The 121,896-nt window shown below is 42.5% G+C and overlaps 15 protein-coding genes and 1 long non-coding RNA gene across 20 annotated transcripts; 8 read left to right on the top strand and 8 right to left on the bottom strand.

Moving 5' to 3' along the window:
* Positions 1-4,699: 4,699 nt before the first annotated feature.
* On the bottom strand, positions 4,700-26,607 carry erbb2 (erb-b2 receptor tyrosine kinase 2). The gene is made up of 27 exons (XM_076759990.1): positions 26,344-26,607; positions 19,712-19,863; positions 19,239-19,419; positions 18,959-19,099; positions 18,545-18,610; positions 18,314-18,429; positions 18,043-18,184; positions 17,677-17,805; positions 17,169-17,310; positions 16,175-16,248; positions 15,876-15,966; positions 15,028-15,230; positions 14,133-14,262; positions 13,215-13,305; positions 12,447-12,601; positions 12,320-12,367; positions 12,094-12,232; positions 11,844-11,966; positions 11,640-11,738; positions 11,370-11,555; positions 10,996-11,151; positions 10,835-10,910; positions 10,358-10,504; positions 10,002-10,099; positions 9,684-9,875; positions 8,704-9,094; positions 4,700-8,607 (listed from the first exon to the last, which is right to left on the bottom strand). Exons 1-27 carry the CDS (start codon positions 26,414-26,416, stop codon positions 8,234-8,236), a joined length of 3,915 nt encoding a protein of 1,304 aa, XP_076616105.1. The 5' UTR covers positions 26,417-26,607; the 3' UTR covers positions 4,700-8,233.
* Positions 26,608-30,413: 3,806 nt separating this feature from the next.
* Positions 30,414-36,026, bottom strand: pgap3 (post-GPI attachment to proteins phospholipase 3). Its single transcript, XM_076760303.1, has 8 exons — positions 35,610-36,026; positions 34,714-34,811; positions 34,399-34,551; positions 34,196-34,258; positions 33,232-33,293; positions 32,983-33,119; positions 32,658-32,862; positions 30,414-32,528 (listed from the first exon to the last, which is right to left on the bottom strand). The coding sequence occupies exons 1-8, from the start codon at positions 35,893-35,895 to the stop codon at positions 32,465-32,467; spliced, it is 1,068 nt and encodes a 355-aa protein (XP_076616418.1). The 5' UTR covers positions 35,896-36,026; the 3' UTR covers positions 30,414-32,464.
* A 4,705-nt stretch (positions 36,027-40,731) lies between these two features.
* On the bottom strand, positions 40,732-42,508 carry LOC143338957 (myosin regulatory light chain 2, skeletal muscle). Its single transcript, XM_076759878.1, has 5 exons — positions 42,473-42,508; positions 41,326-41,506; positions 41,083-41,161; positions 40,925-40,973; positions 40,732-40,833 (listed from the first exon to the last, which is right to left on the bottom strand). Exons 1-5 carry the CDS (start codon positions 42,506-42,508, stop codon positions 40,732-40,734), a joined length of 447 nt encoding a protein of 148 aa, XP_076615993.1.
* A 2,962-nt stretch (positions 42,509-45,470) lies between these two features.
* On the bottom strand, positions 45,471-48,327 carry LOC143339315 (sesquipedalian-1-like). The gene is made up of 4 exons (XM_076760485.1): positions 48,252-48,327; positions 47,749-47,859; positions 46,981-47,284; positions 45,471-46,101 (listed from the first exon to the last, which is right to left on the bottom strand). The coding sequence occupies exons 2-4, from the start codon at positions 47,827-47,829 to the stop codon at positions 45,668-45,670; spliced, it is 819 nt and encodes a 272-aa protein (XP_076616600.1). The 5' UTR covers positions 47,830-47,859; positions 48,252-48,327; the 3' UTR covers positions 45,471-45,667.
* A 1,237-nt stretch (positions 48,328-49,564) lies between these two features.
* On the bottom strand, positions 49,565-52,653 carry LOC143338672 (uncharacterized). Its single transcript, XM_076759245.1, has 3 exons — positions 52,409-52,653; positions 51,676-51,866; positions 49,565-51,540 (listed from the first exon to the last, which is right to left on the bottom strand). The coding sequence occupies exons 2-3, from the start codon at positions 51,863-51,865 to the stop codon at positions 50,609-50,611; spliced, it is 1,122 nt and encodes a 373-aa protein (XP_076615360.1). The 5' UTR covers position 51,866; positions 52,409-52,653; the 3' UTR covers positions 49,565-50,608.
* A 1,071-nt stretch (positions 52,654-53,724) lies between these two features.
* LOC143338675 (uncharacterized) lies at positions 53,725-55,901 on the bottom strand. Of its 3 annotated transcripts, none has more exons than XM_076759252.1 (3): positions 55,591-55,901; positions 55,095-55,284; positions 53,725-54,997 (listed from the first exon to the last, which is right to left on the bottom strand). In XM_076759252.1, exons 2-3 carry the CDS (start codon positions 55,282-55,284, stop codon positions 54,147-54,149), a joined length of 1,041 nt encoding a protein of 346 aa, XP_076615367.1. In that variant the 5' UTR covers positions 55,591-55,901; the 3' UTR covers positions 53,725-54,146. The 3 variants fall into 3 exon arrangements, with proteins under 3 accessions (XP_076615367.1, XP_076615366.1, XP_076615365.1); XM_076759251.1 differs by having other exon boundaries at positions 55,095-55,338; positions 55,591-55,897; XM_076759250.1 differs by having other exon boundaries at positions 55,095-55,403; positions 55,591-55,872.
* A 220-nt stretch (positions 55,902-56,121) lies between these two features.
* On the bottom strand, positions 56,122-60,260 carry pkmyt1 (protein kinase, membrane associated tyrosine/threonine 1). The gene is made up of 8 exons (XM_076759231.1): positions 60,141-60,260; positions 58,908-59,324; positions 58,282-58,519; positions 57,913-58,192; positions 57,709-57,815; positions 57,444-57,616; positions 57,089-57,309; positions 56,122-56,850 (listed from the first exon to the last, which is right to left on the bottom strand). The coding sequence occupies exons 2-8, from the start codon at positions 59,280-59,282 to the stop codon at positions 56,502-56,504; spliced, it is 1,743 nt and encodes a 580-aa protein (XP_076615346.1). The 5' UTR covers positions 59,283-59,324; positions 60,141-60,260; the 3' UTR covers positions 56,122-56,501.
* Positions 60,261-60,323: 63 nt separating this feature from the next.
* Positions 60,324-63,798, top strand: LOC143338686 (elongin-B-like). The gene is made up of 4 exons (XM_076759263.1): positions 60,324-60,397; positions 61,216-61,350; positions 61,500-61,608; positions 62,736-63,798. The coding sequence occupies exons 1-4, from the start codon at positions 60,395-60,397 to the stop codon at positions 62,846-62,848; spliced, it is 360 nt and encodes a 119-aa protein (XP_076615378.1). The 5' UTR covers positions 60,324-60,394; the 3' UTR covers positions 62,849-63,798.
* A 965-nt stretch (positions 63,799-64,763) lies between these two features.
* Positions 64,764-74,875, top strand: LOC143338667 (transforming growth factor beta-1-induced transcript 1 protein-like). Of its 2 annotated transcripts, XM_076759239.1 has the most exons (12): positions 64,764-65,289; positions 67,979-68,029; positions 68,396-68,541; positions 68,676-68,731; positions 69,323-69,459; positions 69,554-69,635; positions 70,104-70,188; positions 71,395-71,577; positions 71,806-71,979; positions 72,086-72,167; positions 72,705-72,853; positions 73,968-74,874. In XM_076759239.1, the coding sequence occupies exons 1-12, from the start codon at positions 65,277-65,279 to the stop codon at positions 74,232-74,234; spliced, it is 1,425 nt and encodes a 474-aa protein (XP_076615354.1). In that variant the 5' UTR covers positions 64,764-65,276; the 3' UTR covers positions 74,235-74,874. The 2 variants fall into 2 exon arrangements, with proteins under 2 accessions (XP_076615354.1, XP_076615355.1); XM_076759240.1 differs by lacking the exon at positions 67,979-68,029 and having other exon boundaries at positions 64,791-65,289; positions 73,968-74,875.
* Positions 74,876-77,529: 2,654 nt separating this feature from the next.
* patl2 (PAT1 homolog 2) lies at positions 77,530-84,171 on the top strand. Its single transcript, XM_076759227.1, has 19 exons — positions 77,530-77,547; positions 77,836-77,983; positions 78,535-78,830; positions 78,917-78,979; positions 79,061-79,114; positions 79,203-79,361; positions 79,809-79,883; positions 80,001-80,149; positions 80,932-81,006; positions 81,093-81,216; positions 81,314-81,431; positions 81,840-81,946; positions 82,038-82,091; positions 82,178-82,320; positions 82,465-82,621; positions 82,756-82,893; positions 82,974-83,071; positions 83,158-83,298; positions 83,419-84,171. Exons 1-19 carry the CDS (start codon positions 77,530-77,532, stop codon positions 83,450-83,452), a joined length of 2,151 nt encoding a protein of 716 aa, XP_076615342.1. The 3' UTR covers positions 83,453-84,171.
* Positions 84,172-88,188: 4,017 nt separating this feature from the next.
* On the top strand, positions 88,189-94,045 carry LOC143339294 (uncharacterized). The gene is made up of 21 exons (XM_076760465.1): positions 88,189-88,232; positions 88,312-88,385; positions 90,227-90,277; positions 90,380-90,433; positions 90,508-90,567; positions 90,677-90,721; positions 90,837-90,887; positions 91,411-91,461; positions 91,572-91,622; positions 91,846-91,899; positions 92,058-92,108; positions 92,309-92,359; positions 92,483-92,533; positions 92,697-92,747; positions 93,005-93,055; positions 93,171-93,230; positions 93,318-93,389; positions 93,466-93,513; positions 93,603-93,683; positions 93,794-93,844; positions 93,948-94,045. The coding sequence occupies exons 2-21, from the start codon at positions 88,319-88,321 to the stop codon at positions 94,043-94,045; spliced, it is 1,149 nt and encodes a 382-aa protein (XP_076616580.1). The 5' UTR covers positions 88,189-88,232; positions 88,312-88,318.
* Positions 94,046-94,085: 40 nt separating this feature from the next.
* On the top strand, positions 94,086-96,168 carry LOC143338687 (uncharacterized). Its single transcript, XR_013079265.1, has 8 exons — positions 94,086-94,125; positions 94,312-94,353; positions 94,449-94,490; positions 94,577-94,624; positions 95,223-95,264; positions 95,460-95,528; positions 95,818-95,961; positions 96,055-96,168. It is a non-coding gene; the product is annotated as an uncharacterized LOC143338687 (long non-coding RNA).
* LOC143339295 (uncharacterized) lies at positions 96,088-103,957 on the top strand. The gene is made up of 25 exons (XM_076760466.1): positions 96,088-96,217; positions 96,643-96,939; positions 97,869-97,925; positions 98,109-98,162; positions 98,313-98,357; positions 98,468-98,518; positions 98,665-98,724; positions 98,898-98,951; positions 99,075-99,113; positions 99,223-99,279; positions 99,434-99,472; positions 99,663-99,713; positions 99,804-99,842; positions 99,950-100,006; positions 100,697-100,765; positions 101,262-101,318; positions 101,487-101,540; positions 101,954-102,025; positions 102,554-102,622; positions 102,715-102,777; positions 102,875-102,940; positions 103,023-103,061; positions 103,185-103,475; positions 103,803-103,859; positions 103,953-103,957. The coding sequence occupies exons 1-25, from the start codon at positions 96,088-96,090 to the stop codon at positions 103,955-103,957; spliced, it is 1,872 nt and encodes a 623-aa protein (XP_076616581.1).
* A 768-nt stretch (positions 103,958-104,725) lies between these two features.
* LOC143338683 (progestin and adipoQ receptor family member 4-like) lies at positions 104,726-107,290 on the top strand. The gene is made up of 3 exons (XM_076759260.1): positions 104,726-105,067; positions 106,060-106,278; positions 106,491-107,290. The coding sequence occupies exons 1-3, from the start codon at positions 104,902-104,904 to the stop codon at positions 106,922-106,924; spliced, it is 819 nt and encodes a 272-aa protein (XP_076615375.1). The 5' UTR covers positions 104,726-104,901; the 3' UTR covers positions 106,925-107,290.
* Positions 107,291-107,351: 61 nt separating this feature from the next.
* On the bottom strand, positions 107,352-113,625 carry pelo (pelota mRNA surveillance and ribosome rescue factor). Its single transcript, XM_076759244.1, has 13 exons — positions 113,215-113,625; positions 112,651-112,743; positions 111,593-111,743; positions 111,318-111,408; positions 110,049-110,212; positions 109,632-109,692; positions 109,247-109,408; positions 109,117-109,163; positions 108,953-109,026; positions 108,787-108,858; positions 108,468-108,542; positions 108,329-108,360; positions 107,352-107,897 (listed from the first exon to the last, which is right to left on the bottom strand). The coding sequence occupies exons 1-13, from the start codon at positions 113,253-113,255 to the stop codon at positions 107,803-107,805; spliced, it is 1,158 nt and encodes a 385-aa protein (XP_076615359.1). The 5' UTR covers positions 113,256-113,625; the 3' UTR covers positions 107,352-107,802.
* Positions 113,626-113,766: 141 nt separating this feature from the next.
* Positions 113,767-121,475, top strand: ppp1cab (protein phosphatase 1, catalytic subunit, alpha isozyme b). Of its 2 annotated transcripts, XR_013079264.1 has the most exons (8): positions 113,767-114,185; positions 115,425-115,556; positions 116,251-116,481; positions 118,154-118,258; positions 119,222-119,445; positions 120,306-120,440; positions 120,551-121,131; positions 121,312-121,475. XR_013079264.1 is itself a non-coding variant. In XM_076759253.1 (7 exons), exons 1-7 carry the CDS (start codon positions 114,131-114,133, stop codon positions 120,644-120,646), a joined length of 978 nt encoding a protein of 325 aa, XP_076615368.1. In that variant the 5' UTR covers positions 113,767-114,130; the 3' UTR covers positions 120,647-121,475. The 2 variants fall into 2 exon arrangements, 1 of the variants encoding a protein (XP_076615368.1); XM_076759253.1 differs by having other exon boundaries at positions 120,551-121,475.
* Positions 121,476-121,896: the final 421 nt, after the last annotated feature.

The following is a 121,896-nucleotide window of genomic DNA, read 5'->3' on the forward strand; positions in this document are numbered from 1 at the left end:
CAAAACCTCATTAAAGGTACAGTATGTGTATTTTTGTATCAGCCAATGTGCAGTAAATTTAAAAGTTCTAAATAAACAAAGAATTTGTTTTGAACATTTTTATGGAGTGTTACAAAATGCAGCTGGTTTGACAGTACTGTGTTTCTTCTTGAATTTGCCTGCGAAGTTCCTGCTTGCAGCATGTCAGCGTTTGTGTTTGTGAGTTTATTTTTGCTACAAAGTCGTATATCTGTGTTCCTCAGGTTCTCTGTCCTTCTGCTCAATGATGCTGTTTGAGGTCCATAATCGTTCCAAGGCGTTGGCCAACAATTCTGCCACAACTGGATTTGTCTGGGAAAAATATGATTTTGAGCAGTGTAATGACTTTGAAGAGGTCAAATATATTTGGGTGTTTTGTAGTTCACTGATATTTGTGCTTGGCTTTCCTGCATCTACTGCCATCGTCTGGGGGATGTTCAAGGCACACAGGAGAGGAACCCCCTTCACACCAAACAGTTTTTTCATTATGAACGTCACCATAATGGATTTTGTCTTCTTGGCCTCCATCCCACTTGGAGTATTAAATCAACTCATTTGGAAAATCTGGCTGATTGAGGCAAGTTGGAATGGTATTTACACCTTGAACGCATGCGGAAGACCCCTTCTGATGGCTTGCATTTGTCTGGACTGTTACCTGGCTGTGGTTCATCCAATCACCTACCACAAGTGGAAAAGTCTGACTCCCAGAGTTGTGATGGCTGGCATTGTTTGGACTTTAACGGTTGCTTCTGGGATTGCACACTTTCTTTTTTACAAGTTGTACGAATCCAACTTTTCCATTATGCCATATGTGACTGCAATTGTAATCATAGTGATCTGTGATTCTTTCATCCTCCATGTACTAGTTAAGTCTGAGCCTGGCAGAAAAAACATCCACCCGCAGAAGCAAAGAGCCATTCAGACCCTCGTCAACAGCCTGGTGATGACGGTCTTCTCTTACCTTCCTCCAGTAATCCTGATGCCAATCGGGAATTCTGTGACCAGCAATTTCACAAACTTGATCTGTACTATTAGTTTCCCAGCAACCATTAGTTCCACTTCGGGATCTGCCATCATGCCTATACTCCACCTAAACAATAATGGGAAATTGAATTGTTTCAAGCTTGCATGGTGCAGAAAGTCTTAATCCCCCCTCCTATGAAATCAGGTGCTGCAGAAGCTAAGAAGCATTTTAACTTTTAGAAGTCAAGTTTCAGCCAGCTCTGATTTTCAAGTTAAAATGGAAAGCTTGTCAGGCCTGTCAGGTCTCATTATGACATGTGTTTATTCTTTCCTTGATTTCATTGTTTAACGTCATGTTGTGCTTGTATCTTCTTCATTTACTCTTATATGTTGCATGTGTGGTATGTGTTTGAAATGAAATAACGGTGGGAAACAAACTATGAAAAACATATTAAGAGGCTGTGTGTGCCCATTAGAACCTGTATATTTAAACCAATCTTGATGTTGTATTAGAAATGAATAGTTGAATGTCTTACAAAGTGAAACTTACAATAAAGCTGTTGAACTCAGTTGTTTTGCTCATGATCACTGATGGTAAACCACATTTCCTCCATAGTGGAGAACAGGTGAACACTGGAGGAAGGCTGTTCATATCCCAGCATGCCTGTGAGATGAGATAACTGTGGAGTTCTCTGAGGAAAATTGCATCTGGGTTACCACTGGAACATTTATCTGCATAATTAGCAAGAGATGCAGTTGTTTGAATTAGCAGCACTAAGCCATGAACAAACAAAGAGTATAAAACAACTTTGCAGATCTATTGGTTTTTGAAATCAGATAAGACATTAGAATAAAATAAACTATTTGCATTGCAGTCTAGAGGACACTGCTTCTCCATCTAATTTTCTACTTTTTTCATAATCTCAGACTGAGACATTATTCTGACAAAGCAAATTAAAAGTGCAATAAGATGTGAGAAAAGGTCTATTTACAAGCTCATCAGCTGCACCACTTTGTAAAATTTGCAAAGCCTTTTTCTTCCATGATGGATTTACATGAGGTTCCTCGTGTACAATGATCTCTTACACATGTAAATGCTGAAGGCAGACAGATCATCTTTCACGACAGTTGTACTCATGCAGGTGTGCAGGTAAAAACAAACATTTACATACTGTGGAGCTGAAGATGTGTGCTGAAAAAAAGCATATTCCAACATATTAGAAGTAATTCTAGAGTATTTAATAATGATATATTTTATATTCATTTAGACAATATAGATATGTTTTTTTTTTCTTTTATCATGATGCTCTTACAATTCAGAAAATACCTGAAACTTTATTGATCCCAGAAGTATTGTATTACAATATCAAAAAAAGTACATATAGGTAGATAGACAAATATTGATAGATAGGTAGATTTTGATATATTAGCATAGTAGATACAGAATATTAGAATTATCACTTATATATCGGTTAGTCTGTATGCAAAAAGAGAGAATCAAGCACAACGTCAACAGTAATCTAATGATGTGATGTGCATTTTTATATTTGTGCATATGTGTGTGATATGATTGCAGTGAGGTGAGGTAAACATTCTGTTATATCAATATAGCTACATCATTATTTTCTGCAAAGCATCCTCGTCGTTAATATACAGTATGTGATATGAGACCCACATAGTGAAATCTCTTTACACCAGCGCTTACTTATCGACATCATTCGCAAAGAACTAGTTGTCATTACTTGTGCAATGAAATAGAACAGATAGAACCCAATTCTACAGCCTGCATGCAAGAAAGCCACAACGTGTAAAAGGTTAAAGCCAGGGGTGCCTTGATTGATAAGAAATATGGACACTTTTGTCTTATTCCCTTCTCCTTTCTTTGTTTCCTTTTATCTCCTTTTTTAATTGGCATTTGAAATGTCAGGTGAAACACCTCCTGTCTACAGTTACACCAAACAGCAGAAGCACTTCAGACTCCCCAGATTGCCCAAATAGAGCAGAGGCATGATTACACTGCCTGCAGTCGGGGTTACCAGGATAGGTATTGCTAAAAAGCAGTCATACACTTTGTCATCACTAATAAGTAGATCCCCGATGATGTATACCAGCACTGGAGGGACGTAAGAGGTGACCGTCATGACCATGCTGTTGGTGATGACCTGGAGAGCCTTCTTCTTCTTGGGGTGGAGTTCTCCCCCTGCTCGGTGGGACTTCTTCAGGGTCCAGAGGATGGAGACATCACAGACGACAATGACGGGCAGCGCTATGATGTACACAAACATGGCCCAGGCACTGTGGTTCAGCTCATCCAAGACCATAGATGCAGTCCCTTGAGCCGTCGTGATGGTCCACACAGCAGCAGCCATGAGCACCCGGGGAGTCAGACTCTTCCTCGTGCTGTAGGTGACGGGATGAACCACAGCCACGTAGCAGTCCAGACAGATACAAGCTGTCAGAAGAGGTCGGCCAGCCAGATTCAAGGCATACAGAAAGTTGTGTAACATTTGAACGGAATTGATGTGCCACAGGAAGAAGTTGCACAGCCCAACCGGGACAAAAAACAAGAAGACCAAGTCCATGATGGTGAGGTTGAGCATGAAGACCTGGTTGGGGGTGACGGGGTTTCCTGCTTTGTGTCTCCGAAACAGCTCCCAGAGAACAGCAACGCATGTAGGAAATCCAATCAAAGAAGAGAGAGCACTGAGAGAAGCCCAGACTGCAACACCTTCTATCATGTCACCACAGTGTCCAAACACGTCCTCTGGAGACTCACTGAAGTTGGAGGTGAGATTCTGAGAGCGAGGGTGCACGTGGAGAAACATTTCTTACCAGCTGTGGCTTTGATTGTGGTGAACAGTGATTCCCTACACCTGCAATAAGTCACGGACACATGAGATGCACATGAAGCAAACACAAGTCCGACGTGGTTTGCTAATTTCCAGTTTCACAGATCCTTTTAAACTTCGTAATGAAGCGGTCCATTTGTTTATCTTATGAAAATTCTTATTTGAATATGCAAGTGACACTGAGGATCATTTTTCAATCTTAGTCTGTCCAGATGTTTTTAGAAACTGAGAATAAAGCTGAGTCCAGGTATTGTATCTCTCTGGATTATACACTGTTAGAAGTGCTGGTCAAGTAATTAAAGTGGTACAATAAATAAAAAGTTAACATAAAGTTTTCTCCGTCTCATGTCTCCCAGTTAGAGGTCAAAGGTTAAGTGGTGGACCTGCATCAGGCCAGTGTCCACCTGGGCTCAATCTTTTTTGTGTATTACACATTCTGTTGAAGCACATGAATTACACACATTCACAGTGTTTATTGAGTCCGTAGGCAGCAAAGCGGTGGTTAAATGCTGCATGTTTCTTGAGTGCTGAATTCTTATCCTGTTTGACTTTTCTATGAACACTATCAACGCTGTAGTTCCATCTGCCATCACTAGGTGGCAGTAAGTTCGCTGAGAACAGTAATACTAATTGGCGTTTTACACAGACAGCAACATTTGCAAGCGATTATTTGACTTTAACTTGATTGACTGTATTATCAGTTTTCTTTGATTCTTTAAAATGATTTTTTTTGTGTGCATCTCAGGATTTAATCCACTTTAAATAAAAGAGGACCAGTGTTAGAAACTGAGAACTGAGGACAGAAAAATCATGTTTTTAACTCCCTGTAAATGATCAGAACACTTTGGAGTTTTAAGTGTTTTATATCCTTTTAATGACACACATAATGTCTGCAAACAATTCCATATAAAAATGACCATTTCTTCATGAAATATGTTCTTGTGTATTTACTCTCCGCAGTAGAGCAACTGGTCACAATTTACTCAATCAAATTAGCTACCAAAGTGATTGTTTTTATTTATATATATACTACACATTTACATTATGGGACTTACTGACCAAATAGAAAGGGATCCATTAAAAACAAACTGGGTATTATTCACACAAACTGTGAAAGTGTAAAAAAAAAAAAAAAAAATATTCACAAGAAAAGTACAAAAGATACATTTTCTTCAAAATGTAAATGACAGTTATTTAATTTTACAAAACCTTCAGCACATTCCCGTTAGTCAGCTGTTCCCTGCTTCCTTTTGGGCTTACTTTCTTGCTTCAGTCACATTAGAGACTTTTTAACAGACTTGCAGATGGTTAACTTATAAAAGCAGCCGCAGGCCCCAGTTTCATTCAGTTTATGCTTCTGCTCAATCTCATTTAAACAAGGTCAAATAACATTTACTTTTTCGACTCCAATCAGAAAGCTGGTCATGATTCAGCATTTTGCCCAAGAACATTTTAACATTTTTTTGGCAGAAGATCAACGTTTTGGATCTAAGTAGCATCTGGTGGTGAGGTTGGTTTGGTTTGTCCGTTCCAGGCTACTGTAGAAATATGGCAGTGCATCATGTTGGACTCGCTCCCTCTTTCTCGATAACAAAAACACCACAACTCTTATTTTCAGGTGATTATACACTTATGAAAACATAATTATGAACAATGTAATTTCTGCCATATTCTGCCAATAGATCCTCTGGAATCCCTCACACTGCACCTTTAATGTGAAACCTTAAATCAACAAGCCACCAGACCGTGACTGGTGCCAGTCCTCAGGGTCTGTCCTGGTTTTAGTACAGCTGAATGGTTTTATATCAAAATGACTTTGTCAACGACGAGAGAAAGAACACGTACGGTCTCTCAGAGGACAGCAGGTAGATCACTCTTGGCTAATGTTAGTGCTACATGAGACATTTTTTTACAAAATGACACTACAGTGTAAACACCAGTACATTAATAGTGATTGTACAGAACGTAGTGGATTCATAATATCCAGTAGAAATATCACATTCTTAAGGAAGTGTGAACATGTGAGCTGTGCTATAACATTGTTATGACCTCGTGAAAACCTTGTATCTCCAGCAGAGGTGATGTTCATTTACGTAGGTAGTTATCGTTTTTTTTTTTTTTTTTTTTTGTTTGTTTTTTTTTTACTTAGTTTTTTGTTTTTTCTTTTACAGCCAATAGCACCCCAAAATCCCCAAATTTCCACACACTTTATGGTTGATGTTTTAAATATTAACCTCAGGAAATTGCAAGGATTCAATGGAGCTATTGGGTAATAAAAAAAAAAAAAAAAAAAGTGGGAGTAGATTAAAATTTCAATTTAATGGTCACAAGTTGCGCTACAAGGTTTTCTTATATAACCATTTCAAAATACAACAGATGCAAAAATACATTTTAGTTAAGTCTGTTAATTTTGTGGAGATATGAGGTCTTCAAACAATACATATGCAGGGTATCCATTATATATAAACATTAAAAACTGACACTCCATAATAATTACATTCTAAACAGCGTTAGTAGAAGATAGATGAGGGTATTAAAATCTGAACATGCTTTTATAAAAACATGTTATTTTTATGTGAGAAATCATTATATCGTGTAATATCAGGTATCATTTTTTGGAACAAAACTCTTCAAAACCCGTATGAGAACATCAAGATAACAGAATATTTCCCAAAGACTCTCAGAGTAAAGCTGATGTGTTGGGGGGGTTGTGGAGGATTTTTCAACAACCCAGTCAATTGTTTCAAGACTTGATCGGGATTTCGAGGCCCAAACACTGAAGCGCATTCTGCCGCAGATCTCCAAACCTCTGCAGAAGAAAACTCTGTTTCTCTCTTTTCAGCACTGTGACAACATCAGTCGTTGGGACGTGCGAGTTGGGAGAGCGCCGACTTTCCAACGAGGACATGAGGGTCACACAATGGCTCCATTGACTCGCTTTTGACCTCCCCCAGTCCAACACCAGTTGACATGAAAAAAACACCCTTCAAAAAAAATGCTGTTGATTATTAACTGGGATGCCAGTGTGTTCTCTCTGAGTGGAATTTGAGCCATGCATTGATTATCCAAACCCAGCAGAGCATTGCTTTTGCCTCCTCAGATTCACATTCAGCTCCAGTGTCTCCACTTTTACACAAAAACACACACAGCAGAACTGCTTTTTGCTCCGTAAAGGGCAGCCAACGCATGAATACACACATGCAAATCTTCACTTCTTGTGGAATATACTCACCAATAGCTTGCAGTGCTTTCTTGCACAGTGAGAGGCCACAAAAACCAAAAGGTTCATCGTGATAACACAAGCCAGGGGGGCATACGCAGTACCCTAACATGCAGTGCATGGTGCATACTTGAAAATGCACGTCACCTCCCCTTATTTTTTGCAAAATCATAAATCCCTGAAAAGTTGGCTCGAACTTAGTTACCAGTACACTTTGTCTTCAAAACAAAAACATCATTTCTGAGATTTTTGCAGCTTAAAGAATCTGCTCGTACCTCGCATCTCATCTGCTGTACCACAAAGTAGTTGCAGCCACACACACCAACAACCACATACATCAGTGTGTGGCACAATGCCTCTGTCTTCTCCATACAGGATGCCTTTCTTTCAGGGAGCATGTCGGCTGGCCAGATGGGCTGCAGGGCCTTTTCTGGCCAAAACAAAATGGCTTTGAGTGTGCTGAAGACCCCCATCAGGTCAGACAAAAAGTGACCAGAATACTAAACATCACCTTCAATGCACATCATGGCTCACTTTGTCAAAGTGTTCTATATGTTTGTTTGTTTTTTTCTCTTTTTAGCTGGGCTGAGTAGCATATAAAGACATATGAGGGAACAGAAGGGAATATAAAAAAAAAATGCTTCACATATTGACAAAACAACCACAGACATTAAACAAGTTAAAAGAAACTTAACATAAAAAAAACCCCAAAAGATTTTCAGCATTCATTAATTCAAATGTCAGATTCTGTGATGATCAGACCCTACTCATACCATGATGGGTTTTGACAAATGTGACTGCCTTTGCTTATTATCAAGTACTGACTTACATACAGAGGCTGAGTGAACTTCTTTTTTGGCACTTAACAGTCACATAGAGAGTGCAGATTGCTGAGAAGAAGACAGGAATACAAATGATGCTACAGATACCAGATTAATGCTACACTGTGTTGAGTCATGAAGTGTCACAAAGTGATTTGGTGACTTGTGCCGGACCACTTCGACCTGGTACTTCACTTGATATCCAGAGTAGGTTCACTTCCACGCGCACATACTATTCCCAATATGAAACCCAACTCATTTCTGTCACACAAACATTCATCTTCCCTTTCTCTCGTGCCTCGTTTACCTCAGTAGAACGTAATCTGTGACTCCTCGTGAGTTAATCACATTACTCTCAGTGCTCAAGTATATCCACTCCAGGTGTCCGCTAGTCCCAGATACTCTGGATTCTCTGCTGTGGGGGTCACAAACCCATTCACGTGCCTGGGCACTCCTCCGTCTCTCTCCAGTGTCTCGGGGCCATCCACCACTGCAGCCCCGGCTACAGCTTTGGCTTTGGCTTTGGCTACAAGGTCCAGGTAGTATGGGTTGTCAAAGGCTGGAGACGTGGAGGCCCCAGAGCTCGTGGGGACCAGGTATCCTGGGTTTTCCACACTTTTACCGGAGCTCAGGCCATTAGGGAGGCGTCGGTCTACTCTGGAGCCTTTACGAGGCAGCGTGCTGGGCCGCTCGGGGATCCCCGGCCTGAGATCCTGAATCTCCTGGTTGACGTACTCTAAAGAGACGGAGAAAGAAAGAGAAGTCAGAACAAAAAGCTCTGAGATGTAACCATCAAATACTTCCTTCACAGTGGAAGCAACATCCTGCTCACCTGGCAAAGCATGATTATGATTTAACCCATGACTTCGTCTGGGCAGTGAGTGATGGAGGTGATGAGGGTGATGAAGGCCATTTGGCCCGTCTGTCTCCAGGTCGCCCTGGCTCCCATTAGAGTAGGTGGGGTCTTTGCTGTAGCGTCCAGGGCTAGCTGGGGGCAGCGACGGGTCATCCGGAGGCCCGTCCAGGAAGACCGAGTCAGACTGGCCCCCGGCCGAAGGGCTGCGTTCCAGCGTCGGGTACTGAGGAGTCCACAGGCCGTTGGAGGTGCTGGCTCCCAAAGGTAAGGTAGGATACTGGCTTCGCCCAAGAGTGCTCAGGGAGGAGTACATGCTCCGAGGGCCACCAGCGACAGAGGGCTCGACATCTAAGCCCTGATCTCTGCTCTGCTGGAGAGAAGAGGAATAAACGATGAACAGGAAATTCATAAGAAGGGGAATTCAGCCACTCAAAGGCTCACCAGTTTCCATGGCTGCTACATGTCCAAACAGCTGAGTACAAATTATACAGTTATACTGAAATTAGATTTTATCAAGCCTGGACAGCCTAAAGAGATTATAACTGGTTTGATATCCAATTCAATCCTTCTCTCTAGAGATGTGTCTTAGTCAAACATCACACTATTTAATTATCTCTGGGGTTAGCTAACAGCTAACTAGAATAAAGTTATACAATATAGTAAAAAATGCAGTAAAAAACTGTAAAACATCAAACTAAAGTCTATAGCCATGCCAGCTGCTCCACAGGCATGCACGCAGGCCTCAGCAAAATGCTTAAGTCAGCTTGCTAACATGCTCACAAGGGCAACACCAGCATGCTGATGTTTAGCAGGTATAAGCATGCTAACATCTGCTAATGAGCAGAGCTGCGGCTGATGGAGCGTCACTACTTTTGCAGGTCTGGACAAGTTGAATTTGTGACCCGATGATGGTGCTGGAAGGTTTAGGGCTCACTAAAGCAGTTCTCCTCACTGACCCTGTACGACTGGTGTCTGGATGGCCCGTTGGCTTGAGCCCCGTCTCCCTGAGTCCTGGGGAAGAGGTTTGGCTGAGGCACCAGATACTCCTCAGCATCCAGCAGTTCACTCATATTGTTCCCTTCCTCCTCCAGCAGCATCCGGAAGAACTGGCTGTCCACCGGGCTGGACATGCTCATCTGCTCGTCGTTCTGCAAGACAGAGAAAGACCGAGATGGAAAACACAGATAAGAATGTATGATAAGACTTGACCACCATGGGTGCATTATATCTATTTTCAAGGGAAAGCAGCCCCCAAAAACTACGACTACACATACCTGAATGACTACATAGCGAGGAGGATCTCTGGCCATTGCACTAAAATCATTCACCAGATCTTTGAACCTTGGTCTGCTCTCTGGGTCAATCATCCAACCTGCCGTCCAAACATAAAATCAAGATGTCAATCATTTCCAACACTAACTACAAACATGCAACTCTTTTAGGGACAACTAATAATGGCAACTGTTTGATTTAATTTAATATCATAATGAACGCCAAATCCTCTGCTTTGAAGAGAAATTGGATTGACTAAAAAGGAAACAGGCTGCATAAATAAAGGCCACATTCATGTACAGTGTAATTAACTAAATCATATTAAGGCCAGATAAACGCTGCAGTAAGAGCTACTGACATTTGACCATGATCATGTAGACGTTGATGGTGCAGATGAGGGGCTGGGGAAGTCGTTCTCCTCCCTCTAAAACTTCTGGGATTTCTCTGGCGGGGATCATGTCGTAGGGTTTGGCGCCAAACGTCATGAGCTCCCACACTGTCACCCCTGAGAAGGAAACATATGATTACAACCCAGCTTTTTCTTTAAACTGGCATGAAACTAAACTATGTGTAAAATCAGCGTCAGTATTGAAAATTAAACACAGATTTACGTCATCATGTCTTGCTCAAGGACACTTCTATATATGGAGAGGAGGAGGGAGGAGGTCTAATTCTCCAATCAGTAGATAACCTACTCTACCTCCTTCACATTATTCAAACCTCACTCACACTTTGTAGTACTGTGCTACATTAGAAACAATAAGAAATAACTTCTGCAGCACTAAACAGCAACACAGGGACATTTCTGTCACTTCCAGCCCTGAGTGATACGGACCGTAGCTCCAGACGTCACTCTGATGAGTGAACTTCCTCTGCAGAATTGACTCCAGGGCCATCCATTTAATCGGCACCTGAAAAACACAGATTTATTTCAATAAATAAATCATTTTGAACATCCCCAGTGCAGATGCTCCTACAGTCACAGCCACATCTTACCTTCCCTCCATCAGCGTGATATTCAGTCTCGTCTATATCGAGCAGACGGGCCAGACCGAAGTCGGTGATCTTCACGTGGTTTGGGTTCCTAACCAGAACATTGCGGGCGGCCAAATCTCTGTGGACCAGCCGGACTTCCTCCAGATAACTCATCCCCTACACACGCACACACACACACATACACACACACATGTCCATCACCCACAAATCCATGTGGCCACAAATATACAAGCTGATACCACATCAAATTTGAAAGGAAAAATAAGATGATCAGCAACATTCAGACACAGCCGTTCTGCCAAGAAAAGTATACACTGACTTCTACTACTACAAACAGTAGTACAAGTATGTGCAGTATGTGCTTGTTTAGATACCTTGGCGATCTGGACACACCAGTTGAGGAGGGACTGGGAGCCGATGCGGTCCTTGTTCTCCCTGACGTAGTCGAGGAGGCAGCCGTATGGCATCAGCTGAGTGACCAGCTGCACCGTGGAGGTCAGACAAATGCCAAGCAGGCGACACACGTAAGGGCTGGCCACACCCGCCATCACATAGGCCTCCTGGGGAAGACAGAGGGAAGATGTTGAGGGGTTGTGAACTGTATTTATGTGCGCTGTAAATGTGTGTATCTAGCTTGCACTGACATCAAGAATCTCTTTATTGGCCTTTGGCGAGGTGTTCTCTCGTAACACCTTAATGGCCACCGGTATCTTCACGTGTTCCCCATCAGGAGCCCACACGCCCTGAAACAGACGATCAAAACTATTAAAAAACTCACCAAAAATGTAAAGTTAAATCCATAAATTACAACCAATGCTGTCGTATGATTAAAGAACTGGCTCACTTACCTTGTAAACCGTACCAAAGGCCCCTGCACCCAGCACTCTCAGCTTTCTCAGCTCAGTCTCCTTCAGGATGCGCATCTGAGCCTGATTGGGTGACGCACCACTGGGCGTTAAAGGCTCCACCAGCTGTACACGTGAAGGAAGCAGATGGCAGATTCCTTCATTACACATTTCAACACCCAACTCAATTTTGCCTCGATTTGCGACAGAATACAATTAAGCACGTCTTATTTCCATCAGCATTTGTGCCCACCTCGTGTTCTTGCAGGATCCTCCTCATCGTCTCCTTTCTCTTCAGCTTCTTCTGCCTCCTCAGGTAGAAGACCAGCAGAGCCAGCAGGATGAAGAAGAGCACCACCCCACCCACTGCAGCCGCGATGGTTGTACCCGGTCTAAACAGAGAAAAACAGTTCAACACAGCTCCTATTCCACCAACGAGGCTGAATTTGTTCAATTTCCTCCAGAAAGAAGTAGCTCACCCCGTCCTGGTATCAATGGGGCAGCCTCTCTCGTCCATCACAGTGCAGCTGAAACAGAGAAGCGCTGGGTGTGAAATCACTCATTGTGTGCTGTGCGTGATAGTGTTTGTGATGTGTGGCCACTCACGACAGTGTGCAGTTGGTGTTGCAGGGCAGGCAGTGTCCTGAAGCATTGCTGTACTTCCACACAGTCTGCTGATCCTCCTTCACACCGCTGGGACAACGGTCCACACACAACTCTCCGTCCTGGAAGTTTCGACATTCTGCACAATGTTCGGCACCCTGAAGACACACAGAGAGAAATATTTAAGTACGCTTAAACAAAATCTTTTGCACACATCCACACAGGCATGATAAGGTGGCTTTATACTGATTATGTTTGAGTTTATTTGATAGAGTTTACTAGCGGCGACATGCTGTGATTGCTTTGATAAAGCTATTTTTAATCACATTTTTATGTTATTGAAGGATGACCTTAAAGACCAAACTTATTGAACAGCTTCTCCGTTTTGCATTGGAGCAAAAGCCGTTTGGACTCGAGCACGATGAAAGAACGTCTTTAACTGGCTTCTTCTCTGCAGGGTCAGTGGAATTAACAGTTGTGGGAAATTTGTACATAAAAAAGTAATGTTTGACCTGAACAAACATGTGATGTTGAAAAAGTGTTCCTTTGACATTACGTTCTGCCAGTGATTGACCATGTGGGGATCTTGCCCAGTTGCATCCTGAAAATAGTTAACCACTTTTTGGAGATCACAAGCTTGATGTACTTTAATGTCAGAAATCATTGTGGTTGAGTAGATGAGGCATTTCCAGATTTTAGTTTCATATGGAACAAACCATTTTATACCATTCAGCACTGTCATATAGACTGCAAGCCGCACGAACATCTTACCGGGCCATGACAGGAGGCAGAGCTATTGAGAGGTCGGCACTCTGCGTGACAGGCAACACACAAAGATCCATCAGCGTATTCACGCACAGACCTGCAACACAAGCACAGCCAGGATGTAGCATAACACGTCACACAGTCTGGCATTCGTTGGATGCTTTTATCTAAAGCACCTGACGCTCTCATAAGGACATACATTTTTAGAAAGGGGGGCCTCAGCCACAAATAACTGCCAACATTAGCCTTAACGGATGACCTGCACAGGAGGTTCAAGATCCATATTCTCTCATCTGTACAGTAAATATGAAGCTATAGCCAACAGTAGCTCAGAAACAGTCTGGCACATAACCCCCAAAGTACTACAAACTGTGATTTTACTCTTTGGTTTTTGTATGGATTTAAATCAAACAGATGTTAAGTAGAGTTTTATGAACATGTTCAGTCGTGCTTTTTGGGACAGTGTGAAGCGTGTTCATACAGTATATCATCAAACCAGCAGTTTCTAAATGGATCTCTACTGATCTACTTCTGTGTCATCTTTGAAATATGTCATACATACATACATAGTGTACATGGAACCAAAACCAGTCCAGTGACTGTACAAAGAAACTCCAGTGTAATCACATGCATTTGCTCTGTTAGTGACCTACAGTACAGTTGCTTGAGGGAACAATTTCAGTTGAAAGCTTTCAGGCTGATTTATTGTGACTGTTCTGGCATTGGCAGCCAATTCAGTCAACCTCACAGAAATCCATCTGTTCACATTTTTACTTTCAAGGCAATACAATTTTTTTTTTAACTGGAAAAATACTTTGTGGATTATGACACACAGTGAACTCTATTATTTGGAACGCTATCATTGGACTTGTTATTGATTCAGTGCAGCCACACCCACACAAAAACAACCACAAGCTTTCTTACCCCTGATAGATGTCACACTGCTCTACGCACTCGGTGCCACGTTGGAAAGCCTTGCAGGACACACACTGGCTGGGCCCCGGGCCCCAGCAGCCCCCCTCACAGAGCGGATGACAAACATGCCCCTCTTCCTCTGAAAACACAGACAGAGACAGAGAAAACAAAGCATGATGCACATTGTACTTTTTGTTGACATCTTCTCCTCGTGCAGTGAACAGGACTCACTATCACTGTGTTACAAGCGTGTTGTTCTCAGCTTTGTGGGAGCTAAAGCTGCCAAGTTTAAATCTGTTTCAGTGAGAAATCAACAAAAACACACAGAGAAACACTCAAAAAGGACTGTGCATACAGACACCACCTGTCTGATCAACCGCAAATGTTTACCACGCCACAACAGCCATGAATGTCGTTTAAAATGCAATCACAAATCAGTATTTTCTGCAGCTGAGCTTCTGCGGGAATAAATGGAATTGGATTCGTATCAAAATCAAAATTCTGCCAATTGCAATTTCCAAATTACACAGGCTGCAATTTTTTCATGAAGGTGAAAAATGTCAAAACATACAATTATAATTGAAGCACAGTGGTGCCACAGAGAGGCCAACAAATCACACACTCCAGACCTAAAACATGTTTGTTTGGTACAAACCACAGGACAAAAAACACGTCATCATTATTTTTTTTTTGTCATTAACTTCCTCTAAAATCAGAACTCATATCTCAGTGTCTGTCAAAATAATCGCAATATGATTTTTATTGCATATCGGTCAGCCCTTAATTGAATCTTGTATTATGGCCGAGGTATCAGACTTGTGGAGGCAGCTGCCAAGTGACAGGTGTCTGATCAAAGTGCAAACCACAGTAAGTTTAATGGATCTTGGCATTATGTTCAACCTACCACAGACTTGTGGGTTTTGGTTGTTGCTGACAATGCGGTGGGGTCCCTGGGTGGGATGGAGGAGACTGTCCCAGGGCAGTGAACTGGTGTAGCACAGCTGGGAATTGTTGTTCAACAGGACCAAACCTCCACTGACGCTGCGTAGTGAACGCAACCCAAGAGATTTGATGTGCAGATTCTGGACAGCAAGTGAAAACACACCCCTGAACAGAATTTGAAAAACAAATTAGAATAAAAGAATTATTGTAAGTCCAATGAAGAAAGCTGGAAAAAAACACAAATAAGTCAAAAAGAAAGAAAAAAAACACTGCACATGTCTGCAAATGAACATGAATGTCAGAAAAACAGCAGACTGGACACTTGAGGCAAATATACTGTTCTAATTACCAAAACAACAGCTCATAATGTGACACCTTGTTGTAAACAGTGTCAGACAAGCGGATCTCACATTAGTCAGTATGACCTAATTTCATCATGCTACACTAGATAGCGTCCCATAGACTTAGACTGTTATCCTGGCTGGCGTGTGCTGCAAGTTTAAGCAGCTGTGCTGGCTAATAATTAGCTTTCTTTCTTTATTACCCTGAGAGTGAACAAACCGCCTCAACTGAACCAAACACATAAAAAGTGGAGCACAAACAAAGACACAAAACTGACTAACAAGAGCAAGAAAATCTTCTGTGGCAGGACAAATTCTGCCGGCAGCTAAAATCACAATGGTGAAAACCTGTAGAGTGAGGGATTTTTGATTTATCTAGAAACAACAACAACAGTGATACAGGACGTGCAGACATGCAGAGAAGAGAAAGGCAGACGTGTCAGTCAGACAGACAGTTTAAAAGTCGTACTTGTAGAGCATCCTGCCTCGGATCACCTTCAGGTTCTCAAACACACTCAGGTTAGCCCACTCTTCTGGCCAGGCATCAATGTACAAATAACCTGCAAAGCAAAATCAGACAAAGACACTAAAAACACTCCAACAGAGGAGACATAGTTTGTTCCTTATAGAAGGTTGAGTGATTTAGAGAAAAATCTAATTTACAATAGTTCTTCATGACATACAGTCTTTAAAAATGAATAACTCGGGTTTCCTTTTCTTTTCTTGTTCGACAAACACTTTCTCTCTGTTCTCCTCGGGGTCCATTACCTGTAATCTCCTCCAGTTTCTTGAAGGCGCTCAGCTGCTCGAGGGTCAGGCCTGATGTGTTGGCCACAGGGTCCCTGAACGACGACAACATAAGATTTAAATGACCATTTAAGATACAAGAGGCAATATATCATTTATTTCTACACATTTATCTTCTCTCTCTATTCACTGATAAAATCTCAAGTGTTGCAGGTCACGTAAGTGTTGACATTTCACACTTTAGCTGATAATTTATCAGGGATCTAAGCTTCAGTTGGTGATCGTCAAACTTGTATCGAAGGTCCGCAGAGAGACTGGAGACTCAGATGACCACGGTATATAAATTCTATCATTTAGCGTTCGCCATTGTTTTATTGACATATATACATTATGTCTACTGTGTTTTCATTACGTTTCATTTAAATCAAACATTCTCAATGAGGAGAAAAGATACACGAAAGCAAAGATACCATAAAGGTGAAAAACACTGATGTCTGCGTTTGAAATACATTTGAGCACAGTAATCTAAAGGGTTTGGCATGGGTGGCAACTTTCCCCTTGAGCTACACAAAGAGCTGCTATAAACTCAAATATTTGAAGGGCTGTATGGGAGGGATGTGGCTCTGTGGTAGTGTGAAGCCTGGAATATCAAGCTGCTGTTTGTGGTTACTAAAGTGCACATGATAAAGCTTAAATTGAGTTAATTATTTTTACTATTATTTTTTTTTTATATTATTTTACATTAGCTGTAAGCTAGTGGGCAACAGCAGGCACTGAGGTGGGGTGTGTGTGTTATCAGTTCAGCCTCTGTCTGAGCACAGCACTCTGGTGCTTTCAGCTGTTTCATTCAGTCTCTTTTCTTTTTCCGCTCTGCTCTCTGTACGTTCATGAAGTGAGCAGTCGATGAAGAAGCTAATTAGAGGCCAGCACTGCGGCTCGTTGCTGCAGACAGGTTGAATTGAAGATAAATCCATTTTATAATCCCAAAAGTACATTTTTTATTTGTGTCTCTTACCTTAAAAAGCTCTGAGGGAGGAAAGCCAGACTACCAAAAATCTTCGTACACTTGTTGAACTGCCCAACATTAGAAGACGTCACCATGGTGATGCCATGGTTGTCCATGACGCCAAGGTTGTCCATACCCAGACCATAACACACTGAAAAACAATTGTTAAATTGGACTTACTGATGATGTCCAATAAAACAGGACAAGAATGATAAACAAACCTTCATATAAATCAGGATATCATCAGTGTAGAATGAAATATCGTGTGGTGTATCACATCAAACAACAAAGGTATGAGGTGATTGATGAACTGCTTGAGCTGGTGGTTCTCTACATCCATTGATGTATTGATGATGTGAAGGCGCTGATGGGTGCGTTCACAACTGGCCTTTCCTTAACAAACCCTGTCTGGTCTTGATATGTATGTTAAAGCTGAAGTTAGCAGAAATTATCCACTTTTTACTGAGCATAGTCTAATGAAATGAAAATATGCCCACAAAGACACAATGATCCCCACCTTTGGGACAGTCTCCTTCACACTTTTCACATTTCTGCGTCTCGTGTCCATCAGGATGGATGATGATAACTTCCTGGTTGGCTTTGGGACAAACCAAAGTACAGGCCACTTCCATAGCCAGGTAGTTATCTACAGGCAGGGAGACACAGTGTTCAAAGGGCATCTTCACAGCAAAAACAAAACGCATTAGGTATGATGAAATGGGAAGCTCCTCCTTCTCCCTTCAGCATTTACTTTAATCAAGCCCCCCTATAATACGACACATCATCAGCAGTTGCACCAGTGGAACTGCACAGGGGCCCCCGGCTGAGCAAAGTGCGGTAACTTCTTGGATAAACACAGCATTTTTTCAAAAAGAATTCTCACAAGGACACGTTTTGACGCAGGTGGCTCCAAAGTTGAACTTCTTGTTTGGGTTGGGTTTGGTCTGAAAGGTGACAGGGTCATAGATAGCGGGTGGAGGACAGTTCTCCTTACAAACACCACTGTCGTTGAAGTGACGGCAAGCCTGGAGAGAAGAGGAGGGAGGAAACACGTTACTCCAGAAATGACAAAAGACTGATGGATTGCACTAAAGATAAAAAACACAACAAATATCTGATCAGTGTGTGTAAGTGTGTGTGTGTGTGTCATTCACCAGGCAGTCTGAGTCTTTGGGTCCCGTGCATCCAGCAGCACACTGCATGTGACAGCAGTCATTAGGAAGCAGACCTTTACACCGCTGACAGCCAGACGCACATTTAATTCGGGTCACTTTGAACAAAGATGACAAAGAGAACATTTTCAGCTGTTCTTCGCCTGCTCTGGACATTTCCCAGCGAAAACTACATATCGTCACTGTGATACTCTGCATGTGATGTTTACTCACAGGTCTGGCAGTCCTGTGCGGTTTCTCCCCAGCAGCTTTTCCCACATGTAGGGGAACAATTTGGACCTGTACCAGAACAAACCCAACAACAACAAATAATGAGAGCTGAGCGCTTATCCCACAACTGAACTATTTAACAGAGAAAGAGAAAAACAAAAATAAGAGCCTGCAGCTATGGAAGCTGCTCTGAGGGGCCGTACTTAAGATGTGTTGATGGTAAGCCCTGAACAATATCATGTCCTGCACCTCTCTATGGCGGTCGCCGATATCTTACCCTGAACCATAAACGTAACCGTTTCGGTGGCACAGAGGAAAGGTCAGGGGAGTGTTCACTCGCTATCCTGTCTGCTGTTTTTTATTCACTGTGACACATTGGAACAGGTGTGATTTATCCATCTTCAATCAGCTGCTCACATTTAGGGGCCCGAGGCTGCAGTCGGTGCAGCTTGGCGTGGATGTTCTGCTCGTCCAAAGTGTCCCTCCAAGTGATGTTCTGGGGGTCCGGGAAGCACAGGTGTGGGTTCCCCCAAATATACACCCCACCCAACAGGATCTCTGCAGGGGAAACAGCAGGGGAGCTCATCACTTCCTGGTTCAAAATTTCTTCACATTTACAAAAAGAAGGCCAGTGAATCCAGTCCAGTCAGACCATAATGGGTTCAGGCATTAACTGTGAGCTCTACTATTATCTGACCTGTGAGGCTACGAAGCCGGAGCGTCCTGAGCCCCTGTCCGTCTAGAGTGTTATCCAGCACAGCCAGGGCGTAGCTGGAGTTGTACAGCTGGCTGCCCCTTATGATCCGAAGGTTGTCCAAAGGCACCAGACTCACTGACACTTGGGCTACAAGTACATAGCCCTGGACCTCCACAATCCCCTGAAGAAGAGGTGGAGAGAAAAAAAGGTTAAGTCTGAATTGTGGAAATCAGGTGAACTCACAGGAAAAATATGTAACCAAGCTACCCAGCTGAATACTTGTTTTGTCTTTACTCTTGTCCATCTTCTTTGTTTTATAAATGATGCTTCTTTTGTGAAGGTGAAACTGGGTTTGACCTTGTTCCACAGCTCTTTTGCTGTGAAACAGCCTGCCTAAGGACCAAAAACACAAGTCCCATCTTTCAAGTTTACTTACTATACTGTAACAACTGTTATATTACGAACTCTGTCACCTGTAGGAAGGAGAGGTCAGGGTTTCCATGAAGGTGTGTAATCTCCAGGTTCCCGTGGACGACCTGGCAGCCGGTGTAGAGCAGCCTCAGGGTCTCGTAGTGATTTTCCAGGCTGGAGGGCAGGGCCAGCTTCATGTCTGTACCCAGACACACTGCAACACAGACAGCATGCGAGCCCAGCACGTCAAATACTATTAAATCCTTTTCATTTTTCGAGTTAACTTTCCATGAACTGCAACGAAAACTGTCAAACGCACGATATTCACCGACTACATCATCACGCAATAACAAGATTACATAAAATGCTGCTATGATCTCTTTCACATACAATGTAATCATCAGTTGCAACCCAAAAAGAGATAAATAAGAAATAAGTGATATACACTGAACAGATAATTGTACTTCATCTATTCACAAGCGCTCGGTAAAAATATATATACATACTAAGTGTAACCTCAGGAAAATAGGACTTTGTATCTCATTAGCTCAATATTTACTTTAAATGCTTTCAAACATTATTCTCTTACACACAACTGAGTGTTACACATGTATCTTGTGTTATACATTGAAGATGACTGTAAGGACTTCCGTGTATTTTTGACTGAGTAACTGTTTACAAAGTGGCCTTGAATGGCTGCCCTGAAACACATACCATCTGCACGGCCTCTGTCTTAGTGTGTACCATACAGTATATTTTCCACTGGCAGCAGAGAGCACAGATTCAGCACAGTGGGTCACACACAGCATTACATTCAGGGTCGCACAGCTCTACAATTCACGGGGGCTGTCGCGCTCACATAGCTCCCATGCTTTAGCAGGCAGTCACACAGTGGACAGTCCCTCCTCTGCTGGGGTTATAAATGACTTCCTCTGGCTTCCTTCCAACAGCCCTTCAATAGTCAACCCACTTCTCCTGATTGAAGCCACCCCCACCTCTATGCTATCTCTGTCCCTCCTTTTGGGAAAGACGTCTGGATGGACTCAGATACATCAGCCGTGGAGGAGGAGATACACGCTCAAGACATGCTCTTATCAGGTACGTGTGTCTGCCATGTGGACAGTTTCCTGGCGATGACTAAGCACTCAGAGCTTGACCAATATCACAGCTGCTGCACCTCAGCTGAGAGGTATTGGGTCATAAAGTGGAAATAAAGTGGAAATAAGGTCCACATTAAAATCTGACAGCAAGCTACTGCAGCAAATGGGTCTGTGATTAATGGAGTGGCAGCCAAAAATACACACCCAGTCGCTGCAGCTTGTGTCAAATATCAAATCAAATGACTAATCGCTGCCTCCTTCGGTGATGTCATCATGGAAAATACTTTGACATGTCAGGCCAAGAGGGGAGTCGTGCTTTTATTCCTCTGCATTTCAATCATTTTAGTTAGACAGAATATATAAGCAGAATCTGACTCCCTGAGTTGCAACAAACGACCCGACTCGCACACAAACAGCGCTGGGGGTTCCAGCTCTGGGGATTAGGTAAATGTGCCGTAACAGAACGCACAACAGAGGAGATTTTCCATTTCTAAAAAGTGTGTGTAAAGCCAGTTCTCAAGCTTCCTCTCCTTTTATTCCCTCATTGTTTGCTCTCCAAAAGTCTCTCAGCAACGCTTGAGTGTGTGTTTGTGTGTGCGTGGCCTTGTGTGGAGCTGCACACCCCTCCATCCCCGCGGCCTAAAATACTCTCTCTTTTATCACTTACTTAGCCCTATCTGCTCACTGTCAGGTCACTATCCCTGCCTTCCTCCTCCAAGTTCACTCACCATATCTTTTTTTTACCTGGTTTCAGAGCCAAATTATCTGAAAAAAGCTTCCTCTCAGTTCCTCTCTGAGTCCATGAGTGGTTGCCCTCCTCTTTTTTGGACTCTGGAAAATTGTCATTTCACAGGAATGTGCCTTTGCATATCTAAAAGATGACACGCGAGGATGTATTTCACCAGTGAGAAACCAGGCAGGAGTTCAGTGTCTTGCTAAAAGACACATCAGCAACCTGTGGCCCTCCAGGTCACGACAGAGTATCTATGTCCAGACACACACACACAGAGTTAAACATGTTAGTGCTGGCCTCTGCACAGTGTATCGTGGTGACTTGGCTCCACTTGCATTCAAGTGTTTCTGTGTACTCCTGCCTACTGTCTTGTTCAGTGTCATAAATGCTGACACAGGTTTTAATGCATCGCAGGAAGGTACAAACTAGTTAGTACGACATGTTGTCAGACGTGTCGGGGGGGGGGTCACTTATGGTGCATATAGAGGAGTGCCTTCTGGTGCGGTATCAGCTAATAAAAAGTAATTGAATGAAAAGTTGAGGCACAGTCTTCACTTTGCTTATTTTGTCCAACAAACAGACCAAAGATATTAAATATGCTTGAAACAGAGCAAAGCTAGTTACTAGTTCAGAGGCCTTTGCAACCATGTTTTTTATGTTGCTGTATGTTTTTGTCATCGCAAACTGTGTCTTGAAAGAATTAATAGTGATCTGACTCTATTCTAGCTTCCTACAGGAGAAGATGTGGCCACTGTAAACTGTCTCTTGTACCAGTGTGCCGCTTTAGAGAGTGTCCACAAACTGAATGCCAGCTTGAAGCCACACCTGTGTGTGGCAGCATGCCAGTTAGCACAGGGAGTGTGCATGTGTGTTTACCAGTGTGCGTACGGTAAGTGACACAAACACGGTGGCGGCGATGCTACTGTAGGACTTAGACTGAACCGTGGTGGAAAAAGCCTGCAGTGTGCCACACCAGAACAGCCAGCAGGCCTGTCTGGCCTCCTCTAATGGATCAGATCCCCTCAAAGCTCAGCACAAACAGAACGAGCTGATCCAACAGGACTTTCTCCGTCAGCTTATTATCCCTCAGATTTAAAATGTCAGTCCCAATTCTAATGCAATGCTAATCCTAGGGACGTGTCTTGCATCAACTTTACATTTCTGCCAACCTCCCTGAACACATTCTTTCTTTCCCTTCACTCTATGGCCAAGGAAGAAAAAACAGGTATTGCTCAACAGACAAGCAGAACAGGATCCGGACTGCGCTGGAGTCACAGATATATCAGCTCCTCATGCGTTCACCCTGTCATGCATACACTGCAATAACAAACACGTACAACAGCACGGCATCAGGTTATCGCCTGCATAGTTTGTTTTACACATTTACTACAGTTTGAAAGCGTCTGCAGCAGCATGTAAACATGCAGTTCATTTCAAAAGGGAGGAAGTGTAAGAGAGAAGAGCAAAGAGTCAATTTATGTTCAAAACATGTCGAATTGAAGGCGTGTTAGAATTGGGTCATATGATGCATAAATGACTGTGTTTATGTGTGGATGATCAGCTGTCAATCACATCGGTCAGTGTGATAATGGAAAGTTACACTAAAAATTCATTTTGTAATCTGAGGAATACAACATTTTTCTGGCAGAAATCTGACTGTATGACTGCGTTAATGATTGTGTTCATTTAGAGAAAAAGATTTTGTGTCATGATTCAGGTTATTGAAAAAAGTTTCATATAAACAATGACATTAGTTTACTATTAATATGCAGCTTAATATCTAGTATAGAGGTGGTTGTTTATTGTAATGAATTCTGGAGAAGCTGAGCGTAGCAAAAGATATTTTTAACAAGATATTTTTTTCGATATATCTATAATAAGGCACCATTTCTACTGAGTTTGTATAAATGGCTAGTGAATCATTTACTAATGCTCTATAGATCACTAATAAGTCATTAATAGGAGCTTTCTGATGGCCAGGTTGTAAAAAAAAATCCCTCTGGAAGCTGTTTCTCCTCCTCTAAATTACTTTTGAGTTCTTCACTTATTATTTATTGTTATTTATGGTGACAAATTCAAAACCTTTTAGAACTGGTAAACGATCATTTCAAAGGGAGTTTTGGAAGTGATACATACCCCAACAGTCTGAAGCATCACAGTCGCTCTGTATTAATTTATTACGATGTGATTCTACCGAATGCATCGTGATAATACTGGATTTTCCAGTTTTCTTTCAGTTTTCTAATTTTTGATAGTGACTGCAGAGACATTACAGGAAATTAGGAGAGAGACAGGAGGGGTGACGCATGATGAAGATCCCCACCTGGACTCATATCAGGTTCATTGCAATAACATGGTCAGCGTCTTAAACCCCTACAGTGCCACTGAGTCACTCCCAAAATGACTATTTCATTCCTTTCTTTGAGTTATTGCCCAATTATAAAACCTGGAAGTGACACACTGATAAACAATCTGAACACAGCTAACAAGATTTTCCTACAAAGAAGATGTGCACTGAAAATCATTGTGATCAGGAGCATTTTTAGATAGAAACAGATCATAACCTCGTCATGAGGTCGCTGTGAGTTATTTTAAAGTTGAACAGATGTGTGTCAGTGCTCAGTGAATGCAGTCTGAAGGTGTGTAACTCAAACCCTAGAAAAGCACACAAGAAGGTGTTGAAAGTTTCCTCTGAGGCTGGTGATGAGGCCCCCTGACGGCCCCCTCCTCAGCTCAGAGTGAGTTAGATCACTAACACGCAGCCTAGACAGGTGAGTCACGGCTGGCTGGGTTAACCTGCTACTGAGGCCAATCCAGCAGGACTTAATCACTTCACAGAGAGTTTCACTCAATGGGTGCACTGAAGTGTGACATGGACGTGAACTCTGATAGACTAGAGCCACACAAACACACAACGTATTCACACAAGGGGGCAGGTCGTTGAAATAATTCACTCAGAAGGAAAAACACCTAACTGCTGACCTTTGAAATCATACACTTGTTGGCCACAGGACGCGTGTGTGCGTGTGTGTGTGTGTGTGTGCGCGCGCCCGCGACAAAAACACTGACATAACAATACTTAAATAACTGAAAGTAAGACTGCTGAGGATTATCTGCTTGTGCATGATGCGTTACGGACCAATCACAGCGCTAATACTGAACTGATGCTTCAGCGATCAACACTGTGGAGTAAAGTGCACCAACCTGTTCCCACCAACAATGCAGATGTATCTGGAAATCACTTCACCTGTGACTACTGGCTTTGTTTGTGTTTGTGTAGAAGTGATGGTGGTGGTAGCACCGAATAAAAGACGTATCTGTAGTAAAGAGGACATGATGATGCTTCATGTTATCATGTTAAAGCCGCACATTGTCCTAATTCCTCGGCAGGGTTTTGATTTTTAGCAAGGGCACGTCGATTAAAAACTGTCAAGCACATGTCAATAAGGGCTGCGTTGAGAGGGTCTCTCAGATGTCAATATTTTTGCCATTAAGCCTGTGATATATTAAATGCTTTAAATCATCTGAACAGGGTTATTGATATGTGACCTCAATCGATATGGAGGCCTGCGTAAGCACAACAGCAAACTGGAGATGCATGATTGAGATGAACTGTTTGGCCTCTTAAATGTTAAAAAAAAAATTGCAAAAAAGATATCCTACACTCCAAAACATCATAAATTGCTGAGGTCTAAACCTCAAAAATATTCAGTTTACTGCAGAAGGAGAAGCTGCAAAACATTTCATTTGAGAAGCTGGAGTCATTAAAAGTTTTGTAGTAGTTTCACCTGGAGTCAAAAACGCGTTTTTCTGCATGTCCCTCCAGTTGAATGTCACGAGCATGATCCAATATTATAGGATTTTATTGTTGAGATAACACTTTGTTTTTCTCGCAAAAACCATGTCAGACACACATGAGCCAGTCCTTATGTGCGCCTTAATAATCTGTGAAGGTGAAATCTTCAAAATTTGAGTTAAACGCTTCATTGATTATCAAGTTTCTGCAGATCATCTGTTTCAGCTTTTAAATAGACACTGGTGTTTAAAAAAAAGGGTGAAAATGCAACATTATTCTAAACGAGATGAGATCCTCCCTGTAAATACATCATGGAATGTTCCTCTGCTTCAGCGTCACCAGCACTTAAAAAAATAAAATAAAATAAAACCATGATTTCTTCGAAAATCTTGAAAATGTGCACTTGTTTGCGCTCTCAGTCAGCTCTTGTTTTACTGGCATGCACTCAAGCTGCAAGTGTGACAAGTGGCCCTCTATCAGACAATGTCCTCTTTGGAGCCAGAAGTGAATAATTGACATCGTCATGATCCCTGGCGCACAATGCTTTCTGTGTTATTGTAGGTTTGTTTTTGTTTACGCGGACAGCAAACCGGCCTCACGTCCGCCTGCACGACCAACAAGTCAGTCCTCTGCGTCCCTAAGCTGCACAGCAGGTTCTCATGTTTCTTACCTGTTTCACTGTTACTACCTCTGGGTGTTTATTTGTGCAACAAAAGCGTGCTTCAGGCTGCAACACTGGAGTTTGTGTCCAAACACTGAATCTCAGTTGTGGCTCTTGAGCGACAGGTGTGATTTTTTTTTTTTTTTTTTTTTTTTTTTTCCTCCTAATGAGCGCTCCGTAAATCCCACGAGCCTCAGCGGTGACTGAGGGAGGACGAGGGCTGCGGACTCGCGGAGGAATGCGGTCCTAGCCAGAAATATCAACCTCTTCGAGCCAAGCTGAAGCTCGAGTGTTTACTCAAATATAACCCACGAGCTCTGCTATGATATGCCATTTAGACGGAGTGTCTATTTTGCCGACAGCGGGGCCGCTAAAGGCGAGAAAAGCTGCGAAAGTTTACCCACCTTCTCTGCCCAACGCGCCCGTCACTCCGAGCAGCACGGCCCCGACAAACACCAAACTTCTCGCCGCCTCCATCTGCTGCGACCCGGCGTCTCTAGTCCATTTTCCAAAGTTAGATGATTCTTACTATTCCCAATGAGGAGTCGCCGTATTCTCACTTCCTCTGCTCTCCAGGTTAGTTTTTTTTTCCTCCTCGGCACCTACGGAGTTGTTGTTCGTTTCCCAATCTCAGTGACTTCCTCCCATGAATTCCGTGCCTGTTGGTAGTGAAGCGTGACACCGAGCGCGCGGCAGCCGAGGCGCGCGGCCGTGAAGGCCTGAGCGGGGAGTGGCAGGTTGAGTCAGCCCGCCCTCACTGTGTGCGGGGCAGCGCTGCTCTGACCTCCTGCTGCACACGCCGGTGGAGGGAGTGTTACAGGCTGTGCTTCGGTACAAGTACCAATATCACACTGTGAAAACACTCTGTTGCAAGTCGGAGTCCTGCATGCGCTGTTACTTTGTGAGTGCACTCAGGAAAATGTAGTAAAAGTGAGGGAAAATGGCCCCTGTGACACTATCATATATTAGATTATCAATGCAAGAGCCAATTTTGAACTATTTTCTCTAAAAATCCACCTAATTATTATTTTCATCATGGTTTTATCTGCTGATTATTTTCTCATTTAATACCTTGACTGGTTGGTGTGTAAAAATTCTGAGAATAGTGAGAAATGCTGTCACAATGATTCAAAGGGACACCTTCACACAATGCTTATTGTCTCCAACCAATAGTTCTCAAGTACCTAAAAAATTGTATTTACTGTAAGTGCAGTGTTTTAGTAAATGCACTAACACAATTACATTGCACCACTGAAAATACTAATGTGTTTCAGTAGTTGTTACTCCCCCAGTAAGGATATTATGTGAGTGGGCTTGTCACATTTTCTAACTTTAAAGTCGCTTTGCTCTCAAAAATATGTTTTGCTTATCGTTACCTCACTCGGGTGTTTGTTTTTTCCCTGTGCAGAATGATGTGTGTGCAGAGTTTGACACCAGACGACTGTTTCCACATTCATCTGTCATTCACCTGAGTTTAACACACTGTGCATCAGCATGTATCATCCTTGTGAAATCGTCTTTGCAGGCTGTAGAGACTGTTTACAGACGTGTGTACAGTGGCAGACTCAGACTGTCTGACTGGCAGGGGCGAAAACACATACAAATGGCACCAGCGTGCAGGAAGTGGTTATGCATTTATTGTGAAACAGTTCCAAAACCTTTTTAAGATTAAAATTGTTTTATTGTGTGACTCAGAGTTAAAGTCTAACTACTCCAGTACACCTCTGTAAAAGAAATACACACAGAACAATAAAAATTTAACCATTCACAGACAGTAGAGAAAAACTGACTAGGGCAGCTTAGAGGCCCCTGCATCACGTTTTGTTGCACATTGGGCCACAGTGGAGAGCACCTGCGGGGTAAAATCCTGGCTAAGTGCTGACATCGTCCTCACCACTGATTGTGATTCTGACATTTTACATGTGTGTACAAGCTGATTTTGTGACACTGGAACCACTCATGGATGTGGAAATTCAACTGTTTTCTGAATAAAAACATAATAGACACAAACTGATTCATGTCTTAAAACATGTCGGGAGGCCACAGGTGGACTGGGGGGGTTGATAAAACATGATTAAGTGTCCTCATACTGTGTCCTTCCAGTGGAGGAAGATTTTATGATTCATACACAAAAAACACTCGATCTCACATTTCCCCGAGTTGATAGCTTTCAACAGAATACAATTGTTTTCACAGGTTAAATCCCAACGTGGAGTAAACTGGACTCCATGTGGTAAAATGCTCCTTTAAAGAAAATGCCGAATGGCTCCTTTCAGAGTTTTATACTTGCAAATTTTTCACAACTTTATATGCGGTTTGGGGGTTTCATCTACAATATGTAAGATGCTGTTTGATTTATTAAGGTTATAAATCTTAATCTGGAAAAGTGGTGGAGCAGAAGCATAATGTAGCAGAAAACTGAAGCATAAACACCTCAAAACTGTATTTAAGTACTGTACCTGAGTAAATACAGCACCACACTGCTCGACATTAAACTCATGGCAATTGCATAAACCATTATCGACATCTACTATTTGTCAAGTGTAACAGGACAATGGCTAAACAAAGAGGAAGGTCTGCCTATGGCCTCTATGAGGCTGTTATTAATGACTTTATTAATCATTAATTTAAAAAAATCATGGATATTCCAACACGACTTCCTTCACCGAAGGATATCTGAGTACCACTGAATTTCTAAAAGGGAAATGATTTGCGTTATGCTGCCTTGGAGCATCTTCATATTTCTCATGCCCTTCACTTCACGGTCACAAATCAGGAGTCGAGGGAGGAAGAATAAACTCCATTCATCCCAATCTATCCACTCTCCCCCACCCACAGCAGCCAGGGTCAGAGTCCAACCTGCTGCACAGAGCTATCAGGAAGCAACAAAAAGCTCCTCACTGAGCCACGCAGAGCACACGTCCCAGACTGTTCACATGGGCGAGTGGTCCCGGTCCTGCTTAAATGTTTGGTTCCCACAGAATAAGTCAGCATGCTGCAGGCCTTCGAGGGACAGAGCCAATTCCGCACTCTGGTTGTACGATTTTCTCAGCTGTAAACGTCTGTAAAATGAATGAAGTTTTAGGAGGAGTTCTCAGGCATCGAGTCTTGGATAACGTTTGCTGGTTCTGGAGAAATGTGCAAATCCTCATTTTAGCTATAAAAGGGTGCATTTGGAAGTCATTTTTCTTAAAAAATACACTGAAAACATGACTCAGATAACAAAAACTTGGCTATAATCGTCTATAGGACTCATTAATTGTTGGGATCTGCATGGAGGAGGCCCGCAAGTGGGTGAGAGATACTGTGTGCAAGTGAAAGAGTCCAAGAACAACTACGACAGAGTGCAGCACACAGGCCCACAGGAATCTGCCTCGGCGATACTAGAGACATAATGACAACTCAGAGACTGTGAACATGTAACACTGGCACAAATGGTACAAGGTCAGCAGGACCTTCAGACTGCAGTGGAAGAGGGGAGCGATGAATCAGAGACTACACATGTCACTTACTGTGGAGCCACTTTTTGTGTCCTGTGCCTTGAGTTTAGTATACTGACGGACAGGTTCAAGTTCTTATGCAGGTCGATTCAATGAGCAGCGCAGGGAGGAAATACATTATCAGGCATGGTGCTAATATATTGTTAGGCAACAGTGGAATGTACTTCAGTGCAGATATTTGGTACTTGTACTTTGAGTATTTACCTCCACAACATTTCAGGTAACTAATGATACATCAGTATTAACACTTTACATTTGGCTGATGATACTAGTACTTTCACTAAGGTAGGAGTTTGAATGCATTGCATTACTTGTAATAAAGTATATTTACATTGTTGTATTGATACTTTTACTTAAGCAAAGGATCTGAAAACTTCTTCTGCCCCCGAATTGAAACGAATTATGAGCTATGCATGGAGAATATAGAGCAAAGTACAAAATAAGTGCACAGAATTACACAAAGTTGTGTTGATAGTGCAGGGAGCACATGTCTAAAGGCACACTTACCCATGCAAAGATGTTTATCCTTAATCAGTGGTGTGTACAGCATGTTATTCCACTTGTCTACTCATATTTATGCACTTATTAACTGGACCACTGACACAGATTACGGAAGAGGAGAAAAATGATGAACCGAGCCCCATTCCTTATCAACAAAGAACACTTTTATTAGTTCCATTTCTTTCAGGGTTTTTTTTATTATTTTTTTTTATTTTTGGTCAAACATCAGATGTGAGGTGGAGGAAAGTGCACTCAGTTGGAGAGGTGATGGTGCACAGGGCAGCAGGCAGGGGGCAGCAGATGAGTGAAGGAAGAGGAGGGAAGTGAACAATGAAATGATTTAAAGAGCAAAAACTTTGGAATAGTTTTTTTTTTTTTTTTGGTAATTCCTCTGGAAAATCTTCTAACTAACCATAATGATACCAATGAAATGATTCAACAAGTTTCTTATAAGCAGACAAAGTAGCTTCAGCTTTGACTATGATTTTGTGATCTTTTTTTTTTTTTTTTTCCCAAATGGGCTGTTCGAGTTTTAGCTCTTATATATTTATTGTCATAAATGGGCCCCAGACACCTTTTCATGAAGGCCAGAGCTTAATAAATATTACTACATACATCTGAGAATATAAACCATTTTGACCTATAACAAATAGAATATACACTTTGAGTGTCTTCTCTCATAAGGCCAGTATTTCTGCCACAATTTCAGGAATCTTTTTTGCCACCCAAACCTATGACAACCTCTCCATGACTTTCGTCCTCGGTCTTCCCCCACCCCCATCACAGGCTGTCAGCAAAGCTAAATTTACCCGTCGTCTCGCACACATTCACGCGGCAAACCTCCAACATATGCACTGTATGTATACACACACACGCACACACACACACACTGTGACACATCAGTAGTTTTACAAAAGGATCAAGCACAATCTAGCTCTCCCTCTCGCTCACACACACACACACAGTGATTCAGTTCATGATGGCAAAAACAACACAATGTTACATCAAGGCAACGTGTACACACGTACTGGTCATTGTTCACATTCTCACACAGAAATACAAAGGCATGGGCAGAATTTCAAGCAAAAAAAAAATGCATGGAAATGCACAGACACACACATAAAGTGCACATATGGAAGGGAAACTGTGAGGAATGAAGACATACATGGTATGACTTCAAGAGTTTTGGTGCCAACTGTGAGGGAAAAAAAGATTTGATTACAAAAAAGAAACACGGGCACTGACATACAGTGTGGAAGGCAGACATGGAGGGAAATAAATGGAGCATTTGACATGATTTCATCATTTAACAGTGTTCTGTAAAGCAGCTGGTTGTGTGTGTGTGCCATTCTGGAGATTATTACAGCAAGAAATGCAACCAAATCAAAAATGGGTGTCAAACAAACACCTAAACACTCATTCTCTCTCTCTCACACACACACACACACACACACACACACACACACACACACACACACACACACCGCCTAACCCCAGAGTTAAATCAGAAACAAACAAACAAACAAACAAACAAAAAAAGCCTGCAGCTTCCTGTTGCAGCTTATTGATCCCAGCTCAATCATTTTCTCCTTTTCCTCACACTAAAAGGCAATCCAGGTGAATAAAAACAACAGTTTATGATCATCAGGCATATCCCACCCAAATTCAAAATCAAGTAGAAGCGTCAACAGAACAAAGCACAAACCGGCCGACAACAACAAAAGGATTTAAAACAACTAAAGGCAGCTGATGAAAATGAAAATCTGAACTTCTAATGAAGAGAAACAACAGAGGCACAACAATGAAGGTGCGATGGCGAGAAAAAGAAAGAGACACAGTCAGCTAGAATAGCTTCCAAACATAACCCCCCCCCCCCTTCCCCACCTCTCTAGAACAATCTACTGGCAGCCCCTCCCTTCACAAGGGGCACCTCTCTGTGTCCACCAGTCCACTTTTGGCACACATGGACCCGACACATGCTGGATCAAAACGGAGCATATGATGACGGCCTGGCAAAGGGATTTGGTGCCATCTATTGTCAGCCATGACAAACTGCCATTCGTGCAGAGCCAAGCGTGTTGGACTTCCAAGAGGCTGGTGAGAGTCAAATCATGGGTTCAGGGGATCAATTTCAGAAGTACCTGAGAGTCGAAAGAAACACTACGTATCCCAATTGGAAGTCAGTAAAATGGGTTTGCTGTGGGAGAATACAAAACTTTTTCCTTCATCCTGTTTTGCAGTTACAACAAATGACAAAAGAACCGTAGAGCACACATCAGTACAAGGCAATGTTAAGTAGAGCAAGCATCAGCTGTGATAAATCTAAAAGAAGAGAGAAATTACCCCCAAATGAATAAAGAACAAAAAAAGACTAGAAGAAGAAAAATGTAAACAAAGTCTACTTTGATGGAAGTCAGTGTGGTGTCATGCATGTCATCTGGGAGGCTGAGCTACTTCCGTGTTCGGGTGCCCTGATTGGAGAAGTGAGAGGGTGTAGGCATGGTGAAGAGGCGATGAGCTCCTCCTACTCGACTTTGACACCCATCTTCTCTGTGTTTAACAGGTAGAGGCTGTCGTCTATCAGGAAACTGGAGGGAGAATGAAGGAAGGGTCATTCAGTAGGTATTCATCCACATGCGCCTCAAACGTTCCTCTCCTGCTTTGATGACACTACAGGAAAGCTGTGAAACAAAGGCAGAGTAGGCGAGCCGACCCACCTGTAGAAAAGGAAGTGGACCGGTATGGTGCTGAGGTGCCACACGGCGTGAGCATCTAGGATCCAGAGCATTGGGGGGAAGTCCAGCAGCTCCAGCAGGGCCAGACCATGAAGCAGCACCACCACCAAGCCACACTTCCACCAGTACGGCAGGGTCCGTCGGTTCTGCCAGCACCAACACAGCCACCACAGGAGGTTCACCATGCCTTTAAAGACACATTTGAAGGACAAGGCACCAGATAAGAGTCACCTTAAGACTGTAGATCAGTTCCTAGAAATATCAACCAAATATGAGCTTCAATGGGACTATGGAGCATTTTCCGTACCGATGCTGGCGTTAGCAGCCATGTTGTAGCCATAGTCGAAACTGACAAAGGTCAGGTAGGACACATGAGAGGTAAAGGCCAAGATGAGCAGGACTCCCACCATGCTGGACACCCCGGGTCGCCTCAGGCCCAATGTTCTGAAGAAGAGAGGGGGGAAGCAGTGAGAGCAGAAACAACAGATGTATTTTACATTAACCATAAGAGTCCCAGAAGATGTGTTTGTTTGAAAACTCCTTTTTTAGAGCTCACCTGACACAACATAGGTAGATTGAGTACAGAACGACAGCTGTTGCACAGAAATAGTCCATTTTCTGAAAGAGATCAACACAAGCAGACAAAAACAGACTTACTGACGACACAAATCAACATCAAGACCAAGAGACAAAGACTTGTGTCTGTTGAATGTTACAGACAATATACTGCACACAGCTGGAGGGCTTGTCAGTAATGGCATTAGGGTGTTACTGATTAGCTAAGCTTATTAGCCAATAAACAGAAAAAGACTCATCTCAGGAGGTGGTCTGGCAGATGGAAAGATATTTTAGCAGTTCTACACTTCACCAACAATAAAGCTGCAACAAGTGGTGTTTGTTATATTTAATTAACGCTGAATAAAGCGACTAAATGTGAAAAAGTTGCTTTTAGCTGTGCTCAGCTTTGGTTCCCTGGTCTGCATCCATACAAACAGCCATCAGCTGCCGTCAGCTCACGACTCAACGCATCCCTCTCAGGAGGGACAGCCTCCTGTCTCTCTGATGTCTGCCATCCCTCTCCATATTTTCACATCTAACTCAGTGTCAAGTTTGAATGAAACGTGTTATAATAATGATAAAATTACTACTTTTGTAAATGGAGTCTGGCGGCTTAGGCGAGAGCGATATAGCAGCAATCCGTGGTTAAACAAAAAGGATCTTACCCTTTCACAGAAAGGTCTATCTCTGTAGAGATCCTGACCATAATGCTGTCAGACACTTAGAATAACAATCTCATCCTGTCAGTGGCAAAAACAATCACTTTTAGTGGATGAACATTGATGGTGTGCAAACACGCAGAGGGATTACATCGCAGCCTGCTTCGCTGCTGTCGGAAGCTGTGCTCACACTCAATACTGGACCAGTTTCAAAACCTGCTGTCTCCATTAGTCACTTGGGCTCAAAAAAGGGAAAATAGGGTCAATAAACACACTCTAATCTAGGCAGTCAACAACTGTTACCTCAGTAAGATAGGTGTCCCGGGTGTGAAACACTGTGGACCAGAACCAGGCATTAAGAGACACCTAAAGAAAGACAGGCCCTTGTTAAATAAGCACGGTAAAGCTGCCATGACATGAGTGTCAAGTCTAATACTGGTGTATTTATTTGTGTAAATTCTTTCCTTTCCTCCATCTCACTCTGACAGACGCAGAACTGGACTCACCAGAGAGAAGGCGTTGATGGTGTGGTACATGGGGCTCTGGCGTGGCACCGTGCTCCGATAGCGCAGCAGCATGAGAAGGCAAGCCACGCCATTCAGCAGAGAGGCCAGGGCAGACGCTGGCTCCTCAAAACACAGGAAGCGCGCAAACGGCCACTATGCAAAAAATAATATAAATCACTCATTAACTGCCTCAAATCAGAAACCAATGCTGAACAGATTACGTCGCTCTTTTAGAGGACAGAACTCAGCTTCAGGTGTGATTCTACGATGAAGCTCGGTGTGACACACATACTGGCCCCTGTAAGAAGCACAAACCTTGCCATGGAACTGCGGGACCCTGTACCCCTCGGCCTGGTAAAGCCCCACGGTGGTCCACATGCACTGATAGCGACAGTCATCACGACATGTCCAACCTAGAACAAAGGAACAGAGAGAGAGGAGCTGAGGACACGAACAGATGCCGACATAGGTAAAAGGGTCAAACTCAGTACAAATATTCAACAATAAAATACATACTGGAAAATATTTTGACTAACTGTACAGAACTGAAACAATTAGACAAATGACAGACAAGTATATGTTTTGAGTACTGCTCTAAAAACCAGGCATTTCAAGATGTCACCTTTATGCTTTGGGAAATTATGATGTGCTTTGTTCACTGTTTTCTGACCTTTTCTAGATCGCGCAGGAAATAATGGGCAGACTAATCAATAGAATGAATGGCAGCCCTGAAATGTGCTCTCCTTGTCTGCAGCTGGAGAAAAGGGGACAATGTCTCCTCTCTGGCTGGATGAACCTGTACCAATTCCTTCCTCTTGTGTAAAACTTTCAACTGGCGATTAGATGATGAGCTGTTGTGTTTTCAAACCTCACACGATACAATAGGCCTTTCGTGACACCTGCTCAGCCGGAAAAACTGGCTTTCAACTCACTGCAACTTACGGTGATACTGTGTCCCACTGCTCCAGTCTGAAACAGTATCACCCATCATGAGACGCCAAAAGTTAGGGAAAATACAACGTCACACTGCAGCATACTGTACAAAGCAGCTTCTGAATGTTAACTACTAGCAAAGACAGGCGAATTCAGCAAATGCTACAACATAGCCAGACATAAGATTGCTAAGTGGGCACACTGTTGAGAAGTGTAGCTACAGACTGCTAGCAAGCTAAGTTAGCTTAACTTACCTGACGACAACAACAACAACTCACCTGTCAGCGCCATGTACTGCGGCTGGGCAGACTGAAAGCCCCGCAGCCGAGCTCCGGTGCAGTTGGTCCGGACACATTGCTTCACACAGTCTCGGTAAACCGGCTCCTTGTCGCCTTGAGAGGACTGTACAGTGTTCGCCGACGCCAGAAGCAGGACGACAGTGGCAACAGCGGGGAGTCTGACAGATGTGCAGCGGTGTAACGCTGAGGCCATGGTGGTGGGTCTCGGCCTGTCAGAACTCACAAAGGCACGGCGGGACGACAGCGGCATCGATGGCTTCCACATCCGACGGCCCACATTACCAGACAGCCATTCCTCGTTTGTGGCGACAAACCGGGCCTGAAATGTTTCACGGTTACAGTAGCGTTTGTCCACTGTTGCCCTGCTCTGTGGTCAGGGTCAAGTTTCACACTCATGCAACGTTTCCGGCAGTCATTACCAAAATAAAACACTCATCGGTGGACGTTTGTGGCAACCTTTGTTTTCTGTGATAAAACATCACGGATATCGTATCATCTTTGTGCGATCTGATCTTTTAGTTTCGAGAAATATGTTTTTTGTTTTGTTTGCCTCGTTGTTTGAAAATTCAGTAGAGGTTACGCAGGAGAACATGTTTTTGTAAACGTGTTTTTTTTATTTTGAAAACAGAAGAGTTCGTTACTGTTAACTTTACTTCCTGTTTTGCTATGCGTCACCATGTCACGTGATTCATTGACCTCTTGATTTTTTTGTACGTTAACTGTAGATTTTATGGTTGCTCATGTCATTTTTCTCTTAAAACAACAGCATCAATAATAATAATAATAATAATAATAATAATAATAGTAGTAGTAGTAGTGAATTTCCCTTGGTGTGAATTTCCCTTGGGGATGAATAAAGTATCTATCTATCTATCTATCTATCTATCTCTAGTGGTAGCAGTATTATATCGTTATGTTATTTGCAAAATTAAATTAGCTATAATAACAAAATTTAAATAAGAAACAATAAGATAATAAAACACAGGCATATAAAAACATTAATCAAGGAGACAATATCTAAGTGGAGTAAACCCCACACAAAACCTGTGCAATACACATGCTGATACACAATTGATAAGATACAACATAAAAAGTGTACTATATAGTCAAGTAAAAGGAACTGCTTTTTAAGTGCCTCCCTCAGTGGTCTTGGACTCGACTAATATAGTATGACATTAACAGGTGTCTTCCCTATTGTGGAAAATGTCTCTTGCTTTGAATATGCAATTCTTTTCTCGGTGTCTAATTTATCACATGCATCCATCACCACAGTCTGTCAACATCAGTATTTTGCAAATGGTAGATGATGTTGTCTTTTAGCCAAATGAAGTGGTGACTACTGACAGATGTCAATACTATTTTCTATATTGTTGAAGCAACAGACAGCTGTTTAATAACACCTAGTGAATAAAACACAACATGTATTTATTGGATCAGTTTTACTTTCTGGGCATATTATATGGTTAGATAATTGTATAAATGTACTGAAAAAAGTAGCCTCCTTCACAGCTGATGTTATTTCAGGAAACACATTTAAGATTAAAGATGAAGACAGCAAGAAGACATATAACAGCATTAACTTCCTTTATTCTAATCCACACAGTTGCAATACAAAGAGCGGTTACATTTAACTTATTATTAACAGAAACAAGACATTCTTCCAGCACGCTTACACAAAAAAAAAATAAAAAAGTTACATTAAAATCTTTTATTTAGTTGACCGCATTGTTTTAAAAGGCAGGCAGATTTTGACCTCCTAGTGTCTTCATCGCTACACAAATAGTTCGATTACATCTTAAACTCTATATGGAATTTCTCCTTCGGGAGACTAATAAAGGCATTCTGATATGGACGACACATTGGAAATAGACAGTTTCCCCTAAATGTTGAAATTACCAACACACACTAAGAAAACAACAATTTTACAACCATGAAAATAAAAATACAATGACATAATTTCCATACCATGCAGTCCCATCAATAATACAACTAGGAAGGTTGCTTATTAAAAGAGTTTGTGGTATATTTGCTCATTCACACCTGCATATATTACTGCATAAAATCTGACAACCCTGTAGATTTCCCTCTGCATCAGCTTTTTGAAAAATAGTCCAACTCATCGTCCATGTGTTTGTGAACCTCAGATATCGAACTATCTCCAGAAGAACTAGATTAATACACCGCAGTTAGTTACGATAAATGTGATGATAGATGTATTATTACACTCTCACAAAATATTGGCAAGTTAAAGCTGAAAAGACCAAACAGAGGTTGCATGAGGTTCATTTCTGCTTCCAACATTTCAGCCATTCGAGTTTTCCCACGTTGTTCAAATGTAGGAGATGAGCAACTATATGTGCTACTACAGTGATGCGCATCACTGGAATCACCATAAGACAATGAAAGGTATTTCCATTCAGGCTCAGAAAGTGGGACACCAACACAGTAGTTAATGGAGGAACATAGGAAATTAAGGTAATAACAGTGTTGCTGATAACAATCTGCAGGACCTTCTTCTTCTGGGGGTGGATAGATCTTCCTCCAGGGCTTGATCTATTCAGGGTCCAAAGGATGCAGGAGTCACAAAATCCAATAACAGGGAGAGTCCAAACAAAAACCAAGATAAGGATGATGTTAGTCAAATGTTCATCACGTACAATGGCAAAATAACAACCATAAATGATGGTCACAATCCAGACACCAACAGCCATCAGGACCCGGGGAGTCAGACTCTTTTTTGCCCGATAGATAACTGGATGAAGCACAGCTGTGTAACAGTCCAGACACATACAGGTCATGAAGAGAGGCCTCCCACACAAATTGAATGAATACAAGAAGGAAATAAATGTTTGAAACACCATGTTTCGTCCATCTATGTAGTTGTACGTCTCTGGTTGAAGAAAGACCAGATAAACCCCATCCATGACAGTGACATTGAAAATGAAGACCTCAATGGGAGAGAACGGGATCCCTTTTCTTCTTTTCTGAAACAAGTCCATAAGTATGGCAACAGCTGCAGGGAACCCAAAAACAAAGCAAAGTATAGCGACGCCCATCCAGAGCATAATGTTGTCCACTTGGTCTTGACACAGCAGGGTGATATCAGCTGTTGCATTGTGGTAGTCAGTGCTGTTACTTAACCAAGACATTTAGACTTGTGGAGATGCTGTTGCTTAAAGAATGCACCACCACTAATCAACTTAGAATAGCAATTGAAACAGTCGACCTCTCGCTATGAGTAAAACCACCGTATGACCTGCAGTTTTTGAGAGAGTTCTCTCGATTTGAATAATACAGGTGCAGTGGTGGCAAACCACCATGGTCTGTCACGTCTATCAACATACATCAGCTTTCCAGTCAGATTTGAATTAGTTTTACTGTAAAATCAGGACGTGACATTGCATAACACTGCGTCTGATGTGTTTTATATGTTTTCAGCCACAGTTTCATATGACGAACTCTAAGAACGTGACGAAACAGAAACACATTGAAATCCAGGTTAGATTAACTTGATTGTTTTTTCATTTTATTCATTTTATATTCATTCATAGACACCAGAAACCTGAATAGTTTTTCCCGAAAGGCCTTTACTCTGTTTACTCTCCTCCACACACACACACACACACACACACACACACACACACACACACACACACACACACACACACACACACTGCATGGTGCAGTACAACTCCTGTTACAAAAGATACAATATGTGCAAATGTAGCATAATGCAGCATATGTATTATTCCTGACTTGAATACAAATGCTGAACACTATATGTAGCATAATGTGTCAGATTTTATTCTTCCCTCTTTTATTTAACTTTGACTTCTAGCACATTGTACATGTGGTGAATGAAGTGATTCTGATGTTTATCTAATATTGGCCATTTTGGTCTTCCATACAAGGCATGCTTGCTTTCACATTTTCACACTGAGTCAGTGCAACCGCTGTGTATTCTCTCCCAGTGAGAGAGTTTACCCTAACAGCAGATGTTGTGTCTGAATCCGGCAACCCTTCATTCACAGGGCGGCTCTTCGCTAAACACTGGAAAAACTACAGTTTCGAAATCCCAACCATAACTTACGAGCTTAAATCAGATTTGAAGCTCGATTAAGCTTCACTATATTCATATTACAGTCAGCGTGCAGTCAGTGCTCTACAGGCCTGTCCACGGTCAACCAGCAGCGCTATCACCCACACCCCCACTTAAACCAACAGACACAGTGTCATACGAAAGATAGTGGATTTTATTTGTACTTCTTTATTAGTTACAGGCACAGTCACAACAACAGGAGAGAAACAGCAGCGAGAGGGAGGAAGAAGAGTCGTATACAAAGATGTTTTACTTTTGTTTATTTCATCCCTGCCTCCCACTCACCATCTTTCACCATCTCTTTCTCTGTTTACAAGATTTAAAAAAAAAAATCATGCTTTCCTATTTTCCCTGCAACTTTTCCTTTCGTAGCTGTGTTTAAAAGGAGAGACAGATTAAAAAGAGAGGGGTAGGCAAACTATTATAGTACAGCACTCCCACTCTTTTACTGCTCATTCTCCCTAATGCAAACAAAGGGACAAATCCATTAAACACTCTGTGTCAGGTTGAGACTAACAGACCATGTGGGTCAGACTGCTTACTTGTTTCAAGCAAGTACTGTGCTTGCACCACAGCACCCAAGAGACACTGTTTACTGACTGCTGTATACACTGGACTGCAGATGCATACACGCTGTTCGTAGGTATGATGCACACACTGTTGGCCTCAACATGGAGGGACAGGATGAGTAATGGGAAGAAAAGGAGGAGGAACAACAGGCAGGGACAGAGATAGAGAAAGTGTTTCAGTGCCACAAGATTATTTTTATTGAAAATAATCCCATGATCCCCTGTTGGTACTCACACTCAAACACCCCCACAGCCATCAGTCCTCTCACTGAGTATCTCAATAAAGGAGACAAGTCTTTCGTAGTGAGCTGGCAAGTGGAAAGAGGGGGCGGGGGCGCGAAAGCGTGCAAGGAAGCGTTGGAGAAGGGGGAGTGAGTAGATGGTGCGGCAAGTATGGGTTTGAACGGAGGTAGAGATCTCAAGAGAGGGGGATTTACTCCTCCTTTTCCTCTCCGTGTGTGATGACGTAGCAGATGTTCTTGTAGTCCACATTGCCAGCCACATCAGGGGGGAAAGCAGCCCACAGGTTGGTCATCTGCAGAGGAGGGATTAAAGAAATGTCTTACAACCCTGAATGACTCATGACAAACTGTGAATATGAGCGAGACAAAGACTGAGCAGCTCACCTCCTCAGCGGTGAACCTGTCGCACTGGGTGGTCAGGAGCTCTTCAAGGCTGGAGAGGGGATGTGGAGAAAAATGAATTTCAGACGGTCTGTCTTGAGTAAAGAATGTGGCACAAAGAGCTCAGACTGTTGCGATAAGTTAAAAGAAAAAGCCCTTACAATTCCTTCTTGATGGAGCCAGTGCCCTCGGGGTCCAGGACCTTGAAAGCGCTAACGATAACGTCCTCTGGATCAGCACCTATGAGAGCAAAAGCAGTTAATTAGTCTCAGTTATAAAGAATAAAACAGGTAGAGAATGAATAAGATAGATGTATTCCTTATGATGCTAAACAATGTATGAAATAAGACAGAAAGCGAAAAGCACGGGAGGTTTGAACAGTGTGAGCTCATGTGTCAACTCACCCTTCAGCTTCTCGCCGAACATGGTCAGGAAGACAGTGAAGTTGATGGGGCCGCTGGCTTCCTTCACCATGGCCTCAAGCTCCTCATTCTTCACATTCAGTTGGCCCATGGTGGCCAGCACGTCCCTGAGGTCGTCCTTGCTGATGATGCCATCTCTGTTCTGGTCGATGATTGTGAAAGCCTGCCAGGGACACAGTTAGGTAGGAGAGGAGAGGTCAGTCCGTGGATAGAAAAAGGAAATTGTCCTTAATTCGTTGCTCTGGTTGACATTCAGAAGCCCTCAAACTATAAACAACAATACAACTAATTAAAGGAAAGAAAACTGAGAGCCTCACATTTCTCACAAGTCCTTGTCATAAGACTGGCTTAAGATGATTATTTGTGTGAGACAGTCAGCTGACATCAACTTGTAAATGTGGAGCTGTTTTCCACCTCTCTTTCCACATAGCTGGGCGTAGCACCCGGTGAAACCAAAGATGGCATTGCAAACCTTTTGGGACTTGGCAGCTGGTCGGCCACTTGTCTTTCTAAGGTGTTAAAATGGTCTCGGAATGTCAGACAAGCCCCTTGCGATATTTAAGGAGAAGGTATTGATTACAGCTGTCACCCCCACCTCCATTTTTCTGCCTTGTCGCTAAATCTTCTGACCCTGTCCCCAATGTTACTTCACCCTCTAAAGGGTCAGCTAAGCCAATGTTGCCATTGTATTCTCTTTTCTTTATACCTGTATACTATTCCCCTTTCTCTTCCTTAAACATAGATTCAACTTTAGGTGCAGAGACCTCTAAATCTTTCTTGTTCTTTCTACCCTGAGCCTGTCTTTCCTGCTTTGATTAATGTCACAGCCCACCAGCTGCTGGGAGGCATTCCTGTGGGGTCACAAAGCGAGTGTTTTGAGTCTTTGAGGCGGATTACTGAGCTCACCCGGGGGAGAGGTAGCTGCTGTCATCAGAAAACTCAGATTTACAGTCCTGTCGTGCTGATGAGGACATTTTTGCTGTCACGCAGTCAGCCTGATCATGTCTATATCATCGTGTTACCGCTAAGGTCAACAGATATATGAGGGTCTTCTCTCAGTCTGCCTGAATTTGTATGACTACAGAACCTCAGCTTTAAAGTGCACAAGATGTGATGAAGAAAACTTTACCTCCTTGTACTCCTGGATCTGGCTCTGCTCAAACATGGAGAACACATTGGAGGATCCACCCTCACCCTGCTGCTGTCTCCTCTTGGCCTTCTTGGGTGCCTGTGAAATGATGGAAGATGACATATACTTCAAATTTACAAAACATCACCCAAACAGACTCCACTATAAGATGCAGTGATCCTGAATATAGGATACTGTGTGAGGTGAAAAAGAAATGGACACAAAGGAGTCCTAAATTGATGGTTTTAGTAACATCTATATCCATACTATGGCTAAGTAAATTAAAGAATGCTCCAAAAAGCTTCATTAAATCACTGTATCTGGTGGCTTTTGCCAAATTGCCCATTTTGTTTCTATCACCCAATTTAGTGGGTATGGTACTATACAATAGCTTTGGGGACTGCAAAAATAAGCCAGTGATCCCAAAAATTTTCAGTTTTTCATCACGCTTAAGCTTTGACATGTTAGGTAAAATTTAGATCAAGGCAGCAGATAAGAACTAGAACTGGGTCCAAATCTACAGTTTGGTAGGCTCTGTTCAAGAGACTCCTACAACTCTGCTTCACGGGCTGTTGGTAATCCAGAAAGCAAATGTTTCAGGGATGCTTTCATCTCATCAGTTTAGTGTCAAGAAGCTCCAACATCCCTAGAGACCTCCAAGGAACATGGCCACACTCACCATCTCTCAAGTTTGTGGGGTTGTTGTTGGTCAAGAAGAGAAGCCTACGCCAAAGCCGATGTGACTGACATGTAAGAGCCGGACCCTTGGGGCCTTATATACTAGCCCACAGGGGGCTAACTTTAGCCACACCATCAGGTTTGGCAGGGAAACAGAGCTTAGGGAAACTAAGAGAAAGAGGGAGGAGCGAGAAGGTGGCGGGTCGGATCGACTTACCAATGTTCCAAAATAGGTCCTCAGGAGTCTTGGAATGAGGTGAATTCAATGCCAACACACAAGCCTCACTTTGGTGCCATCTGTGGACTAATATGGCAAAACTGACAGACAGGGAAAGCTGTGGGACAACTGAACCGACCCCCTACCCCTCTTCTTCCTCTTTTTGACACACTGACAGTCTTTGTTGTGGCTATTTTTGTTTCTTTTATATCCACCGTGAGAGAACAAAACCCAGGGTATGATGTTGCTGCTTTACTCCCTTGATACTCACACATATGGTATTAACAGTAATTAACAACCTTCACACACTCAAGGTGCCAACATGCAGTCTCAGTTAACATATCCTGAAGTCATCACCAGTCTAAATGATAGGTTTGATCTGAGGTTAGTGCCCGCTTCCAGATTAGTGGTGGCCAGCAGGGTGTAAAAACAGTCATGTATCTTGAAAACGACGTTGGTCCACCTCCAGCGATGGCACACGACTACTAGACGTCTAGAAATAGTGACCTTGCATCAATTAGAAAGACCAACAGTCCCTTAGATATAGGAAATACTTGGTGGAAATGCTGTACGTCTAAATTTTGAAAAAATAAAAATAAAATCTAGACCACATTCTACACAAACAAAATCAGACCCTCTACAAACATTTCACATGCATTACGTTCACACTTCTAAAGGCCGCCTGTTGGTTTCTTTTTCATGCTGTTTCATTATTTTGTGCAGTTTAGAAGTGCAAACTGTCATACACAGAGAGAAAAGAAAGAATTATGTTTCATAGCATATGACAGAGTAACTCATTTCTCATCTCTCTCTGTAATATGGGGCAATGTGATAATAATTTGCATCTGTGATGGGAAACAGCACATGATGATTGGCTTAAAAGAGCCACTTTCCCACCATGGGCACACTAATTTGGGTTGCTCCTGGTGGTTCCCAGTATAGTTGCTTTAGAAAAGGAAGACTGGCCCACCCACTAAACTCCATATATGAGCTCCATAGGCTGCCATCAATCACACCACTGTACAGCTAAGGTATGTATTGGGATCGAGCACCAGCGTGAAGTGATACTGCTCCTTCAGTCATGTGTAGACCTCCTAATTTACATGGCAAAATATGACCTAATTTTTCTAAAGGGGTCACTGATACATGACTTTTTAAAAAAATATTCTGGGTGTTTATTCTGGGATTTACATTCATATTGAGATTTTATCTGATCCAAGGTCAGACCCCTGATTATCTAAGATCAGAGAGGATCATTTGCAGAGAAGCGAGCAGAACTTAAATCCGACAAGAAGATTGCCGCCAACAGCACAGCAGCTACTTCAAGTATGGGCTCGAAGGTGAAAAGAGAGACAGAGGAGAAAGAGACCAAGCTCTGTCAAAGACCATAAAAACAAGACAGCTGTAGTGACTGAAATAGCGCTGCCTCCCCCCCCTCATTCTCTTTCTCAGCCATTTTGACTGCTAAAATTCGACAGACTTCACCCTTCTTGGCCTGCTTTGCCCCCCGTACCCCCACAATCATTAGCCTGCTTTAAAGTGATTTGTAGTGATTAAATCACTCATATATAGACAAACTGGACAATTAAGTGATTGATAACATTTGATAACAGGGCTTGGTATCAAACCTCGATGTATTTTTGGTGTCAGGCAACAAAGATGGCATCCTGGTAATCCTGATTATTATCCTGACGTTTCTAAATATTCAATTTAGGCAAAGTTTTTGTTCAGCTGTTTGTATTTGGCCAATATTTAACAGCTGAGCCTTATAGAAAAGCATGGCAGTATATCTCAATGCTATCGGATTGACTGATTGGCTGGCAGGTGTGCAGAACCAGAGATGTATGCAGTTCTAAAATTAAGGCACCAGTATTAACCTTTTCATTCATATAAATATTTTACTGCAATATTACTACAGTTTGTTTGCTTTTGACCTGTTGCTCAACAAGTAGACTGGATGATAGAATAGAGCAGCTAAAGATAGCGGAGACGCAGATCAATTAGAAAGATCAGTTGGTGTGTGTGTGTGTGTGTGTGTGTGTGTGACCTTTTGTTCACATTAAGAAATCACTTCACTGTAATGAGGAGCAAAGGTCAACAGAGCAGGAGGCCATGTCATTTATTGACTCATACTATGTCATAATAAGTAAAATAGAAACAGGATGCTCTTGAACAAAATATATACATATATGAAATGAATCTCAGCAATTATTGTTAACATTCCTATTTACATCATATCTTTGGAATGCAGCCACAGTTATTGAAATTAGGGTTTAGACAGAGTGCATATTCCACATTTATCATCCAAAATCTATCAAGTTTTCTTCCTGAACAACTTGATTACCTCGTCCCCTCCTTGACCAATCAGCAATCAGTTCCTTCACCTCTCTTCCAAAATCTTCATGCAATTTACTAAATTCCTCCAAGTTGCCTAAACAGACCCCTGACCACTCCCCTAACGGAGCAGCGGGACCGTTAAGAGGCACCACGTTTGCACTCCTCTTGGGCCACAGTTTGGGTGATCTTTTACTTGCTGATTTGGATGAAAGGGTTGGAGCCTGAAGAATGTGACTGGAGCTCAAGCTGGGTCCTGCTCCCACACCTGGTGCGGGATACGCCGAGAGCGTTGAAGGTTGTGTGTTCAAGCAGGCTGCAGGATATCCCACTTCTGCTGTGTTGAAGTTTGGCATGGTGAACGGTTTGGCTGGTTCACTGGAGAACTCACCTAATGCATCTGAGGAACAGAGAAATACATAAATAAACGTCAACAGAGAGACCTTCCAGCAGGAGCCAGGGACCAAACAATGGATCCTAACATCAATGGACGACACACTGTACCACCTGAGCTGCAGTCACCCCTTTCAATGATGCTCCTTTCAAACCCAATCATGATACTATCAACTGAACCTGTTTATGAACCTGTTTTCCCAGTTTTCCCAGTCTTTTGTTGCTCCTGTCCCAACTTGTTTGAAAAGTGTCGCTGCATCAAATTCAGAATAGGAATATATTTATAAAACTCAATGAAGCTGACGCGGTAAAATACAGATATATTGTCTTTGTGCTGTTTTAAATTGAGTACATGTCAAAAAAGGATTAGCAAACTATCACATTCTATTTTATTTACAGCGTCCCAACTGGTCTGGGATCGAGTTTGAATGTTAAACATAAGGCCATTAATTAATCATGTTAATCACTGAATACCACAGTAAAAATGATGACAGATGCGCACAAACAAACATCTGCATTATATGTTCACTGTTTGCTGACTCATCATCAGAGAGGAGCTGAGTCTCATATGTATATACAGAAGATGGCAAAATACTATTTACAGCAGAATCAATGAACAGAACCACAAACTACGCCTTCAAAAACTATTAGAGCTGAATTAGATAAAGTCTAAACAATGAGATAACTACAAAACTGATTTCTTGTAGAGTGTCTGTACATACTGGCAGACAGTTGTTATTAGACTGTACTGTCTGCATACTGCTGCATGTACCATGATGTACATGGTGACAGTGATTCAATGCCTAACACAGCTGCCCTCTAGAACAAAGGCCGCTCTCTTTCACCCACAGATAAAAATAAACCACGCTCTCTCTCAGTCTCTCACCTCTGTACTTCTTCTCCAGGTCCATCACTAGCAGGGACAGGTAGTTGTGGTTGGCCGACAGCAGGGCTTTGATCCAGCTCTCCTGACTGGCCTGGTCCTCGGCGGCGAACTTGTACGTTCGCAGCCCCGGCTCGCTCCACACCAACGAGAAGGCGAACTGCTCCTCTGACTCACACAGCTGGACAGTGCAGCCCTCCAGAACAATCACTCCTGTCAGGTCCCGGTCCGCCTGCCGGTCCTTGTAGAAGAGGAGGTTTCCCTTCAGCACGCACCAGCGCTTCTGATAGGAAGTCTTTATCTCACCCTGTGGGTCAATTGAGCCATCTGTGGTTTACTGACAGTTAGAAACAGCTCAATTTCTCAATGTCTTACACAACTCGCGTGGTGAAATAAGCAGCCTACTGGGAGATTAAATGTATTCTATGAAATTAGTGATGCAAGCACAAAAAAGGGAAGTGGTATTTTCTTAACAAGTTTCTATGTGCTTTGAAATTCAAAATATCATCATAATAATGATATTTAGCATTCAAGCATTCAATTCAGCGTTAGCATTCGAGCTATTTTTTCTATTTCAGTTTGTGTACTTTTATTTGCGTGATTTTACTTAACTGTAGAGTTGTAATGTTTTAATATGTTCCACTACAAAGCTCTTTATAACCTGGTGCTGTACAAATAAAGTTTGTTTCAAACACTACAGACAACGCGGTTATTGCTGAGCGTTGTCAACTTCCTCTTGAATTTGAATAAAGTTTATTCAAAGGGTCTCACCTTCTTGTACAGGTATCCCTCTTTGTCTATTGGTGTGTTGCAGGATTCAAAATAGGAGACAATTTTTTCATCAAGCTTCATTTCAACATCGCAGGCTGCTCCGAACTGAACCTGAAACACAAAACGAACATTGCTCAGCCTTCTTCCTCATTTATGGCTGTTTGTGTGTTTCTGGCTGACTGATATTAACGAGCTGGACGTTTAACAGTTTAGCTCGTGCCTGTAGGCCAAATAAACGCACTTCCGTGTTGCTCCTAATCCCGAATTTAACCTTTTAAACAGGTGGTTTGTATTTTGTTGGAAACATGCCAAACTGACCGCCATTAATAACTCGCCAGCCGATTTTGAGGCGGCAGCTTATCACCGTCCGATAATACGATTAAACAAAAACCCCCCAAAACGACTCATCAATTTCACTTTGCATTTCTAACATGCCTCCTTAAACTTGAGAAATTTCCAGGCCAGATATGTTTCTCACTTCCACATGTCTCGTGTTTACTCACCTTTCTGAAAGTGTGTAAGTGTTTCAGTTTCCTCCTGTGGATGTGTGTCAATCACTTCCTGGTTGCGAAGGTGAGGGCAGCTCCACGTCAACAGCGCGTGAAAACAACTTCAGCTGTGGGCTCATTACATGAAACATTAACTCATATAAAATTAAGTCCAGATGAAAAATATTCAAGTTTCTGTTCATTAATTAACATCTAATTAACAGTTACTCACCTGTCGGACACGGTGCACTCTGACCTCCATGACTCCCAGAAACACCTGTCAGCTCTTATTTTAGTTAGTTTTGATCATTAATTACAAATGTCTTTGGAAATTTCCATGCAGGTCCTGCATTATTAGGTCATTTCATTTCATGTAGGGGCTCCTCGACTGCAGCTGGCCTCATCAATATGGCCCCGGGCTCCCGTCCTGCCCCATAGACACCACGCCTTTACTACATTAATATTAAATCTTCTTATCTGACGCACATTGAATTACACATATTCTTTACAGGTTATACTGTGAACACTTGCACATTATTATTATTATAAATGTCTATTGTAGATTCATGATTCTCAACTTCTGCAGCACTAGTTCTTTCTTTTTATTTCTCTTCCTGTTCGTTATGCATCAAAACACCAAGGCAAATTCCATGTATGTGAAAACCTACTAGGTTCATATTGTACTTTGTTCATATTGTGCTCACATGTTGTATCTTTCTAAAAAGGTATATATAAGCAAATGTGTTGACATTTGTTGCACTGTACCCGAGTTAAAGCTCATTTTCAGAGTACTGTCAGGTCATATAATGAAGCTGCCATGTGTACCATGTGCACTATACTTCACAAGTACTTGACAGGGTACAAACACAATGCACAGTGTGCCAGAGCTGGAGGGTGGTCAGTAAAACAACCTAGATATACTGTGCCTTCACGCTTCATCCAGTACTTGAAATGCCATTTATACAAGCACCTGTGGTTTCTCTGATGTAACTGTGTCAACCACTGTCTCAGTAAAATGCTGCTGACATGCATGTTTTTGGCTGTAGGGGTGTGCCAGTGGTGTGTATTGGTCATTCTGTGAAAATCCCTAACATGTGGTGTGTAAAGTCAAGAGGCTACATGTGATAATTTCTTACACGTTGGAGCCTTCTACTATTACTGAACCCGAATAACTCATCATGTAAAAAATCCACAGGGGGGTGCAGAGAGATCTTTATATCTTATCACTTTTTAATTGATGACACGATACACCTGCGACGACTTCAATGAGCCTTTGAGTGACGTTAACGAGTCCACTGAAGAAAAACCTGAAAGGTCAGTCACTGAGTCGTTTGTGGTGGTAATAATTTATTGCACCATTTTCCTAAATAATCTGCAATAAATATATCCAGCATTCAGCAAGCTTCAATCAGTCTGGAAAATCAGGCAATTTTAATGACAATCATGCTTTTTAAAAGGCTTCAATCACTGTCTTCAGCATTTACTTAACATGAGAGAATTCATTCTGTACATGACCAAAAGACATGTTACAAAAAATAAAACATCTTGAAATGTTTAAACCTGCTCTTCAGACCAACGTCAGCTCACTGGATATAAACCTGTTTAGCCCAAATTCAATACTGTTCTTTTAAAAAAAGAAAACATCCATATCTTAAAGTTTCCCTCCTATATTGTCAGACACGTTCCTGGTTATGTTATGCATTTTAATAGAATCAGACAACTGGAGGTAATGAACAAAATCCACAGTTTACTCATGTCCATCTTAAAAGAGCCGTACACTCTGACAGGTGTTCTCACTTACTCTGGCTAATCAGACCTCTGCTTAAGTGGACCACACAAAACTCTGCACTAATAAACATAATGGAGGTGTAATCTGATGCACAGGTGCAACAGGAGAGTGAGGGAGACGCACAAAGTCCTAACAGGACATCTAATGTGCTAAAATAACTGAAATCACCTGTATGAATGTTCCATGGATGTGCAGGACTGTTGAAGCACATTTCTTTCTTATATTCTTTTGCTAACATAACTAAGCTAATCTTGTTAGCCAAAAACAGTATTAGATAGATATCAGTTCATGTACTGATACTATACCTTTATATTAGTTGGTCTCTATCTGTAAAGCTTTGGCCTCTTTGGTGAAGTGATTACCTTCCACAGCCCTGTTCCATCAGGATCAGAGGGACAAAAAGACGAGCATAAGTAACACAAGTGGCTCCTGGTAACACTGAGCTCTTCCTTTAAGTTCTTTAGCAGCTGTTTCTCACGACTATTTCTCAAACTAAGGGCACAGACCAAAAATGATCCTTCACAGATTCCTCACAAAGTAAGTGTGCTGAATTTGCTCATTTGCAGTAAGTCCAGTATCCGAATCACTGCTGCTGCTCCCTCCACACTTGCTGTAACTGTAAAATCTCTCCGATGTGGATCTTCTGGTGTCTTTTCAGATTCTCCCCCCGACTGAAGCTCTTTCCACACTGGTTGCAGTAATACGGTTTCTCCCCTGTGTGGACCCTCTTGTGTTTCTTCAGGTCTCCGGCCTGGCTAAAACGTCTCCCACACTGTATGCAGCCATACGGCTTCTCCCCTGTATGACAACGCTGGTGGATTCTCAAGTTCCCGACCCGGCTGAACGTCTTTCCGCATACGACGCACGAGTGTGGGTCATCTCTCCTGAAGTGCTCCATCCTGATTTTTCTCCCGTCAAACGCAGCCCTGTTGGTTTTTACAAATGCATGTCTCCTAGATACGGCGTGGTTCGAGTGGACAAAGACAAGTCCGCAAGGTTCAGCGCTCACTTGTGACCTGTGCGTCTCAGCAGAGCTGTAACGAGACGAGTTGCAGCTTAAATCCACACAACCGCTATACTGTTCCTGAAGACATGGTGGTACTGACGTTGTGCAGTCTGTTCGTTCTGGCTCTCCTTTGATAACCGCAAAGTTTACCCCGACTGAGGTGCTGGAGTGAGAGGCGCATGCATCATTGGATGTGACAGCACTGTTTGGACTGTGTGATGTGTGGACTGTCACTGCCTCCTCAATGATGTGTACCACCTCCTCTGATTGTGCTTTGCAATGTTCTGCTGCTTGTGCCACGCTGCACTCAGCTTGTGAATCCGTGTTATTGTAATCCTCCTGTTGTTTGGATTCCTGCTTCACGTCACGGTCGGGTTGGTGGCTGCTTACCAGGTCTTGCTCTGTTGCAGGGAGTTCTGTGATCTGCCTCGAAGCGAGCCCCAAATCCTGCTCTTCATTCTGTGTGTCTTCTTCTTCTTCAGGTAACGGGCTACTTGTAGGTACAACATCTGTAAGACCAAAAAGAAAAAAGTGTTACACATTAAATTACAAAGTAACTCATGAATAACACTTCAACTTGCACAAGACAGTAACATCTACAGTGATACAGTCAAGGGCCGCAGTAAATGACCCTTGTTACCCACCTATACTGGCTCTCATCATCTTGCCACGAAGCTCCTGCAGCCTCCTCTTCAGACTCTCGTTCTCTCTCTGTGTTCTGGCAGTTTTCTCCTGGTACTCTGACACCGTCTCCTTCACCACCTCCAGAACCTCCTGCACCGCCTCAGTCAGGAGCTTGGCCACACGAGTGTTCAAACGTTCCAGTTTAGACATCCTGAAATAAAACGTCACCTGAGAGTAAGAAATGACTGTGGACAGTTTATAGGGACAAATAAAGTCAGTTGTTTGATATATGTCCATTCATCAGCAGACTACAGGCCCCTTTTGGAGGCCCAGAAACTGTTCCTAAACATAAACTAGTTACATCCTGTAGTATTATGTTAATAGTTGAGACGTTCAATATAAACAAATAAGTTAAACTTAATAGGGAACTTTTGTTGTGGGTAGAGCCCTGTTTTGCCTAAACTTTTAAGTCTTTTTTACATAGTTTGGTTTGATATTAAGGTGGTGTCGTCAATCCTGGGAGATTCTGCAGATAATTTCCAATAAGGCTGAACATCACTCGTAGTGAAATGTTTACTACATGAAACAGACACTGGTCAATGATGACAATGTTGTATTCAACATTAAGCGTATATAATAGTTCACGGTTAATTTGATGCTCATTTAAAAGCAAACATATTTCAAACACGTAATTAATGACCATAGTTAAGATAATGTCAGTTCCCTTGCTGGGCGTGTTAAGAACTGCTGTACCTGCAAGTTGAAGTAAGCGAATATTGTGTACTGTGGATAGCTAACGTTAGCTACTTTAGCTAACTCCGTCCGGTGTCGTGTTCCCTTTAAATATGTAAAAAACTCGCCATGCGGCTCCTGAGTTAGCGAGACGTTTACTCTGAATTGATTTTCAGCCAGCTGGTTGAAAAATAAAAGCTGCAAATACTATTGCTAAGCACAAATCCGGCACGATATTACGCCGCTCAACACCCGGAAGCAGAACTAAGTCACGTCCGCTGTGCTGTGTTTTTTCAAAATAAAAGTCTGAGTTGAAAGCCATAATTTGTACATCCAGGTCTCATATTAATTATTCTTTATTCATTTGGCGTGTGACCTTGAGCAGGAAACGTTATCTCATAGGAATTCGTTTGAACATATTTCATTGTGGATATAAAGAATAATAAAATTTAAACTGTGATAGGTAGTGGGACACTTCTGTATCATTCACTTGTAAGCAACTTAAAGAACATACATGATATTCCCATACCAGCACATTAAGCCACACAGATATACAGAAACATAAAGGATTGGCAGCTTGTGGCAGTGTGTCCTGCAGCTTGCCTATGTGAAAGTCTAAAAAAAAATCTATGAAGTAGGACAGTCCTTTAAACCCAGTATCAAGCTTAAACCTCTTATATCTGGTTGGGACGGGAAGTAGTTGCTGGGAATTATGGAATTGGGAAAGACCTTCAAAGAGTTAGGAGGGATGTTTCATCATGAAAAGTAATGTAATGAGGTGCTGTAATATTATATACGATGGATGCATGGTGTTGGTTCAGTGCTCTGCTAGCATTACACTGAAGGTAAAAATAAAAACCTCTGACAGGCTAAACTGTACTTCTGTACGTCGCTGCTGCAATTTTGCAGCCTCAAAGGCCAATTTAGTGTTTGGAGTTGAGCTTCTGGTCTTCCAGCTGTGAGGACTCATCTGGTTTCTGTGCAGTTCACATAAAACTTTAGAGGGACTCCAAATCTTGTAATGCTTCACTCTGTCTCAGCTGAGCCTGTATTAATTGTAGATGTCTTTTTTATATGTGCACAGACTTACACACTATCCATGCTGACATGGATTCTCTAAAGACAAATTTACTGTTAATTACATCACTGCCTCTCACCAGACTGCAATTCATTTCATCACTGATAACTAATTTGTCAAGATCGCCTTTTAAACCACACTGGGACAGTTCAGTGTTTGCCAAAGCCCTGACTCACACTGTGAAGTTTCATTTTTGCTGTGGTGATTCAGACAGGATCACTGTGACGGGATCTTGTAGGCAACACAGACCACTTTACCGTAAAGAAGCACCAAATGCATTTATTTGATTGTGAAATGATGGAGGTCCACACAAGAACTTCTGCATCAAGTAAACAAATCTCAACACATCTCACAAACGACAGTACAGCGGGAATCATTGGACTGTGCTTCACACTTGAAAGATGACATGTGCTCTACAATGAGCTTCCTGTTTCGATAAAAGAAGGCACCATTACTTTTCCACTCTTGAAGTTACACCATTATCTACATAAGACAGCAATACGCTCAACTGACCTCCACATAAATGCTCATAGAGAATGACTTATTTCTATTTGTAGAGGCGAGGGCCGTTCAGTTGGCTGCAACCTGCTACCTCACCGTTAGATGCCACTAAATCCTACACACCGGTCCTTTAAATATTTCCGTTAGCCCAGTAGCATCAGCTGATCTCCACCAGCAGCCTCACAGATGGGTTTGCTGGTGTTTCTTCATGTTACTCGAGTGACTAAAACTTTTGCCGCAGTGACTGCAGCCGAACGGCTTCTCTCCCGTGTGGTAGCGCAGGTGCACTGTCAGGTAGCCCGACTGACTGAACCTCTTCCCGCACACCGAGCAGCAGTACGGCTTCTCCCCTGTGTGCACCCTGCTGTGCTTCTTGTAGTCGCCCGCATGTCTGAAGGTGCGGCCGCAGAGCGAGCAGCTGTAGTGTTTTCGGACGTTTCTCTGGAACGCTTTAGAGGCTGAACCAGCCGCTGTCGTTTGAGTGGTGTGTTGTTTTTCTGTACTGCCAAATCTCTGAGATAGTGGCTCTTCTAAGCCATTTTGGTCCAGGCTGAAGACAACGCCTGACTGTCTGTAGGGTCCTGAATTGACTTGAGGATGTTCCAGGGTTAGTCTGTGTGAGGAGGGAATGCTTGGATCAGCATCATCATAGAGGTGATTTGTGGTGTACACGGCGTCTTCATCTGATGTAGGCTCTACCTTCATTTTCGGATCACTTTCAGAGATTGTGGCTGCAGCGACAACACGGTTTGAAATTGGTGCCGACAATCCATTATCAGTCTCTGTCTTAACAGTTCTTTGATTGTTCAAGTTACCGCCACCGAAATGTGGTGCCGCCACAGTTCTGGGGGAGAGACAGGGGGTGGCTAATGATGAGATGGATGCGTCACAATCAAGGTCTTCAAATGAATATGAGGGACAAATCGCTGCGATGTCCTTATCAGAGGGGATGAGTTCAATGTCCTCCTCCAGCTCTTCTTTCTGTTTCTGATCCATGAGATGCAGCTCAGGGGAAATCTGGGGCACAGTTCCTGCACAACAAACAAAGGTGACAAAGCACAGAAAAAGACATTTTTATCAAACAGTCCCAACATTTCTGGACAACACTTCAGCACTGCCATGTCTTACCATTGCCTTCCAGTTTGAACTTATCCTGCAGCTCCTGCAGCCTCCTCTTCAGACTCTGGTTCTCCCTCTGTGTTCTGGCAGTTTTCTCCTGGTACTCTGACACAGTCTCTTTCACCACCTCCAGAACCTCCTGCACAGCTTTACACAGCAGCTTTTCCACTCGGGCGTTCAGGCGCTCGATTTTGGACATCTTCATAGATTGATGGATAGGAGGTATTGATCACTGTGCTCGCTTCATGGACGTCTGCAGGAGCAACATGCTGTCGACCATTATGATGACCTGAGTTTGCCCTCACAGATCTATACCCACTAGCAAATGATGATTAACTATTATTTATTGCAGATATGACTGCACAAATACAGATTATCTCAACAACATACCGACGGATTTGAACAAAACAAACACTATTTCACCTTTAAACAGGCTAAAACAGACGGGCTCCTCAGTATTATAATAGTTTTATTACCAGTTTTAACAAAAGGAAGAGCAGCATACCTTGACTCCAACCTGATACCGTCAAATACTGTCGCAGTCTGTGATGAATCCCGGATTATCTGATAGTGATCCACATGAAAACCCTCATTGTTTACAATATTCACACTTGTACAGAGACTCGATACTGGGTTGGGATTCCCATCTCAGATCATGTCAGACCAGGACTCCGTTTGGCATCTATTGATATAGCTCTTCTCGAGGATAAACGAGGCCACAAATGGTTTGGCAAATAAATATCACCATAAACGTGGGTATTGTGCGCACGAACCATGACCACCCACATCACCATCTCCTTCCTGGGTTTTACAGACGGCTGGCATCCAGCGGGAGGTGCGTTGCTGCCATCTGCTGGTGAGGACGCAAACTACCGTAAACACCCAGTCAGACTAATCTTTTTGTGGTTTATATCCCGCACAGTCTGATTTAGTGAAAATAGCATTTTCGAAAGATTTCTCCTGCAACAATGGACCATCATCATCTCCACCATCCATCCTTAAAAGTCTCTGACAGTAAAAACACATTCCACAAGTCGAGATTCTCTTTCCCTCCTCCTTTTATTTCCCTTTGTAACTCGTGAGGTGACTCAGATTACAGCAAGCTAATGATAACTTATTCAACAACACATCACGACTTTTCATCATTTCATCAGTCATTTCAGCAACAGATTGCATTTACACAAACAAAAAAAGTGCTTGAAAAAGATGTAAAGATGGATACCATATTCAACCATTTCACCGCAATTAATCTTTTTTTTTCTTCAAATACAAGAAGCAGCTGTGAGACTGTTACAAGATGGCGAAAGCTGTTCATACAAACTAAGTAGTGAAGTTACATTCTCATAAAGGTCCTTTTCACCGGACATTTTAAAGTGTAATAACGCAGCTCCTGAATGTAAACTGGCAGTAATGTGCTCATGGAGTTGTTTCCTCAAACAGACTGAGCAGGTTCTTTGGTTCAAAGTTGGGTCGGGGTAAAGACTCCTCCGCTCGGATGAAGCTGCGACCACGTCGCTGCGAGGACTTGGCGGGTGAAGAATATAGGCTGCATGTGGAGTTTTCTGTGTGCATGGGGCTCGCACTGGGTGTCACTGTGTGGCAGGAACCATTTGAGTAGATGGTGGAGGGGGTGTGTGCTAAGTTACAGGAGGACCAATCACCCAGATCTGAGTGAGTGGGTGTGTGTTGAGGACTTCGATGACTGTGTGTCTGTGAACCTGGGAGAGGAGTGGATGTGCTTTCCACAGAAAATCTGGATTTGACCCTGTGGAGGAAATGTAAAACATCAAGCAGGGGATTTGACAGAAATAGGAAATTCAGCTCAAGGCAAACGAAGTGTCCCAGCAGCCATTTCTTTACGTTGCTGGATATTCATACAAGAAAGACATTTCTAAGACATAAAATGAAGTTGTGAATCAGTTACAATTCTTATATACTGAAGTGACTTAGAGTAAGAAGATCTCTTTGTGCCTTCAGAGTTAAGAGAGACAATGAATCTCTACCTGTTCAAGAAAGTGGGGGAGAGCTCTGGGTCTGTGGGCTCCAACAGAAACACTGCATCATCCTCTGGGCTATCTGAGTCGGCATGCATGGCGCTGAGAGGCAGGGTTAAATCCCTGTCCCAGCTATCTTTTGGAGGAGTGCAGGGCGCTGGCTTGGTCCAATGAGGGAGAGAGGACAAGTGAAGGGAAGACAAGAGTCTACACCCAAAGCACACGAACAGCTACAAGAAAAAGACCAGAAAAATATAAAAACGTTGCGTCCAAGCATTACATTTTCATTGTACTTGTACACATTTAATGATTTAAAACCAATCCCCAAACAATGATTAAAAGGTTTATTAGACACATTCATTACCTGACAGAGGGCGACCAGTTTCAGTGCGCTCTCTGCAACCAATAGATAGATGCGCCTTTTCCACCGGTGTTTCCAAACAGAGGGGAGTGCGAGAAGCTCAGAGACTGTCGGCCTCTCAGATGGTTCTGGGGCCAGCATCTTCCGCAGTACTGTCTGAAGCTCAGCTGACAGGCCTGTAAACACAGATGGAAACAGTACAAACACAAGTCATCTGGATAAAGATAATAAGACCATCTATACGGACTGGAAAGGAAGTGGATCTTACTGCTGGTAAACTCTGAGGGAAGGCAGCCTTGTCTGAGCTGTTGCCAGCCCTCTCCACCATTTGGAACCTCAATATTACAGGCAAGCTCCAGAATAGAAACACCCAAACTAAATGAAAAGGATTCAACAATATTTAGGCTTTAATATAAGTCAGATCAATTCGTTACATATTTTGAACATCATTTCATTTTCTCATTTATGGTACCTGAAAACATCTGCAGCAGGTCCATACTCCCCATGGAGCAGCTCAGGGGCCATGTACCTGGGATCTCCCTCCTGGCCATCCTCTTTCACTTTTCCCTCTACAGGCTCTGTACTCTTTTGTTTGAGCTCAAGCAACAGCCCGAAGTCTCCAAGCTTGAGACGTCCAGACTCAGTCATAAGGACGTTAGCAGGCTTGAGGTCCAGATGCACAAAACCATGAGAGTGTAAGTGTTGTAGTGCTGAGAGGAGGTCGCACAGGTAGGCCCATGCTGCAGACTCATCTGGATTCAAAAACGAAAGCCAAGTTAGTATGAAGCAGCAAAATATCATGGTTAATCTGAATAGATTTCATCATCTCTTTAAGACAGACCTGGGCCTGGAGGCTGGTTCTCAGCATGGAGCAGCAAGCTGGTGCTACACAGCTCTGTCTGAATGTATAGTCGGCCACACTCCTCCCAGGCTGCCACAAAATGCAGGAGGTGAGGATGAGGACACAGGCGCTCATGATTCCTGGCTTCCCTCACGCTCCGGTTCCTCTCACTGCTGCCCCTGAAGCGATGAGCGGAGCGCTTGACTGCATATTGGTGGCCGTCCCGGTTGCTTTGTACCTGCAAAAATACAGAAAATGCAGAGGTCTTGTCTTCTGTTGGGGAATCTCCAAAAGATATTCCTGGTCAGTGAGAATTATGGTTTACTGAGATATCTAAATTTGTACGGTGAGCTTCCCCATTATGAAATCAGAACACAGATGTTCACAGTCAAGTTTTTTTTTTTACAGAAACACAAGAAAAGGAAGGAAGAGATAAGAGGCACTGCCTATTAGTTTGCCATATATTTTCGAATTAGATCCAATTTCCGATGTTCATATTAGAGACTCCCAACACAGTCCCTTATGTAGCTCTGATTTTAAGTGCCTTAAACTTGAGAAAAATTTAGTATATGTATTATTTCACTTTCATCCAGTTTTTTAAAATGCATTTTTTTTTTCTTGCTCACCTTGTACACCTCTCCGAAAGATCCTCTTCCCAGCAGGCCCAAATTCGTGAAACACTGATTAAAATAGGACTGCTTTTTGCCTGGATCGTATATAGAATTTGGAGGGGGAGACTTACTAAGGGAACAAGACAGGGGTGTCCAGGGGGACGGATGCTGGGGGAACACCCTGCTGAGAGGGGGACATCCCTTGGAAGGTGGCAGTGGGGGCAGAGAATGTGAGTGCCTGGCAGGCGAAGAGTAAGATGTGCTGGACGCAGACGACGAGGAAAAAGGGAGACGGCGCTTTTTGAGGGAGAAGGACTGCTCTGCGTGGGAGAAGTGGGTCGGAAGGGGGAGAGAGACCCTGGACACTGTGGTTTCTACTGCCACTGACATCGTGTAAGGACTTCTTCAGTTTCTTTCTTTGAAGACAGTGACCTGCAACAATGAAAAGAAAACTTTAAAACACAAGCAATCTTGGCTGACGGGTAATATGGATGTACCATTTTTGCACTGCTTTTGCCCATTAAATGTGGCTTTTTTTACTGATGGCCAGAACCTTGCTGATCTAAAACTTTGGAGAACCAATCTCTCATCTGCCACAGAACAAAAGCAAAGACTGAATATTTAAATGTTACCCTGAAACATAAACACTTAAACTCTGACATACAATATAAACTAAATAATCTGACTTGCCAATAGACAATGCAAATCTGTTCAGGCACAAAAAATATCTGTGTTACTAGAGTTAGTAAAATTAACCCAATCTCGGTGGAGAATCTCTTCTCCATCTTGGTCACACTTTCTCACGATTAGCAAAATCTGAGATCCTGAACATCCTGCTCGACAGGTTGTCTGATATCAGTATCGATCAGATTGAACAGACCTGCTGAATGTCACGTTACTGTAACGTTAGCAAGGTCCACTGAGTAAACCCTCGACAACTCTAATAACGTCAGTCTTCAACTGTAATATTTACTTCAGTTAACACAACTTAGTTAAAATAACTGTTGCTAGCGTTAACATAATTCCAGGCAGTATGTTAGCATTGTTCATTCTTTGCCGTCACTGACAAATGTCACCTTACATAAAACACATTTTGGCTAACATTAACCAGGTTAAGGGCGGACCCAGCCGACGAAAACAACAACATAACCTAACGTAGCTAGCTAGCTAATTCAAAGTCAAATGTAACGTGCTGTAACTGACAGTTCGGAAATAAGTAAAGTACAATTAAGTAACATTATCACGTACCATAATCCAGTTTTAACGTCTTCAAAGCAGTGGGGTTTGGATAACCGCTGTATCCAAATCAAACTGCGCGTACACCCCTCAAGCATTTAACTACCTCGCGCCAAATTCTGAAAATTATACGCAGTATTCCGTAGCTGCCTTCCGTGAATACTGAGTGCTCATCTGAATTGCGCAATATCCGTACGCGGTGCAGTCTGGGGTTCTGCTGCACAACACAGGGCTGGCGCAACTGGCTAGCTAGCTGACCACTTGAAATGGTAACTTTATTATTATCAATCGTTTTGTCAGATTTCTGTCTAGATAGAGGCACTGAATTAACGTTTAACTCGTTGTTAAAAAGCAGAAGCGCTGTAATGACCAACGATACTGTCGGGTGTAGAAATGTTAATTTCAGTGTTGTTTTTGCTAACCAGCTAACGCTAAGTTTGCTATGCTAGCTTCGCCTTCTACAGCGAGAGGTGTAGCTAGCGAGGTAACTTATCTTTGCTTGGCTAACCTTGGAAGTGATGTAGCTAACGTTAGCCAGCTAAACCAGTTTGGGAAGTCTGATCTGCTGAATGTGTAATGCCACTGTCAGACCTACACGGTCTATTAATTTAACTGACAGGCCTAATTTTGGCTCAGAACTCTGAAGGCTGTCTCGTGTTGGCTAACTTCACGTTAGCTTAAATGTACGTCTGCTTGCCACTGCTCACTGTTGTTGCTAGCTTATGAATCAATGACATGTCAGCAGTGTTAGTGAATTCTTCTGTATTCGGTTAAAAGACTTACCTGACACATTGGCGAAACAACCACCTATGACGTGCTTACATTTCCTTGAAAGGATTCCCTAACAATAGTCCTTTGTAAGGTGTTTGAAACAGGTGCCAGATGGACACCTATAAATGACTTAAATGGCCTACTAAGATGTGTTGTCAAATGTAGAGGTTCTTGCCATTTAACCTGGTTATGAATTACCTGAGCCACAGATCCCATTCTCAATTGAGAACAACACTTCAGGACAAAACTAATCATGTTGGCTTTTGGACACAGTTTTATTTAACATGTCATTAATTCCATGCCCACTTTCCATCAGGACGTGTTCTTAATGATCCGGCGTCACAAGACCACAATCTTCACAGATGCCAAGGAGTCCACCACTGTCTATGAGCTGAAGCGCATCGTTGAAGGAATTCTTAAGAGAACACCTGAAGACCAGAGGCTCTACAAAGTGAGTTTACAGCCAGTTATTCCAGTGGTGCCTCATTAAGTCTGTTAAATGCATGCTGAAATTTACTGAAGCATTCCTATTGGCACGTAACTTGTCTTTCCTCGGAGTAACTAAAATATTCTGTGTCATTTTCTTCTTTCGTTTCACAGGATGACCAGTTGCTAGAGGACAGCAAAACTCTGGGTGACTGTGGCTTCACCAACCAGACTGCCAGACCTCAAGCCCCAGCTACAGTTGGTCTGGCCTTCCGCATTAATGGTATGTTCAGGTTATGTTATTTGTGTGTTTCTAGGATCAGGGATATTTTGTATTTTTCGTTAAATGAGGTGGTTTTCAGGAAAACAAAAGTATGTCCCGTCTTTCTGCTTCCTTTCAACTTTTTTCTGCCTTTCTCAATGTGGAATTATTCCATCTTGGTTTGGACTTACTTGGTTACTTAAATTGTTGAATGTTGGTAATTATTTGCAAGATTGATTGCAACTGTTTGCACTCTGTGCTGGTTAATCTGTATCAGTCTCATTAAGCCCCTAATGATCTGTATTTGGGTGCTGTGGCAGTAATTATGTCAGTGGATTACTGTGATTATCAACTACTGTAACTCTGAATTCTCTGGCACTGTTAAATACCAGTCTATGGTGTTCAGTGCTGTCTAAGATGTATTTTTAGATTAAATAATGCAATTTTACTCCGTTACACTCATCTCATCTCAGTGTGCCTTGTCTACTTCTGTCAGTGATTTTCTGACATGTTGAACACTTTTAATTAACTTTCTGGCTGTGCAACTTTTTGGTAAAGGTCTTTATTAATAATAATAATAATAAGACTTAATTTGTTTAGTGCCTTTCATACAAGAAATGCAGCTCAAACTGCTTTACAACAAAGACATTACATTTGCCAAGTGCTTCACGTAAAAAGAGAGAATGCATAACATAAGATCAGGTCTCCACCTAAACTCAATCATTGTCATAGTGCATCTAAATTAGTCTTTTGGTTTCTTTAATCTGCATTGCATTTGTGTGTGGCCTGAAGTCATGGCTATGTCGCCTGTACTGTAATTTCCCTTTACATGAATGTACATGAAATTACAAGGCATAAGACAACAGTTGACAAAGAAGGTGAATACGGCCCATTTTAAATTTGATGTGAGCCTGAGACAAATCTCTAGAAATTAAATTTGAATTGAACTTCAAGTCATGTGTGAATGTAGTTGAAATATGATTCACTGTCATTTTTACAAGTGCATTAACCAGAGTAGTTCTTCCTTTCAAGCTTTGGAATATCCACTGACTTGCCACAGTTAGCGCTCACTGCAGCAACCTTATGACATGACTGATGTAGCCACATGCCGACAGAGCTAATGTTTCCTTGTCTCCCCTGCCCTGCAGATGAGATGTTCGAACAGCTGCACATCGAGGCCTTCTCCAGCCCCCCAGAACTCCCTGATGTGATGAAACCTCAGGACTCTGGTAGCACTGCCAACGAACAGGCTGTGCAGTGATGACAGGGAGAGGAAACGAGCAATGGAGAGAAGGGTGGAAGTGGGTGTGTGTGTGTGTGTGTGTGGATTAATTGCAGTGGAGAAGTAGCGGGGTGGAGGATATGTAATGTAATTTCAGTTGAGGGATTGGGACGTTGTCGGTAACCAAGCCTACCCATGTTACCTTCATGCTATCATCCTAGCATCCCCCCGGTTTGCTTCACAAGTCACTTTTTTTTTTTTTTTAACCCATCATGATTTCCACATCACATGCAGTCCTGCCCCTTGACTTTGCTCTTAAGCACCAACTGGCTCAAACTTTTTGTGTGAGGAAGTTGGTATGGAAAGTATGATTGTGTGTGTGTGTGTGTGTGTGTGTGTGAGAGAGAGAGAGAGAGTGTGAGTTATTATAATTATTATCATTAATATTTTGGAAAAGGTGAAAAAGTAGTTGTGTGTCACATTGCTCTAGAAGTAACATGCTTAGGAAAGGAGTCCGGTGTCTCGGCAAACTGCATGAACAGGTTCAAAACAAAGACTTTATTTTCACAGAAACAGATAAACCCTCACCTGATAAGTTTCCTTGGTCTGATTCTCTCAGTTTTGTTGTACATTTCTGATTTGATTTCATACCAGGAAAGAAAGTCTTTATAATAATTATGTTTAGCTTTTTCTTGTCATTTTGTTTTTTCAGTGTGTTTCACTTGTCACTTCGTTGTTGTTTGTTTCATGCACTGAGACCAGAGGCAGGTACCTCTTTGACAACAGAGGGACGTTTTTGGTCAAAGGACATTCAGCCTGTGGCATGCAGTATGCACAGGAGGAGAATTTTCCCGCGATAAAACTTATGCTTTGAAAATACATACATCACCACATCACCAACATCAATGTGGCAACTTCCCCTAATCACACAAACATAGCCTGTAACTGTGAGCTTGCTTGATTAAAAGTTTTTCCTGTTTTGTTTTTTACACTGCTGGCTGACTTTTATTAACAGAGGTTTGTACCAACATTTAATGAGGATAACAGCATTCGGTGTTAAAGAAGCTGGGCAGGGCTGGAGCTAAGACAGGCCTTTTACACAGCAGACGTTCTGGCTTGTCGTAGGAAAACCACAGATGCTCCTAATAACATTTACAGTGGCTCTGTTGTGTTCAAGTGTCCCAATGAGGGCGGACAGTGAGTCAGCGTGTTCAGTGAAACCCTGAACCCAAAGCAGCTCAATCAAATTCAGCCATTGTTCATTTCAGTATTAGCACTTGTGCTTGAGCACCTGAAGTACAGTTCTATTTTCTAATTATACAGTTCACACATTGGGTTTTACTGAGGACAGTCAACATACAAATAAGATTTTTTTCAGCTATTTTAGGGCCAAGAAAAGTCAAGGAGTTTATAAGTAAATCTGTTCAACAAATCATCTATTTTCCTCACCCTCCCCACACCTCTAGGGGGTCCTAAAAGTGCGCTGTGCTGGGAGCTTCAGAAGCTGCAGGGACCATAGTGGCTTTAAACCGGCCGCAGAGATCCCCTCATGCAGCAAAGTCATGGAGAGAATCCACAGTCCTCATTCTGTGTAAAAAAAAAAAAAATAAAAAAAATAAAAAAAAATAAAAAAAAATGCCTTAAAAGCTCTTGGGACGGGACATCTTTGCTTCCAGTGTGAACGAAGAGATCAGCAACTCAATATATGAGAATGTGTAATATTATGTTTAAAACGGTGGTTAAAATAATTGAATCTGCTTTTTTAAATTCTAATAATTTTCAAGAAAAAAAATAAAATCGAACAGTTGAATTGGAAAGCATGAAAAAAAAAAGATTTTTTTTCCCCAAGTCTCTTACAAGTTATCAGATAAATTCTCTTGTTGCTGGTCCGGGATAAAAGAAAAAGTGACGTCCATGATTTTTTTTTTTTTTTTTTCTTGAAGGGGGGTGTCTTCCCGTCTCTGATGATCCCTGGGTTGTCCCCCCTGTGAAGGACGCCTGTAAATACATTCCCTCTTATTCTCTTACAGTCGCTCTTTCTCCGGCGCTTTGGCCGCAGCAGCCGCGCGCTCGGCCGCAGGCTGCGCAGCTCGCGGCGCCGCTAAACGCTTAATTTTCTCTCCCAAATATGGACGAGGAATGTCCAGGATGACGTCTCGTGTCCGGGGAATGCGGGGTTTGTAACCACATTTATTTAACTACGCCTTCTCCAGTCTGAGGTCCTGGTAGGCATTACACAGGAAGAGAGCCGTGTAGGAAAAAGAAACGGGGCGCCCTCCTCCTCCTATTCCTCCTCCTCCTCCTCCTCCTCTCTTGGCGGATAACGGTGTCCAAGAAGTTACTCGGGACCGACGGAGACAATAGTCTCCTCTTGCGGGCTTCGATACGCGTCCATCACCACTTATTAATGCTGTCCGCGTCCGTGTTGACTCACACAAACAGGGAAACACTCGACTGAAATCAGATCATGGACGATTTGGGTAAGTGTTGTCGAGCGTTGTAACTACATGGTGAGATATCTTGAGGGGATCTTTGGGGAAGGGGTGGTGTGCCCAAACAGAGGAAATAAGGTCTGTTCATTCTGGCAGTCACAGAGGAGTAGAATTTGCTTCCTTTGTCCACAAGAGGCTGTAATGTAAAGGGGGTTTTATTGGCTTCCATCGGATTCTAACATAAGGCAGAGAAAAGCAAAAACTTCCATTGTATGAGGGCTTTTTCTCATGATATCTTATGATGGTTCATTATCCTGATCACAGAGCGCTTCCATCCTCTGAGATTCTAATTTCTTGCAGAATTGTGTTTACATTTCCAAGCAAACAAATGCACTCACACTCTCACAGGTAACAGATGAAGTGCTGCTACATTGCTCTCTGTCCGCCTCGCCGCTGTTGAGTGGTTTGTGCATGCCCTGCAAATTCAATATACGGGTCGTAAATTAGATTTCAAGGGATCCACTGTGGGCTTTCCTCATCCATTAATACTAACAAGTCGGGGATGGAGAGAAGCCACGTAATGTGCAAGAGAGTGTTTTCCATTTTGAAGACATCCAAGGAGAGAACATGCCTTTTCTGCTCATAAAGATGCTTTCTTAGAACAACGTTATGAGAAGCTGACTCTTTGTGTTTGGGAATGACTGTGTTGGAAAGGCCCTGAAATAGCCCAGGGCCACACTGCTGTTTCAAGAAGCCACAGAGTTCAATGAAAATAGACAGGCCTTTTTGCCTCAGCTGGCTTTTTTTGGGGGTTTTTTTCGACTTGAAGTCCACTTCAGAATTGGGGGATTTATGCTATTCAAGCAATACGGGAAGGAATGGCTAGATGTTGCCAAGCACATCTGGGCACATCTGGATTGGATTGCACGCAGCGAGACCGAGTTACTGGGTGACTGGGTGAGTGTTTAAGTCAGGCAGTAGCCATGTTCGGGACGCTCGGTCCTCGCTGTTGTCCAACGATGTTGTAAGTTTTTGTGCTGGATCTGGTGAGGCTTTTCGGTGAGAGAGACCACTTGTTAGAGAGTCCTTTGGCCAAGACAAACAAGTCGACAGGCAGCTCTAAATATGGTCATAGTTCCCATTGAGAGAAGTTCAGCTCCTTATATGAGCAGTTTAGTCTGTTAGAGTATGTGTGTGTGTGTGTGCGTGTGTGTGTAAGAGACAGGGACTCACATTAGGGAGGAGGAGGGCAAGTAGTATATGCACAAGACTCCCACCACATGGTCGTACCAGAAGTGTGAATCATCTGGGACAGAAGTGACCGCGGCGATGATCTAAGGCAGAGTAAATGAGTTTAGGTTTATCATGTCGGAAAAGGTCCAGTCCGAACATCCTACAAAGGCCACCTGAACGTGGGAGTCAGAGTCAGATCATTCTTGACCTTGGAAAAATTCACCACCGTTTAGTAGCTGTGTTACGTAGAATAAATATAACTAAACGGACCTTGTGGTGTTCAAAAGTGCTGAATCCCAGGCCAAGAATGGACTCAGCTCATGAGCCAAGATGGACAAGGGTTCTTTAAAAGAGCTCAGAAAAAATAGGAAATTTGAGACTTTTCCCCGCACTGCTCCATGTTACCAAAACTCCACCAACCCAAGCAGAGTTACCTGGTTTATCTGGAGGGAAGAGGTCTGCAGCACATGGGTATAATTAAAGCTTCTTAACAAGGGACAGCACCTTATTAAAAAGCTCTAAGTATAATGCTCCAGACCTCACCACTCCAGATCCTGTCCTGCATGTTGAGGGATTGGTTGGAGCTCTGGTTTTTACCTGGTTTCATATGATTCTTAGGATCTACAGTAACTTGTGTCCCAGAGTGTGCTTGTGTATGTTAATAACAGATAAACCACTGTACAGGACGCACCTCCCACTAACCCGAGTCTGTCCTAATGCTACGAGATGCAGTCGGGAGTGTGTGAAAATATTAATTGAGCTGAGGCCAAAAGACACCAAACCTAGACATCAATGTAACACAACCGAAATGTAATGGTTGTCTCTGTAATCGTATGTCTTAACACGGGAATCTTTCTCATCTGTCATCCGTCTTATGATGTGAACCCAGTGTGAGAAAATGACCCTGATGATAGTGATAGTCATGGTGATGTCATCACTGTTAGCTCAGCTTGGTCTTAGAGACTACAATCTATCAATCAATCTGAAGGGTGGTGTGGATGAAGGGGTCCATCAGCTCATGGGGGTCCATTGGGCAAAAAAAAAAAAAAAAAGCTGCTAAATGAATGCTTAGTATGTCATCAAGGTTAAGTCATTGTCAGACAGCTTTGAGTTTGTGATCAGTCATGTTCAGCTTTGGCCTTCAGTCGCACGTAGTCGGGCTTGTCAGCTCGAAATGATGTCATGCAGCAAGTTTAGTTTCTGGACAAGTTCCGCTTCAGCCTGGAGCGACTGAGTGTGTGAGGGAGGGGGGTGGAGTGGATTTAGATATCAGTTGCCAGACACTCTTCCTCCTCTGCTTCCTTTCCACGCCAGCATGTCTTGGATGTGAATGCAGAAATGTTTGTGTGCTCTAATAACTCCGCTGTGTCGATGGATTATCTCTGGGTTGCGCCAGTGCTGACTGTCCTGCCTTCCGACTGATTAGTGTCGGAGGACGCCCGTTGTCCTCCGTGTCGTGTCTGACGTGCTGTATTGGTCACACAGGCTCTCTGTCTCTCCTTAGGAGTGCCTGAGCCACCTAACTACCCTCTCAGTCCTCGTATTGTTGTGTTTGGTACGTAACTGTCTGTGCATGACTTTCATTCTGTCTGCCGGTGCATCATGTGCTTGTTTAACCTTGCTTTAACTTCGTCTTCTGTCCTGTGTGTTTTCCTTCCCATCTGCACTGCATGCTTCTTAAATCCATTTCCTAACTCTTTCTAACTGTTTCCTTTTGATGCTTCATAAACAAACATCATCAGAGACATTCATAAAGATGTAGTGATGCATTATGAGACAGTTACCTCTATAATTAATAATTAATTCTTATCAAAAAGCCAAATTAATGGTCGATCTAACCAAACCTCCATCACATTCATGCTCTTAGTTATGTCATTTCTGTCTCTCTTATAGTTTTCTTTGTTTCACCTCTCACATCCAGATGCCCTCCTCGCTGATCTGGAGAACACCGGCTCTCCTCTCGCTCGGTGTCCAGTCCTGCTCACCTCTGACCCTCCACAAAATGCTGACAGCACCGAGGACTCCACTCCCACCCGGCCACCGCCACCCGCCTACACCCCGCAGCAGGTAGACCATCAGATTTGGATCATTGTAGTCTTATCTAAACGGCCTAACCTTTGCTGGGAAATACTCCCTGTGTCTTCTTCTGTAATATCTTCAATGAAAATCTTGATCGATCGTGCGTCTGTTTTGTCTCTCAGACGGTTTCTGCCGCCATGAAATCCACCCAGAACTCCAGCCCAGACAAATTATACAGGTAACTCCTCCTCTGAACCGCCACACATGACATGATGGACACGCAATCTGTTATATTATCATGCTGAACATCTCAAAAGGAAATATTGTACTTTTTAATCCACATTTATGTGATAATCATAATTACATTTTACTCTGCAGATTCAGATTAATCATGTAAAATCTAATCAACACATTGATTATGATGCAATATTATAGATTATAGATTAAGGTAAAACCCTATTGATCCCTGGAGGAAATTCACAAGCCACCCAGCACGCAAAGTACATGAAGTAGTTAAAATTAGCTCCAACTTTAGCAGCGTAAACGTAACATCTTGAATGCAGGGCTATGTTTGCACTGTGCTACTTTTACTTAAATACCTTCTTCCACATCTGGTGAAAAGAAGTTGATTCTTCAGATTTGGCATCAGAGGGAAAAGCCTCATTGTGTTTGCATGGAGAAACATTATGGACAAATGAGAGTATTCTGCTGCTACATGACTCATTTCTGAATGGACAAAGTTTCGGAGTCTCCTGTTATTCATGACCAGGATGGAGCAACCACATCAATGGCAGGATGTTACCTAACCCCTGTCTTGTATTCCTTACAGCACAGTGTGTAAACCACGCTCTCCCCGCGCAGCAGACCCTCCTCCAGCCTTCTCCTCCTCCTCGCTGTTGGGAGGAGGTCTGAGTGAACTGGACCATCTGTTGCAGGAGCTAAACGCCACCCAGTTCAACATCACAGGTCAGTGTGTGTGTGTGTGTGTGTGTGTGTTTATATCCCTGCCTTTACCTCTGAGGTCAATCTTTTCTCATATATGATGTTGTTTTGCCATCAGATGAGATCCTGGCTCAGTTCCCTTCTTCTAAGAAAGATGAGAGGGACAAGATTAAGGATAAGGCCACAACCTCTTCTTCCAGGTATCGTTTAGTCAAATCTAAATTATTGAAGTAGTTCGCTGCAATTTAGGTGGTTGTTCTGCGCAACAATCTGCTTAATATTTTAACGGTTTAAACTGATTTGCAGCCAGATATGAGTGAGGAAATGTGATTTTCTTTTCCATTCAGATCTGTTTTGTGCAGGTACTACATTTTCAATGACAAACGGCTTTTTGAAATAGTTGCACTTACAGTCAGCAGCATTCATTTTATGAACGATACTCAGAATTCACTGGCACAGTCCCACTCTGTTTAATTTTGGCTGGTATATTAAGGCGCTGCAATGGCTTTATTGCCGACATCTTTCTCTTTAGGCAAACACCTCAGTGTGGCCAAAATGTTGGTAATAAAATCATTTGAGCTTAGTGTGTAGTCAGCTTTTCTTCAGCATTTTAAGTAAGATCAGTGTGTTTTGTGGTTTTATTAAATCAGTTGTCTTTTGTATCCTAGCTCTGCGAAGCCTTCAGCAACATCCGCCACACTGGAATTGGACAAACTGATGGCTTCTCTGTCAGACTTCAGAGTCCAGAGCACAGTAAGAGTCCACACAACAGCATAAAAATGACCCAGAGAGGCTAAACCTGTCAGTCTTTCAGTGTGAATCTCTAGCTGTTCCAGGTTTTAACACATCTTACACTGCTTCATTCAGGGAGACGTTCACTTGACTTCATGTGATGACTTCACTGTTACTGCGTGGCCCTGCCGCAGCACATGGCCCCTGGTATAAATCAGTCACCAGATCGGGCCTGAGGATGGAAATTAGTCTTGGTGGAGATATTTTCCAGCTTCAAAAATAGCTTCAGATAGATGGAAGTCAGACTTATAGATCCACGTTTAGTGTGGTATATAATCCAGTCATTCTGCTTTGCAGCCAGTCAGTGACTAGCACGTGAGCAATGTTCTGTTCTGTCGTTTTCGGCTTGTTTGGCTCCAGTCTGCAGTCCAGCTGTGGCTAATAAACAAGCATGAGCAGGAGGTTATGTGAACAGATCGAATACCCCTTTCTCTGTTATAAATTGGATGTTCAGTACATTTGAAGATGTTGATCCGCCCCTGGTTTTTAACCTTTCTCGGCTTTGGTCCCGACTGAAATATTTCAGTGACTGTAAGATGGATTGTCATGATATTTTTTACATGCATGATCCACAGACGACTGCATTTAAGACTACACATTTAAGACCAAAATTCAGCAAAACTAATGAATTTCCTTCAGATACACTTCATGTTTTGTGCTAATTAGCAAATTTTAGCATTCTAGCAAACTATGATGACAAAACTGCATAAACATTATAGCTGCTTATCATGTTAGCATTGTCGTTGAGAGCCAAACATGTCTACTTTCAGTGATTTCCTGCATTTACCAGAAATACTTCAGACAAATTCCAGAGAACAGGCATGAATGGGCTCATAGAGAACCAGCCTCCTAGTTCCTAAATTTTGTGGTTTCCTTCACAAAATGCTGCCTGTACTGTAGTTGCATTATGTTGTACAATCCCTTCAATGCAGGTTACTGTTAACACAGGATTTGGTGTTTCTGCCACTTCCACAATGGGGTTTTGTCCCATTTTTAATAGCTGAGCAATGGCCTGAAATGTTACGTTTAAATAAGCCTCTTCCGCGGGAGTCACCGTCTTTTACGGCAGTTAATTTCAGAACAGCTGTAGATTGATGATAAACTCTTGGAGAATTGAAATCCCAAAGACAGACGTGATGTCCATCATTTTTATTTGTCTTCTCCCAGCCAGCTGTGCCTGTCAGTCCAGTGGTGACAGCACCGCAGCAGCCCGCCGCCCCCCCACAGCCCTCATCTGGCGGCTCGCTGGACAGCATGCTGGGGCTGCTTCAGTCAGACCTGAGTCGACAAGGAGTTCAAACATCCTCCAAAGGCAACTGTTCAGCTTGTCAAAAGCCAGTGGTGGGACAGGTGAGTCATCAAAATCGCTCTATATGGAATTTAAAAACGTATGTTACGCTTGTGACAACCTATTTTTATTCATATTTGATGCTTAGAACCTGCGGCACATGTTCCAAAAATCTTGTTCACTGCATCCATTTGAGTAATTTCCCGAGAAAATGTGTGTCATCATTCACAGAGAGGGTATTTGAAGGATATTGCGCATTAATCTCCTTGTGACTGGTTGCTCTCGCTCAGGTGGTAACAGCCCTGGGAAAGGTGTGGCACCCAGAGCACTTTGTGTGCACTGAGTGTGAGACGGAGTTAGGCAGTCGCAACTTCTTTGAGAAGGACGGACGGCCGTACTGCGAGTCGGACTACTTCACCCTCTTCTCCCCACACTGTGCACAATGCAACAAGCCCATCCTAAATGTGAGGGACTTGCATGTCGTGTTACGCAGAGCCTATTTTGACATGAGCAATGAATACCCCAACCCCGCTGAAGCCATTTTAACAGTGTATTCCTCTTGTTGTTTAGAAAATGGTCACCGCTCTGGATAAGAACTGGCACCCAGAGTGTTTCTGCTGTGTTAAGTGCAGCCGGGCGTTCGGAGAGGAAGGTAATGGGCGGCACGTCCTGTCTGGGTGCGACGCACAGCTGTTAGCAGTGAACTTCAGCAGCTTACAAGCTACAATAAAAAAACATGCATATTCAGTTAATGATTCATTTAATCATTGAGGAAAACACCACATGATATTTGTTGACTGTTTATTTTAGTATAAACATCTTTAGGAGGTAGAAATCTGCATGCATTTCCACATACTGTTTGACCCCTTGGGGGCTCCTGTGACCTTGCTTTAAAAGCTGCTAATCTCCCCAAAACATTTCATTTGTATGGTTTCCAAAGGAGACTTAATGCTCTGTTCTAAAGGCAGTTCCACCCTGCCAAGAATCCAGGAAAGACTTGGCCAGATTTCAAGCAGAACAGACTTTGAATCAGTTAAACCTTAAACAATTACAAACATATTGTAGTTTTATGTTCCACAGAGCAGAGTCACATGGAAAAGGTTCAGGCAGTGTGTTTTTCCAGCCTCATCCAGTTCATTTAACAAAGAAACTCTTGAACAGTGTAAAGCTGTGACTGTATCTTCTGCAGGTTTCCATGACCGTGAGGGCCAGCAGTACTGCCAGCAGTGCTTCTTGACTCTGTTTGCTTCCCGCTGTCAAGGCTGCAGCCAGCCCATTCTGGAAAACTACATCTCAGCTCTCAACTCTCTCTGGCACCCACAGTGCTTCGTATGCAGGGTGAGTGTTTCTCTGCGCTGATGATGTCTGCTGTAAACAGCTGTGCAGTGTGCAGGGGCCACATTGGTAAACTGACCAAGAGTTTGATCCCTGGTGTGTTATGGTTGCAAACCTGTGTTGTTTGCATCTACAACCTTGATTCCCAAAAAGTTGGGAAGATGTGTAAAACATAAATATAACTGAATGTGGTAACTTGATAATCCTTTTTGACATATACTCAATTGAGAACAGCACAAAGACAGTATATTTGATATTTCACCTCATCAGCTTCGTCGATTCATTATAAATATCTGCTTATTCTGAATTTGATCCAGCAACATGTTTCAAACAGCAGACTGGGAAAGTTGTGAAATGCTCCAGAAACACCTGTTTGTGAGGTCATGTGATATGCACAAGGTCAGGGCCACAGATACCTCTGAGTTCAGTGTAGTGAAGTCTTCTGTAATATTTCTAAATATTTCGGAGATGTATGATAACATAAAGGAGTTTATGATTACACATGCGCTGCACATGTTGGGGTTACTGCAACATCATGGAGTTACTATGTTGGGATGTGATTCACATTTTTTAGACTTGTCAGTTTAGTCTATTCCAACACAGTTAACATGTTGGGGACCAGACCGTAATGAAGGGAATTAAAATCCATGAGACATATTTGATTTCTTTGAAATACTCAGAAAATTAAACAGAGTTTGGTTGGTGGCCTGTTTTTTTAAGGGTTGGTGGGCTTCTGATGTGGCAGTTTGGGATTCATGACCTCAGGATTTTTAAAATCACTGTGAATGGGTCTTGGGGACATTTCTGAGACCAAAGAACTGTTTCATTTGAGCAAAGCATTGAAGCTACAGTGAAGCTGCTCAGCGACCAACAGATCAGACTGCGGTTGTGTTGTGTGCATGTGTGTCTCTGGGCGAGTGTCAGCAGGGCGTTCCTCAAAAAAAGCCATGCTCTCCGTGAAACTGCCATCTGAGGGAGGTTTTTTTTTTTTTTTTAAGTCAAAAAACTAAAAATAAGTTAGAATTATGTCATGAGAAAGTTGTTATTTCACATGACAACTTTCTAATTACGGGTGCATGAGTCAGGGTGACTGAACCTCGCTGCCTCTCTTCTTCAGGAGTGCTACAGTCCCTTCGTCAACGGCAGCTTCTTCGAACACGAGGGGAACCCCCTCTGCGAGGCCCACTACCACCAGTCCCGTGGTAGCATGTGCCAGGCCTGCCAGCAGCCGATCCTGGGCCGCTGCGTCACCGCCATGGGGGCCAAATTCCACCCCCACCATCTCGTTTGTCACTTCTGCCTGAAGCCCCTGAGCAAAGGCTGCTTCAAGGAGCAGGAGAACAAGCCCTACTGCCACCCGTGCTTCATCAAACTCTTCGGCTGAGGACTTTGCCTCCCTCTCCTTTGGGTCACCAAGTGAAGAAGCTGTATGACTGAGTTCTCAACGTGTTTGGGGTTTTTTTTTTTACTGCGGGATTGAGGGCGGAGCTGGTCTCTTTCTTGGTTTTAAGGATATAAGAGTTGTTAGAGGGAGGGGAATAGAAAGTGAACCATCCAACCCAATTCATTTCTGTTTATTTCACAGAAACGTGGACTGCATTTAGACTGGCAGTGTGAAACAGAACTCTAGCTTTGGTTAGACACGAACAAAACGATGCCAAATGATTTTCTCATGTATGTAAATCTGTTACATACTATATTGATTCAAATTGAATATTGAAAATTGAATTCTTTTGCCAAAGGTAGAAAAGAAACGGTGTCTTGAGAGCAAATTTATTGTTTCAGTGAAGGACTTGTGCTGTCGTGCAATCCCCTTTAATATATTTGCTTTATACTGCAAAGTGTGCCACTGCAATTTCATTTATATATTGTATGCTGACTGCTATATACTGAACATTTTTTGTGTTACGAACTAAGCTGTCATATGTTTAATGTCAGATATTTTGCATTATTCTTTCACTGTTGCTCTATGCAATTTGCCAAAAAGAAGTCCAAAGAATTAAATAAAGGAGAACACAACCTGTCTTGCTGCTTCATGGGTGAATGAATCTAAGAAACAGCTGTGAAGTTTGCCACTACAGTCAGTTTTGATGGAGTAAACCAAGCATCATGGAAATAATTTGAAGTCTACACATCCTCACATGAAGTTCAAGCTGAAAAAAAAAAAACTCTGAACTTCTCATTCCTTTATTAACACAAACAATTTGGCCTCGCACAGACTCAGGGAAGCCTGTTTAAACAAGCCACATTAGGAACATAAACATGGGAACAAAGTAAGAACGTAGAGCAAATGCATTAGAGGCAGCAGACAGATTAAACAAAGAGAAAACTACATGTATGAAAATATAAAATGTCGCCACATATTACGCAGAGCCGGCTTGGTGCGTGAGAATCACCTGATAAACCTGTATTTTAAGTAGGACTGCTGATATTGTCTCTGAAATGCAGCTTTCTTTCTCTTGGAAGTTGTAGGCTCTTCTTCTTCTGTCTCATCATTTGGCCTTTTCCCCTTTCCGAAGAAGATCTCCAAAGACGTTTTTTTTTTTTTTTTTTACCAGCTTGTGGACTTACTTTTTTACTACCGTATCACGTAACCGAGAGGAGCGGTTTGACATGTGTACAGAGGCACAGGCGGATGCACCTGATTTTCAAAATAAAACTTCTTTCAGACTCTGATGATCAATAAAATATTTTTTTTTTCAGTCTCTCTGACCAAATGGCCCGGTGGTTGGGGACTGCTGCTCTATTCACTGCACGGACTTCCTGTAACTGTTATCATTATCAGTGTGTGTGTGTGTGTGTGGGTGTGGGTGTGTGTGTGTGTGTGTCTCCTTGGTCAGATCCCGGGACTGATCCCGGCTCGGGTGGCTATTATTATTATTATTATTATTAGTGTGTCCCGGATCAGATCCCTGCCCGGGTTGTTATTATTAATATTATTTATATTGTTAGTGTGTGTGTGTGTGTGTGTGTGTGTGTGTGTGTGTGTGTGTGTGTCCCGGGTCGGATCCTGGCCCAGGTTGCTATTATTATTATTAGTGTGTGCGTGTCCCGGGTCGAGTCCAGGGTCGGTTCCGGGGTAAGTTCCGGGTCGGTACCGACTTTCCCGGGACATTGACCCGGGACCGACACGGAACTTACCCGGGATATTGCCGGGACCGACCCGGAACTTTCCCGGGACATTGCCGGGTAAATTCCGGGACTTTGCCGGTACCGACCCGGAACTTTCCCGGGACATTGCCGGGACCGACCCGGGAAAGTTCCGGAATTTACCCGGCAATGTCCCGGGAAAGTTCCGGGAAAGTTCCGGGACATTGCCGGGACCGACCCGGGAAAGTTCCGGAATTTACCCGGCAATGTCCCGGGAAAGTTCCGAGTCGGTCCCGGGTAAATTCCGGGACTTTTCCCGGTCGGTTCCGGGTTGGTCCCGGGAAAGTTCCGGGTCGGTCAGACTGGGATAGGTACTGGGTCAGATATCAGGTCGGATGCTTTCAAACTGATTCATGCCGTTAATTCAAGCTGACTCAACCGGCTGTTATTATCATTATTATTATCATGAGTGTGTGTCCCGGGTCGGATCCCGGGTACTGATCCGGCCCTGGTTGTTGATATTATTATTATTGTTATTAGTGTGTGTGTCCCGGGTCAGATCCCGGGTCGGATCCCGGCCCGGCCCGGGTCATTAGTTCGATCCCCGGGTCGGGCAGGGCCTTTCTGTGTGAAGTTTGCATGTTCTTCCCGTGTATGCGTGGGTTCTCTCCGGGCTTCCTCCCACAGACCAAAAACATGCTCATTAGTTTAATTGGTGACTCTAAATTGTCCATAGGTGTGAGTGTGAGTGTGAATGGTTGTTTGTCTGTATATGTTGCCCTGCAGTCAGCTGGCGGCAGGTTGTACCCCGCCTCTCGCCCATTGACAGTTGGGATAGGCTCCAGCCCCCCGCAACCCCGAAAGGGATAGGCGGGTAAAATGAATGAATGAATTATTAGAGTGTTTCGGGTCGGATCCCGGGTCGGCCCCGGGTACTGACCTCCAGAAGAAAAAACACTGATAGACTTAGAGAGCTTATTCAAAACTGTGCAGCTCGACTATGAACCAGAACCAAGAGCAGAGAGGATATTAGTCTAGATTTAGCTGCTCTTCACTGACTTGAAAACTTCCTTCAGACTCTGATGATCAATAAAATATTTTTTGTTCAGTCTCTCTGTGCAGCCCGGTGGTTGGGCACCGCTGCTTTAGATGGTATTTCTCTTGTGGACTACAAGTGAAGTGTTTAACTTTGACCACAAGGTGTCGCTGCGCGCTCGCTGTCACCTTGGCGAGCGCTTTGTGCTCGAGCTCGACTATTTTAAAATCAATTGCAGCCTTCCAAACGTGGTTTGGAAAAGACTTCCAAGACGAGCACAAACTGTAAACTTCAAAACCTAATGAAATATTCATCAACAACAGATGAGAGGAGACGACAGCAACGTGAAGCGTGTTGACGTGCGGTACACGCCTCCGCACCTCACAGGTGAGTTCATTTAAAAGTTAATGAGCATCCCTCGCCGTATGAAAGCAGAAAGCAGGTGACCTTGTGAAGAAAGTTACAGTCACCCGTCGGCTCGAGGTATAAAAAATAAAACAAAACAACAACAACGAAAAAAAAAACAAAAAACTTGCGAATAACAGGCAACAGGATGAGTGATTCAGAACAAGTAAGTGAGCGTCATCTGGCTGCTTTTTAATGTGTGAATATTGTTGTGTCGGGCACGCGGGCGTATCCAGCCTGCTAACAAGCTCATCAGGTGTTCAGTGCACGCGGAACAGTGTCTGATGCCAAGCGGTGATGTTACTACAATGGCTGTGAAGCTCCTAAATATTCATAAATAAGTAGAATACATTGAATTTTTTTGACAGAAGTTCCCGTTTCCTGTCTTGTCTCCGGAGCTTGTCTGCTGGCTTCTTTTGCATCCATGCGTTTTGTCTCCTTGTTTTCCATCCAGCAGGAGGCTGACAAGCCTCAGTGGCCTGAGAATGGAGATGAGTGGAGTGATGGAGAGGATGGCACAAAAATGGACTGTGGGCTCCTGCAGGCCATGGCAGAGGAGGATGAGGAGATCAACGTCTATAATGAGGAGACGTTTGGAATGGGTGCTCAGTTTTTTCCATGATGTCCCCACAGTTTCTCACATACATGTATAATCCGTTTGTCCTCATATGGGGCAGCAGGCCTGTCATCTTCTGCAGCGGGTGCCAAACTGAGTTTCTACACTGAAAATGACTTAAACAAAAACACTTAAAATTTTAAAGGTCTGAGACTTTAGGAAATACTCTTATTTCCTTTCTTGCATGCCCTTTTTACTCCACTACGAACTGACATGATGACACAGCTCGTTCCACAGCTTAGCGTGTTGAACAAGCCACCAGACATTCACAAAGGAAAAGTACACTGCTAGTCAGCGTGCAGGCAAGGTAGCTAATCAGCTGCCCAGCTGCAGCACGTTAAACAGCATGTGAGCAGACTTGCAAATGTCACCTGGGTCTGGTTAGATGCTGGTGTGGTCCTTTTTCTTAAGTACCGCTAGCATCTTATGACATGTGGATGACAGCACACGTTTGCTCATTATTTATGCCTAATAAAAGAAGTTAAAAAAGGTGAGATTTATCCTCAGACTGTATTTTGACATGCATCTGTATTGTAGATCTTGATGCACACGGGACCACAGAGGACCCCAGTGACAGTCTCCATGAGTTTGGAAAGCTGCCGCCACCTCCCCCAACTCCACCTCCACCTCTACCTCCACCATCACAGTTATACCCCAAACCACCATCCCGCCACAGCTCTCCCTCCCCTCCCAGACAGAGGCCACAGTATCTGCCCCGGGCTCCCCCAGGGCAGCGTGGCAGAGGTCGGGGACAGAGAGGAGGGCTGGGCAGGGGGCAGATGTTCGAAGACCCAGCTGTGATGAGGATAGTGCAGGGGCAACCAAGCCTCAAGGTGATACAGATTTATGGATTGTCTGGGGTTTGACATCTTACCCCATAGCAGCTTGTCTTCACTTTGATCTGGTTTTGCCTCTTTAGGGTCTTGACAGCGCCATAGTGGACTGTGGGAACACCATGCACTGGAATACCTTTGAGGACGACGTGAGTGCCAACTTTTAAAAACAAATTATCTGTTGCACTTTTTTTTTGTTTGTCCTGCTAATATTAACTTCTTCCCTTCAGTATTTGTCACCATCTTCAAGAAAGACGAGAAGAATCTCCGGATCAATATTTCAGGTTAAGATCACTAAAGAACACATGTTATCATCCACATGACAGTGGGCTACTTAAACAAATAGTTGTCTCATTTTATTCTGTTTTGTAGGACAGTGCTATAGTGTGTGTGATTGATGGTCGCAGAGGTCAGCACCTGACCTCCAACTTCCTGGATTTGCCATATCCTGTCTCTTCCTTCAGGGGCAGGAGAGGGGAACCCAGAGGATCCTACCCCAGAAGACATTTTGGTCAAAGAGGCCCCTCTCAGGTGGAGAATTCAATTTACCAGATAATAGTTTCTTTGAAAGGAATAGTTTGATACCACACATATTTGCAGAACTTAATATGAAGCTGGAGACAGTAGTGAGTTTGTTACCTTTCAATGCTGCTGGATTTTCAAGATCATGTGAGTTAGAGGCCACCAAGAAGTAGTCTGGCACAGAAGTCCCGTTTACATTGAGGTTTTATGGGGATAAAACCCCAACTTCTATGAATGAGATACAACACATCAATCAGTGAGCTGTAGAGGTGCTGGCTGGTGAATTCTGTTACCTGTAGACAGAGCATGGCTAGCTGTTTCCAGTCTTTATGCTAAACTAACTGGCTGCTGCCTCCGTCTTCATATTTACTGTACAGACATGAAAGTTTGTCCATGTTCTTGTTGACTCTGACGTTGTCAGGTGTCGCATTCCTCACTGAGTCTTTCCTCTTGCAGATGCATGCGCCCATGGTACCAGGATCACCCATCCTTTTACGTCAACCGTTAACCCCTCGGCAACATTACAATCAGGTTTATTCCATATTGAATGAGACCCGCTACATTAAAGCTAACAGAAATGTATCCACAAAGACTTCAGTGAGTCTACTTGTCTGTCATGACTCATGAGGGTATTTTGTCCTGAATCAGACAGGAGGCTTCAGGTTTCCTGGGAGCCGGCCCTGCCCGTCCACTCCTCAGTCCATGACTCCTAAGATGATGCAACTTCGCTTCGGTGCCAACTCACCAAGACCGTCCCCCTTTTACAGCCCTTTGTCTAATTCGGTGCAGCATTTCAGGTGTGTGATGATCTCGTGCCTCTCGCAGGAACATTTGATTTGTGGCAAGTATTCGTCAACAAAGTTTGAGTATATTTATGACTTGGAGGTCTCGTTCATCTGTCACATCTATATAAAACTCTCATCGACTGGGCATTCATAAATTTCATACAATCCCTGACAACATGTCTATTTAGAAGTTGGGAATGGATAAATCTGCCGTCTGGGCAGATGAGACGCAGCTTTACGTCCCAAGAACACATGATGCGCAGCTGAACTTAGATATCGACTGGGACAATATTACACAGTATACGAACGAAGCCTAAACACAACCTACTTGGACATGAAAGGGCATGACTGCAGATTGTAGGCTGTACATTCGATTTATTGATCCAGCTCTTTCCGCAGCATCTGACCTAAGAAACAACAAAAACTGCATCTAAAAGTTCAAAATGAAGATGGAGGAACAAGGTGAATAAAGAACAAAATTACAATAAAAACCATAAATGCTAAAAAGTGAGACGATGACGTAAAGCTAGTGCCACATTCTGAAGATGTACAGTGTGGTAGTTTATCCTGATTAGTGGACCAGTTTTATGTAATAAATGTAGGCTGTTTCAACACCAACTTTCTTGATTTTTTTTTTTTTTCCATCGAGAAACATAATATTGTTAAATTATTATTGTTAAAGGGGCATCGTTACTCTTTGGTCGTATGTAACTGAGCACCAACTTTCCGTGGACATTGATGAGTGTTGGATGCATCCATGGTGCTTTTTGAATGTGATGTGGTCTGACCCACAGGTACCCCGGTCCTGTCACCCAGCTGCACCCCCAACATAAACGACTGCTTCATCAAAAACAACGTATATTCCAAAGGTTGGTGTTACGTCACTTCAAGATTTTGTGAAATGATGTTACGAAAAGGGAAAAGGCTTATTGATAGAAAAATTACCTGTTTGTAGAAAACCCGAGGGCTGGGATCCGTACTGTAATCTCATGACGGCCAAAGAGAAGGAGTGGATCACCAGGCTGCAGATGATTCAGCTGCAAAGTGAGCATCCGTACCTTGAGGACTACTATTACCAGGTAGGAAATCTGTGCTCTCGTGTCTTCATTGTTAGCTTTTGAGGATGTTACCAAAGAATGAGCATTTCATGACTTGCATGTTTAACCTCTGTCACAGGAGTACTATCGGCGACTAGAAGCTAAGATGGCAGAGGAAGAGTTGGGTATCAGGGGCAAGAGGGAGCCCCCCAAGCTCACCACACCATTCATCACAAAAACAGACTCCTACACACCAGGTTTCTCTCCCCTCACCTTTTCATGCTGCTCGACCACATTGTTGGTTCTCGTTTGATGTTGCCCAGAAGGTTTCCAGTCATTGATTGCCCCCTGGTGGTTGGTTGCAGTATAGATCATATACCCTGCCCCCTCCTGTTTGGCAGATGGGACATGGGTTAAATAAAAATAAAACAAAGAAAAAGTACAAATCAGATTTTTCCACAAAGATGTTTTCTTTAATTTTAGGTAGTTCTTATCACGCCGATGTATGGACAAGTGTTAATTTTTTTGATATGCTAACTCTAGGCCACAATAGAGTTGGGCGAGTGTACACTGCTGTGTAAAAGGTTAATTGAAGATATAATGTGCTCACGCTTGCAGTGCTGCACACATTTCTCTCCAGCAGTGAAAGTCTTTTGCTCTTCCAGTTGTGCACATTGAAGGCTCTTTGGGTCAAGTCGCTGTGTCCACATGTTACACTCCTCGTCGTGCCATCAGTGCAGTTCATGCAGTCCAAGCTCAAGGTCCACTCGAGGTGACTGTATTTGTATTTGAGATAACATCTAGCATCTCAGAACTGTTTTAATCTGCTTTCCATGATACTGAGACTTATTTCCACATTTCAGGAACAAAAAGATATCAGACAACAGCGGTTAGAGGTCCTTAGTAAAATAGAAAAGGTACCTGCTGGTTATTTATTTGATGGAGAGAAATGCCTTTTTTCCCTTGTTCTCCGACACTGAGTCACACCTGTTGTGCCCTGCAGTTGTTCATAGTTCTGTTGGAGGTCGAGGAGATGGAGAGGATGAAAACCACGATCTTGTCTGAACCAGAAGAAACAAGGTTGATGGAGAAAATGCAGAGGAAAGTGGAGCACATCTACTCTCAGCTGCAACATCACGACCCCCTGTGAGTCATTAACAATCCACCTCTTACAAGAAGTGATGCATATTCTGTAAATGTTGCTTGTAGAATAAGTTCTTGTGTCTAGCTTTCTTGACTGAGCTACAACACTTGTTAATTTAACATTCTGATTGCTATGTTTGGATGTAGAGACTCAGGAGGAGAGTTTCTTCCCTTCCTGCTGGTCTCAAAAGGCAAACGACTAGTCGCCCGCCTGCTCCCGTTCCTCAAACATGATACTGCACTGAAAATCTTGAGCACTGTGACCTTGAATCTGCCTTCACTGATGAGCAGAGATACTGAAGAGGTTGGGGAGGTTTTTTTTGTTTCCACAGAGCCTGGGCAAATTCCGGTTTTGTAACAATAAAATGAAATGACTGCATATTGTGTCATGTAAAGTTATTTGGATGAATCTGATCATTGTCCTCTTTCTCTTTTTAGGCTCTTCCTGTGCTCTACCCGCCTCTCCGAAATGTGATTGGAAGTCTGACTTTCAGTCAGCTCATCGGGGTCCTCAAAAGTCTGACATCGGAGTCTCTGGCGACACACGAGTGCCTCACGCTGGCATGTCAGAACAAGGTCTGTGCCTTCTGTTTGCTGCTTGCTTTTATTTTTGCATCACTTGTCAGACTTCATGCCATCGATTCTTTTCCTCTCAGTTTGGACTGTCCTTACTGTACGCTCTCCTGTCCCATGGAGAGAAGCTGCTGTCTTCAGGCGTTCCTCTAGAGCCCAGCATCGGTGACTTTGAGACCTGGTGGGGATTTTAAGGCTAATATTCCACGATGGGAGATCATTTTAACGTCATCATTAGTTGACATTAGTGTCTCTGCTGTCTTTCAGGACTGACACAATATTCCAGGTGGCGGGGCAGCTGTCCCAGTGCTCACTGGTGGAGCCGCTCCTCCTGCCCTCAAACCTGCTCACTCTCTTCTGCCGTTACCTGGACAAGCGCACTGTGCATCAGCTGAAAAGCAACATGGAGTAAGTCCTTTTTTGTTTTTTGGCTGCCTTTTATGCAAGAGGCAGATATTTCCACACTGTATAAAAATATTGATTTGGTGGTTGGAGACCCAAATATCATTCCCACGTATTTTCATTTAGGTCTGCAACTGGATTCCTGGCTCTTCCATCGTAAGGTGGACTGAAGCTAATGAAACGTTCAGCTAATGACCATGTTGTGGTGAGCACTAGAGTGAAAGGAGCAGAAGCACTGCCCTGACAAAAAGTCCTCAGTGTTTGTTATAACAGAAGCGATGTAATATACTCTGCCCTGCGTTGAAAATGTCTTCATTCTTATTTTCCCCTCATCCCTTCACATTTTTGCACACTTAAACTGTTTCCCTTTTTTTTATTTCCTTTATCTGATCTTTTTACTTTCCTTCCTTCGGTCTCCAGTCGGTTACGTCAGTTATTCTGAAATCTTTACCTCATCACCATGTAGTGAGATGCCATATACTGACTTGGTCACATTACATTCACTAACAGCTCGTTGTTAGTTAATTTCCGGACAAGAAACTTCAGGTATCACTTAATGAGATAAATGTGTTGGATCAGATATCGGTGACGGTGGTGGTGGTGGTGAGGATTGTATAGTAATTTATGATTGTACAGCTGAACCTATATGTTCATTATATTAATAAGAACCATTAGATAAGTTGGTGAGGCATGGTCCATCAACATGAGACTTTTTTTTTGTATAAAGACATGCATTGTGTATACATGTGTAGTGATACTAAATATGATGTATTTGATGTAACTTTCCATCTTAGATGTTTCAGTTGTAAAGAGATTTTTATTTATTCATTTGGAAACAGGGATCATTTAACTTGCACCCATGTAGAGCACTTGCAACACAAATAAAAAAAAAATACTTAAAAATGCTTAGTAGTTTGATCAAGTCTGCAGAATGCATCTCAGGACCAGCTTTGCACAGTCAAAGTCGTCGACATCAGATTTTGCTCAGGTCTGGGTTGGGTGTTGCAGCGGGTCTCTAATTGGGGGTGAACATTAGGGTTAAGTCCTGGACACCCGCTGGATTCTTTAAAAGCCAGTAAACATGCTTAGCATTGTTTTATCGCTCGCTCAGTGCTTCATGACTTTTACTAATACAAAATTTTGAACTGGTGACGTGTTTGTGTCATGAAATGTGGTTAAATGGTTACCACTATAGTACGTAACTACAGGCTGGATTTGAATAAGGTCTGAAGATGAGGCAAAAATATTTAATTTGAAATAAAGGCAACAAGGATTATTTTAGTAAAGTCAGCGTCAATAAAACGCAAGGATTAATACAAAGTTACATAGGCAGCGTCTATGCAGGCTGTGGCTCACTCTGGTTATTATCCTGTGAATTAACTCTGGAGTCAAGTCTCAGTAACAAATCTGTGATCCAGATTTCCTGTTCTTTGCTGACGAGAGTTGAGTTTTATGCAAACTAATAATCCTGTTCTGTGCTGAAACGCCACCGTGTGACATTCCTGAAGGGAGGAACTGGCAGCAGGACATGATGTGACTGTGTGCAGGCAAAGAAGAGTCCATCACAGACACTTCTATACAGAGCAGAACTCTTAAAGAAATTAAAGTCGCTTTGCAAAATATGTAAGGAAGGTTTTTAGCACTGACCAAATGGTAAATATCAGAACAGGAGCAGGATGCGAGGAAGAGGAGAGAAATGGTTACATGAAGCATGCAGGAGCCAAAGACCTCATTAATACTGTTAGATGTTTGAATGTGATCATAGCAGCTGATCCTGACAATGTGCATCACTTCAGTGTTCTGCCGGCATGAGGCCCCATTCTCACTCGGCTGTTACGTACTTTTATTTGTCAATAACTAAACTGTATTAAGGCCCTATAAAACCTTTAGTGTTGGCAGACATTTAATATTTACTTATTGCCTTGGAGTGGGCTTGTAAACCGTGTTCCCGCGTGTGTTTAAAATTACTGCTAGTAAGACAAACAAGTGAAGCAATGAACACAGACAGTCCTGGAGACCAAGGGGGTGTCAGTCTCTAATTTATGTAACCTGTTAAAATGACTATCCAAGTTCATTCCTGTTTTTAGGAAATGCATGTTACTGTATGTTACCCATTGGTTTAGGGCCCGATCATCACATATTTGGATTGAAGTGTTAAACACTGGTATTGGCATTAACTGTGCTTTGAGAAGGAGCGCCTAAAGCTAACTTGGTTGAGATCTATAAATAATGGCTCCTTCTTAAATCCTCTGTCCACTGCTGTGTTGTTGAGTATCTGACTGTGGCACAAGTGTTTGTAGTTCAAAGAGAAGACATGTTTTAATGTCCCTGTTCATGTTCCAGTATATCAAAAACAGACAATCCCTGAACAGCTGGTTTCATCTTTAGGAACATTGTATAGAAATCTGATACGTTTGTTCTAAAAGCATGAAAAGACAACAAACTATTCATTGCACGTGAGAGAGATCGCAGTGTGCTCACAGCTGTTGGTCTGGGTTTGTTTGCAGCAGGTTTAAAGCGACATCAAGCGAAGTTGTATTTCCACAGTTGGCAAAGTCTACTGGCTGTCAACCAAGCACTGAGTCAGAGGCTTGTTGGCAGGCCTGCCTCTAACAGCTGCACACATCTGGACAGACATGCACACTGCAGACATGGCTATGTGGAGTCAGAGAATCCTTGTCCAACAGTGGTTGCTCTGTGGTCTTGAGCCCACGTTTTTTTTCCGGTACACAGAGCGACACACTAACATCCTGACCACCGCCTCCAAACCAAACCCCACCAGAGGAGTGCAGCGAAGCCAGCTTCAGCATTAGCTGTCTGATGACAGTTACTGATACAATATGGTGGTTCATGCCAGCTGTGTGTTTTAAAATAAGTTTGTTTTGGTGCTCAGGTCAGTTTTATACTGATAGTACAGGTGCACAAGGCAACGCATGTGAGTCATGAGCTGCAGGAAACGGTCAGAGTGCCGCTTGCTGATTAATTTGTCAGTATTTTTGGAAACCATCCTGACAATGTGTGAACACTGCGTGGGAGGTCTGCATAGGATATCAGTGTGGCTGTGTTCTGTAAGGATTTGTAGGTAAAATATATAAACATTTAAGCATAATGACCTTTGGAGCCCCTCAACAATTTAATACAGACATTTTCCACTCAGTACAGCTGTCAGCTACAGGAAGTACAAGCTGTTCCTGGACAGGACATCCTTAAAACAAGACTAACTTACTTAGGCACAATGGACCTACATAGAAATGTAAGGGATCACTTAAGTTATCACAGGATTTCATGACAAACTATTTGATCATTGAGACATTTCACTCAAAATTTACAAACGTTAACCTCATGGTGGTGCTAGAGTTGAAGTCAGGAGATCGCAAAGACATCATAACTCATCCTCTGGGGACTGTGAATGTCTGTACAAAATTTCATCTTAATCCATCAGATAGTAATTGAGATATTTTTAGACTAGACTGAAGTTGCCAGCTGATGTTGGAGCCATTGAGTCCTCGCTACTAAGACTATAATTGTCAAATTGTCTTTACATGCATGTAAAATTGGGAAAAATCAACACATCACTTATTATTCTGCATGCCAGCTGGCAGTTAACACACTGTGAGAGACGATCTGCATCACATCATCCATAAACACAGATGCGTTTTTGAAGCTGAAGGATCAGAGAAGAACAGCAGAGACGCATTTGCTCCCAGTTGGTGCAAAGTTACTGATGGTTTGTCAGCGGTAGCAGAGGTGGTGAGAGCGTTTGTAGAGAAAGCCAAGTATGTGAGAGGTCTGGGAGGTCTGTGGGGTGAGACATTAACCTCTCCTTGACCCCATAAGAAGAGGATTTGGACTTTAAGTGAGGAATCTATGTGAAAGGTGAGATATCTTTCTCTTTTTACTCGCTTTTTTCTTTAAATATACAAGGGGCCACTCTCACTCACTGTATGTGTGTGTGCGTGTGTAGGCCGGGACCATGGAGACTGAAAGAGGCATGAGTGCAGGATGACGCTCACTCACACTTTCCATCATCTCTCTCGTTAAACTGGCTCCTCTGCATGTTGAGGTGATGTCATTTCTGTCATAAAGTCCATTCACAAATAAAGCTAAGGATGGTCCTCAAGGGTTGCAAGTTGAGCTCTCTGTACAGAATACTGTTGTTTCAGTCTACAGACTTGTTTGACCAACACGTCTCAAATTGCCTGCAAAAACTGCTCATAAAACCAAATATTGGACTTAACTGCTGCCTATTCATGTCGCTGCATGTATATTTTGAACTTTGCTGGGTTCTGTCACTGTGGTAGAGTCATTAAGAATGATTTATGTTCGCAAGTGTTTAGCTTAGCATGAGTACAGTATGTATGTTTCCATGTCTGGACAGTTCAGATGAGTCTTGGTTCCTGTTCAGGGTTGTTTTTACTCTTTACAGTATTTGTTGTCCTTATGTGAGAGTGACTTCTGTCATCGTCTGCATGCTACGTTTGAGTTGCCTACAGTTCATTTAAATGTGGTAAAGTGCACCCTTGTTTCCAGTAGAACACTTGTGTTTATGCTTTGCAGCATTGCATGACTTTAGGAAGTGTTGGCCAAAATCATCAAAGCCAACACCTTGATCCAGAATCCAGCAAAGAGTAATTAACTATAAGGATGTGTGAAGTTTTGAGAAAGTAGTTCTATGGTCTGTACAAACAGCTCAAACTGTGACAATGATGCACTGTTCACACTTCATCAGTCAATGTCCAATCTGGTGCACTCCCTCCTCTCCTGCCTCTATCTCTCTTAAGTGTTAATGTACTTTAAGTGACTAATTATTTAGTTAGTGTGTGTACACCTGGGGTGTCTCTCCCAACATGTGGGGGAGGGATGTCTGGAGGACAGGAGCATCTAAAAGCAGAAGGAGGGGCGCCTCAGACCAGAGTGTATATTAGACCCTCACAATCAGGGTACGTACTCCAGATCATCTGCTTTACCCTCCTCTTTCTCCTGCTGGGTCTAAAACATTTTGGGCTTTTTCTCGTCCAGGTCCACAATGTTGGGACAACTACTTCTCCAGAGTGCGGTGATCCTCTGGCTGGTGCAGACAGTGCACACAGGAGGTGAGTGAAGGCCCCTGCTGGGAGCCAGTCATGTCAAATGATCGGTAAAAGTACTAATACCACTCTGTAAAAATACTGTTACAAGTAGAAATCTGTGTTTAAAATGTTAAGTGGAAATGTGTAAGTATAATTAGGAAAATGTACTTAAAGTACTCAATACAGAAAACTACTGAAGTGACTTGTATGTCATTAGATTATTACTCATGCATTAATGTACAAGCAGCTAATTGTTAAGTATTTTCTAAAGGACTGTGATGACCATTTTCATTATAGATTTATCTGCTGATTAGTTTTCAGTTAATTGATTTATTTGTAAAATTTCAGAAAATAGAATTTCCTTCATAATAACCTAAAGTGATGCCTTCACGATGCCCGGTTTGTCCAACCAACAGTCCAAACTTCAAAATTTACAGCAATTTATGATTAGAAAAGGCAGCAGATCCTCAACTTTGAGAGGCTGGAAGAATGAAGTGACATTTTTGCATTAAAAAAAATGTTAATAATAATCCTAATTTGTAAAATAACTAGTCACTAAAGCTGTCAAATAATTGTAGTGGTGTAAAAAGTACAATATTTTTGTCTGAACTGTGGAGGCATAGAAGTAGAAAGTGTCTTGAAATGAAAATACTTAAGTACAGGTACCTTGAATTTGCACTGAAATAGAGCACTTGAGCACTTATCAACATATATCAATACAGTAAGTGCTGTGTGTGCTTCTTGGATGATTAGGTCAAATGGGCCAATTTAAACCTGCAGCATAGTGTAATTCAGGGAAGAAATGTGTATCCTGCATGCTCTGTATGGTCAGATATGTGTCCGGTGAAACACTTGAGTCATGAGCTGACATGCAGTATGGCCAAGCATAATGATAATGATGCCTGATCGTTGACACTGAACTGCTCTCTGTCTCCATACATCAGCCAATCTACTCATAACAAATCAAAATTATGCAATTTTTTAAAATATATAGTGGCAAATGTAAGATGTAGATGGATAGATGAATAGAAATCACAGAAGAGAGGTGATCGTACTCCCTCCTGAATAAATGCACTGATTTTAGTAGGTTTGTACTCTGCGTATGTTAAACTGTTAAAATGCTGAAAGACCTCAAGCTCCAGTCATGTGCAGTGAAACAGTACAACCTGCTGAGAGTCCTGAAGAGATAAAAAAGCTGAGATGAATATTTTCAGGTATTCATTCATTCTTTCAGGTGCTCGGGTTTGCCTGTCAAATTTCAAACGATCATGTTAAACTGAAATCTTAGCAACGCTCGTCGTGCGGCTCGCAGGTCTGCTCGGCCCTCTGCCAACTTTTCCTGTGACGATGCGAAGCAGCTATATATTCCTTTCTCTTCACCAGCGGCCTCAGTTTGTGAAATCAAAGGCAGCTTGGCTTCGGTGGCAGCGGCAGTCTAAATTTAACATCCGTCCGTGAGAAGGGAAGAGAATAGTTTTACTGCTTGTACACAGTCTGTCCATTGACTTCTGTAGAGTCGAGGCTCCCAAAAATGTTTGAGTGCTGATTCACCAGAACTGAATGTGTTATTTTATTTAGGGACCGTAAAAATTATCAGAGTGAGGAGGGGGATGTAAGAATTACAAACCTTAATGTTAGTACAGAATAATAATTTTCCCTATAGTCACCACTCCGCACATTGGAAGTTATAATAACTGCTAATCATTTTTGTAGACTCTAAGAAAAGGGCAAATATAAAGCATCTCCATTTGTGGGGAAAAGAATATTTCTTAAGAACTTAGAAGACCTTCCCTAGAGTTTTGCAGACTATTATCCAGCAGTAGCAACGTGACATTATGTTTGACATTAAATGTGCTGTGTTTTAGGTTATAGGGCTGCATCAGGAGCGCTCAATGGACGAGGACCACAACCTAATGGTAAATCCATCCCATTCAGTACACTCTCTGCCTGCATGAATCATGAAAATTGTTGCATTTGTGGGAAGCTTTTGTTCACAGCTGTCATGCTGGTGTTTCCAGGAAAGAAACCTCAGAACGGTGGAGGTATCGGAAGAATGCTGATGCCATCAAAAGGTAAATTCAATTCCTCCAGCCATGAATCCCTCCGTCCCTGAGAGTGTTTTGTCATTAATTGTCTTTTCTCTCAGGTGTGGGTCAAACAATGGGTGCGCAGAATGGATACGGTGGATACCCCACAAAAGGGATGGGTGAGTGATTACAAACTCCCCAAAATGTGCTCCCACACCATCAAGTGCAAGTTTAGAGCTCATTCTAACCTTGTACACCTTTCATTACCATATATCTAATCTGTTTAAGGCTATGGTGCAGCTGCTGGTGTGACCAATGGAGGAGGGATGAAAGGTAAAGGTTTGATCCATTTTAGCAAAATGCTAATCACGCTGTAAAAACTTCAGTTAAAGGCTTTAAGGACTCTGCTGGATCCTTTGGTGATGTTTCCCCCATCTTGTTTTTTAAGGCTATGGAGCAACAGCTGGTGTAACCAATGGACAAGGAGGCAAATCACAGGGTAGTTATTCCAATGTGGGCTGAGGTGTTGCAAGCCAAAATTCTGGGCCGTGGGAGTCCTCACCCAGTTTTTATAGCTCAGTAATGTCCCACTTTAAATCAGGGTAAATACTACATATTTAGAGATTTTCATGTCAGTTGTGAGTCATTTCATTTCTTCACTCACTTCTACTCTAGCTTCTAAATTGCTGCTACTTTTCTTGAAAAAGAGTTAAATCTTGTCTGCTTTAAGGGGCATAAATTCATATAAAAAGATGCCATAAAATGCAATATACTTTAGAGACCAGAGGCAATAAAACCACAGATGAAGTGAACATGGTCATAGCTGTATTTTAAAACCAAAGGTGGTTAAAATTCTTGTACTGAAGTGCTGAACAGCCTGCAAATTACTGTTCAGCCTCAACATGCAGTGTTTTTAGTTTTCTAATCTAATGAGAGATGCTGAATTTCTCCACACGTTTGCATTTACAGCACAAAGAATGATTATTTGCTATGATATAGTCGTGCTGTGATCTGTGTTGCAGGATATGGTGTTCAAGCCGGCCCGGCCAATGGACAACAAATGAAAGGCAACGGTATGAATCACCTCTTCTCACTGAGGACACATACACACACCCTCTCTCTTTGACACACACACACTGAACAGCAACAGCACCGTTCAATTGAAATGTTCTTTGTGTTGCAGGCTACGGTGCTCAAGCTGGTGGATACGGTGGACAAGGAACTAAAGGCAATGGTATTTTAGATGTGATTATGTTCTAGATCAGAAGGATGAAATATATTTCTGTGCTACATGAGGCATTTTGGATTCACTCCATGCTCCTGGAAATACAGTTTAAAAGTATGTCATACTCAAATTATCTGATTGCTGGCGTCATTAGAAAATTGAGGGCTAAACATGGTCATGATCATTTGAGAAAACATGCGCCAGATGTTCACACAGTCTCTTCAATCTCCAGGTTATGGAGCTCCTGCTGCTGTAGCACCAAATGGAAACGGAGGCCATTCGAATGGTAACTCCATAGTTTCAAGCATTAATGAAGACAGACATGCTTCTGTATGTATATTACATTAAAGCTGGAATCGTAGTGAATCTGAGGTGGTGATGCATTTCCAAAAACTGCAACAAACCAGATGAGTCTTGATGTTTGTTTATCTAATTGTCTTTTAGGTTATGGGCCTGCAGCTGGTGTTCTAGGTGGGAATGGAGTTAAATCCAATGGTGAGCGACCACTGATGATTCTCTTTGTTCATCAGAGTTAATCTTAAACAGTTTATGTTTAATATATTTCCTTTGGATACAATACAGTGAAGATTTTACACCAGATAAACTCAGACACGGCTTTTCCTCTAATCTCTTTATGCAGTAATAACTTAATGATTCTTTTCTATGATATAGTCGTGCTGTGATCTGTGTTGCAGGATATGGTGTTCAAGCTGGCCCGACCAATGGACAACAAATGAAAGGCAAAGGTATGAATCATGTCTTCTCATTGAGGACGCATATGGACCATCTCCCTCTCTCTCTCACACACACACACACACACGCACATTGAACAACAACACTGTTCAATTGAAATGTTCTTTGTGTTGCAGGCTACGGTGCTCAAGCTGGTGGATACGGTGGACAAGGAACTAAAGGCAATGGTATTTTAGATCTGATGATGTACTAGATCAGATTTGAGGTTGAGTCTATATGCGTATGTATATTAAAAACAAAGCTGAAATATATTTTTTTTGTTTTCATCTTGGATTTTTACAGTTTTAGATGAGTAGAAACTGGCATTCTTTGTGTTTTATCTATTTGTAGGTAATGGTGCTGCTGCAGCTGCACATAATGGGCATGGAACAAAAGGCAATGGTAGTGTGGCTTCTGTTGTCAAATGTGTTTGTTGATTGATGAGAGATTTCTAAAATAGTAAAAAGACAGAGTTTGTAAGAATCCAGGTTAAATTGATATTAGTGTACAGACAGTGATGAGTTTGTGGCACTGGATAAAAATGATAGAGTAAATCATATCCGAAGGTACTTATGTCCATAAGGATTTAAATTTAAAACACATATTTGGATAAATAAGTAACTGTTATCACAACTTTGGCTTTAATAATCATCCTTTAGGTCAAGGAGCTGCAGCTGGCCCATCCAGCAATAATGGGGTGAGACCAAATGGTAAGAGATGTAAAGCGTTTACACCGGAATGGGCAGCATCCTACTTTTTGAGTTTTTGTGAGACAAAACATGTCCGTTTGTTTATGTAACGTCAGCATGTCTCTCTATTTAACAGGGCAGGGGGGAGCTGGAAGTAAACCCATGAAAGGATATGGCCGACCTCCTTATGGGGCAGGTAACTCTACCTCTGCCACCCTGTCATTTAGGTAATCACAGCATTCACATTTACACAACACTGATACATGTGCTTCTGTGATTTAAGGTCCAGGTGTGGGGATGGGAGCCTCCAGAGGTCTAGGAGTACCTCAGCTTGCCAGGAACCAAAAGTCCCAAAGTGAGTGAAGGTCATGACACAGTACTGAGGTCTCCAACTAATACATCACTAACAATGTCTTTAATTGTTCTTCCAGCATATGGTGGGAATGGTTATAATGGTTATGGAGCTCAACCTATGGGAGGTGAGTCATGCACATTGGCATCACTTACAGGATGATGAATAAAACATAAATGCTATGTGTTGATATTTACCTGTATACTGTATTTATAGGCTACAATGGCGGTTATGGCAGTGCTGGTTTGGGCCTGGGACCTCGGTATGGAAATGGTGGGATGAAGGGACCAAAGCAAGGTACAAATATCTCTACTGTCAAGTGAGAAGTGTATATCTCTAAATTAGGTTCAAGGGATTAGCAGTACTAATAATCCCTTGAACCCCTCTGACATCTGTTAAAATTTCAGGCTATGGCGCTGCAGCTGGTGTGCCCAACGGACAAGGAGCCAAAACCAATGGTACATGTAAATTAGTAATATCCAATTCCACACTGTACACCACATCTGCTAAAAACTTCAATTGTTAAAATAATCTTAAATCCTTGTGTTGTAAAATTTAAAGGTTATGCTGGAGGAAGAGCCCCCACTGGGAATGGAGCCTTGTCAAATGGTGGGTCAGCAAGCAAGAAATGTATTATTGTTATTCAGTTTACAGCATGAGGTTAATTAGTCTTGCTGTTTGTGAAACTATTAAGGTTACAGATACCCCAATGGTGGATCCACCAAACCTGCAAAACCAGGTAAAAGTGTGGTCACAATTACATGTATGTCATTATTTTTGGATCAAAGTACAGTATTACCTTTCTAGTAGCAAGAAGCAAAATCCATCTCTCTCACCAAATTGACAATATTTACATAATTATGTAATATGTGATAATTCATTGTCAGCACAACTCTGATTTTACTTTACTCTGTATTTTGTTTAGGGTATGGCAATGTTCCAAATGGGTATGGTGCCAAACCCAACGGTAAGCCTGTCTCTCTCAAACATATTTTCAATTCAAAGTACTGTTTTATTTTCAATCAGAGTATAAAGTAATATGCTTTCATGAACTTGTTACAGGATATGGAGCCACCAGAGGAGATGCGGTGGGACCCCAGCTGGGTAATACTTGTATTATTAGCATGTCACAAAATGTAGTTCTAAACACTTGATTTGGATGTTTTTGTAATGATTTCTTTAATGTGAAGGTTATGGAAATGGAGCTGTTCCCAATGGATATGGAACCAAACCCAATGGTAACGTTTCGTATTTATCGTTAACGTGTTGTAAATGTTCCTCACGCAGGAAAGTGTCATGTTTGTTTCAGTGGGATGGCATATTTGTGTAGTGTTATGTTTGAGCTGAGCTTATGGTGCTGCAGCTGGAGCTGGGGTTCCCAAAGCTTATACAGCCAAACCCAATAAAAAAGCAGATGTCATCACTGCTTCTGCCCCTGAGCTGTGATTGGACAGTTGATTGTTTTTCATTTTGGCATTGACAGGTTGTTGCCATTTCAAATAAAGAAGAAGCTTCCCTGCATCTCCTGATGAAAACTAATGATGTACTTTGCATTTAGCTTTGACAGGTCTATGGTGCTCTCTGCTGGAAGACACTGACATGCAAAGCATCTCCATTTTTCTGTATTTGATTTTAATGTGCGCTGGAATATTAGGCTAAATAGTTGTTCTTATGTTTGTTTTTCATTTAACTAAAACAACATATACATGAAATGAAAATACATATGATATGTCTTGTATTCCACTTTATTTCTTTGCTTGATTTGCGTCAATGTAGGCATTTTAAATCTTCTATTATGGCCAACCTTGCTTACGTCTTGTTATATTTTCTCTCAAGGTTATGGAGTTAGAAATGGTGCTGCACTTGGTGGATACGGAGGTAAACTCAAACTCAAAAAGTTCCATCAATCCAGTGCCAAATTTATCTTTAAAATTCAGGAGGAGTCATCCATTAATGAGTTGTAGAGTGTAATTAGAGTTAATCTTGTGCGACTGTTATAATGGTCAGTTTATCTTTACCCTAAAACAATGTTACTGTAATAAAATTTGTAACTTATAAACTTGTCATTTGCAGGACATGGAGGTCCAAAGGCAGGCTCAAACCCAACTACTAAAGGAGTTGGAGCAATGTCACCCAGTGAAGGTGCTAAAACACTCGACCCTGGTAACAATTCTGCATAATATGTATAACGCATGAAATGTTTGGGATATCCAATCTGAACCATCCTTAGGAAATAAAGAGACAAATAATTGTTTTTGCATTGATCTGTCAATCATGTATTCAAGATGTCTGCATTGCTTTTGGTATTCAGGAATTTTAGCATGAAAATGTTGTGTTTCACAGGCTGCAGTGGTCTTTTGTAAGATGTCCTTGTGTTCTTAGTGGTTCTCCATTGAAATTTTTCAGCCACATATATCTGTTTGGATCTCAGGTTACGGCATGATGCCAAATGGGAAGGCTTCAAAGGGTGCAGGCGCATCTAATGTAAAGGGCCTAAAAGGTGGAGTTCTCTCTCCTGAGCAGCCAAGTGCAGCACCACAGGGGGGCGTGACACCTCAGCAAGCAATAACTGAAGGTGTAGCACCTTTTTCTCCTGAGCCGACGAGGGGTATCCTTGTTATGGTGACACAAGAGAAATATCAAAAGTTGCCCTCACCTGTGCCACAAGGAAAAAGCTACAAACAGACACCACTAGTCCCTCATGCCATGCCAGAACCAGCACCAGTTATTCCTCAAGGCAAAGACCCAAAGCTTGCACCTGAGCCAACACCTGAACCAGTGGTCCCCCAGACTAACCCAGCACCAGAGGCAACACCAGATCTTCAAGGCAAGTACCATAAACCTGAATCTGTGCAGTGCTTCTGTAACAGGAAATAATCTAAAAACACCCACAACTCCACAAACTGTGGGAATCACAACTTCCATTATTTGCTGCTGGTCATTTTGCAGTTACTTGCATAGTACCTGTGGCTGAAATAGCCTCCCAGTGCATTGCTTTTCATACATGTGAACTTATGTTTTATAGTGTGTTGCTTTTGAATTTGTACTCTGTGGTTTGCCTACACACACACACACACACACACACACACACACACACACACTCACACACACACACACAGTAAATGTACTTAAACTAAAACACTGAATCTGAGAAAAAAGACATTGATTTTGGAGGCTTTTCATGTTACTACTGTCATAATTTGCAAACATCTAGTAAAATATTGCATACATAAATGATGAAATGTGTGGCCTGTAGGTTATGTGACTGGAAGTGCTGTGCCTGAGCAAAAAGGTGCAGAGGCAGAGGTTCTTTTTGGGATAGACAGCACCAGTGAAGGGGATGCTGCCCCCGCAAACACCAAACCCCTGAAAATCAAAGCTGTTCCTGAAACAGTGGCAGCTAAAAGTACAGAGAGCATCACGCCTGAAGAAGCACTGGCTGTGGGTGTGCCTGAGGTCGCACCAGAAGAAGCAAGCATCAAAAGTCAGCCAGAGGCAGGACCCGACAGAGTTGGGGTCAAAGGTCTCCCTGCAGGAGAAACTGGGGCAACTGGTAAACTGAATGTTGATCCGGGTGTGTCGCATAGTGCTGTAATGCATGTGTAAATGATTACTCAATCCTGTGTTTGTTCCTAACTCTAAGTCTGTTGCAGAATGGACATTGTGATCCCTCTAAGTGTCTTATACTCAAAGATGTGTGTTGTTTTAATGGCCAGGATTCAGTCTGTAATACTTTGTCAATCTAAATGCATTCTCAGTATCAATACCTGCAGATTATCTCAACACATGAAGGTGAATTTTGCTTTAATTTCCAATTGCAGGTGGAGAAATGCAAAGTATCAACTTGAGTGAATCCTAGCCAGTGTCAATGGTCATATTTGTTGTAGCTCTATGGATTTTTGTGTAATTAGATGTTTGTTTCTGTGTCGCATGCTCTTCAGAGTTGTTAAATTACCAGTAACTTATGTTGAGATGTGTCTTTGTCGTGTGTAAATGTCACTTTTGAAGTGATGTTTTGGGAAATACACTTATGTGCTTTTTTGCTCAGTTAGATAATAAGATGGAGCTTTAATTAATATTTTTGTTATCTTTGGACAGAGCCAGGCTAGCTGTTTCCCTCTGTTTCCAGTCTTTATGCTAAGCTAAGCTAATTGGAGCTTCATATTTAATTTACAGACATGGGAGTGGTATCAATCCTCCTGTCCAGATTAACTCAGCAAGAAACTGAATGAGCATTTTTCCCAAAATGTCCAAACTATTCCTCTAACATTTGTAGCAGGTTGATATTTAACAGACAGACTAAAAGTGTGAAGTGTGTTACTTTGTTGTGTGGTCATTGTAACACACATGATCTGAATCCTGATCATTTTGAATTTTAATTCACTGCATGTTGTTTAATGATACTATAAGTGGAACACTTTAAGGAGATATTGTACATGAATCATTTCCAACTCAGGCCTGATCTGTCCCTCTGATTTTCAGAGAACCTCGGAGGAGCTTCGATCTCAAAGGGACAGGGAGCGAAACCAGCTAAACCTGGTAAAAACGTCTGAATCTTTTCTGAGCACTTTGTCTATGAGATCTGGTGCAGATATTCATCTCATCTGCAAAAGTACCTGCGTGTTTAGTGGTTGATTGCTCAGTTGAATCTACATATCTGTGTCTGGTTTGCTGTGCAGTCTTGAATTGTGCTGGTAATACTCGATTCTGTTGGTGTTCTAGACTGTGGACCATCAGGACTACCAAATGGACAGTGGATGAAAATACCTAGACCTGGTAAACTGAGTATTATATTTTAGTACTGCTGATGTGTGTTGGTTTCAACAGCCATGTGCCAAAGTGATTACCATCGTTCCAGTGGTGTTGCATGCTCAAAGCAGGTAATGAAAAATAGGTGTTCACAGCGTTTTGTGTTTGTCATTTAAGGTTATAATGCAGGTGCTTCAGCATCCTCTGGCACAAACACGAAAGGTACTTGTACAGTAGTGACTCAGTTCATTGCATAACAGTGTATTTTTCATAGAAACAAGAATACTTAGTGTTCATATTTTTGATTTTTGACTCTTTTTTTTTTCTTTGAGGTTATGGGGCAGGAGCTGGTGCTCCAAAGGGATATGGAGCCAAACCTAACAGTAAATCTACTTTATTCTTCACTCTCAGTGTTCATGTGTATAAAACGGAGCGTTTTGCAGATGATGATTGATGTGTACTGCATGTTTGATCATTATGAAGATGCATATGGAGGCCTGTTCGTAGTGATATTTTGTCATTGTTTAAGGATTTGGTGCCAGTGCAGGGGGACAGTCAAACGGAGGTGGAGCTAAAGCAAACAAACCCGGTAAGGAGCCTGGTAAAATAGCTAAGACGCACATTTTGAGTGAAATGCATGAATATTTGAGCATTTTTCCTTTTTTGTTGTGTCAAACTGTTTCAGAACATCCTGTTGTGACATTTGGATGAGATCTTGTGTTAAGTCCACATATGTCTGAATTAAGTTTTGTCTTTCTAAAGGTTATGGAGCAGGAGGCTACACTGTCCCTGGACTCAGCAATGGATACGGAGCTGGTAATATTTACCGTCAAGTCTGACATACAGTCAACAATGCTCTCTGCTATTTCCTTTGTTTTCTTTCACTTCCAATGAAATTCAGATGTGATTTTTAAAGTACCTTTGCTTTTATGTTTACAGGCCTTGGATATCCTTATGCAGGGAAACCTCAGCAACCTGGTGAGTGTTTTCTTTTCTCAGCTGAAAAAGTAATTCAACCTCATAGGGAAGAGGAATAAATCTAATCTGAAGTGTGGAATGTGCTTTAATAAGTGTTGTTTGCTCTCAGGTTATGGACAAGGAGCGTACCTTGGAGCTGGATATGGAAACAGAAATTCATATGGAGGTGCATTTTAAAAGGATAAGCTCTAAACATTGTCTTTTAACTAAACCAGTAAGCTGATCATCAGTTACAGTAGCTTTTATAACTGAATTTGTCCATCTTTAAATTGTTCTCGCATGTAACCTGAATTTTACCAAATTTCTGCCATCTTTCTCAGGAATTACAGGATTGGGTGAAGCAAGCAAGTCCAAATCAGGTGTGATTCAATGTCTACACTCAGTTTGTTGAAGTACTGGAACCATAAATGGATACAACACATGATGAGTCTATGAATTGGTAGATGACATGTTCTCATAGTTGCTGCTGTGTTATTGCCGGCCATTTAGCTCAGCCTACTAGGGTAAGTTAGGAGCACTGAGGTAGTTTATGATGTCTTGTTCTTGCAGGATACGGCAATGGAAACGGTTACAGTGCTGGTGTACAGCCTGACTATGCAAGTAAGTACCATTATATCAAATTTGGTTTGGAAATTTGGTTTTATTCTGTGTGAATTACAATAGAAGTCAGCATTTCCTCTTTGTCTCCAGGTCTTGGCCAAGGTGCAGCCGCTGCTAATGGCAAATCAGGTACGATATGACAGGCAACATAAGAGTGAAATGAATGAGATCAACAAGACATAGATGGTGAAACAGTGAATAATCTGTTATTGTTCACTTTACTCCTGATTCTGCAGGTGGCGCCAGACAGATTCCTTACAATGGAGCCCCAGTGGTTCCTGCTGGACTTGATGGTAAGACAATAAAATCATGTAAGGATATGATTTAAGCATGTGTGAACAGGAAGGTTTTAACAGTGAGCAGAATAATCCACAGTGAAAAAACAGAGAGCTGCCTCCGAGCAAAAAATAAAGTATTATTGATATTCGCTTCCTGTTTGCATTGGATGTGTGAGAAGAGCGGAATAACAAAATAAAAACAAACAAGAGTGACTGAAATCCAAAATGCTGCAGCACATTTTGAGCCCAGTACTGCTCCTCAGGCAGCGCTGAGTCACATCAGCCTATTTTTGTGCATCTGAAGCGTCAATGAAAGTTTTTTTTTTTTTTCACTCTCTGCAACTGAGGAGCTCATCCAGTTTGTCAGAGCATCTCAGTGTCTCAGTTTGTAGGTTTATCAGTGTGTTTGCGTTCACTTCTGTAATCTGATTATTCCCTGCTCTCAGCAGTAAGGTGATTTCAGAAACGGCCTCAGTCTAAGTACTGTGGGCATGTTAACAGCATATTCATCGCAAGGTGTAAAAGTCAATAGATTCAATACACAGACATTTGTACCCGTGCAAATAGGAGCCGCTTTGAGCCTCAGTCCACTTGCCTAGGTCCAAATGGAAAATTAGGCAGCATGTATGGTGGTATATATAACTTTATTTCACGCATTAACTTAAACATCTCTCACACCACAACTGAAATGTTCCAATGTTACAGGAATGGGCAGCTTGCCTTTCGGTGGTCAGCCCCTGGGGATGGGTGCAGAGAAATCAAACGCCAAGTACGGTGAGTGCTTGCTTATCGTGTTCGCTCACTCTGCTGTAACGTAGCTCGGAAAGGAAAAGGGAGTCATGTCAATGGCTTTGTGAGTTTGAAGCAACTTGATGTGTAGAACTCTCATATAAATCTGAAACCTTTTAAAGCAAGTTCATTTCTCATTATTTGTGTGTCAACCATCGTTATTCTCTACTCACTTACTGTTCACTCTGTTTTAGGCATTGGTGGACTGCAGTTTGGTGGACAGCCCCTCAGTGCAGGGACTAATGGCGCAGGACATTATGGTATTATGTTATTATTGCATCCTTTCATTCAGCCTGTTAATGCAGACACTGTGAGTCTTGATAAAAGCTGCAAGTTAATTTATATGTAATCCATGTGTGTTGATTGACTGTATATACCAAAGTGTCTGCTTATATTCTAAGGGTCCCTATAGCCCACTGTGAATCAATACAAGCTTGAACGGTCAGTCTAATGAGTCCATGTGTGTCCCAATTATATCCAGGTTATGGTGGAAGCCCTTATGGGCCTGCCGGTGATAACAAATCATCTGGAAAATATGGTGAGTTATTAGCCTATGCTGCATTTCAAAGTAATGTGCAGTACCACCAGTAGCTTTTTAGTGTGTTTGTCTGGTGTGGGAAGCAAAGCAGCCGAGTTGATGCACTGAGCCACAAAGGTCTTGTGTCTAGCATCAGTTATTAATGATGTTAATTCAACATACTTGCAGGTGGTCTTGGTGCCAGCATGGGAGGGGACCCTGCACCTGGAAAATACGGTCAGTGTGAGGGGACAAAAAGGTTTTTTTTGCTGTATTTTTGTCATCACTGTAGCAGTTCCAGAAATGCAGACACTGATAGGCAGAGGCAGTTAAATCCACAATCTACACTTTACACTGACTGTGAAAAGGCTTCTGATGAGTGTCTATTTTGAGAGGAGATCATTTCATACTGTTTTCCCTCCTCTGCTTCAGGATATGGTGGCTTCCCCAACGGTGGGCAGCTTCTTGGTCTTGGTAGTAATGGAAATACAGCTGGTAAATATGGTGAATAAATAGCTTTGGTATCACTTGTTGTGATTTGCTGTCTACAAGCAGCACACTACAAAATCCCAGTCATTGTTTTAGAAAACTCTCTTAACCTTTCTTCTTCACCTTCTTCTTTTGTCTCTTCCTCTGTTTCTCTGTCTCTTCTTCAGGTTATGGAAGAATGCCTTATGAAGCTCAACCAGCTGGACTGGCCCCTGAAGCCAAATCCACTGGCAAATATGGTAAAAGCTTCAATAAAGAAAAGTTCAATAAATGGGGAATACGTTTATTAGCTTTCTTTTATGGTAAATCTGAAGTGACCGCCAGCACTGGGCTAACTTAGCTTAGCATAATGAGAGGGAACCTTTGGCTGCTTGCCCAGCAAAAAGCAGAATCTCCAGAAAGTTACTGAATTTATTTAATAACGCATTTTCTTCCAGGTCTGGCTGGGTCACCATATCAGCCTGAACCTCTTGGGCTTGGACCGAGTGGAAAATTAACAGGCAAATACGGTGAGAGTCAGCAAACATGGCAGCTCCCCTCTAATTGTCATCTGTGTATTTGTTTGGTTTAACTTGTCCATGTGATGCCAACTGCTCAGGTGGCGGTGAAGTTCCCTACGCACCACAAGCTCTTGGGTTTGAAAGTGAAGCAAAATCCTCTGGGAAACATGGTGTAGTACATCCTTTCATGTGCACTTTCAATCCAGTCATTCTGTCTGTCTGCATTTTGGACTTTTACTAAATGATTTCACATCAATCTCTCACCAGATAACCAGGGATCATACCAACCGCAGCCTCTTGAGTCTGCATCTGAAGCCAGATCTGGTGGAGAATATGGTATTTTGTCATAATTGCTACTAATTACCTGACTAGCTGAGTTAGAAATGCACATAAATTGTACATTTATGTCTCTTTTTTGCCTTAAACAGATACAGCTGGTTTACCTTATGAGCCTCTGCCTCTTGAGCCAGAGTCAGCTGGAAAGTCCTACGGTGCGTCAGAGAAAGAGATTCACAGCACAAACATACAAACGTAATACAGTAGACCCTGATCTCTTCTTCTTAACTGTTTTTTCTCCACACCTCTTAGTGAAGGGAGAGGTACCCACTCCAGCGATTGCAGTTGAAAGCGATGAGATGTCCATTGATAGATACGGTAAGTGCAGCGTGTGTTTCGGCCTGGTTGATCTTGTGGCTCCACTGCATTCACATAATGTTAAACTGTTTGTCACTTTCAGAAAATGTGGGCTACATAAATGGACAAGTGCAGCCAGAAGGTAAAACAAGGAACTTTCATCCCCAAATTTAAAGTGCATATATGGTGCACAGACAATAACATCAAAACCTTAATTTACAGTAACACAATTCATCTGTTTGCCTTGTCTGCTCTCCCTCCATAGTTGTTGCATTTCCTGCAGCTCCCACTCCCAGCCCCACCCTAGCTTACCCCTCTGTGCCATCCTATCTGCCCATGGAGTCCTCCTACACACCTGATGTGGTGCCCGGAGCGGGTGTTGAGGACCTGCCCGACCCCGCCGGCACTGCCGGCCTCGGCTTCGACTCAGCAGCAGCTACAGGAACACACGACGAGGCTCAGGTGCCCGAGCAAGCCGATGACCTGCTTCAGCAGCAACAGCTGCCGCGTCAGATACACATTCAGCAGCATCTCAAACTGCATTTTCACCCACAAGGCAAGTCCTGCAGAGGTTAAAGTACTATCTATCTACACTGCAAGCGTTAGGGTGGATGGAAAGTGGCTCAATAAAGCAGAAATACTCAACAATCTAAGGATAGATTAAGGATAGAAGGCAGCCCTGAGAGTGGCTTCAGTCTTCTCATTGAGGGAATAATTTTATTTCCCGCAATGTCAGACTGCTCCTTTAAGTTCACCCTGCCAAACATTAAAATACATTCAGAGGCTGTATGTGCTTTGAAATGATATGTTATAAGTGGAAGTAACATTTCAAGCTGTGAAAACTTCTGCATAACCGCCTGCATTGTTTTCTCTTTTTCTTCAGGAGCGAAGAACAGCAAATACGATTTGAATGGTTTCTTTGGGAATAGTGGCTATCAAGGTAAGAGCAGACTGACTCATGATCATTTTCAGTTTGCTGTGTTCTTCTTCACCCTCCCACTCATCTTTGCTCTGCATCCTTCTCCTCACACAGGTTAACTCTGCTGACAACGACAAGTACAATCTCTTTTTCTGCCGTTGTATATTGATTTTGATTGTCTCTCACTGTATATTGTTTTTATTTTCTTCTGTGTCGAATAGTCCCTGTATTTTTTGTGTTTGTAAGCCTAAAGATAAAAACAACATTAGCTGTCGTTAGTTTTTCTGTTAATGTACATTTTAATGCATCCTGCATTACTTTTTTTGTCCTGCACTGTTCACTGTACACTCAAAAACTTGCTTGCTGGACAAATGGAGTTTGTCTGCTGCATGTGGTCGGTGTTTTCTTTGACTCATGTTATCAACTCAAAATAATTCTGTAAAACTTAAATCAGTGTAATTTATTTTGCATGGGAAAGGGCTTTTTTTGGCAAGCATCTGTTTATGATTGTACAGTATTTGATTGAATAAAACCACCAGTGAAGACCAACAGTGGAAAAGTTTTAATTTATGTGTGTGTTTCTATGCATTTAGTGTGTTACATTATGAAGAATGTATTATGGAGAATGACTACACTCTGTAGTGGCCCCAGATCATCCTACAGTACAGTTGCACACAAGCATGAAGAATAGGAACATGTGTGTACTCTATAATACGGGAAATACATCTATATTCACAAGGAAATTGAGGTGTGAATCCATTATGAGCCATGACAAGCAGCAGCTGCTGTAGTGCACATGGCTTTTTGTGGGGATTACTCTAGCTTAGGGATAAGAACCCTTTGCTGATTGGTCTGACGGAGAGCATGCCACTTCGCCAGCTCAACAGGTTGCTTGCTTGGAATTACACCTGTCCAATGATGGATTCAAGCACCAGAATTTCCGGCCAGTCGTGGTCATGATTGTGCCTCAGAGTCCTGAGTGCGGCCTCGTTTAGGATGTAAATGTGAGGAACCTGTACCGTCAACTACATGAATGTGAGTTCATCGGCTGCAGGAAGTTGTGATGGTGCTTTACGAAGGACCGCGGCTGTTGGACTTCACAAAGACCCCTACACACCTTCAGTTCAACAAGTATGTCCTGACAGGTTACCGGCCAGTGTCCACAGCTCAAGAGTGCCTCAGGAGCATCTTCTACATGCACAATGAGCTGGGGAACATTTACACTCATGGTAAGTCCAGAAATTAACCTTGCCTTGCCTTGCAGCTGTTATTCCTTTAGGAATCCACTCCAGTTTATCCGAATTAACACATTAAAACACATCTTTACAGTTAAATACTCAGCAAATGTTTCTCACATAGTATCCACTCAACTCATACGGGGGCTGCACAGCAAAACAACACAGATATCCACTACTCTCACTTATGGCCAGTTGCAAGCGTACTTGACAAGAGTGTGTAATGAGGATATGGGGAATTAACTGTAATCTGCCCTGGGAATCCCTGCCCTGGAAATAACCTACTGTTAACAAGGTCTTTAAAGGTGTGTGGCTGGCTGACGATTTCAGGCATAAATGCCGATATGTATCATGGGTAAACCATCCTGCAGATCCACATTTGCAAAGATTGAGAGTAGTTGCAGAATTTTGAAAATTCGCATGTTTTCCAAATTTGCGTATTTTTCGGAAGTCTTTGAAATGCAAACATGACTCAGATTGTGCAAACACAAGAAAAGATGCAAAAGAAACGGTGCACAAGTTAAAATACGCACAGCCTTGAACTTTTAACTTTTAACTAACATCTTCTCCATGCTCCATTTTCTCCTTAATTGGCTATCCCATAAGTTCATTAAGGCTAACACTCTTATTAAGGGGAAGTGAAGGGTATTAGCTGTAGAGTGTTTCTCTGGTTTCTCCATGCATGTAGCCAAGAGTCATATATTTAACACTATTCCTAGAATACAAACAAACAGAGGAACCGTTCACAGACTCTTAAATTCCTCATTCTGCTCTGTGTAAGGTTTTTTTAACAGCACCTGCTCACCATAAAAACAGACGTCATTAACTGACTACTTACACCAGGCCACAAACTTTAAAACTTTTAGTCATACTGGAAAATAATTCTCCAATTGTCTCAAACATGCACTCCTTCATTTTCTTGTTTCATCTCATTCCTCCGCTATCCCTTTCCCCCCCATCAACTCCTAATCTTCCGATCACCCCAGGCATCCCTTTTTTCCTCTTCTTGGTGCTGCTGCCTTTTAGTATCCCCTGGATGGAGGTGGACAGCATCTGGATCTGTGTGGTCCACTATCTGGCCTGCCTCTCCCCCACCGTTGGCTCTGTGGTCTACCATGTGTTCATGAACCATATAGGAGGAGAACATGTGTACGACATCCTGCTCTCCCTGGACATGTTCGGGGTCTGCCTGGTTAACACGCTGGGTAGGTGGTCGGTGCCATTTGGCTCTGCTGTCCTCGGCCTGAATCTCTCTAAATGCAGCATCTAAAATCCTAATCATCAAAGTGTAAAAAATGAGTCTTCACTAAGTCCAAATCTCCTCATTTGCTTATAATAACCCTGAAAACTACTGAGTTGATCTATTTTTAGTGGCATTGCTGTTAATTCATTGGCATATTTTCCCTCTTGTCACCAGGGGCACTTCCCATCATCCACATCACGCTTCTTTGCTACCCCGCCATACGACAGACCGCCTTGCTGGCCTACATCCTCCTGTCCAGCTATGGTATATACTGTGCCACCACGGCCCGCACAAACGTCCTGCGGCTGCGAGCTTTCGTCTGGCAGGGCCTTTTCCGCTTCAGCCTCTTCCTGTTCCGGGTGTTCGGCAGCGGGGTGGGCAGCCCCAACTCCCTGCGGCTCTTCATCATCATGGACACGCTGGCTGTACTGGGAGGGGTGGTCAACATCATCCAGATTCCAGAGCGCTTCATCCCAGGCCGGTTTGACAACTGGGGCAACAGCCACCAGATAATGCATGTCATGGTTACTTGCTCAATAATCTACCTGCACTGGGGCACACTGGAGGATTTAGCCTGGATTAAGACCTACCAGTGTCCTACTGAGTGATGCAAAGTATATCAAGTACACACATGTGCACTCAAGGCTCCGCTGATAGAGAAGAGATTTAGGATTCAAAGAGGCAGGAGGCGTTAAGTAAAAAGAGAAGAGAGGCAAGTTGTTTCTACATGCACTTTAGTTCTAGCTGCTGAAATTCTTTGCAAGGGAAGTTTGCAGTTTGACATTTTGCTGGAGGAGAATAAGAGGAACTTACAGTGTTGTAACTGTGGAACTAAGCTGTCACTACACTAAATTAAAAATCCTGAGCATACTTGATTTTTAGTTTGTTGAAATGCAGTAGTTTTGGGTCATATTGCCCATAACCAAAATAGTTTTTAAATGAAATTATTGAACGCAATAAATTCTATATTTTTACATGCTGTGTTTCATTCATTCTTTCAAGGATTCTTGTGACAAAGTGAAATAACACAAGCGGTTGAATACTTCTGTTGTTTAATTGCAAGAGAGATATACTGTATGTACACTTGGAAAAGAAAATCTTTTTTTCTATTGCTAAATGTCAGTAAAATTTTAACTGCTTTCATTTGAACTTGGCAACGAATGTTACAGTCTTTTTCATTGGCATTCCTCTGAACTCAGAGCTTTCTGGCATGAGCTGAACCTGCATCTTTGAACGACACTGTCACCTTCAAACTAAAAGCATCACAGCACCAAAAACTGCATCAATTTACTTGTAAATATGGCCACTTTAAAAAAAAAACAGGTGTGCAGATTAGACTTGAAAGAGGTGTGGATGTTGCAGAGGTGGAGTACTTAGCCCGTAACACAGCAGCTTTATTGTTTTACAATGCTCTGAGTCAATGCATTCTTGCATTATGTGCTACACAGGACGAGCTTCCTCTTCTTTTCTAGTCCATGACTGTGGATCAGTCTTCGTCTGAGCTGCTGTCATCCTCAGCCTCAGATAGGTCGGCAATGGGAAACCGCAGGATGGCAGCCACTCCGCTCAGCTGAGTCAGTTCTGAGAAGACAATCAAGGTTAAATCAACATACACATGGAACTTCAGGCTGATAATATCTCTAAGTACGGAAGTGCAAAATGCACAATTGAATTTGAGGAACTGATTCTGTCCAAAGTTGAAGTCAGGGCCTTAATCAATCAGTGCTGAAATGACGGCAGTAAATGAAATTCCCCTGACAGTATCAAACATTTACAGAGCAGACCTGACGGTGTGTTGGTGTTATTTTACTCATGCTGGTCATTTCAAGTTACAATTATGGAATAAACCCTCAGAGTTACGTAACCATACCTGGAGTGGAGTTTTTAACCACTAGCAGCGCCATGCAGCAATGTTTTAAGAGTGGGTCCCTGTTTCGTTCATGAGTTTGCCAAATAAATGCTACAGATATGTGTTTCTAAAAGAAAAAAACAAAAAAGCTTGTATAACTTACGTTCACCAGAAACATGAAGGCTTGAGAAAATTCTGGATGAAAAAAGAAAAAAACGAGAGAGAAAAACACATCAACTTGGTAAAGGACGTTCTTCTTGGTGAATGTTAACACAGCCAGTCTTTTAAAAGACGATCGGTACCTGACGTTGCCGCCATTGTCTCTCACGTTGTCCACCAACCGAACGTAACGACTCCTCGTGGGGATATCCTGGTGTCTGGTCGTACACGCGGAGAGACACAAAACATGCATTCATACACAGAGCAGATGTGATTGTTTATATTACAATGCTTGAAATAATTCTGATGGCAGTTTTTGATTGTATACAGGTTAGACAATCCAGGAGAAAACTGTTGAAAATGTCGGCCAGTAGCAGCTGAACGTAAACACCCGCCCTGTGAATCTACATCAGATAACCTAAAGATCTGTGCCAAAAACAAGCAACCTCTCCCAGCGTGTACCTGAACAGCTTATCGCTTATCAACAAGGTGTCGATGGCGAGGGCGTCGGCAGCTTTCTCCACATGAGCCAGTCTGTGGCAATGCAAAGATACAAAGGTTGCTGATTATCAGTACGAATAAATGACGACATCGTGTCTGTTGGCTGGTCTGGTCCATCATCACTCACCCATAAAAGGCTCTGTCAGGCTCATGTTGGAGCATCTTATAGAAGTCTTCCAGGGCTTTCACCTCTCCTGCTGCCTGAAAGTTAAACATAAAGACCACTTACTACAGTCACTATTCACTTTCAATGAATAAAACAATATGACAAATCACAGGCTGTACAGTCACCTTGGTATCAGAGAGCCGACTTGTCACGGTGGGATCAGAGAGGATTTCTGCAAAACAACAAGCACTTCACTGAGTTTTCACCTTGTGATGAGATTTGATCACTTTATTCTCAGAGGCTGCAAGCTCGTACCTTTGAGCGAGTACTTGTGACCTGACGATGAGTGGACCAGCATGAATTTGGGTCGATTCTCCAGCAGGATCTTGTTGTCCTGTCGCACCGCCTCTTTGAAGAGGTAGCTGATGAACTGGTCCTTCACAAAGCCTGGACTGGCAACCAGGATGCACTTCACCACTAGCAGAAGGCAAGGGAGAGAATTCAAAATCAACTTTTCTAACGTTTCGTTTCTTCAAACGGAAACGAAAAACAAAGATTATGTGGCAGCAGTGATTAACCACAAAGGTGCCATTAAAATGACTCATAGGAACAACAAACTATAAAGGGAGATGCGTTTGACACAAAACAGGAACACATTGTAAGTCTATGCATGTTGTGCGTGTCTACACAGCAGCAATACCATCAAAATTGATGTGGCGGAGAATCGCTTGCATCACGGCCTCATAGAACCTCTCCAGCGCCTGCAAACACACAGACAGTTTGACATCAGCCTACATGACAGATCCAAGTACTGAGGGAAATAACTGTGTCATCATACACTAAACTTTAGTTTGATACGTTGATATGAATATTCAGAATATAAAGTGCGACTACCTTTGTTGGTCTACCCTATTTTACTTGCTGTAAATGTGACAATTTATTAAAATATCTGCCCAACTTGCTCTATTCAGAGCACTTCTTGTCTTCAACAAGTCTTGAAAAAAAGGGAGGCAAGGGTCATCTCATAATCAGAGGTCACCACACCGACACACTATCTACACTTGCTGACTTTATTCTCCCCTCGTCACAGCTGTGCGGTCACAGCGAGCTGACCTACCTTCTCGTGCTGAGTGCAGCTTCCCCTTCTCTTGCGAGGAATGGTGAGCTCCACCTTGGCACGGAGCAGAGTCATGGCGGGGGTCACCAGCACCAGGTTGGCCAGACCCTCCTGCATTACCACAGCTGCCACATCTGCCTTCTGGGTTGCATCACATGCCTGCTCTAAAGGGTAGACACGGCAAAATAAATGGATCATCTGAGGAAGCGGGTACTTTTTGAAGTTAGCAACAAATGTCTTATTACAGTTTTACTGTTAATCATTGATTTTGCTCTTACTTAATGCCTGTAGTTGATGTGAGCAGTTGCTAAGAGCTTCACACGCTCGCTACTTAGAGTTAAGTTGTGGTTAAAATTACAGCAGCAATGACTCAAATGCATGAACCTCATCTGTCAGCTTCCCTCTTGTTTCTTCCTATCCTGTTCCCATGGCAACACTCTCTCTCCACTGGTAATGTAAATACATGAAGGAGAGGACTGTGCATTTCCTGTAATGTGCATGTAAACTTGTCAAAACAGCTTTTAACGTTCAACATGATCTTAACTGTTCAACATCTGTGAGCAATTTTTGACATTTGGACTGTGTCGTTTTAACCACATTGGCTCGCTTCACAGTTCTTTGTCTGACAGAAACAGGCGAAGGTCTGTGTTTTCTTGGAGTGAGAACGTGAATCTACTCAGCAGAATGTTAAAGTTGTTGTGGTTCATAACACTATTGAAGCCAAACAGATTGTCCACAACAGTCCATGTGGAAAGTAACCTCGACTCATCAAGCCAAGCAAACATCTCCAACTATGGAAAAACTCTGAACTCAACAGTGTTTGTTTCCATGGTTTGGTTCAGTTGGTCAGAAGTGAAAAATGCTCTTCACATTTGGGTGCTCATCAAATAACTACTTTCAGGAGAACTGCTGGTAGTCTCTTAGGAGTGTGAGCAAATCTGAATCAAATGCAAGAACTGACCCTGACATGCAGTTTTATCTGTATAAGGAAGTAGAAGCTGAGATTCTGGCAGCTGAGTGTGCAGTTGCTAAAGCCCATGAAATTCTGTCCGGTAAACAAGATACTTGTGAGTCCATTTGATTACTGTTTACAAGTCCTGGTTGCCATGCAAGTGGGAAGTGCGAGCTCAAATGAGCCAAACACAAGAATGAGACAAACTGATATTTTCTGCTGTGATTGTTCTGACCGAATAAAACAAATAAAACAAAAAAAATAAAACAAAATAAAACAAAAACCTCAGTCCAATGTCAACAGCAGCACCTGCTTACCGATCCTGTCCAGCACAACGCTGTCCCAGCTCTTTTTAGCAAGAGTGAACTTCCTGTTGAGCTCAAGCTCAATAGTGTGGTAAGCGCCCATCTGGTGAGGGAAGAAGAATAAATGACACTGCTGTTATTCTTTAACATATGATTGTGCTTATGAGAACAAAAGAAAATCTTCGGCATCCTAATCTTATTACTTAACCCCTCTACTCCACTTTAAAATGTCAATTCTCATTAATGTCACATGACTGCAACTGTCAGGTTGCTTAGAAATACCAGACCTTGACATACTGGTTCTCCTCAATGTTAGTGCCCTTTACTCTCAGCTGGCAGGCCTGGGAGTCAAAGTCAATAGTCTCCACACACAAAGTGAGGGTAGTCCGGACTCTGGAGCTGCCCACACTTCCAGTGGTGGACTCTGTCTGCACCTTCCTGTGGGAGCAGGGGAAAGGGACTTGAGGTGCAGCTCTGATGGCAAATTCTGTTTGTGTTTCTCAGACCAAAACACTGAGTGAGAGAAGAAGCTGGAAACCTGATAAACAAGCACAGAGTGACTTAGAAGGCAGAATGATCGAGACAAAATGATCCACTACTTGTGTGTGATGGTGTCTCTATATGCAGAGAGCCTGCCCTTTGCCTGTATTTTCTTATTTTGCTGTATTCTGGATGTTTCTGGGTCTGGGCATCAACCTTTGGACAGTGGGTGTGCTGCCCCCAGCCAATAACAGTATGCAGGGTGTGAGCGTGTGAGTCAAGTGCCTGATTTGAATGTTGTGTTTGCAAACCCCATCCGACAAATCATACTCACTCTTCCTTAATGAACATTTGTCACAACATTACATTCGTATATGAAGCATTATTGTGTTTTTTATAATGATCAAGATATTTGGATGAAGTCACTTTGAATTACTTTTATGGCTGAGGGAATTCAAGACAGAGCTGGAAACTTGTGGTCTTGCAAAAACAGAATTCTTTCGATACAAGACGTTGTGTGTAAATCAAGCTTCCTGTTGAAACTTTCCAAACTAGATCTGTCAGGTTACTACAAGTCAACCTGTATAGCTAGCAGCACTGATTACATCAGGTGCATGTCATATCTGATCAGTGGTTAATGAAAGTGGAGGGAGGCTAAACCTTGAGTTGCTTTTTTTGATACTTTACAAATGCATACAGAACGGCAGACTTGAATCGTTATCAGCCGACAAATGAAACACACACAGAAAGATGCTGCAATGCCAATTCTGCAGTGCTACAAGATAGCAAAGCCAAAACATCTGGAAAGCCCTGGTGTGCACTGCAGGGCTTCATCTGTCACCATGTAATCAAAGTTAGTGGTTACCTGATAGTGGAGGCTCTCAAGCTGTCCCCCACTTGCAGCAGGTTGTAGGTGTGCCACATATCCTCTGCCTCCTCTGGCATCAGAGTCACCTGACTGAAGAAGGATAGCCATTACTGCGCCATCTTATTGGCGTTATTCACGTTAGTAATACGTCAGGTGTGGTTTTGGTTATCACAGCATTAGACTGTGGATATGCTTTTACTTTAAGATGTCAAGCCATGATGCAATGCAATGATGCAGCAGCATCCATTCTATTACAGTACTTATGGAGTGTACGTCAATCGTAACACAATCCGTGGTTGTTTTGTTTACTCACTCATTAAACTCATTAAAGCGAAAGCAATAGCCACAGCCTGAACGATACAATCTGTGCTCATTTAGTTATATTTCGTGTTGTGTGAGTTATTACACATCAACTACAAAAGGGACAATTTCCACACTAAGCCCAAACTCCCCACATCTCTGCTGGTACAGGTGAATGTAAATCACAAGTTGACACATGTAGTCAGCTGCAAAGTAGCATGCTGGTTAGCTTGCTAACATTAGCTATCGCCAGTCACTCACCCGGCATTATCTTTTTCAATGTCTTTATGGAGCAACTTCATGGTCGGCTGCTGGTATTATATAACCAAATGTATAATTAGCGTTAAGTAGATAGGTTTACGTTTAACCGAGTTGGAGTCATGTTTCTCTTAGTGAACTAGCAAAGTAGCTAAGCCATCTCTCAACTTAAGAATGAATCACTCGGTGCGTGTTGCCAGGCGCTAGGACATTGCGTCATGCCAAAATACGTCGTTGATTCTTCCCATCTTGGTCACTTCCGTGGGTGTCGCTTTACTGCGCAACAAATACAGAGCGATACAAAGACGAATATTTGAGTAAATGTCGACAAACACGAGTCATCTTGCATTGTTTGATATAATCTTTCATTTAAGGCCACCAAAGTGCAAGATAACGTTATATCCGAGAACGATTGCCTTTTTTACATTGTGGTTTGAGATAAGCAAATACTGACCGACGTTGAAAACAGCCAATCCGTGAGAATAATGTCTCCCGCAAACACCGCCTACTGGCAAAACTCACCTATAGGAGCGCGGGAATGGTCTGCCCTCTTCCGTTCAACCTTGCTTTGAGCTAACGCTCGTCTAGCTTTTTTTTGTCGATGGCATGGTGCTAGTAGCTACGACAGAAACATCGTTGTCACGAGAAAATACGAATGCTGAAAGTGAATTCGGATATCTGATGTAAAATAGTTGACTAAGGCGGATTTCTGAAGTACATGACAGCCATCACATATTTAACAATTTATCGTCCAGCCTCAGATTTTGAGGTTGCCAATTCTGCCCCAAGGTTAGCTAGCTAGCGGGCTAACGATAGCCGATTAACGCTAACCTAGTTGAGCTAACGGTAACTCAGTAGCCAGTTAATAGTCACTACGTCTTCAATTCGTAGGAGAAACCGACCAGAATAGAGGAATAGCATGGCAGAAGCCGATAAGTTGAACATCGATTCCATTATACAACGTCTGCTGGAAGGTAAGTTGAGGCAGCTTTTCGCTCAATATTTATTCACCGAGGTAGCCATTTTCGCTAACAGGCTAGACAACGATAGCCACCTATGCTATGTTAGCCAGTTAAGTTCATCGTTTTGCCTCTTGCTAACGAAACACAGGATTTGAATTGACCGTCAGTTATGTTTGGTCAGTAGCATCCTTTTCGCTGCAAATGAATCTTTGTTGTTCCCAGTCGTCCGTATTAAATTCTTAGTAAATGTTTTATATTTAGGTTTTACATTGCCCGACAAAGTATTCGCTCTTCAACGTTAACTTACATTGTTAGTATCGTTAACCTGCAATCGATAACGCTGCTATTATGTAACATTAACAGGGCGATGTGTATATTTTCGTAAATGTCTTGTCCACAACATGACTGTGTTTAAAGTATCAGTGAGCAACATTTACTTTTCTTGCTAGCCAAATACTTTTGGGCAATAAGGGCAAAATTTAACGTTTATACAAACGGAACTGGAAATGGGAACAGAGCTCAGATTTATTACTGTGTCATCAGGTGGCTTACGCTGAGTTAGTCCATAGTGGTCCCTTAGTATTGTTTGATATTTACGTCTAAATCAGTTATATTTGTGTGGCGGAATCAGAAATGTGATTTGGAAAGTGCCCCATATCAAGTAACAGCACCCTGGTTGGTATCAGAAAGTCATACGAGTTGTTCCAGATAATTTTTACGATTCATGGGAATTTGTCCCCCAAATGGCTCTAAACCCAGAATCTTGTTTTTTCTGCTCCTTGAGTGAATTCAAAAATTGAAAGTCAACCAAACTAAAACATGACGAATACCTTTGCTAAAGTGTAAGTTTAACAAAATACACAAAGGAACCTGCCAATTGGATACAGAAGGCACGAGGATCATCATGCATCACGATGACTGTGATGATAGAGTGAAGAGTTCATGATTGAATACTGAACAGCGTGCACACTGCATATTAACATGTGCCAACTGTCCGTGGCAGTCTGCCCCATTTTGCTGAGAACATTTGAATTCTGTTTTACGGTGAATTTTCCTTTTAGAAATAAAATGCGGTGTCTCACTTTACTGTACTTTCACAAATACTCTTACATTTGTGCTTAGCATTTTTGGATAGCACAGTTTTAACATGTACTCCCTGTCGCAAGTGAGTACGAATATTAAACTCTGCTGTGTTTATGGTTCATTGTTGTGTGTGCTATTTCTCACTCTTGTTGCATTTTTCTCTCACAGTGAAAGGCTCCAGACCTGGCAAAAATGTTCAGCTGACAGAGAATGAAATCCGTGGTCTCTGCCTCAAATCCCGGGAGATCTTCCTCAGCCAGCCAATCCTGCTCGAACTTGAGGCGCCCCTCAAGATTTGTGGTGAGGCTTAGTTGTGTTCTTGAGAGTCCAGGGAATTCTCAAGCGTGGTTGCATAGCATTTACAAACACTCTTAGATGGCTGTGCTTAGGTCATAGTGCTGGACTAAAGCTTACATTCACATTATACTAAGTATTCTCAATACCAGATGCTAAATGCCTTTCAAAGGATAGTTTATTAAATCTATTTAAACCAAAAAGAAGACAGTGTTAAAGACAGGATACAGTGCTTGACTATGACCTTGCCACATAATCTCAGAACTATAGGGATAAAGTGATAATATTGACTTGCCAGTGTTTTGCTGTTTTGCACTGCAAGTCTCCCGGGAGTTGCCCTCCTGTGACATACTGCTGATGCCACTTAATGAAATGACTCTCGAACAGTCTGCAGATTTTAAGGAACAGCTCAAGTTTCCAGTGCAGTGAGAATCACCACCATCTTCACACTAAATCCAAGCTTGCACATTAATTGCGTTGTCTCATCATCACACAAAAACAAGTCAAGCAACACCGGAATAACAGAGTGTTCATTTGGATTAGTGCATGGCCAATCATGGTCTGAAGTGTTGGTGATCATTTGCAGGGTGTCAAGTGTTGTTGTACCTCTATCCAAGTCCTTTACCTTTTGTTGTGCACATACACATGGCATGATAATCACATGTTTGACTTTCCACTCTAATACTGTTTCTCTCACCAGGTGATGTTCATGGGCAGTACTATGATCTGCTGAGGCTGTTTGAATATGGGGGCTTTCCACCAGAGAGCAACTACCTGTTCCTGGGGGACTATGTAGACAGAGGCAAGCAGTCCCTGGAGACCATCTGCCTGTTACTGGCTTACAAGATCAAATACCCAGAAAACTTCTTTCTGCTGAGAGGAAACCATGAGTGCGCCTCCATTAACAGAATATATGGCTTCTACGATGAGTGTAAGTCATATGGCATGCATACAGATACAAACAAGCATTAATGGTAACACTACTATCTATGGTTACTAGCAGTTTGCTTAAAATATAGCCTGTGGACTTCTGTCTCAAATGTTAAACTTGTAGAAATGAAAACAAAGTAGTGTAAATAGTAGACAAAAAGCGTTGTAGCTTCCTATATATTTAAAAAATCAGATCTGCTTTTTTGAATTGTATGAGCGATATGTTTTTCTGTGTATTCTCCGACTGTACAATACATTGTACCGCAACCAGAACATTCAACTACTCATTTGATGCTTTCACGATTGTGATTGAGAGCGTGGTTGAACATGTGGGTCCAGAATCTCCCATATTTGTTCAACTGGGTTAAGATCCAGTGACTGCGAAGGCCATAGCGTATGATTTACATAATTTTCACACCCAAGAAACCATACAGCGACCCCTTGTGCCCTGTGGATGGGGGTCCTTGTCGTCCTGGAAGAGACGGGGGATCGGGATAGAAAGGCTTCATCACAGGAGAATGGTGATCACTCAGAACAACTTAACATTGCTTTGCAGTGACCCTTCCCTCTAAGACGACAAATGGACCCAAACCATACCAGCAAAATGTCCCCCACAACATAACAGAGTCACCAGATCCCTTTACTGTAGGGGTCAAACATTCAGGCCCATACCGTTATCTTGGTGAATGCCACACAGGCACTCGCCCACTTGTCAAGAATATGCTGAAGGATGACTCATCTGACCATATCATTTTTGTTTCTACATCTCTGTAGACCAGGGCCTGTGGTTTTTGTGCCACTGAACTCTCAAATGGGCACCCGTCTTTGTAATGAGGGGTTTATGCACTGCAGCCCTACTAAAACATCCCTCCCCATGTAATTGTCGACGGACTGTTGTTGCTGACAGTCTGATCACGTCCTGCCTTCACATTCTCAGTCACCTGAGGAAGAGTTGCTCTTCTGTTTTTTCTTTACGTATCGCACTAATGCACATGCATTACAGTCATTTAATGTGCGCTGTCAACCACAATTTCCGACCATATTTTACTGATGTCTTTCCCATAGATCTAAATGCAGATGTCACTCCACTCACTGTTAGAATTGAATCACTTGCCAGTTGAGCAGTCTTTAAGACTGAATCTCTTGCCATGCGTGCCCCAACAATGAAACCTCTTTCAAAATCACTTTGATCTTTGACTCGACTGGGCCTGTTCAACATTTTTAGGAATGCCACGGAGCATGATTGATGTCAGATTGCATAATTGTTTGACGCAATGTACCTGTGTGAAAGCATCTGCATGCGTTATGGTTCTCCACTCATTTGGTCAGGTTTTCTCTTTTATTTGTTGCCCATCTGTCATCATTTATATACTCAGCAATGCAAACATTTTTAATAAAAAAAAATCTGAGTTAAAGCTGTTCTTTAAACCCGATGAGGAATCTGTCTTATCAGTAGTAAGAAAAGCCATAACACCGATAACCCCTCAGTGCAACAAGCTTCGGGCCAAGGAGCATGATCAGGCTCTAGTGATTAATCACATGCCTCTCTGCTATTCAGAGCCAGGATTATGTAAACTGTTGTGTTTCTAATGTGATGCAATAGGTGCAGCTGTTGAGATTTTATTGGTCTCAAGATTACATTGTGACCAGGTAATTGTGGTTTCCTCCCACAGGTAAGAGGCGATACAACATAAAGCTGTGGAAGACCTTCACTGACTGCTTCAACTGTTTGCCTGTTGCAGCCATTGTTGATGAGAAGATCTTCTGTTGCCATGGAGGTATCCTCATCAAACAGTTCATTTGGCTTCTGTCCAGAGCGCACACACAAACTCGCCTCTGCACTGTTGTTATTGTCAACATAATGGTCAGACCTGCAGGACTGTGTGGGATCTTAATTTCTTGTTTGAGTATATTTATGTATCCTTGCCCTGTGCTGCAGCCACAGCTGTAGACCACTTTTTATTTCTTATTTCGACAACTCCTGCAAAGAAATGCTGCCGTCAAATCACTCACAAACCGTTCCACCAAAGAATGGACCTAAGGGCTCAGACAATGTGACACCAGCAGACATTCACAGCTATCTTGTGTGTGTGTGCGCTACACAAAATATGTAAACAGGCCCTGATAATCATGTGGGTAAACACCACCTCCCTGTTGGAACATATGAAGTTACATAAGACAGAACGCACAGAAAGGATATTGTATGTTCGCTAGTTCAAGTTTTTCATCGATTGAGGACATTGCAGTTAAAGCCACAATCCATTTTTTGGTCTCGGTAATGTTTAGTATACACAAATGAAAGTCTGTTTTATATATGAAAATTCCACAGTTTTTATGTATCAGCTGACCTTAACTTATAGGGCTGTATTTCTTATGCTAAAGTTCTATACATATGTTTTATTTTGATTGTGATGTTGTTATCAAGGTGACATTCTTATTTATATCATATTGTTGTTTTAAATCACATTAATTAGCTCTAATAATGCTGAAAGAGAGGTGTGTGCACGCATGTGTGTGAGACAGGTGTCCTAATCTTGCACATTCTGCAATCGGAGACGCTCCTTGTTTGACACACCCCTCTAGATTTCCCTCCTTTTGCCTAGCTGAACTGAAAGTGAGCAATAAAACCAAAACCAGGCCTCAGAACAACAAGAAACATAGTGCATGTGTACCATCATAGACGCTAAATTCAAGTTTTTCTGCTGTCTAACATTGAACTGTTCTACATTGAACCTCTCCAGGCCTGTCCCCAGACCTCCAGTCTATGGAGCAGGTCCGAAGGGTCATGCGCCCCACTGATGTACCTGACCAGGGCCTCCTGTGCGACCTGCTGTGGGCTGACCCGGACAAAGATGTGCTGGGCTGGGGTGAGAACGACCGTGGTGTCTCCTTCACTTTTGGTGCCGACGTGGTCACAAAGTTCCTCCACAAACACGACATGGACCTCATATGTCGGGCCCATCAGGTGAGTGTACGACTTTTACCGAAAGGTTAATGATGTTTTTGCAGTGGGAATGAAAGACGGTGCTAATAATAAGTGAGAAAATGACGAGTTAAGCCGCCCCTCTTCTTTATATCCAGTTAGACCAGCAAGAGTTGGGTGTGGAACTTGTTATGTGATGTTAGTGTTTCTGTGTGCTTAGAGTTGTTTCATAGAGACAATGACGCGTAGCTTAGCCTCTAGTTATGCTAAGGAGGGTGGATTATTACTGGTAGGGATGGGCATTTCAGGCAAAAATGTTGTTCACATGCAAACATACACACAGTGACAGTGCTTTGCTCTCAAATGACTGTGCATAATTTTTGGAGACTTGTAATACTCCAGCAGCTGACTTTACCTGTCTTACCGTAGTTGGAGTACACTGGTTTCTTCAAACTAATTTAGCCTGTCTTGAAGGTAGTAACCAGCCCCAAGTCACTGTAGTTGTATAGTATCCATAAGCTTAACAGTGGCTGTAATAATGTGCAGGATATCTTTGCTCTCTACGTCGCATCCACACAGGATAAAAACGAGGGGAAATATATTAAGACGAGTCGCAGAAACAAATTGATGTTTCTTCTAATAATTTACTGCCTTTTTTTTGTTATGGATTTATTTTACAGTAAACTCCTTTTGTAGCTAACGCAAGGTCAGCACTTTTATCAAACAAGCCTGTCCAGCTTTTAGTACAGGAAGGAAAGTCAGGTGGAACTGCTGAACGCTGTCAATGAATTACGACGCGGTTCTGTTTTTGTGCCGCTTTTATTGTATGCATGTGAGAAGCATTTGTTCGAAATGACCTCCCACTCTTTAAAAACAACTTGTTAACCTGTCGTTTATCTCAGGTGGTCGAGGACGGATATGAGTTCTTTGCAAAGAGGCAGCTGGTGACGCTGTTCTCAGCCCCGAACTACTGCGGTGAGTTTGACAATGCCGGAGCCATGATGAGCGTAGACGAGACCCTCATGTGCTCATTCCAGGTAAGCAAGACATCAACCGGAGAGAGACTGATAAAACAGGCCTTGCATGTCAACATTTGCAAGAAATACAATGTTTAGCTCAGTTTGCTCATCTTTTCATCCCTTTACAGATTCTCAAGCCTGCAGACAAGAAGCTGTTCTACGGTGGTGGAGGCGGCATGGGCTCTGGTCGCCCAGTCACTCCCCCAAGGAAAGCTAAGAAATGACAGCAGTAGTCTGCCCTCGACCTCCAACCCACCCCTCCTGCCCTCTCTACCTCTCTTCTCCTTTCTTTCACCAAACAGCCAGAAATCAAACCTATACCCAGGGCTTTTTTCCTTTTTTATCTGTACTTCTTAAAACATTTAATGTTATGAATTGTCTGAGTGAGTGCGTGCGTGTGCAGATGACCAACGCGTCTCGTCTGCCGGTGAGCATTAAAATCATGTGTGCACGTGTACATTTTGTGAGAGAGTATTAGAGATTTATACTTTCCCCTCTCTCTTACCACTCTTCCCGTGGAAAGGTTGAAACCACAGTGTCTGTCTGTACAGTAATTTTGACTGAAATGCAGGGTTTGGGAGACAGTGGGAGATTGCTGACCTGATGAATTTAGCAGCAAGCCCCTGCCAGCAGGTGTTGTGTGTGTACTTGTGGAGGGGGGAAGTGGTTTGTTTTCCCTGTCCTCTGTACTGTAAAATCTCAAACACAGGTGTGTGTGCATGTGTGTGTGTGTGTGCGCGCATGCGTGCATGCAGTGTCTTGCCTATCTGAGTGTGGCGTCTTGGTATCCTTGAACAGGAAGGAGTGTGTCACCTTGTCTCACAGAAGCAAGCCACATGCTAACCCCCCCACCCCCCCACCACACACACAGACACGCACACACACACAGACACGCACACACATGCGTATGACTCTTCAGATTCATATGAGCCAGAGCTGTAAAAACCCCGTACAGTTTAGGTTTGTACAGATTTGATTACTTGAAAGAGATTTTTTGTGAATTCGTTTTGTAGTCTTTCATCAAGTTGACCAATAAAGCGAGAATCTGAGCTACGATGGCTCCGAGTCATTTTTACTGTCATCCTCCATCTCAGCTAGTTGCTCTGAAATGTGTTTCCATCCTGAGTGTTTTCACAATGTGTATTCTGAGTCACTTTTTTTCGCTACAGTTTTTAGATCAGACCTGCCCTTTGAACACAGTTCGAGCCTGCAGTGAACTCACTGTTAGAAGAGGCAGGAGGAAATGAGTTTTTCTAATATTATGGCCTTTGAAAATATATGTTGGGGCTGCAGCTTGTAATTCTTTTCATTATTGATTAACCTGTCTGATCTTTGGTCTGTCCAAGGCAACAACTAATGGGGATCCCAATAAACAATGACAGAAAATAGTGAAACTTGCATACAGTATGTCTTCACTTGAACTCTATATGGTCTTTAATATACTATGTCCTTGGCAAAAAGTATTCTGGGCAAA

Source organism: Chaetodon auriga, chromosome 20 (genome assembly GCF_051107435.1).
Source record: "Chaetodon auriga isolate fChaAug3 chromosome 20, fChaAug3.hap1, whole genome shotgun sequence".
NCBI lineage: Eukaryota > Metazoa > Chordata > Actinopteri > Chaetodontiformes > Chaetodontidae > Chaetodon > Chaetodon auriga.

Excerpts from the sequence above, each read along its gene's own strand:
- erbb2 (XM_076759990.1), bottom strand. The coding sequence starts at position 26,416 with ATGGAGGCGGCGAGAAGTTTGGTGTTTGTCGGGGCCGTGCTGCTCGGA. Across the intron at positions 19,420-19,711 it reads CTGACCTCTCCTTCCTACAG|GGGATTGTGGAGGTCCAGGG; the intron begins GTGACAGAGTTC and ends CCTCTTCTTCAG. Across the intron at positions 17,806-18,042 it reads CTGCGTCAAAACGTGTCCTT|ATAACTACCTGGCTATGGAA; the intron begins GTGAGAATTCTT and ends CCCTGCCTGTAG.
- pgap3 (XM_076760303.1), bottom strand. The coding sequence starts at position 35,895 with ATGTGGAAGCCATCGATGCCGCTGTCGTCCCGCCGTGCCTTTGTGAGT. Across the intron at positions 34,552-34,713 it reads TCCCGCAGTTCCATGGCAAG|TGGCCGTTTGCGCGCTTCCT; the intron begins GTTTGTGCTTCT and ends TTTTTTGCATAG. Across the intron at positions 33,294-34,195 it reads GGGACACCTATCTTACTGAG|AAAATGGACTATTTCTGTGC; the intron begins GTAACAGTTGTT and ends GATCTCTTTCAG.
- LOC143338957 (XM_076759878.1), bottom strand. The coding sequence starts at position 42,508 with ATGTTTGAGCAGAGCCAGATCCAGGAGTACAAGGAG. Across the intron at positions 41,507-42,472 it reads AGATCCAGGAGTACAAGGAG|GCTTTCACAATCATCGACCA; the intron begins GTAAAGTTTTCT and ends TGTCCCTGGCAG. Across the intron at positions 41,162-41,325 it reads GTTCGGCGAGAAGCTGAAGG|GTGCTGATCCAGAGGACGTT; the intron begins GTGAGTTGACAC and ends TTGCTCTCATAG.
- LOC143339315 (XM_076760485.1), bottom strand. The coding sequence starts at position 47,829 with ATGAAGCTTGATGAAAAAATTGTCTCCTATTTTGAATCCTGCAACACA. Across the intron at positions 47,285-47,748 it reads AGGGATACCTGTACAAGAAG|GGTGAGATAAAGACTTCCTA; the intron begins GTGAGACCCTTT and ends ATTGACCCACAG. Across the intron at positions 46,102-46,980 it reads CCTGGAGAAGAAGTACAGAG|ATGCATTAGGTGAGTTCTCC; the intron begins GTGAGAGACTGA and ends TCTGTTCCTCAG.
- LOC143338672 (XM_076759245.1), bottom strand. The coding sequence starts at position 51,865 with ATGTCTAAACTGGAACGTTTGAACACTCGTGTGGCCAAGCTCCTGACT. Across the intron at positions 51,541-51,675 it reads GATGATGAGAGCCAGTATAG|ATGTTGTACCTACAAGTAGC; the intron begins GTGGGTAACAAG and ends TTGGTCTTACAG.
- LOC143338675 (XM_076759251.1), bottom strand. The coding sequence starts at position 55,290 with ATGAAGATGTCCAAAATCGAGCGCCTGAACGCCCGAGTGGAAAAGCTG. Across the intron at positions 54,998-55,094 it reads GTTCAAACTGGAAGGCAATG|GAACTGTGCCCCAGATTTCC; the intron begins GTAAGACATGGC and ends TTTGTTGTGCAG.
- pkmyt1 (XM_076759231.1), bottom strand. The coding sequence starts at position 59,282 with ATGTCAGTGGCAGTAGAAACCACAGTGTCCAGGGTCTCTCTCCCCCTT. Across the intron at positions 58,193-58,281 it reads GAACCAGCCTCCAGGCCCAG|ATGAGTCTGCAGCATGGGCC; the intron begins GTCTGTCTTAAA and ends TTTTGAATCCAG. Across the intron at positions 57,617-57,708 it reads TCCCTCAGAGTTTACCAGCA|GCCTGTCAGCTGAGCTTCAG; the intron begins GTAAGATCCACT and ends CTGTGTTTACAG.
- LOC143338686 (XM_076759263.1), top strand. Across the intron at positions 61,351-61,499 it reads AAGACCAGAGGCTCTACAAA|GATGACCAGTTGCTAGAGGA; the intron begins GTGAGTTTACAG and ends TTCGTTTCACAG. Across the intron at positions 61,609-62,735 it reads TCTGGCCTTCCGCATTAATG|ATGAGATGTTCGAACAGCTG; the intron begins GTATGTTCAGGT and ends CCTGCCCTGCAG.
- LOC143338667 (XM_076759239.1), top strand. Across the intron at positions 69,636-70,103 it reads GCCACAACCTCTTCTTCCAG|CTCTGCGAAGCCTTCAGCAA; the intron begins GTATCGTTTAGT and ends TTTGTATCCTAG. Across the intron at positions 71,980-72,085 it reads GCAACAAGCCCATCCTAAAT|AAAATGGTCACCGCTCTGGA; the intron begins GTGAGGGACTTG and ends CTTGTTGTTTAG.
- patl2 (XM_076759227.1), top strand. Across the intron at positions 79,115-79,202 it reads TCTCCGGATCAATATTTCAG|GACAGTGCTATAGTGTGTGT; the intron begins GTTAAGATCACT and ends TCTGTTTTGTAG. Across the intron at positions 81,007-81,092 it reads AAACAACGTATATTCCAAAG|AAAACCCGAGGGCTGGGATC; the intron begins GTTGGTGTTACG and ends ACCTGTTTGTAG.
- LOC143339294 (XM_076760465.1), top strand. The coding sequence starts at position 88,319 with ATGTTGGGACAACTACTTCTCCAGAGTGCGGTGATCCTCTGGCTGGTG. Across the intron at positions 90,888-91,410 it reads ACAAGGAGGCAAATCACAGG|GATATGGTGTTCAAGCCGGC; the intron begins GTAGTTATTCCA and ends TCTGTGTTGCAG. Across the intron at positions 91,900-92,057 it reads AAACGGAGGCCATTCGAATG|GTTATGGGCCTGCAGCTGGT; the intron begins GTAACTCCATAG and ends ATTGTCTTTTAG.
- LOC143339295 (XM_076760466.1), top strand. The coding sequence starts at position 96,088 with ATGCCATGCCAGAACCAGCACCAGTTATTCCTCAAGGCAAAGACCCAA. Across the intron at positions 98,358-98,467 it reads CTCTGGCACAAACACGAAAG|GTTATGGGGCAGGAGCTGGT; the intron begins GTACTTGTACAG and ends TTTTTCTTTGAG. Across the intron at positions 103,062-103,184 it reads TGGACAAGTGCAGCCAGAAG|TTGTTGCATTTCCTGCAGCT; the intron begins GTAAAACAAGGA and ends CTCCCTCCATAG.
- LOC143338683 (XM_076759260.1), top strand. The coding sequence starts at position 104,902 with ATGGTGCTTTACGAAGGACCGCGGCTGTTGGACTTCACAAAGACCCCT. Across the intron at positions 105,068-106,059 it reads GGGGAACATTTACACTCATG|GCATCCCTTTTTTCCTCTTC; the intron begins GTAAGTCCAGAA and ends CGATCACCCCAG. Across the intron at positions 106,279-106,490 it reads CTGCCTGGTTAACACGCTGG|GGGCACTTCCCATCATCCAC; the intron begins GTAGGTGGTCGG and ends TCTTGTCACCAG.
- pelo (XM_076759244.1), bottom strand. The coding sequence starts at position 113,255 with ATGAAGTTGCTCCATAAAGACATTGAAAAAGATAATGCCGG. Across the intron at positions 111,744-112,650 it reads TTGAGAGCCTCCACTATCAG|GAAGGTGCAGACAGAGTCCA; the intron begins GTAACCACTAAC and ends CTGCTCCCACAG. Across the intron at positions 109,409-109,631 it reads CCGCCACATCAATTTTGATG|TGGTGAAGTGCATCCTGGTT; the intron begins GTATTGCTGCTG and ends GCCTTCTGCTAG.
- ppp1cab (XM_076759253.1), top strand. The coding sequence starts at position 114,131 with ATGGCAGAAGCCGATAAGTTGAACATCGATTCCATTATACAACGTCTG. Across the intron at positions 118,259-119,221 it reads GATCTTCTGTTGCCATGGAG|GCCTGTCCCCAGACCTCCAG; the intron begins GTATCCTCATCA and ends GAACCTCTCCAG. Across the intron at positions 119,446-120,305 it reads TCATATGTCGGGCCCATCAG|GTGGTCGAGGACGGATATGA; the intron begins GTGAGTGTACGA and ends CGTTTATCTCAG.